Source organism: Dromaius novaehollandiae, chromosome 1 (genome assembly GCF_036370855.1).
Source record: "Dromaius novaehollandiae isolate bDroNov1 chromosome 1, bDroNov1.hap1, whole genome shotgun sequence".
In the NCBI taxonomy this organism is placed as follows: Eukaryota; Metazoa; Chordata; class Aves; order Casuariiformes; family Dromaiidae; genus Dromaius; species Dromaius novaehollandiae.
Window position 1 is genome coordinate 120,230,705 of NC_088098.1, and position 116,824 is coordinate 120,347,528.

General features: G+C 39.4%; 4 protein-coding genes across 7 annotated transcripts in view; 1 reads left to right on the forward strand and 3 right to left on the reverse strand.

The window, feature by feature from the left end:
• Positions 1-23,489, reverse strand: part of BRWD1 (bromodomain and WD repeat domain containing 1) — a 69,863-nt gene extending 46,374 nt beyond the window's left edge. Inside the window, exons 1-19 of one of the 2 annotated variants that reach the window (XM_026121494.2) lie at positions 23,207-23,489; positions 22,965-23,023; positions 22,700-22,729; positions 22,440-22,499; positions 18,945-19,095; positions 17,586-17,684; positions 16,901-17,061; positions 16,027-16,248; positions 13,391-13,491; positions 12,053-12,123; positions 11,087-11,187; positions 8,831-8,871; positions 7,338-7,436; positions 5,442-5,592; positions 4,670-4,804; positions 3,310-3,438; positions 1,563-1,788; positions 940-1,125; positions 8-191 (exon numbers count right to left, since the gene is read on the reverse strand). In XM_026121494.2, coding sequence (XP_025977279.2) covers positions 8-191; positions 940-1,125; positions 1,563-1,788; positions 3,310-3,438; positions 4,670-4,804; positions 5,442-5,592; positions 7,338-7,436; positions 8,831-8,871; positions 11,087-11,187; positions 12,053-12,123; positions 13,391-13,491; positions 16,027-16,248; positions 16,901-17,061; positions 17,586-17,684; positions 18,945-19,095; positions 22,440-22,499; positions 22,700-22,729; positions 22,965-23,023; positions 23,207-23,273 — 2,273 coding nt within the window. In that variant the 5' untranslated portion in view covers positions 23,274-23,489. Of the gene's footprint in view, positions 1-7; positions 192-939; positions 1,126-1,562; positions 1,789-3,309; positions 3,439-4,669; positions 4,805-5,441; positions 5,596-7,337; positions 7,437-8,830; positions 8,872-11,086; positions 11,188-12,052; positions 12,124-13,390; positions 13,492-16,026; positions 16,249-16,900; positions 17,062-17,585; positions 17,685-18,944; positions 19,096-22,439; positions 22,500-22,699; positions 22,730-22,964; positions 23,024-23,206 lie in introns of both variants that reach the window. The other variant, XM_026121493.2, reaches the window with a different exon arrangement.
• A 5,064-nt stretch (positions 23,490-28,553) lies between these two features.
• HMGN1 (high mobility group nucleosome binding domain 1) lies at positions 28,554-35,717 on the reverse strand. Of its 3 annotated transcripts, XR_010392698.1 has the most exons (7): positions 35,357-35,717; positions 34,919-34,951; positions 34,801-34,830; positions 34,643-34,693; positions 31,025-31,148; positions 30,772-30,941; positions 28,554-29,049 (listed from the first exon to the last, which is right to left on the reverse strand). XR_010392698.1 is itself a non-coding variant. In XM_064525205.1 (6 exons), exons 1-6 carry the CDS (start codon positions 35,369-35,371, stop codon positions 29,036-29,038), a joined length of 267 nt encoding a protein of 88 aa, XP_064381275.1. In that variant the 5' UTR covers positions 35,372-35,713; the 3' UTR covers positions 28,554-29,035. The 3 variants fall into 3 exon arrangements, 2 of the variants coding, with proteins under 2 accessions (XP_064381275.1, XP_025977277.1); XM_064525205.1 differs by lacking the exon at positions 30,772-30,941 and having other exon boundaries at positions 35,357-35,713; XM_026121492.2 differs by lacking the exon at positions 30,772-30,941 and having other exon boundaries at positions 31,017-31,148; positions 35,357-35,699.
• Positions 35,718-35,774: 57 nt separating this feature from the next.
• Positions 35,775-92,884, forward strand: LOC112996150 (SH3 domain-binding glutamic acid-rich protein-like). Its single transcript, XM_064525210.1, has 9 exons — positions 35,775-36,086; positions 38,744-38,909; positions 40,391-40,458; positions 71,878-72,063; positions 78,527-78,607; positions 85,667-85,759; positions 89,990-90,019; positions 91,024-91,143; positions 92,419-92,884. Exons 1-8 carry the CDS (start codon positions 35,997-35,999, stop codon positions 91,099-91,101), a joined length of 792 nt encoding a protein of 263 aa, XP_064381280.1. The 5' UTR covers positions 35,775-35,996; the 3' UTR covers positions 91,102-91,143; positions 92,419-92,884.
• On the reverse strand, positions 46,024-60,952 carry LCA5L (lebercilin LCA5 like). Its single transcript, XM_026121487.2, is given in 8 exon segments — positions 46,024-47,305; positions 49,400-49,532; positions 49,839-49,948; positions 53,822-53,921; positions 55,856-55,993; positions 56,762-57,276; positions 60,498-60,611; positions 60,614-60,952. Coding segments are annotated over 8 exon segments (1,887 nt in total). The 5' UTR covers positions 60,741-60,952; the 3' UTR covers positions 46,024-46,655.
• Positions 92,885-116,824: the final 23,940 nt, after the last annotated feature.

Consider the following 116,824-nt stretch of genomic DNA (forward strand, 5'->3'; position numbering starts at 1 on the left):
TACACACCTTAGTGAGGTTGGTGGTATTTCTGGTACAACAACTCTTCGCCTCCAAGCTTGAAGGTCTCGCTCAGTAGCCATCTGACTTCGTGGAGCATTCTGATGCATCTGACGCACACCTTCAACTTGCCCACTACGCCGCAGACCAATATTTGGAGGAGACTGGATGTCTAAACTTGGTCTTCTAAAAGCTAAAATATACAAACAAAAGGTGTTTTGTTTTTTTCTTTTTCAGACTACACAGAACAGGAACTTTCTTTGTTCTTATGAGAGATAAAAAAGTAACAGTTTTCCATATTTTCATCTTCATGTTCATAAACATGTGTCCAGTAATCGCATTCAGAAAATGATCTGTCTTGTAGAAAATAGCCTGAGATTACAGGTATGTTTTTAAAATAGTTATTTCTATTACTACTTTAATATACTAAAAGCACATACAGTATCAAGGCTGCTTCTCTGAATTTTTTTCAGGCAGTTCTGAAGCTTATCAGATTATAAAAGCACTTTTCCTGGAGTTGTGCTTATGTAATCAAAACTGCAAAGACACATCGGAAGAGTGTCTGATTTAAATTAGTAAGGGAGATGGGACTCCAGTTTGAATAATGATAAATATTCGTTTTTGCAGACTTTAGAGAAATAACATTTATAAGAACCATATTGATTTTTGAATAATGAGCATTTACTCTTAAATATGTAGCAGTCTAAATTACAAAACAAACTCCTTCACTCTTTCTTTTAAAAAGCATAAATTAAACTTATTTTAATCACAGGAGTAGCAGTGTTTTAACCAAGAAAAAAATCTTAACTGGACATTCCCATTTTAAGGGCATCTTAGTGTTCAAAACAACAATCAAGTTAAAACCTGTTTGAAATATTTCATACCACATAACAAAAGTCAAGATAAAATAAACACTGAGGTATTTACTAGGAAGTACTAACCTCTTCTAGGCGTTCCTTCTCCATTTTGTGGACCACTTGAAGCAGGTTCTTGATCTGCTCCAGCTCTTTGGTCTTGTTGTTGTTGTAACTGTCTAATCATGCCATCAAGAATGCTAGGCTCCAAGCCTTGTTCATCCTGATCAATTGTCTGCTGGCCTATAACTTGTTCAACCACTTCTCCATCACCTTGCAAGTGTAATACAAATCACAAATACAATGAATGGGTTCAATGCAGAAAATGATTTAATCTCAATCTCATTGCGTTGAAATTCAAGTTTGAAAATTAAACAGAAAGAGAGTAATTCTGGAAATGACTGAAATTACTTATCACTAATGAGACACAGAGCGTAAAAACCATAAACACAGTCTGTGCATATCAGGTCCAGCAGAAAAAAAAAAAATAAGATACCCCACTTGAATCACTTTTTTTTTTTGCTTAAGTAGTATTTACTGTGTGACCTTTCAGCATCTTTGATCAACAGAGATATGTATTACAGTTGTAAGTATACAAGAAAACAATGACAGTTTTAAATCAGCTATGTCACACCTACTCTCTTCCTCATTCAGAATTACCACAGTAATTCTAACTTCTAGATGTAAGTCTTTAGCGATACTGTTCTTACTTGTTGCGACATATCCAAGTTGAGGAATCAAATGTTCATCTGCACAATTCTCTCTTCCCGGAACCAATCTTTGATATTTTGTTGGATGAGGGTTTCCATCCACATCTACTAAGAAGGGAGGGGGCATGAGATGAGGAGCCTGTTGAGTCTGCTCATCTAGGACATAGTTGTTAGAGTCTCGAATAAGTGGTCGATAATCAGTGTGGAAGAACATCTGATCAGGAATCTAGAAAGAAATGAAGCTTGTATGTTGTCAACTTGAAAAAAAGACTATGCTAAAGAACATGAAAGAAAAGGTTACGCTAATTTATGTATCTGAAATCACCTTAAAAGGTAAAAGAAAGGTTAAGCTCTCACTGAAAAGAGATGCGCGTAACTACTCTAAACCTGTAGGTGTGTTGGAATACTCATCTTTGAGAGACCTTTTATCAGGCAAGAAATGTTTTTAGAAAACAATAAACTGAGGTAACAATACAGAAGCATTGTTCTATACTTTAGTGAATTTTAAGTATTATAGAGCCTACTCTTATTTCTCTCCATGCAATTAAGCAAATTTGTTTGGTTTCCACGCAAGGAAATCAATGTCTAAAGTTCGACATGAGTTCTCAAAGTTGATTTCTTTCTTAATTATGTTACGCTCATCCGAAATAACTTTTCCTGCAACTGAAACAATTTGTTAAATCCATGCAACCAAAGAAAAACAGCATTACACAAGTATTAAATCACAGTCGGAGTCTTTGCTCCTGGCAATGATGAGCAAAATAAAGAGAATGAGTTTCAATTTCAGCTGAGAATCTAGTAAGGAAGAAGGAAAAAGGAAAAAAAACCCTCTCTAAAATAATAAATGTGGAGTTACCATTGCAACTTCAAAAAAAAAAAAAAACCTGAGTGAGAAGTGAAGAAGAACATAGACTAGAACTGCACTTTTGAGAGTTTTTTCAAATATATGTATTTGTATGTTCTTATCTAGACAGAAAGGAAACACAGGCTGGTACATTCAAAAAAAAAATATATATATATATATATGTTGGATGCATATTTACTTCTGCTTACTTTAATAAGACTGTCACAGTGAATTTGGGTTTGAAAAAGCAAAGGCCTAAAGAACTGCAAGTTCTGATAATGAAAATAAAACACGGAAAATTATTAACATAGAAACTGTCTTGTTTTTGCTAATTACATAGAAAAACAATGAACTTCATGATATATTCCAATCTTAAAACATTAACCTATCTTGAGAAATTAGAAACAAAAGCAGTTTTGACATACTGAAAAGATTTTTTTTTAAAGACATATTTAGAGTTTTAAAGTTTTAATGTTTGCAAGAGTTAGTACAGATGACATTAAAATGTGTTATTAAATTTTTTTTCGTAAAACAGATCAGTTTATGCTAAGCTAGTACAGCGGGGAATCTCAAACTAAATATTAGGTCACTTATCACAAGGTTAAACAATTAACATGCAAGTTAGCTGCCGGAAAATGAAAATGTGTTACAAAAAAGCTCTTGCAAGCTATTCCCAGGGGAATTTTATGACACACTTTTTCCTGACATGCCAGAACCATGAGCATAAGAGAACCCACAAACATCAAAAAGTTAGCTGTATTTAGATCCCCTCCCCCAGAGAAAACTCTTTTTTACATGACATTAGAGGAACAAAATCTAAAAAATTTATCTAATTTATCAAAAAAATTTATCTAACATCTTCACTTCACAACTTTAACAGTTCTAATAGAAAGTTGAACTTACCTTTTCATAAGGCCGGCTACAGCCAAACCCAAATATCAACAGATGCCCATGAGAATCTGTACATGCAAAATGCTGCCCATCTGGTGAAAATTTACAGTCAAAAACAGCACCGTGTCCTTGGCCTTCAATCTAGATTGAAGGAAAGAAACTCAAGACAACTTTTTCAGACTTTTTTGAGCAAACTATAATGCAGCAGCATCAAAAATTAATTACTCTATTAAAATCAGTCATGCACCTCTTAGAATTATTTGTGCTTTAACTGGAGTATTTTCTATTATTTTGGTTCATTTCCTTTCCCTTAATATGTTAAGGTAAGGCCTAGATCATACAATTTTAAAAGATGCAGTAATGGTTATGATGGTTATGGAAACCTACTTAAAAAAAAGTAAATTGTGACATCAAAAAAAAAAAAAAGCCTCCAAGCAATATACTAGCTACCACATACTGATTTTGTTAACCACCTTAAAGAAAAAGCATAGGGAATCTTAAAACCAAACAAAAATCACTTCCCTACTGACTGTATTCAAAAGTGCAAATGATGAGCTATCAAATGGAGTGAATGTTATACAGCAGCTCTACATAAGAGCCACCCCACATCACTAATGCTTACTGCAATAACATTTCCATTTTTAAGACTTGTGAGAATATAAATACTATTCCATATGACTTTTGAAATGATGGTCTAAAACAGGACCTTCCAATCTTTTTGGCCGGCACCTCACCTCAATCAAGAAAAAAATACTATGAATAAGGTGCAGGAAAAAAAAGCCTTTAGTGGCAAAAAGACTGGATCAACAGGAAGTCAGACTAGCTCAAATATTGAGCCTGCTTTCTTTCTCCATCCCTCCCATTCTTTATATCTGACTACAAATTCTCATAACTCATCATCCTTGTCTAAGCTCACCAGACCATGCTGAGCTGATTCAACTCACTAGGCCAGGAGAAAACTAGCAAAGGGAGGATGGGAGCATACTCTTCTGTCAGATTAGTGAACTGATCCAGCTTAAAAAAGGGTCCAGTGAGACACACCTGATTCAAGGCAGAGTATGGAAGCAATCAGCTGGAAGCAGACAAGGGAAGCAGAACCCCCTTTTTCTGCAGCACTAAGTTGTTAAACTGCCTCACAGTTAAGCTGCAGCTATAGTTATTATAGCAAAGAAATTCAAAGGTAAAAGCTCAAGAGACAGACTGAACTCATGACTTCTGCTGGTTTTGGTCAAATTTTCTGGGCAAGAACAGGGGAACGAGCGAGAGATGCACACTTGGTGACACAGTAATATCATAATTATTTAAACTAGTACCTGAACATACTACTGCATCTTGAGAAAAAGTGGAGAGTTACCAAAGAAAGAAGTCTTACCATGTTAAAATAATGCTTTGTTTTTGTGCCTTTTGTAATGTCCCATATAAAGATGTTGCCATCGTGACCCGCAGACAACATAATCCTGGAATCAAAAGGATGGGTCTCCAAGACAAATACTTCATCTGCATGCCCCTAAAATTCAAAGTTGCAAGTCACATGCAAACAGCGGAGAAAACCAAATTAACAGGACAATTACACTGGAGTCCTAAAGCACTGTAACATCCTCTCCTCACTCTCAAGACTTTTAGAAAATAAGACCCCTATAAGCTGCCTCCAAAAACCTAAGCACTTTCAGAAATTCCACAGCTTTCCACAGCATATTTATCCGGATTGCTACCTTTACAGTTAAAGTGTCACAGAACAAGTAGGGTAAAAATCCAGGCAGCCAGAGAGACCATATCATTCTAAATTTAATCACTTCCTATATTCAAACAAGGAGATAAACAACTTTGGAAATTTGGACTTTTTTTCCAAGTGACAATGAACTACTAAATTGGTGAGTATGTTATTACTGTACAGCAATCTGAAATATTGTTTATTTCACAGGAGAGGCAAGTTCAACACAGCATCTAGGGAAGGATTGTTAAAAAACAGAAGGAAGCAGTTAGTTTTGGTTTAAAAAACAAAACAAAACCCCCAAATTCTACACTTGCTTTACCATTCACATAGAGCTTTCAAGACAAATCAAATCTAATGATCAACTCGCATGCACACGGCACTGCAATTCAAGGAAGACTATCTACTTCAAAAAGCATGTAAAATTACATACCACCAAATCATGAAGCAACTGCCCTGTACAGGAATTCCAAACTTTGAGCAGATGATTATTCACAGCCGTAACAACATAGTTATCATTCTGGTTCCACGCTATCATGGTTACTTTAGGCTTCATAAATTTGTCTTCTTCTGAACATGAATCACTACTTTAAGAGAGTTGTACAGGTATGAGATATTTTGAATTAGCCCATTTCAATCTCAAAATACAGAAAAAATAACCTGTTTTCCAGGGTTAAGAATTAGACCAAGGAAGGGACATTAGGAATTAAATTTATACTGGAACTTCTGTCCATTAATTTCATTTTTTCCAATAATTAACTATAGTGCAAATCTGTACTTCCTGGTTTGAATAATTTAAACTTATAATTTTTGAAAGGGGAATAGCTTAAAAAAGAAATGAAATTCAACAAAAATATTATTAAGGGAATAATGACGCTATCACAGAATTAATAGTTATGCAAGCACTTCTACAATAGGATATCCTACTTCATTTTTCTAAAATTAGTCAGCTATGTAAAAGTGCACAAAATTTATATTTCCCTCAGGAATCAGCTCAAAGAATATCAATAGCCAAAGCTTCAGGAAGGTTGAAATTCCCTTAAGTCTGATCCCAAGAAGCTCAAGAAACTTGGGGCAAGAATATCAATTTAAGTGAGAAATACAGAACTGAAGATTTCTAGTGTACTTATTTCATAGGACATCATAAACTCCTGCCCATTTGAAATGTAGGACAAAAAAGATTTCTTTTTTTCATGCAGTCTTGTCTCTTCCTACAATTAGCATCACAATATAATTCCTTTTTAAATTTGGACTTTTTAAAGCCAACAGCTTTCCAAATAATTCTGTTTCAGAAGCTAATCTCTGCAATACCTAGGCATGTTTTCTGATTCTCAAAATAAATGCATTAATACTATGACAATATTTTATATTAACCTTAATCTATTTCCTCCAGTTTCTCTCCCAGAAATACCTTTGTAGGATATCATATCACTCCCTCTCAGCATTTTAGTCAACTGCAGGAATCAGGCTTTGAGATATGCCTTCACATAACATTACGCCCCCATGTCAACTAGTACTCTCTTCTACTATGAATCTTGCTGACGTGTACACTACTATAATTGTACATATTATCTCAGAGAGATGTCACAGTAAAATTTCAAGTATTTATACTTTATTTCTATTAAAAACACATTTTTTTTCCCCACAGGTGCACCACACTAATAGCTTGCAATCATCCTCTGATCAACTAGTACAACTAAGTATGAGTTTTTATGTATCTAATCAACTCCAAATTCATAATAACATTTTGGCTTAGTCTCCACAAAGATAAGCAAGCATTCTGTACTACTGAATCTCACCCAGCATTCAGGTTTATACAGTGCGATATAAAATCCTGACCTTCATCTTTCTTTTAGAAAGTGCAAAAGAAGCAATAAAAATAGTTTGCAAGATCAGTCCTTGATGAAATCCGCTGATTACCTGTCATCATCTCTCCTGGAAAGAGCTTATCATCTACCCTATTTTTGCTAACCCAAAAAGTTTCTCCTCTGACACCACGTCGGGTGCCTTACAAAAGTCCAGACAGAGAAGAAATACTGCCTTTTCTGTTAACTTTTTCCTTGAGGAAGACAGATGACGTAGTTAATTTGGCAAAATGTACATTTAAAAGCTAAATAAATATTGTTGATATATTTATTGAAGCACAGGCAAAAATTTAAGAAGCTATTATCATAACTGGAACATCATTCATTTCCCCTAAAGTAAAGATCACACCATATAATCATGATATTGCAAAGACTCATTCCAATTTGATTGCAAGAAAGTTTGCTTGATGACCTTTTCAACCTTTCCGACTTTATGCAACAGATAAAAAGAATACTTCATCTACCCTGGTAATCGATCAGCCATATCCAACAAAATACTCCTCCATTCTGCTTGTTCAAAACGCCAGATTCGAGCTGTTCCATCTCTGCTGCCACTTATGAACCTTGAAGAAATTAAAAAAAAAATAGTTATCGGCTCTTCAAAAGAATTTATTTTAAAGTATTTTCCAGAGTCACACGTACAAAAACGTACAATTTAAAATATTACAATGAAAGACTGATAAACATGAAATCTTCAATCTGTGTTTGAGAAGGTTCTTTACAGTTTCCTGTGCTCAATCTTCTTTCCAGAAGCCTAGAGGGAATTTTTCTGAACTGAAGCTGAACAGAGCTGTCCACAGGTAAATCAGAGAAGCAAGTTCCAAAGTTAAACTCATTTCACAAAAACTTCATCACCAACTCTTTTTCAATTACAATATTTTAACTAAGGTTTTTAAGCAACCCATTCTGAGATTGTAGACTATCAGATATTGATCATTCATATGTAGCATCAAGGACAGCTCAGGTTAGTAAAGCTTTAGAAGTTCCCACCAACGCCTTAAGAGAGGAGCCGAAATACTATCAGACATCCAAAGGTAAGTCTCCTTTGTCCATGAATCACAATCCTCAGACATACAGCTGACATACCCTTCCATAGAGAAAGGCTGTATGCTGGGTATGTCATGACTATGCTCTGATTTTGTTATGATTCATTTTAGTAATAATTCAAGATCCTAAATATCTTCCACAGAAAGTGTTACCAAGCAAAAGTGCAGATGCGTTTTGTTCATTTTTCACACGGCCTTTAAAAGGTAATCCATAAAAGCATGATGGATCGGCACAACACAACAGTGCCAAATATAAGTATATTTGTAGCAAAACATATTTAAAAGGAAGACAGCTATAACTTCCAAATGAAATAGGTTAGTGTTTTCAGTCACAATTATCTTGCTTTCAAAAAGAAATGGGACCAAATAAAAATAAAGCTGTAGCTTATGGCTGCATTTCAAATATGGGCTAAAATTTTCAAATGAATTTACACAGCAAACACATTTCTTTCCAAATTAGCTGCACAATGTTGTTAAATCCATTTGCTTAAAAGAAAAGTATGCTAAAAATGAACAAAGATTAGAACTTATTTCAGGCCATTTGTGTTGGATCTTTCTGCTTCACTTTTTGATCTAATACTTGCTGAAAATAAGAGGGGAGGAGAGGGAAGAGGAGGTTTATGAAGCCACTAATAAGACAGGTCCATTATTAATTAAAAAAAAGTGATAATATTCCTCCATATAGTAAACAGTCACTTAGTTCAAAGAGATTATCTAATAAAGATTAATAGAAACCTGAGACATACAGCTCAAATTTGACTATACTCTCCTGGATTAGCCCAAGTTCCACCTAAGTAAAAGTCTGCATAAGTAGAACTTTCTTACTGGAAATCTCCAAGTGAGAACAATAATACATTCTTAACTCCAAAAAAATTTATTATTTGTTTACATTTGAGCATTTTTCAACATACCTATCACCACTATTAGAAAACTGAATGCTGTCAACTTTGTCCTGTAAGAAAAAAGTAAAACGTTAGAAATTAGATTTTTAAACAGGAAATATGTTTCTGACAAATCCGAGATGATGAAAAAAATTTTCTAGCTTCTAGCAGTTTTAACTGCAGGATGAACCAAGCCCAAAGACTTACCAGAATTCACTAACCTTTAATGACATTTAAAATGCAAGTTTTAAACAGTGTCCCACTTAAACATGAAGTACTGATAGATGAAATAACTGTTTACTAATAACTTACCAACTAACTACTTTTTGAATTGAACGTGTACTTCCAGTATTCTAAGTCAATTATAATCTAGAAGACTGTTTCTCCTACTCCTACAGTCCTTAAATACACAATTATTCATTTTTATCACAGTAAAAACACCAAGAAAAGTAGACAGCACACCCAGCTTATCTAGTGGAGCTGAAAGTTTTCTCTATAGACAGTGATATGGTTTAATCAATACATATTCTACAACACGAACAGTTAAAGTTAGATAAAGTATTAGAGAAAATGTATTAAGGCAAACAAAATTAAAAAACAAGGTGAGCATTTGAAGAGCTGCCCTTGAAAGAACTTTAAGGAGTCATTTAAATCTAAATTCTCTATAGTAAAACTAAAAAGGAGAGGGGAGGGCTCTGACAGTCTCTGTACAATATAACAAAGACAATCTAATAGTGCAAAATCCTGGGGAACTTTAAGCAGTCTTGTGTTAAAAATATACACTTGGCAGAAAAGCTGCCTTTACATACCATATGTGGAATCATCTCCCCAAACCGCACTGGCCTATGACCAGAGCAACAGTAACAGACATCAGGTATGTTATCCAGTAACCTAAGACCTCTACAAAAAGTAACTTTACATGCTTTGATTTTTCCTTTGAAAGCACAAACATCACTCTTCAGTACACACTTCTCCCTAATTTTGGAAAAGGTCCAACATAGCTACCTTTAAAATTATGAATTTAGAAGTCATAAGTTTATCTGACTGGCCATCTATTCCACAGAAGCCGTACAGCTAGATTCACTGTATCAAAAGAGTTATTTCCTAGGTGAGGGATGAACAGAGGTCTTAAATTTTGTCATTACATGATACAAACTTCATACCCCACATTCAGGTATCAGTTTTCCGTATCCTAGTTGCGTGACCTTCCCTAACTCACACCTATATAATCTTTATACTCTACTGTACTGCTCAAAGAAATCTTGGAAAGCATAGCAAATTAAGAAAGAGTATGCTTCCTGGCTTAAGTTCTCTGATGTTACTAACACAGAGGGCAGAGAATTGGTTCACTAAATGATAAAAATTACAATTCAGAGCAAGATTAGATCACATTACCAAATACAGTGATAAAAATTGTGAGAGAAATTTAAGTTGACAAGCTATGGGGGGGAAAAAAAAAACAAACATGAAATTACGCAAACATAAGGACCCAAATCCTGTAAGATTCACTGTACTGTTCTGAATGCATAAAAGATGTGCTAAGATTACCCTTAAAGACTTTGTGCATCAAATGCTGAAAAAAGTGTGACAAACTTTAGCACATGAATATAAGCCAAGTTTACTTTAGCTTTTTAAAAAGACAGAATCTGCTAGACTAAGGTGTAAAACCCAAAGATGACAGTAGTTTAGCTAAAAAGTTATCTCCCTAACAGTTATTGGTTATATCCAGAAAATAAGTAAAGAGAAATACCACACATTCCATAACGCATATAGGAGAATGACACTAAACCACCAAGCTGACTTATTACTTTGGAAGTATAAAGTAGCTTGGTGCTGTCAACTATCTGAACACTTTCAATAAAGGCCATGATGAACAGAAGTACAATTCTGGAAATTCAATTCCCATCTAAAGATTTAACACAAAAGGTGTCAAAAATGTAAATATCTGAGTAATAAAATCCATCTTCTCAGAATATATACTTTCTGTATACATTATATAAATAAGTAGCTATATGCACTTGTGCCATAAATGAAAGCAGCTGTGCAAGTCACGTGCTTAAATTCAGAGGTATATGACATCAAGTTAAAAGTGTAATTCTAGGTGTCCTCAATACCTTCCATCCATTAAAGTGGCCAAGTCACATTTTGAGACTACTGGCTGAAATTCTGTACAAGTTTTAAAAATATTCAATAAAAGAACATTATTACAAATCCACTAGTGACATTAACTTGCAACTTTAACACTACTTTGAGCAACTAATTACTGGAGTTAACAGTCTTACTTACAGCATGACTTTCCAATTCAGCTATTTTCTCAGGTGTTTCAGAGCCAAAAAAATACATCCTGATGACATGGTCAGTACTGCCAGTTGCTAAAAACATACCACCTAGAAATCAAGCATAATTAAGCTAATACATAAGAAAGGAAAACATATCAACATTTCTCGGATACCTAGACAAAAAAAAGTCTGAAGACTGTCAAATTTCTTATGGTCTTCCACTGCTATACAGATGTGGAACGAAATCCCCTTCCCCCCTTCCCAAAAGCTCTCTCAGACATACTAAAAATGCATAGGTACATTCAACATTATAAAGATGCGAAAACACACAATTGGGGGAATGCCAAAACACTTAACATTATTAATTGAGCACAGAAGCAATTATGGAGAATATGGCTAGCCATCATCATCTAGATGATCCTTTTATTGTAGCATACATGTTATTTGTGGCAGGCAAATCACTGCAAAAAGAAAAAGGCGTATTTATAGATTTGTTTATAGATTTTTCGGGAAAAAGGTATCTTTATGACTATTCCTGTATAGCCTGGCATAGAATCAGAAAATATTTTTGGTAACCACCACCACTCCTGTTAATTGTGGTATCTTAAGAGAATAAATTTGGGGAAACCCTAAGGAAAACCATAACACTATACTAAGGGGTTAAACAAATATAAAAATCCAGTTTAGAGGGCCAAAAAGTGAACAAGCATCAGGTGATTTTTACTTCTGTTAAACAGCCAATGGCAAATGGAAAACAGTATCACTTAGTTTAGCTGTCTTTCACTGTAAGCTAAGGCAAATCACATTATCTTCTATTTGTCACAGGCTAACAACTCACATATATATAATTACCTACTATACACTGGCTGTTTTCTGCATATTTTCAAGCTGCCATAACCAGACTGTTATATAGACTCTTCATGGGGAAGGAGGAGAAATCACAATGCTAAAAATCAATCTATATTTGACTTACCTACACTGAACGAAGAACAAAGCATCTGAACTCCTGGCCTAGGTTTCTCTGTGAATTTCACTGGTCGATTGCTTAAAAAGAAAAGTTGCTTGAAACAGGACATGCCACACAAAACTTCACTTTTACGGTATGTTTCTTCAAACACATTTACATAACTGCTACTTCTTAAATATACACATTAATATCTGTACATCTTGTATGGGAGATGACAAACATTAAGTTTACCTCTTCTCAAAGTGAGTGTGTATGCACACACAAGTGATATTTAAAGCTCGTAATACCCCGCATTTTGGGGAAAAAGTTATAAGCTGCTATTACCTAGCAAAGATAACACGACACGTCAAAGAATGTGTATTCTCTCTCATCCTTCAGTATGATTTACCACCCCCATAACATATCCACAAGTACAGAACTAGTGCTCTCACATCGTAAAACTCTAATGGTAGAGAAAACAAGGTCTACTGGATACCATATTACAGAATGCTTTGGAAATTTGTAAAATTTTATAGTGCAGAAAATTAAACACAAGTTTTAGAACACTGTGCAAATGGCAATTTAAAAGACTGGTTTCCTGTTCTGCAAATGATGTCACATCAACTGGAAAAGTATGTACTAGAATCTCATATAAAGTAGCTACTTGAGAATAAGAACTACACCAGGAAGAAAATCCAGGACACACTGTGCCATTTAAAAGCGTTTTAAGTTTCTCTTCACTGCTCTTCTGCTTTTCAATGTAAGTGTTTCCTATTTACCAAAGGAAATGTTTAGAATTTCAGTAGAATAATGATTTCTCATCTATGTTTGTATGATAGACAGTACAGAAATTCAAATCATGAGAATTCTGCACTGAGAATTATCGATGATTAAGTACACACAAACTTATTTAAAACAATGTTTGCGTCTCATACAGTCCTCTAGATTAATTTCATAAGGAGAATAATTAATACAATTTAAATACTCTCCTCCTGTAACATATATCCCTAAAGGTTTTTCAGATGAAACCGCCTCTCTTATGGTTTTTGTTGCAATTCTACTACTTTCAAAGTCATGTGTGAATTAAAAATAAAATAATCTTCTGACCTCTAAAGTACTGAAATTTTCAAAAAAGTTGTTCTAATATAAAATGAATTATTTTCTATCAAGCAGCGTTATTTTGAGAAAACTGGAATTATTTTTAAGCAGCATCATTAATTACATAATAAGATTATTTTCACAGTTTTTATTATCACACTTTTTTTTTTTTTAGTTAATTCAGTATGCATTCCCCCAAACATTCAGCTTATTTCAATCAAGAAGAGTATGGCATAGAAAGAGTTAATCAACAACCTAGTCACATACCTGAATTTCATGGTATCTGTATCCCATTGCCAAAAGCAAACAGTTCCATCTGCACCAGTAGAGACCATGTATCGCATGGATCCTTTAGCCATTGGACTAAACTAAACATTGGGGGGGAAAAAAAAAAGTAAGTAAGTAAAATCAAACACATGCACAAAGACATATTTAAAATCTGTGTAGAAACTTATAAAAACGTTAATGCAAGATCTTGAATTATTTTGGACATTTTCTTTAAAACAGCTAAAAGCAGTTGCTGAGGAATGTCAAATTTTTTCACTGCTTTGTTTTTTGAAGTCTTAACTTCAGAAACATCATTCACTGAAAATTGTCAATGAATGAAGTAGCAAGCATAACAGAGCACTGAAAAAAAAAAGGAAGTTTCACTAGACAGGCTCACTTTTTAAATTCTTTTAATTAAAGAGAGCATCAGTTATGAGGTAGTTTGAAAAAGTGTAACCCAGCAAATACTAATTTATAGGAATTCCTCACACATGCTTAAGACACTGATTACTTGCTATGCATGGAGCTACTCCTTCAGAAAAATACAGAAGACACAAGGCGATCAAACTATTCTCCAATTACTACTACCACCACCACCTCAATCAGCCATAAACTTTAGTAAGGCTATAATGGAAATATCTAAGGGCTATAAAGACAAATCCGCCACATTATCTTAAAAAAAACTAACTAAAAAAAATTGCCTTGCCAGAAAAAAAAACAAAAAAAACGTAAAAGATACCAAAGAAACTCTGCAAATATGAAGAATACTCCTGAAAGCAGTTTTTGAGAAAAGAACCGCATAAATTTTTTGTATTGAACCTCACAACCTGGCAGGAAGCCACTCGTCACCCCTCCAAATACAAGCCTGTTTGTCTCAGTGGCAAGCACAGCAGTCTGGATAAGGAGCTGCTAGTTGATTTGTTAAATAAGGAATTACAAAGGACTGAATCCAAAGGACTATCAATGACACATACAACAATACCACAATACTTTCTAATTTAAATACACAACATAGCATGCCAAAGAATCTTTGCACTTTTGAAATAACTTACATTTTTGAGATTAAAATACATAACCATATAGCAGAAGTTCTAAGAACTGACATAGTGGATCAGAACACCAACCCACTTAGGCCACCACACAGTATCTCCAACAACAAACTGGAAGGCACCATATTCCCCACAAACTCCCTCCAGTTCCAACAGTTCAAAATTACAGATAGTTGTTTCCAAGCAACCACCAAGCACACTATCTCTTAAGAAAAATATCTTGACTAATTATTTTGACATGTTTCTCAGTGTTAATGTAGTTCCTCCGAAATAAAAATTTCTGAAGTTCAGTACTATCATCTTTTGTCTATTTTAAGGGAAAAAGAATTCCTTTCATTATCTTCAGTCAACTATTCACAAGTTTGGGGAAGCCAAGAAACTTCTTCTATAAGTAGGTTTCTCCTATAGTTTTTCGCTTTTAGCGCCTGTATTTAAATATTTTGATCATATATATAGATACGCAGATGGTGACACAAAAATAATTTTAGTCATCTGAAAACCTGTGACAAACAATGACAATTACTTGCTATTCACATGCCAGCCTTCACACAAAACAGAATATCAATTCCTTGCATTTGTACCTCAAGAAGTAAAATGTACACTTGGAAAGCAACTTCTCAACCTAGTAGCACCAACCACAAAGTACTTATCTCTACAAACAGAAAATAAGGAACTAATTTTCATTTTCAAGAAGTTATAACACAAAGATAGAAGGTGCTATTTATCTAGAGCTTTCATGTAACTATTTTCCAACCTCAGTAAGCAACCAAGAAAATTAATTATCTCCCTACCAGTATGCTAGCCAGCTAACCTGGGGGCATCCCATCACTCTAAGTCTCACGATTTAAAGCTGGCTCTTAACTTTCCACATTGGGTGCACCAGAATCTTTTTTCACCCACATTATTTCATGTTTTCTACAGTTTTTAATCAAAGATCTTCAAATCTTCCACACCACACTGCCAGTGAAACTTTATGATTTTTGAGTTTCATGGATTGGCTTCTTCTTACAATGCATCTCCATTCTTCATGCTTCAGTATATTTAAACTCTTAAAAACAGATTACATGTATGCTCCTTAAGACCAAGAGAACTTTGTAACATTTAAGTTACACACAAGAGTTTTCTTTAACACTCATCACCTAGTAGCCTGGCTGACCTCACAGTACATTGCCATGTTAGTGCTATTTAGTTGGAAGTGAGAAACAAACAGTAAAATGAGGCAGGAGGGGGGGGACCTCAAAACACCAAAAGTACAGATTAAGTCAGAGTTGAAAGTTTCACCTTCTGTACTACTGAAACAGAGTACTATTAAATTTGCTTCATTAGACTCCACTTTCCACACATATTCACCATTCTTGTATCTTCTGCAAGTACTGATTTTTATTTATGGAACTTAAAGTACTTATTCTGACAGAAATAATATTAGTCACATACATTATCAATTCTAAAGACTGCAATTTTACTTTCTTTATTTTTAATATCTCATTTGCTACATATGAAGAAAATAAGTACTGTCTGCTTAATACAACCTCTAATAGTACATAAACTCTGATGACCGCAAGATGCAAGCATTAATTTAAAACATACCTGCAATGAGGTAATGGACCCTGTGTGTCCATGGAGGACAGCAACCGGTGCACAAGTTCTGAGACACCACACTCTGATCATTTTATCACAACTTCCAGCTGCAATCATAGTGTTTTCATAATTGACAGCCATATCTGAAATCTCTGCCGAATGTCCTCGCAATGTGGCAAATAACCGACCGTTATGAGTTGACCAAATTTTTACCAAGCAGTCATCTGAGCCCTAAAGAGAAATAAGTGTTAAACTCAGCAAAGAGTTCATAAAACATTCAGGATACCACGTTTCAGGTTTCCTATAAAGAACCCAGCTATGGTTTTGTTTTGTTTTTTTTTTCTTTTTTTCCACAAAGCTTGGCAAATGACACATCTATTTAAAACTTTGCATGTTATTTAAGCGGGCAGAAAGTAAATCATATGACTAATAAAAAAAAAAAAGTGTTCAATCATGGTTCAGGATTACACTACAGTCATCACAAATCTACACCATATAATGCAGAAAACCTGGATACAATTTGGCAGGGTTCCTTACAGTACTGGCAGCTAAATGAAAGCACTGTGCCATAAAAGCAACCTCTCCTCTACCACTTCATAAAGAATGTGACATACTGAACATAGAACCACATCACTGCAGAAAATTCCTACATCAACAACAACATGCAACCAGACATTATCATCAAGTACAACAATGTCTTACATGCTTCTCCCCTTTAAATACATCAAATTGCTTCACGTGAGCACTGTGATAGAGCTAATCAGCTACATTTTAACACTTCATTGGTATCCACCTGGGAAAGGTTTTAGAATAATGTACATTTTGAAGTTCTTTTCCCGGTATCCAGCTGGCATTATTTTCATATTTAGATTTATCAACTCACAGTAAATATTCTATGTCCAGTCCTATCGAATGCAACACAGTATACAGCAGAAAGATGGCCAAGAATCCGTCTGTGCATTTTTATATGTTGATACATACTTCCTGGAAATGAAGTACTAAACTTGGCATATCCAGTTAGTTGTTTTGCTCGATATACTTCCACTAGAACACAAAGAGATCAAAGAATGAACACACTGCTGTGTAAAACAAGTGTACTGTAAATCATCATTTCATCTAACTTCCTGTAATATATTACCCACAGATTTATTAAAAGTGACTTTCAGGTTTCATAAAGATAATCGGGCTTTTTTAAACTTGCAATTTTTGTACATGTAAAAGTAGCACAGTAGTTTAAACTTGCTCCAACCAAAGCTTCCTCCTGCAAATATGATGTGGTAAATGTTGTTTTTATTTTCCCATAGCCTTCTATACATTAAATCATACAAGAGCCTTTCTATCCAAAGGCCACTGATTTGTATTTCCTGTAAGTTTATTTACTTAATACAATGGCTTTGTGAAAGAAAAAGATGTAATCTAGAGGCTAATACGTCACTAACGCAGTGAGCAGACCTTCGTATCCATGCATAACCCCACCAAATTCATACGAAGTTCTCCAGACAAGCCTCCAGACCAAGTTCTGAGGTGCACAGGCAAGATCAGTGTCAAGATACGCATTATATGCTCACCAAGATTCGGTGACATGCCATAGTTTACAGGAATTTCAGGAGGTCTTCCTCTATGAAGAGCAGCAAAAGCAGAGCCCTTCCAAACAGTGTTCCTGCAATCTTTAAAATCAATTAGTTGAAGTTAGTCATGAGTACATTTTAAAAATGCCAAGCCAGCTACTGTTCCAAAACACAGCAAGAAAGGTATCTGATAAAGTTTCAATATCGTGTATGAGAACCTAACAATCAAAAAATCAGAACCTCACAAGCCCCCAAACTTCTCATGAACAATTGTGGGGGGGGGGGGGGGGGGGTGGAAGTTAGGTGGTGAAGAGCATTTTTATCCATTTAATATAGTAACAAAAATATCTTTGAAACTACTCCTAAATGGCGATACCTCTGCAATTCAGGTAATTCAAAACTAACTTTGACCGAAATTTTCACACTCATTCTCAGGGCAAAGTATGTAAGACTTAAAACTTTCACAAATAAGTCACCTATTAAGAAAAACATGCTCCTAATTGAAATTTATTTTGACAAGCTCATGCTGAAATAATTGCAAGCCTGTGCTATCCTCAAAATCAGTCACTGCATCATTCAGTGTGCATCTTTTCAAACAGATGGGACAGATAATTGAAAACTCCCCCCACCCCTAAAAAAAAAAAAACAAAGAAACACCCTCAAAAACCCACACACAACAGAGCAGTATCCACTAAACCAGTCTTATATCATGGCATCTAGCTACCCAAGAGAGCTTCATACAAACACATTAAAAAGAAAAGTTCACTGAAAAGCAAAGTCTAAAGCTAAAGTCTATTCAATAAATATCAAATAACAAATTATGTGGCTACAAATTTGTAGCTATTCACCTTAGATTACGGACAAAGGGTGTGTTACTGCATAAGTACACAATTCATATATACTAATTTTGATGCCATCTGCATTAACCAAAAAAACAATCAGAAAACTGGTGCTACTGTCTGCCATTTGCATCAAATAGAGTAAAACAGCTACCCCATTTAAATAAAAAATGGGCTGATATAAGACTGTTGGGAGTGTCAGGAGATGTCAGAAAGTAGCACTTCTGTCTTAGAGGTTCATTATATTGCAATAATACTAAGAACTAGCAACACTTGGAGGCTTCAGCACTCACAGTAACAACAATTTTTGTTATGTAACTTAAGACCTCATTTTCACAAGAATCAATATAGAGTTATACTATTAATATACAGATCACTGGTGTCTTGGTTGATTAAGTATAGTACAGAAATAGTGAAGGCCACTTCTGGTGAGAGGTCACTGCCATTCAATATTCCAGAAGTCTTTACCACATACTTATTAAAATGTACATACCCATTTCAAATAATAAACAATTCATACCTTTTGCTGTACGTAACAATGACTGCCTCCCTGCACCGAGTAAGGAATTCACTCTCGAAATGCTGGGCGGTATCTCCTTATCCAGTATAGGGCCAATACGCTTGCAAATTTGTAACAAATGATCTGGAGCCACATGTTTGTTGGATAGCACCTGACAGAAATTTAAGTTTTAAACACATATATGGTACATCCAGAACAGATAAGCCTAAAAGCATCACTATTCACACCAGTATTTAAACATGTTTAATATACCTAACTTCAACTTACAGACCAAAATCAATTCTATAAAGTTCTTATCTAGTGAATGCAGTGAACACTCTCCAACAATGGGAGCGCTGTATTAAAATTGTTCATTGCACATCAGCATTTTACTACTAAAAATCTGCAGTATTCACACACATATGGCATCCATCTCTGAATGGCACGCTACAATCACTGTCTTTGCCCAATGTACTCCATTTTTTTTAATTAAAAAAGATAAAACAAATAACCATGCTCTCATAACTCAAGGTCATGGAAAATTTTGCTGTAATTGAGCATAAGAATTTATGCAACTAGTACTTCAGTTGCCCATTACTTGTTCAGTAAACTAGAGTCTAATGGGTTTGAGTAAGTATACAATCCCTCTGGAAAGAGCTTCCTTGAAGAACCATTACTACATAGCAAAAGACAACCCTACTTCCTTAAATCAAAGGGATCAAGACAGTCATCTGTCCATTCAGGAAGGATTCCATAATATCTACATGTAACAATCTAAAAAATACACCCCCACACACTCAGATGTCTTCATCAAAACCAGATGTGTGTTTTATTCCTCAGTGTCTTCCTTTCTGGAAGTTCAATGGAAAGAGTCCTTATCCAACTACACCATCAAACATAGTAAGGGAAAATTCAAATGCGCAAAGTAGAGTTCACACTGACTTCAATAAAACAAATCATCAGCGGCATAAATTTAAACTACTGGGAAGGTCTGAATCAAGTAGGTAGAAGCAGACCCATGTTTATCCGACTGCCTGATCTGGCCATGTGTAAGCCAGTTTGACCCAGAAGCCATACTGCTGTATCGGCAAAGAAGTTACTGCCCAGCCAACACATCCAAGAGAGACACAAGGTCACATCAGTGCAGGTACGTAACCCTTTGCCCATCAAGTTCAGAATACAGGCAGAACAAGTTCATGCTTATGATGCTATTCCCTTAGTGTACTGATTGAATTTAAACAAATTCCTGGTAAGGCCGATCTCATAATTGGAACAGTAGGAATAGAAATTGTACACGTTGTCAAGATCTGTCCAACAAGAAGTTGCCCAAATGTATACTGGTATAAGCTGTAACTACACAAGTAAGAACTTTTGATGACTGCTCAAGACCTTAAAAGCTCAAGCATAATTTCTAGTCTTCCCTAGCCAAAATGGTTTAAAAACACTGAGAACAGTATAATTTAATGCAGAACCTAATGCTTTTTTTAATAGTAAAAATTCAAGCTGAAAACCAAGTAATGTACATAAAGCTTACAGGGCATAGAGGGACTTTTTTGTTGTTGTTATAGGAATAAAACAGTTAATATTACCACAGAGTCAAATGTATCCAAATAAATCAGATGAGTAGATGTTTAAGTCAAGTAAGTATGAGAAAATGTAATTCACAGTAGTCTAAAGATTGTATTTTTTCATCATTTCTTTATAAAAAGCTTGCTACTTGAAATGGCCTACTGTAGTACCGGCCAAGACATTCAGGACAGAAAGTTCAGCATATGCAACGTCAAGCATGACAAACCATTTTGTTTGTGTGCCATCATCAGGAAGTACACATTCCAAATGCAGTCCTTGATGGCAGCACGTTTACAAAACGTAGCAATTCTTTTTAAGTATTTTCACTCAGATTTTAGAAGGAACAATTATTTTAAACTCATGCTTCAGTTCTATGATGAACAAAAAGAAATAACTGCACCACATGATTGTAGTGGTCAGCAATCTTGGCAAACTAAACAAAAAAGTGGGACCAGCTGGACAACAAGAAGTTCCTAAAGATTCTTTTTTCTGCCTTTGAGGAGCTTTAGAAGATAAATTATGAATACTCTGAAATATTAGCATCGTGTATAGGTATTTCTTTTAAATGATGTTGGAAAAAGAAGGAGAACAGACATGTCAGACTTTATCTGACAACACTATACAGAAACGCAGGTAAAAAAAAGCTGCACTGCAGTCAGAAAAATCTACGCCTAACATCTCACAACATTGTCGCTGTTTTCCAGAAGAATTGGGGTCAAAAAAAAACCCAAACAAACAAAAAAAACCCCAACCCTCCCAGTATTTAAAACTTAATACCACAGTTACATTTGCTAAATCCAAGTCAGAGCTTGAAAGAACTCCTGTTTAGCAAGACTTGGCTTTTCATCTACTGACCAAAAGCTTTAATTTAAAAACTCATTTGCTCAACTGACCATACCAACAAGTTACCAACAAGTGAAAAAGTAAGAGAAATGGAATTGAGTTTATCATTTTAAGCAGCACTTAGAATTAAATTTTATTTAAAACATTTTCTTAATTATTTTTCTCCTCTACATAAATACTCTTTTGAGATTTTCAAATGCCCTCATCTCGCTTGTGTAAGACTTGACTATAAGAATGTACAAACTGACAGGTAGGAGAGAACTCAGGTAACTTAGAATGCTTCAAGTTTTTTTTTTTTTTTTTTTAAAAACACAGAGACACAACAAGAACAAACATCTGTTTAAAGAAAATGAGATCGAAAACAATAATGACAATAATGTACCACATCAGCAAACTTGGTAAACACCACCAGAAGCCATCACTTCACAAGATTCAACTGTCAAATATATTTTGCAGTTCTTAAAAAGCAATAAAGTAAAACAGCAAGGGAAAAAAAAAAAAAAAAAACAGCTTTCCATTCTGAGATGGCCAGAAGTGAAGGAATACATTTAGTTCAGCTTGCATCAGTGGCACAGGTCCACACCATTCAGAGATCACTCGCATCTTTCTATCATTTAGAGACCAAGCTATAACCATTAAGTAGCCAGAGAGAGAGAGACCGACCATAGGCACCACAACTGCCAACCCTTGATTTCTGAAACAGCGATTTCATTTCCTAATCTGTTGAAGGGAGCTGATGAAGGAAGCCACCCAGAAAATAAATACTGTCAAATCAAAACATGCTTAACAAACTTGCTCACCAAACTCTGAAATGAAACCTTGCTTCAGATTGGTTCTTCCCTATACGTAGGCAGTGGCAAGTACCAATGCACAACGCCAAGCTCCACCTCTGCTATGTAAACAATATCCTCAATTTAAGACACCGCTTGTGTTTTTGTTAGTCTAATGTAAATAAATTAAAGGTCCTTTCCAAAAAATAATTCCTATGTCTTACTAGACCCGGAATGGAAGTGGGAGTTAAAGCTTTGGGCCTCGTTTTAAAGGTAAAGGGTCTAACATCAACATTATCATCCTAATTAAGAGTTTTTTTAAAAAAAATCTCACCAATTCTTCATAACTTCTATAATGCTCATTTCCTTCCCAATCCAACCTTTTAGGAAGCAACTAAATCGAGAAAGAAAAAAAAAAAGAGTGAGTGATTAAAGCAGACGGAGGGAAAAAAATCACATCTAAAACAATGTGCGTTGAGGGGGAGAAGTTGGGACATGAGAGTGGAAGAAACTTGAATGACTTTAGTAGTAAAAGGAAACTTCCGACTACAGTCAGAGAGGTGAAATCATCAGAGTGTCCAAGCACACACAGACCTGGTGCTGCTCCAGCTCCTGCACCAGCACCTGCAAGGAAAAGGAAAAAAAAATACACGGAGTTAAGGACAACCAAGCCTCTCGCTTCTTCTCAAGCGGCGGCTGCTGTAAGAGGGTTGGGGAGGGGGAAGGGGAAGGCGGGGGCGGTGGGGGGGGGGGGTACGCCCGGCTGTTCACACCTCCCCTTCAATCCGCTTTGCAGCAGCCAAGGGGTCCAAGCGAGAGAGTGTGCAGCCAGGCGAGCGTGCCGGGCCCCTGTACTCACCTCCAGTGCTCTCCTGCAGGGCCCGGTGGTCAGGAACCGAGCTATGAGGAAGTAGAGCTCTGCAAGAGATACGGAGAGAGACAGGGGATGAGTCTGGGCCTGGCTGGGGAAAGGGGTGGGGGGAGCCCCCGAGGTGACTGTAATTCATAATCATGATCAGGAAGATGGCGGCAGGGAGCGGCGGCGGCGCCGGCAGCTGCTCTCGCTCCGGCCCGCGGCTGCTCGCGCCCCGGCGGTTTTACCTGATTCAATGAGCGGCAGGGACACGCCGCCGCCGCCGCAGCTCGAAGAGGCCGAGGGCTCAGCCATGGTGGCCCCGGCCCGGCGGCTAGCGCTCGCTCGTCCGCTCGCTCGGCACAACTGCTGCTCGCGGCGGCCGCTGCTGCCAAGGCAGGGATTAGGGCTCAGGCAGCGTCTGGCGCGGGCAGGGCCCGGCTCGGCATAGCCCTGTCAGCGCCGCCCCTCCCCCACGCGCCCCGCCAGCCACCCGCCCCCCCTTCCCTCTCCCCCTCCGCGCGCGGGAGCGAGCCGCCCCCGCCCCCCGCCGGACGCCTCGCTCGCGCTCGCGCTCCGGCTCCCCTCCCCCTGCGCGGGCGCTAGCGCAGCCGCGGCGCCGCCGCCATAGCCGCCGAGCGACCTGCCACGGCGCTGAGAACTGCCACCTGCGCCGGGCGCGCCCGGGGGAGGGCGGAGGGAAAAGTAGTCCCCCTCTCGGGCGTCGGGGGGCCGCGAGACGCGGGGAGAGGGGCTGCGCGGGCCGCCGCTGGCCGCGCGGGGGGACGGCGGCGGGGCAGGGGGGCGCCGGGGAGGGAGGGGAGAGGAGAAGACGCCCGGGGGAGGCCCAGGAGGTCCGGGCGCGGAAGGATTAGGCGAGGGAGGCGGGTGGTGATGAGACAGTGGTGGGCGGGGTCGCCATGTGGGGCGGGGAAGTGTTATAGGGCTTTGGAGCGCGCGGCGCGGCGCGGCCTTTCGGCGGCCGTTGAGGCGCGGGGGGCGCGCGCGCGACTCCGGCGGGGGGGGGGGTCGGGCTGAGGGCGCCGATGCCCTCTCCCGAGCCCCGGCGCAGTCCATCCTGCGGCTGGCGGCTTCTCGGGGTGATGGCGGTGTGGGGAGGTGGAGCAGCCCTTGCGGGCCGTGGAGCCCCGGTTTTCAGCTGTGTGCTCTTCTAAAGCAGCCTGCGTTGCACATTCCCTGGCTGGCCATTAACCGCCGCAACGTTCAGCTACAGAACTGCGCCTTCTGCTGAACTGCTGTGTTTTGGAAATAATTTGATCAGCAGAACAAGTGCATTTCCAAGCCCTACACCAGAAGTACCAGTCTTGTTGGTTATGTAAGAACACAGTAGCAGGTCTGCGAGGCTGCTCTCTGCAGCCACTCACAGCAGAAACCCTGCTGTTACCAATAGTGTTTTTGCACCATGATCCATTAATTGTCTTTTGACTGCTCTTACGTGCTACTTAAAGCAGATCTTGTAGCTCCTGGCTGCTGCAGCCCGGAGCGATGAGGCAGACGTCGGTTCCCCCAACTACTGTGCCATTAAATGATGCGCGGTGTGCGATGCTGGGGGTACCTCAGCCTCCCTTCAGGGAACAATTCTTCCCCACCCCTCTTTGGAGGGAGGAATCAGTTTGTTTGCATCTCCTTTCCAAAACTGACAGCTCTGCTTAAGTGCCTCCTATCGCCTCTCTTAAAAGAGGTAGTAGCCTGCTCCCCAGCCCCCTCCCCAGGCTTTGGGGGCCTATTTATGGTGGCTTTCTTTTCTCCTTACAAGTTGTTTCTCACCTCTGTCCACTACAAAGGCTAATGTAAACGGGGCAATGGCTACACTCTCACTTTCATTGTATTTTAAATCTGGAGCCACCTCTTTCTTCCCTTTTTTTCATTCCCCAACTGTGGTAGTTTGGTATGCATTTTTAGAGCCTTTGAAGCAACATATTTTTACATATCAATGTAGAAATATTTCTGTATTTTACTAATCTTACTACCTCAGATGTGCTCTCGGCTTTTAACAAAGAACTTTTGTACATGGTCGGTGTAGGCCCAGAAGTAGGCATTTTCCCAGATGTGTCCTGGCAGGCAGACTGCTGCCCCTGCCTCCCCTTCTTCATCACCTACTGCCTATTAAGGACTCCTGCATCACAATTCAGATGCAAGAAAAAAATGAGCATAATTCTCATTAAAATCTTCCCTTCAAAGAGATCAGTGCTCCTCTTGAACACGTGCATTATCCCAAGCTTTAGTCAGATCGTTCTTCAGGGTCACTTGCATCTCTCTAGATTTCATTGCCAGACCAATCAGTATTAATTAAAGCTGGATGCACTTCAGCATCCTGGCTGTGTTCTTGTTTTAAATTGAGTGGTGATCTAGCTGACACTAGAAAATGAAGTCCAGAAGAATGGTGCGATGTGAGCATGCATAAAATGGCATTCTCTTAACCAGAACAGTAGCTAGTAGCAGTGTCACAAAATACATTTTTGTGACTCAATAACCCCTTACAGAAACATGTTTTATTGTCTTCATGCTGTATTTCCAAATGGATGAATCACATTTTGTATAGAGTGCTATATGCAAATTGTCATTAACTGTCACTCCATTCCTTACTCATACAGAGCAAATATGTATCTGATATCATTACAGGAAAGAATGCTATCTCCAAAATATACTCATAGAAATTCTTGTCAGACAAGTCTAAATACCTTCCAATTCAATTGTCCGCATGTAGGATTGCCATCTTGTGCCAATACATACAATTCCTCATTTTCCCAGTAGCCAGCGTTGTCTTTTATGGTTACATGTTGGCATTTCATGGTGCATGGATGAGAGCAATAGTCTGCGTTCTCTGCCACTTATATAATCATAGTCCTTATGGGGTACAATGTGCTTGGCTTAAAATTAGATCTCTTTCTCCTGAGTGGACTGCTTAAGATGACTAAAAAATGGTTGACAGCAGCTATTTTTTTTTCTTCTCAAAGGGTGCCCAAGCAGCAGTTATCTTTACATTAGAGTCTAAGAGAATTCTTTCATGGCCATTTCCACACGAATATATAGAGCTCTGGGGACTCTGGCATTAGAGCTGGGAAAGGCATCCCCCCATCTGCTGCAGAATTAATCGGAGATCATACAGTCAATTCGTATTTCATGATTTAAGAGGTTGTTCACCTACGTATTTACTAGCCATATTGTATGTACCTAGGAAAGTACATTTCATTCTTTACTGCATCAACAGTGGGCTCTGGTGTTCAAAAGGAGATGTAGGGCTCCTGTGCTCTTACTTCTACTACCACTGTCCTTTCCTCCTTTCAATATGAAACATTCTCTGTCCTGCAATGGGTGAGCTTTCACTGATTTGATTCACTTCCATAACAAAGTGAGAAATAACTTTTTTTGCAACAAATTAAGTATTAGGGAACAGCTCTGATCAAATAAACACTGGATAATAGAGGTTAGAGAGATGGTGTTGAAGGTCAGCACAACCTCAGCATTAAAGACTCAATACATACAGAAAGTAAGCATTCAAAAAGGAGGCAAAAGAGGTTACTTCAGGATACTTGCCTGCAAACTTAATGGTCATTTAACTGATATTTTTTGACTTGCTAAAAATACAACGTAAAGAAAGCAAACATACCGCATATGCAGCCAAGTGTCATGCAACTACTAAAGTTAAAGCAGCAAATAATGTAAATGAGGGAAAGTGGCAGAAAATTACAGTTCAAGCCTTGTAGATCACAGACTATGAAGCCAAAGCTACTGATACAGCCAGATGAGTTCTGCTAGGAACACACCTATGGTGGAATGGGACCAGAAGCATGCTGTGTTGCAGCGTTGGAAGACACCATCTAGAGAAGTAAGGAAAAATAAAACGGCAGGAGAGTCAGTGAGATAGGGAAAGAAATCATTTACTATAAGCAAAGCTGTTTCAATGTTTTTGTCAACAAAATGTTGCTTAAATATTTAAAAGGTAAAAATGGTAAAATGCTTTCTCAAGTGAAAACATTATTTTAGAAAGTTAGAGATGAAACTTAAGTGTTTTTTTTTCCACAAACAGCTGTATCATGAGATGAGGAAGGCACCAAAAATGAACAGGAAGCAGATACTGTGCTCACAGGTGGTATTTAACAGCATAAACAAATTCTCAGTCAAGGGGAAAGAAGAAAAAACAAAGAAAAGAAACGTTAATTTTTTCCTCCCAAGACAACAAGGTGAGTTATCTGACTAGCATCACATAAACTGTAAGATGAAGCCATGCTACTACTTGCTGCATTACAGCAAAATAATGGAAAAATGAAAAAAAGATCAACTGCAGTCTTTGGGAGAATTGAAGAAATACTGTACTAGATTTAATTTTTTTATTTTAAGGTTAAGTAACATATACTCAATATGCCCCCTTCTGCTGAAAGGCTGTTAAATCTTCAACAACATTGATTTAATTTTCTCAAATACAGTGAAGGAAAATCAGGGCAGTTTTGTACTACCTGAATTAGTTCTCAGCACAGCTGTATTTTACTTTTATTTGCAACCATGCTTATCAGCTTGCAGCGCTTATACACAGGGTACCAGTGTGTTCACAGTGTGGTAAGCCAACCTAATAGCTCACCAGCACCAAAAGGGAAGTGTTCTTGTTCTTGCCTCCCTGCTCCTGCCCAAGCTGTTCCACTGCTTACCTTCTGTGGGTTCCATTAAGTAGACTCAGCAACTTGTGGAAGTTCATAGCCTAAGTTCATTTTTCTCCAGACATCTGAACTTTTGCTGATTTTAAAGTAGGAATTGGGGAAATACCGTTCTAGAGGATTGCTAGTCCTCTAGCATTCTAGAGGACTGCTTTGCGTGTATTCATTAAAGCAGTTATTTACACACACATGCAAACACTTAGATCCAAGACAAAAAGACCTGATGTTTAGTAATTACATAAAAATTTTTTTTTAACGTGACAGAAACAGCACTAGGCTATCAGTTTTCAAATTGGAAGTCCAGGTAAGACTGTAACTACCTTAGAAGTTGGGGGGCAGGATGCACTTAGTTTTTTAAATGCCACTCACTCCCTGCTTAACCACCTATCTCTTGGAAACTATGTTTTTAACAATGTTAAGAATATGGTTAAGTATGAAAAACAGAAGGGGCTTCTATTTATTGTTTTCCAACAAAAACACTGCAAGCTTGATGACTACACCAGTTATATATATAGTTGTCATAGTCAATGCAGGGGCTACAGAAGCTTCCTTTCATAAGCAAGATTTATTTGGTTTTTGTTTGCTGATTACAGACACGATGAACGTTTCTAGAATTGTTTTTATTTGTATAGATTTTTTTAATCTAAAAACACAATTTAATTTTTTTGAAGCCTATTGCAATTATTCTTCATTTCATCTGTAGACAAGCTGTCCTTTAAAACTGCATGTGAAGTACCAGTATCTTGAATACTGACATGGTAGGTTGTTACATCTGCCAAGCAGAAAGTTCTTACCTATTCAGTATTTAAAGATATAATAAAGGTTTCCAATCTTTCACAGCAGTTACAAAGCTGTTGGAAAAAATAAAACTGCACTTACCAAAAATAACTTTGTCACAGATAATACACGACTCAGCAAGATATCCAACACTAGGGAACAGTTTTATTAGGTAAGCAATTCTACTGATAGTACAATCATAGATAAATAACTACAATGTTAAGACATTTTAAACACATCATGAATTCCAAAGTTTGATCTGTTATGCTTCGTTTAATAGGATAGAAAAACTGTCCCTCACTGTCTATGGAACGTGAAGCCTAATCAAGACTTTGAAGCCCTCAACATTCCATTAATTTCTGGTTGCACAGAAAACAGACAACGAGTACATGATTTTACCACTTTAAAAAAGCATTTACACTTATCTAAATCTGTAAAAAAATGGGTTGAGTTGGGATTCTTTCCTTTTTAAAAATGTGTTTTCTAGAACTACTAAAAAACTTGCATTTACAAAATAGTTGATAAAAATAATCCTCTGAATTGTACAAGAAGAAAGGTATAAGGACCACCAATTAAAGAGTCGGTATGAGATGTTATTCAGACTTAGCTTCTTTCTCTACTGCTGCATCAGATCCTGGGGTCTGAAAAGAAAAGAAAGGAAGTTCATACAAACTTAATTGATCAAAATTACAATTCCATTTAGATTGGAAAACTCACTGCATTTGCAACATTAAGTAAAAACAGAATGTAGCGTATGTGTTAACATAAAAACTATACTTAATTTAGTTATTCCAAAGCTTTCCAGCACCACAAGTAGAATAGAACATTTAGTCATAGTACTACCCAAACAGAAACCATAACACCTGTTAATCTGTCTTTACCCGCATCTGGGGGAAGCTTTTCAAAAATCAAGTACAATAGTCACTCCCATGCACAGGCATTATTCTGTCTGAATTTTAGTGTTACTGAAGAGTTCATTGGCCTTTCACAATAGTTCACTGATACTACTGTACTGGTTGAAAACAGTAGTGTCTAAATACGAAATGGGGCAGATTATACCTCTGCTTCTTCTAGACTTAAGTATCTATTAATTTGCAAATTTTGGCTGGTGTGACCAACATGAGACCAGCATGACCATATGCCCCAAAAGTCATTATCAATTCCTTAAATTTACACCTTTTCTACACTAGCAATTAAAGAGACGACAGCTGAGAAATACTGCCAAATTTAACTTTCTCTAGTATTGCTGAAATACCATGTACACACATTTAAAGTAAAAAGACCAATTTATGTGATGGTAATACAGAGCTAGAACCACATATAAAATTAAATCAACTTAATTCCTATTTATAGCACAGCTTCTCACAAAGATCACACAGTAAGTTTACAAATTAAAAACTGTTACCCCAAACTAAGTTGTCCTGTACACTTAAATATCATTCTGTACCCTCCTCATCCACCAAAAACCACCATCCAGCTAAAAATCAAATGCTGTTTTCCCCTACTTCAAGATGTATTTGTTCAATGCAACCACCAGACAGGAAGCATGAATCACACATTTAAATTAACAGATCATCTGATCATTAAACTCAACTAAACTAATTGAAATGAGTGAAGCAGTCAACACTGCAGAAACCTAAGACTAACTCCTCTAAGCCTGCGACTACATGAAAACTTGTGTGTTTTATGCAATTATAACAGTTACCCTAATAAGAGACACTGCCTCTCCCAACAAATCCTGTCCTTCTTCTAAATTTAAAACCAAGTTATGGGCACATCCATAGCAAAAAAGGAATATAGTATAGAAGTTAAGTTAGATGATCACTAAAACCAAAAACATAAACAACGCAACCATTTTAACACAGCATTACAACCAAGACTGATTTGACACATTCATTTCTTTGGCAGTAACAACTATAAAATAGTCCTTGTCCCTTCTTTCCCATCCCTGCACCATTCTTTCCCTTCTACCAGCAAAGGTGTCTGTAAGACTCCTGTTCAAAAAAAAACCCAAAAAAACAAAAAAGCAGTTTTGGGCAAACCATTTCAACTTCAAATTTTCAAAACTTTGAAACAGTAAAAACTGTTTCCAGTGGAAGACTTCCCAAGAAAATGAATGGTGTGTTTGTCAAAAAAACTTTTTTAGAGAGAGGGAACCTCTCTTCCAAGAATGGCATAAGCAGATTCATAATTTGCACTCAAGACTGAAAAAATAAAAACAAAAAGCCCTCCAAACAACCACCCCCCATCCTCCCAAATACATACAGCAAGCTTGTATGTATTATTTTGCCAAAACCTAACAGCAGGCAAAACAGCTCTTAGAAGGACTTTATCCTGTATTGCTACTTGTGTAAAACTCTCACCTTTTTCCTTCATTTCAGGGACTGTTTCACATCACTGCAAATTTACTTCCACCCTTTTTGGAGGAAGTAGACTCTTCCCGGCGTATCTATTGATGTTTTCATAATCTATACCTTTCTTTTGGCAGAAATAGATCCTAATGTAAGTACTGCATACATAAGCTGAAACACATCTGTCAGATGATTACACAAATCAGTACAGCAAGTACCTCAGTTGCTTTGCAATCAAAGAACACTGACAACTTTACCTCCTCACTTTTTGTTTCTCCATTTTCTGCAGGGAAGTTGTCCTTTGTCTGTTCTTGGTTTGTCTCTTCTGTCTGTTTTCCTTTAGGCCCTTTTTTCCCTTTTGTTTGAGCTTTCTTGTCCTCAGATTTATCCTACAATGAAATAAAATTCCTGTAAATAAATGCATATGATCTAATAGGTAAACTTCGAAAATAATAAACAAGAAGAACTTGTGGTAAGCAGCAAGAACTACCATCAATGAGCTAATACACAGCTTAACTGTTAAAAAAGAGCTTTCAAAACTGTATGTAGACCAACGATCACTGGTTCAAACAGTCAGGAAAATGAGAGAATCTAACTGGCATCAGAAGATAACCCCCTTTCCCCCCCCCCCCCCCTTCTCCTCTCAACACTGAACACCACAGTTTACGGAAAGGCTCACAGAATCTAGAATCACTACACTGTATAATAACTAAAAGCACTGCTTAGTCTGGTACAAACCCATCTGAAAAACCTATGACAGGGAAAAACAATGGTACTGAATTTCAGTAGCAAAATAAGAGAAATTTGCAATACATGATTTATTTGCCACCTCTTGTGGCAGATAAAGCAGCAATGCAGTCCTCCTACTTTGTAAATACAAAACACTTCAAATGTTCTGCTTTATTTACAATGGGTGAATTTCAGTAACTTATCTTAAATAAATGCATCATCTGAAGTTTTCATTTTCAGTGGTGCTTTGCAGTATCTCAGGCACATCCTTTGTACCTGCATTACTGTTGTTACATGGACAGGGAAAAATATTTGCCCAGGAGCTTATTTTCCTGAAAATATGCAATACACCTTTCCAGACATTCCGCTCAGCAATCAAATGCTACAAAGTTTGTCAGTCCTCCAGCTGATTCTCATACTTACAAAATATTTTATCAGTTCAGAACTACATAAAAGTACTGGTTTTGACACCAGCTGTCAAACATTAGCCTTATTATTTAATGACACTAACACTAACTAAATAAATGACAAACTATAACACTTTCTCTGAACAGCTACAATCTGGGTAAGTGACAAGAGAAGGTAATACCTTTATACCTCTACGGAGAAAAATCTATGCTCTAATTTATTGCCTCTGACCTAAAATTCACTCTGAGAAATGAAGTTCTCATTTTGCTCATGCTGTGTGGAAATATGTATCTCAGATTACTATTACAAACCATTTAGTCAGAAGTATTCCATACTTCATGTTTTCACTGCAAGCATTCTTCTTTACAAAAAGCCCACTGTCAGGCTACTGAGTTACTTTACACATTCAACTTTTTACTTGAATACACTTGAATACATTTCCTATTCCACATGAATGCAAATGTAAAATATTTTCTTCGTGAAACATACAATTTTCTCAAATGACTGCAATTATAAAACAAAGTTCAAAATGTTTTATGTCACAGGATACAAACATGCAAAAAGCTACATCACTTCTACGAAAGATAAAACCACACGTTAACAGACAACTCTGAAACAGAGGATGCTCTGCAAGTTCATTTACTTCCTTATTTTGAGGAATAGTCTGTTTACTGATATCCATTAATAAATCAGTACATATTCCCAATAAAATTCTCACCTCAAATCTTACTGTTCTTTTTATTAAGTTATATTATTTCTTCCTTGTGAGATCTGAATAGCTGAAAATACTGCATCGAGAAACAGCATACACTTATCCAAATATTGAGCCTTTCTGCTCTATACAGACAGTATTCCAAGATGTTTTACCAGGAGGTTTAGGTTTGGTCTTATGGCCCTTGCCCAAATCCTTCTAACATGCAATTTAAACAAGTAAAAACCAACGCTGAAAAATTTCAGCTAGCTAAATCTTCAGTGTCCCACAAAACCTGAGAAATGCTTTGGTCCCAATTCTAGAAGAGATTTATTTGCCTGTCATCAAGATCACAGAGAAAACAACTAAAACATACTAATGGTGAAATAAAATCCCTTTATAAAGTTATAAAAGATAGCAGTTCAGAAAGTATTAAAAATTCAACTAGCAGACAAAATTCCACAACATGTACACTTCTGCTTTTTGATCTTCAAGATGTGTTTTTCCTCTATTAATATATGTAAAAAACATGCAATTCTGTAACATGCAAACTTGTCCAAACCAGTGAAAATATTGGCAGGAGAGGTTTTGAGAAGTTATGAGTTGATGGAAGGAAGCATCTGTTGATGTATCAAATACAGAAGAAAAAAAAATTAGATCAGTATGCAACAGTGAAATTATAGTTTTGCAATCCATCTTAGATAGTCCAGAGATAGCGAAAATGAAAAAGAGAAAGAACAGAACTGATTTTTACATTAACAATGTGAAAAAGTAGTTTCCAGATGACATAAATAAAAGGTTTTAGTGACAGCATAGATTTTAGAACAAAGAAGATCAAGTGTAAAACAAGTTATGCATTTATTCGAACTGCCAGCAATAATAAGGATCAGAAAACAATTATTCACATTATAACATTTCATGGGTGCATTGTGCTAGATGTTATAGTCGATATCATAAGATAACAATGGTTTGTGATGCATTTGTTTTATATAACGTCTTCGCTATCCACAACTTAGTCAAGCAATATGTTCCCAGCTAGGAACTACGCAAATGTTACTTCTGAGAACTAAAATAATTACAGGCAGCAGATCAGTATCACACATATCAGGCATTCACTGGCACTGTGAAGATTTAGATGTCCCTTTCCCCCTCCCTCCCCCCCAAATGAATACTCAATTCAAGTAAAACTGGAAAACTTCCTAAATTCTTTAGGCCTACAACTTGGAGAATATAAGTGCATTGATATCAAACCATTGGAATGATGGTGCATTACTGGTAAGTAATGGTAAGGATTATTAAAGTAAAAATATAAAAAATATTCTAAGGGTGAGTTTTGTATTAGCTTCTTTGAAAGGCTCTTAAGCCATGCATTTAAAAAACTTATAATCTTAAGAGTATGTTAAAAAATATGTATATACCAACGTGGCAACAGATACATAGCCACTTTTATTTCTCCAAGAAACAAAAAATGTTACAAGTCAGCTATTGCATGAGTCAGGCTGTACTGTAAAATTACTTAAAGAAATAAATAAAACACACTTGTTTATACACATGCACAAAGATATGGAAGCTAGAGCACATGAACAGAAACTCAGTATGTTTCAATGTCTGCCTAAACACTCCAAAAACATTTTACTGTCTTAACACATTGCTTTAAATAGCAAGCATATTCTACTTTCTTTCATTAGAGAAGAATGAAATGCAATCCCACATACAGCTGCTTGAACCTCCAAGTAGCTATGATCAGTACTAAAATAGCATCCAACATCCCTAAATCAACGCTCACATTTCTATCCAACCCTAGAAGAGCTTAATATGGATCCAGTGAAAGAGTGGCTGACTGGAACTCTCGCTGGTACCTAGGGATGCTGGTATGAACATGTGAAAAGGGTCTTTGAGCTAACTAAGCATTCCCGTGAGGAACAAGTGAGGGCTAGCTCTGACATAAACGCATTCAGAGACCACGCAGCCATGACATGAAATGGGAAGTAGCTAGGCACCCGCCCAACAAACTCGACCACCTGCTCTCCCTCCCCTCTTCCCAGTGACTCTCACCTTTGCTGTTGACTTTTTTGGCTTCGGCTCTGCTTTGGCAGGAGCAGGTTTCTGAGGAGAAAGGACAAGTGAGGAAGAGCTTCAGCTCTTGTTACCCCCTTTTCACTACAGAATCCCCCGGCGCGCGCAGAACACCTCCAGGTCGCGCCCGTACTTACAGCGGAGAGCCGCGCCGACCTCCTCTTCGGCTAAAGACGAGAAAAGAGAGAGAGACACGGCGTGGGCGCGCGGAGCGGGGCTCGCCGCGCCGCGCCGCCGCCCTCCCCTCACACCTACCTCCTCACCGGCCTCCGCCTCTGCCGCCGTCACCTGCCAACACAGACACACGCGCGCTTCAGGCGACGCTTGCGCGGGGGGCACCGCGCGCGCCCGCGCGGAGGAGGGGCCGGGCCCCGGGCACGTGACGCCGCGGCCCGCCCGCCCCTTCCCGCCGCCGCTTTCGGATTTGCAGCGCGGCGGCGGCGCAGCGCCCCGCGAGCGCCCGCCGAACCTTTCAGACACCGCGGCCGCCAGGGCGCCCGCGCCGCATCGGCCGCCGCACCGGTGCCCGCGGAGCGGCCGCCGCCCGCAGCGTCCCCCTTCCCCGCACGTCCTCTGCGGTGCTGGCCCACCGTCCGCCTCCCCCCGGCCCCGAGACGCGCCCGCGGGGGGTCGCGCCGCAAAGCGCAGTTTCCCGACCGCCGCGCCGTGCCACTCGCGGCGGTCCCGCTTCACCTTTCTCTTCGGCATGGCGCAGCGCACGGCGGCTCTGAGCCACCACCACCACCCCCCGGCGCTGCGGCGGCTCCCGCCTGGCTCCCGCGCGCGCTCGGTCCCTCCCGGCGAGCCGCTGTGGCTGCGTGCGAGCGGTCCTCGCTGCGCAGAGAAACCGCCCCCCTCCCCCCCATCCCAGCAGCGCCAGCGGCACCGCAACAGGATCCAGCCGGATTGGAGGGGGGTGGGGAGGGGGCGACAGCAGGAGGACGCTCCACGCTCGCCAGCGGCCGCGCGCAGCCAGTGCCGCCCCCCCCGCGGAGTTAACCCTGCCCTCCCAGGGGGCGCCGCCGGCACACGGGCCACGGGGCGGGGCCGGCCCCCATCCGCCTCCGCCTCGCGCGAGGCGGGCTTTTACCTAACCGCTACCTTCCCCTGCCGGCAGGCAGCGCCACGCCTCTTGATTGGTCAGGCCCCCGTCACGTAGCCGCACCTCCCCACTTTCGCCACGCCGCCCTGGGCCGGCGCGTGGGGCGAGCCCCTCTGACGTGATGCCGCCCGGCCGGGAGAAGCGTTAGTGGGGGGAGGGGGCCGTGCGCGCGTGCGTAAGCGCGGGGCGGCGCGCGCGCGCGCGGCGGGCGGAGCGGGGCGGCAGCGGGACATGGCGGAGAGCGGCGCCTGGCTGCTGGTGCTGAGCTCGGTGTTCCTCTGCAACGCGCTCAAGATCCTCCTGCCCTCCTGCTCCTCCATCGTGAGTGACGTCACCGCGCCCGCCCTGCCCCGCCCCGCGGGCCGGGGGGAGGGGGCGGCGGCCGTTGGCCGGCGGCAGTCGTTAGCCAGCGGGAGTCATGGCCGAGCGCCTTTCGCCTCCCGCCGGTAGCAGCGCTGGGGGGAGGGAGTCACCACCCGCTGCCGAAACAAAGCGGTGCCGGGGGAGGGGCGCTGGGTTTTGGCCGGTAGCTGAGGAAGGGGTTAGGGGGCGGGGAGGCGGCGTGTGCCTGCGCCCTTCTTAGGAGCATCCTCCGTCCTTGTGTTTGGCGGAGGCTGCGTCTTCATCCCCATTTTAAGGCTGAAAGATGACGAGGAGCCGTGTCCTTTCGAAAGGACTCCAGGCGGGATCTTCCAGTGCACAGCGTAGCTGGAAGTACCCGCAACACGTCTCAAGTTGCAATTAGTAGGGCTCTGCATAATCCTCATTTTAGAAGAGGAGCAACTCGAGAGATTAATAATGGAAAGAAGTAGAAATACGGAAATGTAGTATCATAGTACGAGGTGATTTCAGTAGCCTTGATAGAAACTGGCCTTTGAAACAAAGTATGTTAAATGACGGTTCCTGAGGCACCCACCTATTTGTTTTACAGCATCTTAAGGGAGATGATGTTATCGGTTCGTGTTGTACAGGGGTTAATTCAGGAAGTGAGGTTTGCCTATCTTTATGATAGCAACCATGGTATTGACAGTCTCACACTAGAATAGATTCATACATTCATGACAGAGTAAAACTTACCAAGTGACACTGAGTGCCAGATGGGGAGATTTCAAAGTCAGAAACTGTGTAGGTGTCTCTGTACAACATAATATTCATCTTAGTTCTGATTTGTGTGGTACTTGATATCTCTGTGTGTGTGTTGGGTTTTTTTTTTAAGATTGAGTCATAGCAGGTATATTTAATGAGATAAAACAGGAGATGGCACTATATAAGTCTGTATAGATAGATACTTTACTCTATAAAAATAGTTTGGAAAACTGAGCAAAACAGGAATTCTGGAAACTGGTTAGTGTAGCCAATAAATGAGCACTTAGAAAATTCAAAGTAGATTTTGAAGAGTAAATGGCTAAGGATATAAAAGAAAAAAGTTATTTAATAATAGCAGAAATAGGAAACCTGCAGAAGAATCAATACATCTTTAAGCTATTAAAGGTTTAAAGAGAATAATTAAGAAAGATCAAAGACATTGCAGGGAATAGAAAAGATAGGTTTGCTTCATCTTTTACCTTTTTAACAGATGGGCATGCCCATTTCTGGAACTGGAGATAAGTGGATATAGAGATTGAGGAGTTATAAGAGAAAATGTTATTTTTAAGTCACAAACAGTAAGGTATATACCCTTTGGTCTGATCTTAAGCATTCCTATGGAAAGGACCTAGATGTGGATAACAGAATTAGGGACCAATAAACTCTATGGCAAATAAGCCTGTATGTGAGAAACCAGACAATTTTCTATCATACTGTACTTTCACATAAATAACTTCACTGTCGCACAGAACAGTGCACGCTGTTGGAATAAAGCATAAAAATCTTGTGTAAGTTACAGCAATTTGGTGAGCAGAATTTGGTGTTACAGTAAATGACTAATAGAAATCTCTGCTCAGTGTTCTGCTGTGGTTCACGACAAGTTCTTCTAGACTACAGTACTGGTAAAATCATTTGTGGAAAAAATTGCATAGTTGTTTTGGGGGTCAGAGAAAAACAATGAGAAAGCTGGAAAGATTTCTAAGGAAGAGCAAGTGAAAAGACTTTTATTACATCTTTTGTATCTTACTTTCTAAGGTAAAGGATTTCATGAACCAGCAGATACATGATGTCTCATGAAAAGAAAGTGGGAAAGTAAGACAAGGGGTTAAAATGCTTGCTAAATCATTGAAGCCAAGAAACCAGTAAGAGGTTATGAGAAAACTGCATTTAAATGCATAGGTAAGATGTAAGAAACTAATGCAAATTTGTGTTTCTGGTTTTGAGATGGCAATAAGATACTGGGCTAGGTGGATCACAGCTCTAATGGAGTATGCCAATTCTTGAGTTTCTAACAGCCCAAACTAGGCAATCTGTCATCTAGAGGAGAGGTGTTCCCAACAGGTGAGCCATGCATTATTGATGAAGTCTAAAATCAGGCTCAAGTGAATAAAGTTTTCCATGTTAATTAGTCTAGGCCCTTGCTGAGGCTTGGAGCTGGAAACATGAATGATGAATAAGGCGAACTGCTGAAGCTCTGAAGAGCAGTGATGAAAAGGGCTTGCAAGAGAGGAGGGACCAGGGGAGCAGTACAGGTGTTTGTGATCCAAGGAGTGCATCATTGCAGAGTGGGAAACAAGGAGATGAAGGCAGAAGTAGGGAAGGGAAAGACAGTTAACCTTAATTACAGAGGCTGAAAATCACCTGTCCACAGGAAGAATTTTACTTCGGCCCTTCTTGGCTTATTTCTTAGTCAAACCATGAGAATAAGAATTCTCTGACTTCCAGAACACGTTGCAGAACATGTGAAATCAAGGTTTTCCCAAGTCCTCATCAAAGGGTCTTGTTTTATGGGAGATTTTTGAGTATGTAAACAGGAAACCAAGCTTTATACATATCAAAGAAAATAAACATAATTTTGGTTAAATAACTGATATTATTTCTTTACTTCTTAGATATCCAGACTGTTGCAAAAGGATGCAGAGCAGGAATCTCAAATGAGAGCTGAAATTCAGAACATGAAGCAAGAACTCTCAACCATTAGTATGATGGATGAGTTTGCTAGATATGCCCGTCTGGAAAGAAAGATTAACAAAATGACTGACAAGCTTAAAACTCATGGTAGAGTGCAATGTTTACTCCCCTGTCAAGTTTCTGGAAAAAAAAAACTAAGAATGTTTTAAATTTTAAGTATGTTTCTCCTTATCTCTGTAGCCTTTCACTTTTTCCTCCCCCTTTTATGCCTTTCCACTGTCCCCCCTACCTTTTTTGATTTTTTTTGTTTCCATTTTGGAAGGCTTTTTTTTTTTTTTTTATCTTTCAGTTGTGCATGGTTCTGCATACAGTGGTACAGGTGCGATCTTAGATATGAAATTCTTTTTACAAGGATTTTCCTGGGCTTCACTGTTTAACATATTAATTGTTTCTTAGTGATGCTCATCAGGAAATTCTGGAAAACGCAAGTTTTCATTCTCTGTCTCTTGGTAGGTATTTCAGTCTGCTTAGTACATCTAGATGTTTCGATTAAGTCAAGGAAGTTCTCTGCCATTAGGAAAAGAAGTAATACATTAAGGTTGCATATCTTCACTGCAAAAAGGGTGCTTTGCTTGGCTGGGGTATTTGGTTGTGCCACAAGAAGCTAGAGGGAAAGTTTTCATCTACAAGGAAACCAGATGAAACCTTTGCTGTTGTTTTGCAACTCTGACCTTATCCAGTTGCTGTTATGATAAAGCTAGTGCTTTGTCTCCATCAGGATTTTGCAGTGGTATAATCCATCATCTCATGGTAGAAAAAACATGTAAACCTTTGGCACCAGAGCTTCCATTGTTGTCTTTGTCCAAACTCACTAACTGATTCTAACAAGATAAGGAGAATACTTGTTTTGTCTGCCTCCTCTGTGCAGAATGGATGTGGATGTTTATATGCTTCTCTCTTGCTTGGATAAAAGACAGTATTTGATGTTTTGGATTGTTTTCAGAGATATTAATATTAACTAGTAATTTCAATTAAACTAGATGTGAGTAGCTTACTTAGCAACCAATAACACTGTTTGGTAAAACTTTTGGACACTGTTTTATTTGCAGATGTGGTGTCTTCAGAGAGTGTCTTTATACTAGTGTGAGGTGTTGTACTAGAACAGATGTTGGGAAGAGAATCTGACCAAGATTGGCTCAATGAAGGAACAGTCTTGTTGTGAATAGTTTTAACCATCTTCCTGAATGAGATAAGGCAAAGAGTGCATCTGCTACAGCAGTCATTCTCCCTTTTTGGGAAGGGGAAAATCTTATTTTATGCTTTGTCTAAAGCAGGTTCTTGAATTAGTAGCCACAGAGACTGTTCTCATGTGGGAATAGGGTTCTTGATTATATGTGACACTTCTCTGTCTAGGATCAGTGTTTCAAACTTCTCATAGTATTATTAATTAAGAAACTACTATGGGATACCATCCTAGCACTTCCTTGCAGAGGGGTACTTCTTTAACCAGGTGTATGATGCTTAAGTGTAATGTTCTGATTTCAAGAGTGATATATTAATAAATTATTAGTTTTATGTAAGTATAATTTACTGTTTTAAGTAATGCAAAATATTTTTTCTTTTAACAGTAAAAGCACGAACTGCTCAATTAGCCAAAATAAAGTGGGTTATAAATATTGTATTCTACATCTTACAAGTAAGTGAATATTTTATTATGAATACAGATTACTAAAACAAATCCTCAGTAGTGTTACATTTCCACTCTCCTGCATTTATTAACCGATGATCAATCACGCACCTATTTGACATTCTGATGACACAAAACATACCAAACTGAAACTGTTTCTTAGACACAGAAAGGAGGGGAGATGTTGCTGATAGGGTCTGGTAGTTGTGGATAAAAGGGGTTTTAAGTGTAAATTAAACTCTTATTTTTCTGGTTTTGAGATGACAAGGTATGAGTTTGCCTTAGCTCTTCTATTACTCTTTTTTTGTTTATATACGGCACTGGACACAGGAAACTTCTGATACATGTATTTATGTTTTGGAATACACAAAATATCATCCTTTTGTTTAGGATGCAAATCTCCACTTACAGCTGCCACACAGTTCCCCACAGTGCCTCACCAGATTGTTTCTGTAGTTCAGACTTGATGCCAAAGAATTCCATGAATTTTCTGCTAGTAAGGATGACAGCGCTTAACCTGAGCATATCTTTTGGGTAATGTGAAAGCAGGTTGGATCGCTAGCTGGCTAGGATTATGGCTAAAAATAGTAATACAAATCGTTACATTCTGATGACTGTTTTTATCTATGCTGCATTTGAACCAGTGTCTCAGAAGAATGCAGTATTTTCCAAAACCTCACTTCTACCTCTTAATATTGCGTGTGAGGTTAAGGTCATACTAAGGGCTTAAAAATGTTTAGATGTTCCTCGAGAACAATGTAAATAATAAATAAACTATTGTCTTTAATTAGAATTTGTGATTTGCTGCTTTAGAATAGCAATGGAAATGTACTTTGTGTATTGTTATCCAAACTAATAAAAATTTCTGTTCTAGGCTGCCTTGATGATCTCACTAATTTGGAAGTACTATTCTGAACCAGTTACAGTGCTTCCAAGCAAATGGCTCGCTCCACTGGAGCGTCTGGTAGCCTTTCCTACAGGGGTGGCAGGTAAGATCTGTACAGTGGAAAAATAATTTCCATCACCCCAAACCTGATGCTAATATAATGATATAATGATAAATATAGATAATAAAATTAATACAATGATAAAAAGCATAATAATGATTAAAAACAATACTTCCATACATTTCTTAATAACAACATAGGAGGTTTCAAACATTTGATTAGCTTTTTCTATGTATACAGGTTTTGTTTATTTAACTGATAGTGAAATGGACTATTTGTCGTATTTTTTTTTTCAAACACAGCAATGTTGTCTTAAGATAGAATACACCCTGGAGAAGATTTGAAATCAGAAATATTTTTATATTAAGAAAATCACTGCAAATAGTAGAATTAGGTTTAAAAAAGGTCAAATACTTCATAGGCTGTATTGCTTAGATGTGTTTCTTATAAACTGCTCAGGTTTCATAGCAATATAACTCCAGAATGACTTAGGTACACTCTTCACTGGCTGCAGTTTGTTCTGTCTCTTCCCACACTTTTTTTCCATCACACCTCTGTTGTGTTTTTACCTAATTAAATCCGTTTCTTTTGGGCAGTTTAACAAATTAACAATCAAAAGGATTATCACAGGTTTCAGATACATGTTTCTGAGTGAAAGGTGTGATGGCTGTATGCTAGTGGCATAAGTAGACAGGCAGAATGACAGGACAGTGTAGCACCGAAATTTATTGTCAAGCTATAACACAGCTGATAAATCTTCATGTTAGACTTCTAAGTCCCCGCTCCCTTAGGAGGAATTCTAAAATATCTTGCTGTCTTACCATTTTATTAATTATCTAAAAAATGGTTCCTATCCAGTGTGATTACTTGCCAAGACGAAACTATTTCTGTGTGGGGTAAGTGAACAGTTCTTGCAAAACATTTACTTAAATAGCATTTTAATGGTTTTAAAATGCTTCACATCCCTCTTTGCCTTCAAATCTCCATTATTGTCTTTGTTGATAAACACATTAAAGAGATTGCTTTTGAAAATTCTTCTAGGTAATGAAGTTGAGAACAGAAAAATATTTAAAAAATCACCAAAAGATGGTTTCTTCACCTCTGTGCTGTAGATATTTTTTGTTGTGTTATTTTTAAAAAGAGTGCGACCATACCTGGCATAAGTATAAAACAGAAATCTAAAGTTTTGATCTCTGTTTATTTCCTGTTTTGCATGGTCAGTCAAATGACAGCTTAGTGTCCAAAAGCTTCACGGTCCCTATAACTGGCAAGCAAACCCCACTTTTAAAGCAAACGGCTAACTATTTCCTGATAACTTATGGATTTCTTTCGTAACTTCCATTAATAGGACATGAACTTGCAAACAGTGCTCTTTAAAGATTTATTGCCTTTTTCTTGATCATTTTTTCATTGTGCCTCAGCTTTCCTGCTGTATTACAATCAGGACACGCCCTGTATTCTGTCATACAGATACAAATTACTACACTGCTAGTCTGAATGACAGGACCTTTTAAAACAGCAGTACCACGGATCTGGATTAGTAATGCAGGTCTCTAGGTTTTTACATACAGCTGTATGCAGGGCAAGGGGAAAGGAAAGTACAGATTTAGTAGTATTAAAACACTGATACAAATTTTTGAGGAAAACTTCCTCTGTACTTCTCTTGAATCTCTGAATTTGGGTTTTACCAGAGTATTTTCTTACTTATCATACCTTTAACTTTAGCAACCCTAGCATTTTTCGTTAGGTCAATGTTTTTAGAAGTTGTAGGTTGAATGCCACACACCAGCTCATATTCCTGTTGTTCAGTAGTCTCTTCCTCGGATAATCTTCAGATTTTCTCAGAACCACCATAGGCTTAACTGTCATCCCTTGAAGAGAGATGTTTGTATCTAGAAAGATATTTTGTTCTCCTTGACTTCATAACTCTTAAGTTTTGTTTTTGAAACTTCCAAAGTTGTTCTCAAAAGCTGGTATACTTTAGGGCTGTTGATGCCATGACTTACATTGTGTTTTATGTCTCTTTCAGGTGGTGTTGGAATTACATGTTGGCTTGTGGTTTGCAATAAAGTTGTAGCTATCATGCTTCACCCTTTCAGCTGAAGGAACCTCAGTAATCCATGCAGTCCTAAACTATGTTTTCATTATCACTGTCAAAAAATGGGGAACAGCTGTCTTTCGTGAAAGACCAAATCTGAGATAATTTATATTACTTCAGTTGGATTCAGTATTCTTTTTCATTTATATTATCTTTCCTTAGTTTGTTTTTCAGGTTCATAATCAGCAGTTTTTGAAGAATAGCATTGCTGTCTATAAAACCACATTTTCTGCCTATTTTGACAAGTGATTCATGGCATAACCTTAAAACTTTGTCATGGCATATTCACCAAGATCTGAAAATGCAGGATTTTTATACCTTTAAGTTGGAAATGCACTGGCATTAGGAATTGTTTTGGGAGCTTTGTTGCTTCTTTGCTGTAAAATATGGCAATTTCACCCAAAGGCGGGATTATATTTGGTGACAGATGGGATTAGAGGTAGGTAGTTTGGTTGGCTTAGTGTAAAACAGAATGAATTACCTTCTTGCTTTTTTTACACTAGAATTTGGGGTATTCTTGGACTATGTTAGAAAATGCATGATTGATACAATACGCAGAATCAGCTTGTTGCCTCTTGAGATTCTGTCAGTTGCCAAATACAGGATGGCTGATTACTTTTTCTGCCCTGTCTTTTAAAATTCATTGAATGCTTAAATTTTTCCTGCTTTTATTGAAAACTGACCTTTCCTTCTGTGATTTTTTTTTCTGCTTCCCAAACTGAGTGAATATCACTGAAACTATTTCCTTCTGTGTTTTGGGAGGAAAGATTTGACCAGCCTTCTCAAGCTTCATGTTAAGAAGAATAAAGTATTAATGACAGAAGAATAAAGAATTAATGACAGTTCCAGATAGCTCAGAAGAGCATATAATGAAAAAAAGGCAAATTAGGATTTAAATGTCTGAAGTAGTAAGAGATGGTAGCAGTTGTACAAACAGGAGGAGAGGGGAAAACAATCTATTTTGGAGTACATCCTTCTTGCTATATTTAGCTACAGGAAACAGACACAATGATTTTGAGTTTAAAGAAGGACAAAATTCTACCTAGTACTGTGCCTATTGAACAGTGCATCTTCCATGGTACGGTGGTATCTGCAACTCATATCACTGTTGCCCCATATTTGTAAAGTTCTTGATCCACAAATCCACAACTTTTTTTTTTTTTTTTGACATGAGCCTGAACAAAGCTGTTATGGTGGACACCCTTCTGTTTTCTGCTGGGCTTTGGGGCTTCCCACTCTGTACAGGGGAACACATTAGTTCTGTTATATTCGGGTCCTTTGTGTTCCTGCAGAGATGGGCCAGGGCACTTCCATAGTTAACGCTACCTTTAGAAATTAATTCAAAAGGTCATGATACATTTTCTCTGTGTGTATATATATATGCATGAAATGTTTTCTCTTAAATGTTAATTTAAAAAAAAGACTAAAATTTGTTTTTATATTAGGGATTACATTTAGCCAACATGAAAATGAACGCATAAGTATCAACAAGAAAAAAAATGTAGGGATTGAGTCTGCTATGTATAATTGTGTTTTTATTCATGAAATAAAAGTTTTCAACCCATCTCGGTTTTTCTAAACCATGGTTTTTTTAAAGGTTAATTACAGTTTTCCTAAAAAAATAACTGGTTTTGCCTAAGGAGATACAGTTGAAATCAACAAGCCTCAAGCCTCATATTTTTTTTTTATTATTATTTTTGAAGTATTCAGGATGGATTATTTAACAACGACATTGATATATTTTTGAATTTTAAGATGTGGCTAATGATACTGTCACTTAATTTGTTGAACAGTTTAACACAGAGGTCAAGAAAAGCAGTACTGCGTAAACCTTCAGAATGCTATTCACTATTTAGCCACCCTTAGCATGGGGTAATCAAATATGTGGCCTGTTGCCTGCTCTAGTCAAACATTTGGGTGAGTAAGGGCAAAGAGGCTTTTGGTCATATAGTCAATACAGACAGGAGTGTTGAATTATATGTATTTGTTTGCTCTGAACTGGGGGACATCAATAAATACATTGCAGAAGTATTAGTAGTTCATAAAGGAAAAATACCTGCTCTTCTGATTGCACTAAAGTGTTCCTCTTTGAAATCTGTCCACTCTACAGCTTAATCACTACTTCAAGAAAAAAAATCTTTAAGATTTTGAAGAGAAATACATTGCAAGCAGGATCAGATCAAAATATCTTAATCTTCGTTAAATCTTCTAGGGAATAATTTTTTGAAGTTGTTCTTCAAATGTTACCTCTTTAAATTTAATAAAAATAAGCATAGTTTTTCTTAACTCTGCTTTTTAACAAATATTTGATGTTTCATGAATTATTGTAAGGCACAAAACAAGTAATCCTACCCTCACTTACACAACCTTAAGCATAGGATGTTTTAAAGTCTTTTTGAGAACTGGATATTCCTGACTTCTCCAAAACAATAGTTTACATTTGCACATTCATCTTTGTATGTCAGCTGTGGAAATTACCAGGCAAATTGCTTTGATCTGTTCTAACAGTGGAAAAGAATGAAGTTTCAGTTTTATAATGCTAGTGAAAACAATGTAATATCAAATTATTTTTATTCTGTGTGAATTCTGGAAGCTACTGCATGAGTGAAGAAAATAATTTTATTTAATGCATTTTTGGTACTAACCAAATAATGAACGTTTGTGAAACCAGGTATCTCTCCCCAAGGAGCTGGCAAATACTCAAAATTCAACTGCAGAGAGGATTCCAAAACTGAAAATCACCCCAAAAGGACTACCTCAGATGCCCCTGGATAACAGCTTAAAATGTCACAACTGTTAAGGTGCTTTTAGTGAGATGCATTCTAATCCTCCCAAAAATGTTCTTCTGTGACAACTGATTTGATGACCTGTCATATTTGAGGAATCATTGAAAAAAGATTCTCAATAAGTGTAATATTTAATGTGTTTTATGAAGGTAAAAACATTTGTAGGTAAAACATGTTTCAGTAAGTGTTGAAAATGCTACGTATTTCAAAAGATTAAAGATAAGTTATATTCAAGTTCATATACTCGAATATTGAGTGAAGTCATTTTGTGTGTTCTTGTGTGATTGTTCATAATGATTTCATTGGTGTTAGGCTGTCCACATCATAAGCTAGTAGGGGTGTTTCAAAGTTTGGCTTGTGTAACCATGCATCCTTTCATTTCTCTTTCTCTACTTCTCTCATGATATAATTTGAATGGTTGTCTTTTAAAACACAGCTTGGTCCAAAGAGTTCTTTCATAAGACTGTTTTTCCTTTCAGTGAATGTCATACGAGTGTAGCCTTCCACTTCAGCCAAACTGTCCTTCTGCCTTGTTTTGGTAACTTTACCAAAAGATGGTTCATATAGTCCAGATGAATTTTTCACTTTTGATTCAGCTATTTCACTGCAGTCATGAAATGCACGTCTATGGTTGCAAAGGCTGCCTGTTCTGGATTTTGTACCTGATGCAGGAAGCCCATGATGCAAATTTTCAGTGGCTTCTGAGAATATGTATTGTTTTTTCAGTCTAATGGGTGTTTTGTTTCTCTGAACAGAAGTTACACGTTCACTGTCTTCCTTCCCACTATTATTTAACTGTTTGGCTGGCTTTTGTTCTTTTTCGTATTCTCCCACTGCATCTCCTTCTTGATTGTTCTTTTTTAGAATATCATTTAGAGGAGTTTGTTCAGTTTTCATCAGTTTTTTCAGCTCCCGTTTAAGCAATTCAGCTTTCCTTTTTTGCTCTTCTCTCTTTTTTTCCTCTTGTTTCATGTATTCCAAATGTGTGTGTTCTTCCATCACTGGTTTGCCTTCCCTTAAAAATTCTAAAATCAAATATTGTGGTTTTTTAGGAATTTTTTTTATATGGTCTAGGAACCTAGACAATCATGAAGCATTAATGGAAGAAAGTTTTACTTTCTTATTTCACAGATAAGTTGTTGCTGATGGCTCTTCAGTCTTGAGGGTTATGACTTCTATTTACTAATAAATATAGCTGGATGGACCAAGATTTAACCATGAGCATTGTGCCATTAAATCTAAGTAGGTACCTTTATTTTGACCTTTTTGTGATGTTTAGTTTTATTAAATGAATAAATGTGCAAATATTGTTTATAATCAGTAGTGAATACCTCACAGTATTTTAAAGGCTAAATGTAAGGTCAGAAAAGTCATGTATAAAGTAACAGGCAAACCACATCAGATCAAAACTCTAATTGTCATCTTCTTGCTTTTAAATGGAACTTAAAGATAGCTATGATTTTCCTTCCCCAAATTGATAAATCGCTTGATTGTTGCAGGGGGCAGAATATATTACAGCTCACTAAACTATTAGTGAGTTGGGTTTGCTTTTTAATAAAAAGGTATATGTATACTGAATGCCTACAGTAAATGCATTTGTCTGCTGCAGGGGAAAAACTAAGGGGTTTCTGTGTTTTGGAGACAATCAAAAAGTACCTCTAAAACGAGAAAAAATCCAAAATTAGAGGATAAGTATGAAGTCAAATGATGAAAATAACTAAAGACTTCATTAAGTAAGCCTAATAGCAGTAACTGGAGAAAGCCTGAAGAGAGTCTGGCAAACAGAACTGAGGAGAGAGTTCCACAAGCAGAATCAGAAGACCTGTGTTTCCTGTCAGTTTTAAAAGGGGATTTCAAAGACAAATGATGACTTCAGTTATCTGGAGGGGTTAAATGATGGGCTCTGGAAAGGCTGCAGGCTGAAAAGATGGAGTACACAATACAGAAGTTAACACATTCCAGATTCCTAGCTCTGTTACTGATCTAGCAAGTGACATTAACAACCTGCTTCACCTCTGTGTCTCCTTTCCTGCTTTTGTCTAAATTGAATGTGTGACCTTTAGGTCGCGTGAAGTCTCCTCTCATGTGTGAAGTATTAGCATGATGGCATTTGGATCTTGGTTGAATATGTAAGCCTTACTGTAATGAAAATAATAACATTAATATTTTAGAAAGACAAAACTCCACTTAAAGGAATAGGTACATTGGCTACTTCTTACTTCTATTTTACAGAATCTCTTCAAAATAAAGCTGTTAATAGATAAGTTCCTTGTATATAACCTTTACAAGAGAACACAATCAATAGCTAAGGTTTACAGAAAGTCTGCTTACAGTGCTCACTGTAATGAGGAGATGCTTCCAGCCCCTGAAGAACTCCGTTTCCTTTCTCAGCAGCAGACTTAGGCCTTCACTTTGTTAGCCAGAAAATTCAACAGCCAGGGGCTTAGCTAAAACACCTGATCTTGCTGTGGGGTTCCACAACAGTTTTTGTACACTTACTTTGCCCAACAGTTCAATTTGTTGTATGTGTGTTGTTAGGTACGTCCCTTCAGGGAGCAAAGTAATGGTATTGTTGACAGACCATAACTAAATTCTGCAACACCTTTAGGATGTAAAAAGTTTGAGGGCATATATTGTTGAGAAGATCAAGGCCTTATTGATAAAGAGGAAAAAATAGATCTAGACCGGCCTCTGGGCACGCCTTAATCAAACCCTAGACAGAAACATCCAACGATATTCAGTTTGATGAAGATTCACAAACACTAATTTGAAATCACTATTTGATTAGTGTGGGATTCAGGGTAACCATTAACTAAAGTGAACTTTTAGCTGAAGCACTGAATTTTACCAGCATAACCAGAACATATTTTAAAACTGCTTTTAGCAGTACAGCAGTGTAAAGATGTCTGATATTGTGCAGCTTGTCTGCTGTCAGCGTGACAGCACCACCAGCAGCTGGATTTCAGTGACTCTTAACATATTATTTTGTTGTTGAACCAGTTACTGCCTGTCAGATGCCAGCTAATGGCCGTCAGACCCATATAAATTATCAGTAGCAGCAGTTCATTCAACTTTTCACAAGATCAAATGAGTTTCTGAGAAAAAAATGTTAGATATACCTCTACATGTTCTATTGAAAGTTTCCAGTTTGGGGATTTTCTTGGTTGGTTGCTTTTCTATCTTACATTGGGCATCCGTGTGCACTTCATTGGCTTTAACTTTTTGATTTTTATCTTCTGAACGCTTTTCCTCCTTAATTGACAATTAAAGGTTAAAAATAAAGGAAAAATATTTGTTTAGTAACTTTTAAAAGTACATAATCAGTGGAATACTAGTAAAAAGACAACTCATTTCTATTACTATTACGTTCTTATTTTGTATGGCAACTTTTGTCCTACATATTTTCTGTAATATTTACAATAATTATATTCAAACAAAATGCAAATCATAGAAAGGTCAGATGACAAATCGGGCTATTAGATATAATATTGAAGCTTACAGAATAACATACAACTTCGTTGAGAGTTTAACAAGAGGTTGAATCTAGATCTTTCATACCTTTGATAGCTGAGTGGGATTTTTTTCTGTTTCCTTGTTTTGGTATTGTGACAGCAGTAGTGATCTAAAACTCTGTTTGTCTACTTGTACTGATTTGTTTAAACTAAGACCTGTTGAAAAAAAGGCAATCATTACAGTACATACACTACATAGAGTAGTTTCTGGAACTATACTGTTGGTAGAAACAAAAGGTATCTAATCTAAAAAAATAAAACTAGCCTTCAGTCTAAGATTTAAGCATATCTTTCTGCTGCATGTTGTAATGCACTTTAAAGAAATTGTCTGGTTTATAAATGTGGAAACTGGAACATAAACATAGTAAGACTCCATCTTCAGGTTGTGTTAGTTAATGCCTTAGGTTATGACACTTAAACTTAGGTTTAAGTATATATCAGTGAGTGGTAGTCCCATAATGCATCCTACATTCTAAATAATGCATCATTGACTCTATTGCAGGAGTATCTCAGCTAATAAAGAAAAACAGAGAAATAACTAACAAACAAAACATTGCTGAGTTTGAGACAGATGTATTGTGACTGTCCTGTCCAAAGACATATTAAAACTTCATCGTCTAAGCATTTTTGGACTTTTTATTAATAAAGGGTGTGAATTCAGCTACCCACAGTTCTGAGCATGTTCATCAGCAAATCCTGAATGTCTTAGTCAGATCTACAAAGAAGTCCAGTGCAGATAAAACATGTGAAGTCAGACAAAGGCATCTATACCCTACAGCCCATATTTGCTTAATTGGCATTGTAACATTCTAAGCCAAACTTGCCCTAGAGAGAGCTGATACAGGGCCTCAGCTTTCAGTTTCCTAAATTCTGATCCTACAAAGGATAAGAAGTATGCTTGCTTTTATGCCTTCTGACTTGATTACTAACCTTGCTCAAAGTTAAGCATTTATGTAAGGCTCTGCAGAACCAGACTCTAGAGGAAACATTTAACGCTATTGGAAATATATAGGCTATTTGAAAGATTCCAAGGGAGTGGTTGAATGGGACTTTAAAAGAAATGCCTGCGTGGAGATGGGAGGGGGAGGGGAAGAACAGTACGTTGTTCTTTTATCCTATTAGAATAATTTTGACATCAATACAGTAACTAAGAAAGCTGCTAACATAGAAGCAAAAATGTGATCTTACCTACATCAAGCTTCAAACTTGTTCCCAATCCCGTTCTCTGAAATCAGAGGAAGACTACCCACTAAATGATGATCTTCAAGTGTTTGCTGCTTGGTAGTAATAAGGATGTTGATAACTAGATTTGGAATGGCACTGATGATGTGGAGGAAATTACTCTTTTTTAACCAGTTAACAAGTTACTTCAGATGCCTTTTCAATAGAAATCTGTTGAGCATTCCTTAGATTCAGAACTAGGGGGAGCTGTACCTCTAGATGAGCCAGTGTGGCCTAACCTTCCCACAACGGAGCAAGCTTTCCTCTAATGGAGAGTTTATGAAATTCATTTATTGGATTTGCTCAAGAAATTAATTTTATTTACATACATGTGTTTTACATATGCCAAGCCTACCTTCAGCTGTTTATCAGGGTGATAAAAAATGCAACCCCACAGTTCTTTTTTTCTTTCCTGCTGGGTAAAAATGTTTACAAATGCAGAATCGAAAATAGCTACTTTTTAAAGAAAGTAGCTCTTCCTTAGTCTGTTATAGGAAAATTCAAGTCAAGAGGTGAAAGGGAAAAAAAAATTCCAGTTCTAGATTTCTAAATCATCTGTTTCCGTAAACTGGCAGAGAATGAAACGTTTATTGGCCATTAATACCAAAAGATCAGAGAACTTTGCCAGGAACATTTACACATTATGGAATATATCGGGTCTCTCTCCAACTGAGCTCCTTTATCTTGCTTAAAGAAAAGACAAACTTAAATAATAATCAGTGATTTAAATACTGTAATTTAAATAGCAATATTCTACAAGTCCACACCTGAGTAAAATTTAAAAGAAAACCCACAGACGGTGATGTGAAGTAACTAACACAGTGCTTTGTTTAAAAAAAAAAAAAAAGTCTGACTCTGAATGAGGTGTAGGAATTTCTTAAATCTTACAACTTGAATTATCACCTTTTTTCCTGTCGTTCACTTGTCATTAATGCAGACCAATGGATTTGCAAAGGCAGTGTATTAGGAAAGAAGTAAACAACTGACTACAAGAACACTCTGTACTGATGAGATATCTCTAAGAATTCTGTGGGCAAGTACAGTATTTTCAGAAGTTATGTTTGCCAGTAAATAAATTTTAAGTGCTCTTCTGTTCCATATAAAGAAAGTGCCAATTTCTCCTTCAGTTCAGAAGCAGGAATATTTGATCAGTATTTTAAAGAGGAGCTTAACTCAGGAAAGTGAATGTTCAGATCATCATCCAAAATTAAGGGATATAACTTTTTTTTGATTTGTTTTGTTTTTTTTAGAATATCGACAGAATGACTGTGTTCCAGTGTAGGAGGCAAAATGTTACTTTTGGTGTTGGTAAAGTATTTGAAATTTATTTATCAGTTTCTGTATAAAACACCTTTATTAGTAAAATCTAGATATAAAATCTGAGGCATATGACAATCTATTAGAAGTTTATAAATGTTTCAAGAAAGTTATATTCTTCAACATTTTGTCCCTGATGAGTATAGTAAGCATATGGACAACGTAACAGTTGTTGTGTTGTATGATTTATAATTGTTTTTAGCTGTTATTTCCTCGGTCTCAAGGGGTGGGATTCACTTGTCTGAACACAGGCGCCTAGTGCTATTTGAGATGCCGTAGAGTATTCAAGGTATCCACATGAGGCTGGCCAATATAACACAGGACCTATAGGACACTCGTGTCCTTCTGGAACTACCGGGCCAGGCAGAATATGCCAGGACATCTCAAATGGCACTGGATGCCTATAATTAGGCAACTGAATCCCACACAAGCTATTTATTCTTGGAACGGCTGATAGACAAGATTACATATGATAAACATTTCTGATACCTGTCTGAGCATCCATGTGAAAGAAATACTCTCTACTAAAGGGCTCGCTCTTCCTGTTGATAGAAGTAACTTTCTATTATTCTATTCTGTTACTCTATTCTGTTATTCTATTCTATTATTCTACTACATTATTCTAAATAACATCAATTCTGCTGATAGAAATAATTGAGAAGATATGCAATAATTGGGTTGTTATAATCTCTCGTTGCCCATTTGAATTTACTTACCCTATGTAACCAAATGACTACAAAGGATAAGTACTCTCTTCTCTCAGACAAGCTGACAGTATGATCATCAGACTGGCCTTTAAACTTTAAAAACTCTATCTGAAAACACCTCCTCTCCTCTTCCCTCAACAAAAGAAAAGTTGCAGAAGCTTCAGTAATGGGCGCTTAAGCATTTCTGCTACTTCTAAGTTAGAGGGTCTAAGGATTTTAAAGATGAGAAAACAGCTTTTAAAGACCCAACCAAATTCATCATTTTTGTTCGTATAAAAGAGTTGTATTAAAACTAGTAACTTGCTACAATAGGGTTGTTTGGGAGGTGCTTTGATTTAGTAAGTCACCTTGTGGGAATTCCAGTCCTAGGATGGCCACTTCTGCTGGCCAAGCCAAGGGAAACAGGCTGGACAAAAATTAGTCTACAAAAGTTATGGGGACTGTTAACTTCACCCTGTCAAAATCAAATCAGCAAACAGCTTTTGATGCAAACAGATACTTAAAATAGCAACACTACTTCAGTGTCATCATTATTATATTAAAACCATATGTATACTAAATGCTATTCATGCTGAAAGTTAGGTTAAAAATTAAAAATGGGATAGCTGTTTGTATTTGTAAAATAAACGAGCAAAGAAACAAGCACTTGTCTTTAAATTGTATGTGCCGGAATATTTCTAGCCCACATAAAAGTGCCATTTTGGCTTTTATTTTGGAATATATATTACAGTTATAAAATAATGCAAGTTTCACGTAACTAAACAACAGAAGAAAATGAACATACGTGTACTTTTTTCATGCGGTACTGAATCACCTTTGTCCTTTGGAATTTTAAGCATCCGATTTGCATATATGTTTCTTATACACAGTTCTCGTTCCTTTTCCTAGGAAGAAATAAACATGATTAAACTTCTAATATGCATTAAGAATTACTTTCTACCGACTTAATTTTCCCATGCTGGGAGACAACTATCAGCAATTTTGCTTTGTGTTAGGCCATGTGGTGACTTTGCCATTTACATCAATGGGCATCAGTCATTTTCTTTCATGGCCCAGCTCAGAATTCTCCCTTTTTTAAGGCTAAGAGCGCACCTGAACACCTGCATGATCCATGGCATGGTGTTCAGAAGAGGAAGCTTTCTCTAATGATTTTTTCATTTGTTGTTCTTTGTTGTTTTGTTCAGAGTATTTTTGGCTTCACTTCCATGGTTTGTTTTGCTAAGTGACTGTTTACTACTCACACTGTTCTGGTTTACAGCCTACTACTTGGTATGTCACAAATTTCAGAGGCACACTTTACAAATCTATTTTGCAAGCCTTCTGCTTCCATACTAAAATGCATCTTAAACATGGAAGAGGGATTTCAGTAATACTCTTACTGTATTGATTCTTCTTAGTGTGGAAAATAGGAGCTGCATTTAAATTGGAGATATAGGTTGATTATAATGGGGATTGTGTCTGAATACCTTGAAGGTTCTGAATAGCTGGGTGCCCAAAAATATGTACGTATAAGAATAAACTCTGTCCTGGCACAGAAATAGGGTAAGCATGTCTGCTCTTGTTTGTGATAAAAAATTGAAGGTTTTGTGAATCTAAAAATAACATTAAGAGAATGGGACACACAGAAAACTGTGGAAAACATATGAAATTGAAACATTTCAGATAAGTGTTAAGGTGGGAACTATACTTTAAAGTAATTCTCATTTCAAAACAGTTTTACATTAGTGTTCCTGGGACTTTATTCCCCTTTCTCTGATCTGCTCATGTAGGAGGTCAAACTGTGTGGTAGGGAATTAGTATTGCAAGTGCTGTTTAAGTGCATCTGACACAGGGCCTAGGCAGACTGCTGTACCTTTTTCCTTTCTCAGCAGTTCATGGGGCTTTTGCAGCTGGGCAATCTTTGTTTGCAGCGATGCTGCCAAAGATCAGGAGGAAAGTTTCTGCACCCGACACAGAGCTAAGATGGACCAACAGTGCCTCTATATAGAAATGCAAATCTCCATGCATTCTCAGGAGTTGCCCATTCTACCCTTGACAATGACTGGAAAGACTCCCCGTAATAACATCCTCACTTGATCCCACTAAGAAGAAGAAGTTCCCTAGAGGGATCAACAGATGGATCAGTCACACTGAAATAAAAAAGTGTATTTTAACTGTGTTACAAATACAGTTTAGATTTTTAAAAACTACAAGGAAGTTCAGGTTTTCTGGAATGCGTACTGTTTTTCTTATGAATTACTCATATGATACAACAGCTGAGCCAGTTTTGCTTTTCATTCCTGTTCAGCATCACTTCTAGCTTTTCACTTAGTAGTATAATGCTATGCTTGGTATACAAATATTACTTTAAGAGATGTACTTGAAAAAATATTTATGTCTAAAAACATGCTGGAATTTAAAAAAGAACTATTGAAACATTTACATAAGTTTTTTTAATTAAAGTTTAGTTTTGCAGACTGTAACATTTGGCTCATTTTGATTTGAAAGTGTTCTTGAAAGGGAGCTCATAAAAAGTTAACAGATGAATATATTGACCTACATACATCAAAGCAGTAACAAGTTGGTGGGGACTACTTGTTCAAATTGCTATGGAGTAATCTCCATTTTGATTAGTTATTGAACCATATTAGCTTTTGACAAATAGACCCTACAATAATTTCATCATTTTACATTCCAACTTTTTTGTAGACTACAAACTCAACTAGGAACCAAATGTTCCAATACTAAATAATACAAATGAGGGAAAAGGAATAGATAAAATGCATTAAATACTTGAACCCTCTTGTAGGAACAGAAACCAATTTAAAATCTTGAATACCTTAATTTTTTGGTGAAGAGAGTTAATTTCTGTTTGCAAGTGTTTTGTAATTATTCCAGCTTCAACAGCTTTTTTATTCTCATCTGCCAACTGACGACTAAAGGTGCTATTGTTCAACTTCAGCTGCTTTTCGAGGACCTTAAAAAATTACATACTTTAAAATATGGATGTAGTCAGTATGACTGTTCAAGAATTTCAATTCTTATCAGATTTTAAAAATAAGCATGCTAAACAATAAAAAGATTCTAGTAATTGTATTCCTCTGAAATGTATGACATTATAATAAAGTATCACAAAATTTACTCTAAAAATGAACAAAAACTAGTTTCAAACCTAATTTTACTGAACAAAAAATAAAGCATACCTAGCATTTAAACATGAAAAATAAGTCTGTACCTTACATTTCTGATGGATTAATGAATACAATCATCTTGGAGAAATTTTAAGACATCGTTTCTATTCACACAGAGATCTATTAACTGTGGCAGCATACGGAGGCTTAGTGTGAATGAATACTAGGTACTTTAGCAAGTACTTTATCATCAGAACCCAGAAAATATTATACCATGCGCTGAAATTACAGTTAGTAAAATTATAAGTTGGGCATCCAATTTTGCAAGCTTTTTACAGCTTCTCACTGGGACCTCTTTAAATAGAAAGTTTTCAAAACAGAGTCTGAATTCAGTCATTTATATTTCCTTTTTTTTCATCTAAGAAAAGGTATATGCACTTCTGACCTAGCTGTTCAGATGTTCTGGACAGCAGTGGATTGAAAAGAACGTTCAGTGTTACAGGGTTGAATCAGAAGCATTAATTTGACAAGAAACAGCTAAAAACTTTCCACTATTCTTGCACAGAAACTCTCCTTCTTATTGTTCCACAAATACAATGGTATGCACATATTACCTGTATTCTCTTATTATTGACTTCCATTTTTTCTGTAAGGATTGATAATCTGTGATTAAGTTCATCTTTCTCTGCAAGAGCCTTGTCTTCTGAAAGTTTATGCAGTGCCTGCAAAGCATCTTTATTTTTTAGCAGCTCTGCTTCAACTTTTCTGAGCTTCCTGGATGTATTTCGTTCTTCCTCCTGAGACATCCTCAGGAGTTTCCTTAAAGTTCTTACCTCAGCATAATGTCTTGCCAAAAGATCAGGCAAGTTATTTTCTGAATTTTCATATCTACCTATTGCTTTCAAGTGCCGACACTGAAGATCTTTCAGTATCTGGTTTTCTAAGTTTGATGCTTCTAGCTTGTGTTGTAAATCAAATAGTTCATTTTTCAGCTCTCTAATTTTCTGAAGCTTTGCTGATGATATTCGCTGAGCCACTGCATTTTTTTTCTGTGAAATCATATTATTCTGCAGCCTTAAAAATGAAGTATTCTTATGTGGCATCTTCTTAGGTGGCAATTTCTTCGTTCCTGCATTCAGACCAAAGCAAAATGATACTACGTCATCTGAAAGGGCAAAATCACTATTTATTTTTATTGTTCATATAAGCTCAAACACTGCTCATCCAAGCTGCTTAAATGTGCTGTATTTGACAAAATGCCCACAATCGATACTAAGACTCCAATGTTCAAATATTTCACAGATAAATCCATACAGATTTTGTATCTCTGTGTGTACATACATATGCATGGCTGCCCTGGGCCATAACTAACTAGGTCTTTATGAGGTCAAGATTCCTTGCTTTCATTCCCTGAAGCCATTTTCATTCTAAATAGCCATCATGCTCATACTCCATTAGCAAGGGTAGCTAAGTATGTAGTCTTCTGAGGCAAATAACAATAATACTCTGTGAATAACTTAGTAAAGTATGCTTATTTAAAACAATTACTCCAACATCAAGTGAAACAAATGTTCTCTCTCTGTAAATCATTCAGGTTACTAATACATCTGTGAATTGGGGACTGATGAAGCAAATCATTCCATCTGGAAAGATTCCCACAGGCTTCAGCAAAGGAAGACCTGGATCTTAAATAGGGAAATTCATTAATGGAAGAAAAAAGATAGTAATCTATAGACCTACAAGAACTCAAAAAACAAAGTGATCACAATAGTACATTTAAATTTCTCTGCAGCTTGGAATTCTTATCAGCTTTCTAGAACTTCCAAGTTATCTTTGAATGGAACTAAGTTTTTTAGCTTTATATATGTGCTTATAACTATAGAATAGTTGCACAATTGTCTACACTGTTTTTATACAGTAATTATAAAAAAAAATCTTTAAGGCCTAGAATTCTAAGTGCATTACTATCATTTCCCTTTCCTAAAACACAATTGGAATTTGAAAATAGTCAAGACTGTTTATCTGAGTGTTTTCCCCCTTTCCAGGCACATAATTTCACAATAGCTCTCAAGGCATTTCAGGCAGCATTTTGCTAGAAGATTATTATGATGATTTTTACATCACATAACGTTTTAACAACAAAGCAGGCAAGGTCCTAACCTAAAAATAAAACAAAAAAAAAAACCCAAAAGAGACGAGACAGATCTTTTTAAGCACTTCTGTTGAATTCAATGGGTAATCTGCACATGAACTACTGATGAGAGCAGGCCCTAACTAGGAAACACAATTGCAGAAGAGAAACAACATCAAATCAGTGGCAAGAAGCAGGAGACTGCTGAAGGCAGCATAAAGCCATGCTGGAAAGCTATGGACAGATGAGTGGGGCAGTGGCTTCTGCAAAGCAAATGGCTCCTCTCCGCAGCAGTACCTCTCTTCTCTTTCTTGCTGGTGTCAGCTGGACCAGCCTTCCTGTTCTCCACAGCTTTCTGGCCAGGTCTTCTCCTCCCCTTCCCAGGACAGGGCTTGGTGTTCCTGCCTTGGCCTTGACACTGATACCTTATTTTTGAGGCAGGAAATGTCAAAGCTGCTTACTTGACAAAGCTGAGAAGCCTTAAGCCATAGGACTACAAGGAATAAAGCCCAAAGATAAGGGGATGATAAGGAAATTACGATGGTGGTCAGGCACAATAAACTAGACATAATGGAGAGAAGTCTGGAAGCCATGCGGGGGAACACTCACCCTACCTATCCTTTTGTTCTTATTCCCTAAATAGCTGATATACTCCACTGTTTCAGGATACAAACCTGATGGTCTTTGCTCTGACAACCATACTGACAGAAGACAAAGTATGGGCAAGTAGACAGGACTTAATTCATACAAAGCTGTAAGGGGAGAATAAGGTTATCAAATTCAAGGTAGTAGCAAAGGAAAGGACAGAAAGAACTTGAGATCAGGAATGACAAGGAGGAGAAGAAACTGATTTGGGCAGAGTAGTTTATTTTTTTACCTATGCTTTAAATGAATTAAGGAGAAATATTGTAGAGATTCAGGTAAACAGAGAAGAAATTATAGCCGTTAATCAAGCTCAGAGATGATCCAGGTCTTCCGAAGTGAAGAAAATTAACAGGTGCTGTAAAAAAAAACTGATCATATGTAAAAAATGAAGCAAATATCCTGCCTGCATATTCTCTGTAATACGAATTGTAGAATTCATTTCCACTGCAGAAAGACTACAATATGACTATGAAGCTGGTCATGCAAATATTTGCAAAATGAGAACAATGGTTACATTGCTAATTTATTTTTTGCCACAACGGTATTATAGGATGTAAATGAAAGGTAAAAACACCTTCCTGCAAAAGCTGACAAAATATTGTAAAATCTAGTACCACATCATACAGGATGAAAATTCTGGTTATAAGTTTGTTCGTGGGAGATTGATCGTGTCAAGTTCCCATGAACAACCAAAACCAACCATTTAGAGTACCCAGCAAAGCTAGTAGCCAATAATGATGTTTTCTGCTAAACAGATAAAAATATTTGGTTACTCCTTCTGGTCCTGTGGTTTCGTGCCAGGATAACTTCTTGACACTGGCATAAAACTTACATAATAGAACAGAGATTCAGTGTTTACTCTTTCTTTTTTGATAGATTGGTTTCTTTTAGATTTTGTAGATCTAGCTGAAATTGTGAAGCTTAGGAGGAAATGGGTCACCAGTTTTATAGTCATTTTTTGACTTGGGATGGTGGAATTTAAGAAAGTATATGTCTAGATATGAAAAAAATGCATACATGAAAGGATTCTTCACTGCTAACATTTACATAAAGGGAATATATTCATCCTATATGGCCATTCCATTGAAGCATAAATTTAATTTATATAATATACCATGACTAAGCTGGCCAAAATATGTCTTTTTTTGTCAAAACTGACACTTTTGTGCAAACATATCATTTTTGAATAACTTTTCCTCAGGAAAGGCTTCTCAGACTCATCGTGCAATGCATGGTCAAAAAGAGAGAATTACAGTATATGTGGGAGTGCTATTTTCAAGTCCCCAGATTCAATAATGAGGAATAAGGATTGCAAAGGTGTTTGTACATCGCGGGTGAATATCCTGCCTCCTGGATCACTGAGTATGGTGGGATAACATACAGGGAATCTCCACCTCTCTTCTCTCCACTCCCTGTTTTTGAAATGATTTGTTGTTCATTTTTTCTGCACTAAAAAAATGTTTCCCAAACCTTTCTAATTACCAAAAAAAAAAAAAGCCAAAGAAAGCGATCAGCTACATTTTTTTCGGGAGAGCCTCACTTTACTACGACCAAAAAACAAATTATCTTTTTACCTTTTGGGGGGATGATATGCTGCCCTTTTTTCTTTTTTTTCTTTTTCTGTGATTTCTTCTCTTCAGTTCCTGATAGTTTTAAATTATTGCTCCTTCTAGCTGTTTCCGAGCAGTCACTGGTGAAGTCCTCAGAATAGTCAGCATGAGAATTTCCACTTTCATATTCTCTACTGCATTGCCTACAATCATTATTTTTGCCACACATGCTGCTTTTAATACTTCTACTTGTCTTTGGAGAACCATTAGTGTCCCTGCTTTTTGTGCCACTTCCTGACTTGTTATCTTCTTGCACTAAAATATGGAGGAAACAATGATCTGAGTTCATCATTATGTTGCTCGTAGTTAAAAACTGACATCCATAACCTATTAGGAATCAGAATGTTAGTGAGGTGATCACATAAAAAACTTAACAGAAACAATACTGAACAGTGTTAAACTATACTAAACAATACTAAAATGTTGTGAAAGTTACCTTTCAAAAAATACAGTCGTCATTCTTCAATCCACTAAAAATAATTATGCGGTCTATAATAAGTGGGTAAGTCTGTTTCCAGAAAGAACTGCAATATGAAATACCTTTTATTTCAGAATTTACTGTAATACTGGCATATGTTTTCTAAAGATTTACAAGATGTTACTATTTTAATACAAACAGATACCATAGTTTGTAATGTATATATTTTGCCCATGATTAACATAATGGGGGAGAGGTGCAACTATATTTTTGCTTAATAGTTAAAAACTGCTTTGTAATATTAAAAAATAATTATAGATGTTTGACAAGTCCCTAGATGCTGTCTAGAAATTGACTTAACTGATAATTTTAATTGTGTTCTCATATAATTTTAACAGTCTATTTATGTAATAAAAATCAATTTGGCCATATTTCAATATTTGGATCACAAATTAGACAATAAAGTTAAGCTGTACATTAAAATAAAACAATTTTAACTGTTATATTAACATTATAGGCAGAGTATATAGCAGCAACTAAAGCCGCACAACAAAACATCTATTTTAGAGATTAAAAAATAAGTTTTCTTAATCTTTTGGGATGTTGTTTATTTTATTTATTTCCAAATCAGAATCATTTGTGAAAACAACCCCACTAAATAAAAAAATCACAGTGTCTCTGCACACTTTTGGAAGAAACATTAAGGAAAATTTCAGTGGCTTTCTTAATGATAGTAATTTCTTCACAGCCTAGCTATACTTAATATATCTGTTTCCTTTGAAAATGCCGTAAGATACTTATCTACATCTTCAGGCACCCATGTAACTCTGAAAACATCACCTGTAATGTACTGTTGTTGTCAGAGATGTGGTTTGGTGATGATCTTTGTTTGATCACCTTCCAAGCAACATTGCTGATTTCCTTGGAGCTGTCTTCTCTCAGTAGTCTAATTATCAAGCAAAATGAACAATCCTGATTGTTGAACTTTTTAAAAAAGAACATATATTTATAGCAAAATGCTTAAGTATTTTCTAAACTTTTTTTTGTTTTGGAGCAGAATATCAAGTATGCAAAAGGAATACAAGGGGTGTCAAAATGATACTTGAATTCTGGTAGAATTTAACAAGCAGCTTAAGCTAAAAAAGAAAACACTTATAGAATAACTATTTTGTTAACATTTTTGCCTTATGATAGCATTTAATTTTAAATTGACTTCAGTTTAATAAAGAGGAAAGAGGAAAGAATCACATAACTCCCAAAGAAAATGACAAAGTGCAATTTAGGCTTGCACAAAATGTTTCAAGGCAAATCGAAGTAATTTTCTTCCTCTTCATTCCCTCATACGAACAACTGTCTTTAGTGGAAAAGTAGGGAGTGCCGGGTCCAAGTAAATTTGAGCCAGTGCAGGAACCCAGAAGAGATGGGAACTTATGTTTCAAAATGAGAATAAGGCAACAGCCATCCTGGTACAAAGATTTGCATTTCTGTGTAAATGTGATCTGGCACTGTCATCATTTTCTGGCCAAACTGTGTTTAAATCAAAGTATAGCTTAAATTAAACTAAAAACTATTGCTTTCATTCGTTTCAATGAGAAGGGCGATGGGGAAGGCAGGGCCCTCAGACCAGCCTCCGCCAGCGGGCCCAAACGGCTGTGCTGCCCGGTCCGCGCGAGCCAGAGCTCCGGCGCCTCCCTCGCCAGCACAGGGCTGCCCCACGCCTCGGCTCCCGGCCTCTCTCCTCGCTCTCCTGTCCCGTCCCCAGGGCGCCCGCCGCGTCTCAACCGCCACCTTGCTCCCCCGCAACCGCCCCGGAGTGCGCTGTCCTCCTGCCCCCGGGGCGCTGCTGCCTCGAGGCCCTGGCGGCCACCCCGCCGCCCTCATGGCCGGCCTCACGCCCTCGGAGCCACCTCAACGCCCTGACAGCCGCCCCCGCGAGGCTCTCCCCGCCCTGTGCCCCTCCGCAGGCAGAGTAGGACAGCGCCGCCGCCCCTCGCCGCTGGGCACCCCCGAGGCACAAGCAACGATCGCCCCCTTCCCATCTGCCCCCCCACCCTGCCGTCGCCGCCATTACCGGCCTCCTCGGCCGGCGGGGCGCTGGCGTGTCGCCGTTGCCATGGGGACAGGCCGCGGCCGCGGGGCACGCTGGAAGTCGTAGTTGCGCCCGGAGCGACGTCGCTCCCTCGGCCGCCGAACACCTGCTGCGCTGCGTGTAGCTACGTCTCATCTTGTTTTTAACAACGAAGCACTACTTGTCCTCCCCTCCCCCCATTTCTATACCCCACTGAGGCAGGGGGCTCCACCCCGAATGAGGTTGCGCTATGGCTGTGAAAATATTTAGCACTCTCCGTGTTAGTTATTAGTATTGCTGCGCTTGCAACAATTACCAGTATGCTTTGAAGTAAGTGACTGCAGGATCCTTTGCTTTTAATTCTTCAGACTGTTGGTATACAAATCAACTGATTTGGAAATAGTGTTTTCTAAATGGCTAGTGATTTTTGTTGAATTTAGTAGTACATACTTATATACAAATTCTCCTGAGAAACAAGCATACAGAATACATTTTGGCATGAATTTATGTTTTCAGACTATTTTGTTTTATGGGAGAATATTTGGTGAAAATATATGATTTTGTCTGACTTCTTTTTGCTGGACCTGCTATTGCCTTGCAAAAGAAGAAACGACAGATGGTGAACCGTAGTAAACTGTGCAAAGTATGCCTACTGTTGGCTTTAGTTTTCTGTGAGGTTTTTCAGGATCCCTGTTCAATACACTGAATACTGCACTTCCAGCTTCGTGTGATAGTTCAAACAGACAAAAAGCTTATTATCAAGATCAGCATTACTGTTGTACATTCAGCCCTATCTAGCTGATCTTAGGAAGCACTGCATTCCAGTTTAAGTATTTTCAGGGTTGGACATTGTGATATTCAGTCTTCACATTTAATACGTGTGTAAACACTTCGCAGAGCCAAGGCCAATTTCAGTGCTGACATAGGTTCAGTTTTGCTGAACTCTGCGGCGTGTTGCTCGCTTATAACAGAAATGAACTTGGCTCCTAGAATTTGAAAGCAATCTGGTAACGGTTAACATTTTCAAAATACCTCTCATGCTCAAAGAGCTCCTTAAACAAATATGCGCAGGCAGGCACAGAATTGTGACCTACTCTGGGACAGAAGGCAACAACCAGATGGGAAAAGAGCATCCTTGATGACACAGAGGAATGGGATAATTTTTACCAAGAATTACCCCTCCTATACCGTGTGCCCTGGGAATTTTCACTGGTCATGCAGAAAGAGGGAGAAAATCCAATATTAGGTTCTGGACACACAGAATCAGCCAAATCAGCCTCTCCAGTAGTACAAAATGTACTGACACATACTTCAGAGAAGTGCATGCGCTGTGCAGTTTGGATCATGACCTGAGCTTCTGAAAGCTGCCAGCGTTGTAACTGAGGCTTATTTCAGTACGATCTGCACTATCACTGCTTCTGCACATAAGCTTACCCCTCAACACGATTTTTAAAGTAAAATTTGCAGCTACAACCCTGAAACCACCTTACTGTGGTCAGGGAAAGGGTGTGAGACCTTTTCATGCAGGGGGTAGCTGTGAAAGCATCAGCGTGACTTTAAACACTATGCTACAGTTTTTTGGTCTCCCCCAGCACTGCATTGCCTCTCCGGTCTCCCGTCTCTGGTCTCCCGTCTCCCGTCCCCCTTCCCCCTCTCCAGAACATTTCTCCAGCCCTGTCTCATTGGTGCACTACTGTCCTTTGCCTTTTATGGGCTGCCACCCCGTCAATCTAATGCAATAAGGCCAGGGGCAGGTGCAAGTCCCCTGCTAGGGATCCTCTTACTAACCAATCCTCTGCTGGCCCCTCATCCCGAAATAACTCAGAGCCAATGGAGTGGGGAAACCCGGGACCCCGGGGCGTGGGAGAGGCCAAAGCTGGCAGATAGCTGTGGGGGGAATCATTTAGCATCCGGGTTCACCCCAGCGCTGCTGCATGCCTGGGTTCCTCGCTGGGCTCTGGTGACCTGTCGGTAGCAGGCGTGTTGTGCCGATTCATTTTTTATCGCTGTCAAGATGGTGATCAAAGTCTTTGTAGCCACATCCTCGGGGTCTACAGCGGTAGGTGTCCTATTTAACGTGTGCCTCTTTCTGCTAGGATCAGTTTGGTAAATCAGCCGATGTCCAGATGAAGAGCCCAGGACGGCCTGAGTTTGATTGTGAGAAAAAAACACTGAATTTCTTCTAGTCTGTGTTGACCACCTTATTCTTGAAAGCAACTCAAAATGTAGAGACTTCCTGTTAGTACTGGCTTGCTTGCATGCCAGTTTTTGCTACAGATATAATGTTTGCATCTAAAATATGTCAATTAATAGGATTTTATCTGTTTGAAAAAGTGTATGCAATGTATGTTCACTGAAGAAGGAAAAAGTGGATATGTAATTTGCACAAAATAAGCTATATTGTTCACACTAGCAATTAATGAATTTGTTTCTGAAAGAAACTTTAGGACAGTTTAGGCAGTGCCCCTGCCAAAGGGGAGCTGTATTTAAGAAAGACTCTGGAGCCAAAGTGAGTGAATAAAACTGCAGAAAGAATGTCTTCCCCACGCCCTTGCCTTTCACTAGGTTTTCATTTTTTTGTGTGTGTGTTTTTTGAAACACTATATTGATGATTTTTGATTTTGATACCTACTGCTGTAGTTGTCAGCACAGTATATCAGCTGAAGGGAAGAGCATGTGAATAGTAGAGAGTCTGGAAGTCTGTGGGAGGTGGGAACCGGGAAAGGACTGTTTCCTTTTATATCCAGTTCCCAGATGAGCTCAGATTGCAGCTTTCCTTTGGCAGTCACTCATTCCCAGTGACATGGCTAAACAAATTGGCTGGTGCTTGCACATAGCTGTAACTGCATCTCTCTCTGTCTGACAAGAGCTCCACGTCCTTAAGAAGCTTCCAGAGTTGAAAAGCTCAAAAAGCACCTCCTGTTTACAGGGTCACCATCTCCAGAAAATGAACTGGGGGAGATGTACTGAAGTTTAAACTGGAATATGGCTAAGGAATTTTGCGGGTCTCTCCTCAGCTTTTTTTGCCAGCCTGTTTCTAAGCTTGAGACTCTAAATGTAATATTGACATTTTACCATTTTTTGTAAGAAACCTTATATGCAAGGCAGAAGAATAAGAGGAGGAGACTGGAAGCTGCAGCTTTGGTAATTTGTTCTAGCAGTTACTGCTCAAATAACTTTATAAATTACCACACATTGTGCACTGACAGTCTTTTTTATCTCCTGTTTGGTTACCAAAGAAGACTTATACCTACCTCCTTTGCCAATCATCTGTCTTCAGGGAAAAGTTGTGACCATGACTGAAATCCCTCTGCAGACTTTCTATATGTGTATGTCATTGCCATCATTTTGGTACTCTTTAGAGACTGATTTTGTGCAACTAAAGCATGAATTGTTGCCGTTCCACGTACAGGACTTGGGCTGTAGTTCAGCAAAGCGCTTGTAGGAGTGCTTTGATTAAACATTGACATTTAGGAGATCACTTATGCAATTAAAACTGAGCGTATCGTATGTTTAGCACTATCTGAACCAAAAGCTTTCCTCTGCTCTATGCATTCCTCCTTCCTCCCAGCTAGCAGTTATCTCTAACTCCTTTCTTCTTGGATTGCAATGAAGGGATGTATATGCTACACTCCACACTGGGCAACATATAAACTTTATCCAGTCATTTTCAGCTGTTAAACATTGCTGATGCAGGTTACTACTGCTAAGAAAGATAAATAAGGCCAGTGAAGTGTAATAGGTTTTAAACTTATTAATGCCAATCTCCACTACTTGTTAGAGGCCCACAAAAGCTGTCAGAGAGATCCTGGATGCATACTGGAAGGAAGGACATGGCATTTTTACATAGCAATACACTGCATTTCCTCCTTTTTGTGTATGTTTAGCTGCTGCAGTCTCAGAAGGCAGTATGTGTTCAGGTTACAGATACATAATTGCAGTTTCAGCTAAACAAAATTTCAGCTGGAGTAGTTTTCCAAGTTTACTGGCTAAAGTGGATGGAAGGTATCCTTGCAATGAACCTTGAATGAGTTTTGATATCTATAAAATAAAAGTCACTCATGCAAGGAGCCAGCACAAACCTAAATATATCACTAAAATCCTATTAAAAACTGTTTTTGTATCTGCCTTGTACAGCTATTCCTTGAGAAGAATGAATTTCATCCCCACAGAGCTTAAATGGAAGTCTAAATTGTCCTATTAGCACTGATGATCTCCATCAAATGCATATTGTTCTTTTTGAATTTCAAAATATGGTGGGTCTGACCTCCTTTGGTGTAGATCAACAGAGTTTAATTGGTAAAAAAAGAAAAGCATTTCTATTCTATATATTGTACAATCATACCAATAATTGCAACTGGTTATCACATTAGTAAATACTTTTCTAGAATGAATACAGTGAACCCAGTAACATTCTGGCACTCTAGAGCAGATGCTTAATGACATAATTCAGTGCATTTCTGGAGCAAAATCCACTGTCTGTATTTTCCCCTCAACAATTCAGAAATTTATTTTGAGTATCTTTAGCTTTATTGGCCTTCTACTCCAAACATGTAGTTGATAATGAGCTATTAATTAAGGCAATTGGAAGCAGAGACACTTACAGAAAAAAAAATACACTGAATGGTTGTCTTGAAAGAAGCAGTAAAAACTAAAGTATTTTTGTAACTAGCCACAAAAGTGTTTAAAAGTGGTTAATATCTTACAAGGTTCTAGTGTACCATAAATCATGGGAAAATAGACGTTTATGTCTTACACAGAGGAAGTCTTCCAAAGTCTTGGAAACTGATGCTCATGGTTAGGTCACCTCTAGAGTCTTCTTATTCCCAGTGTTTTTGCAGACATTTTATGAACTTGCCAGCCTTTGAATCTGTAAATGTCAGCTTTACTAGAACACAATCACTTCAAAAAGACTGAGCAAAATATAGACTATGTGTATTATCTTCTCTGAAATACAGGGTAGAGATTTGACATCTGTGATTGTGAATCTGACCATAAGCAAACCTGAACTCAAATTTCAAATCAAGAGAAGGGTAACACCTCATAGAATACACAGCCACAACAGAAGTTGTAATGTAATGAATAAGAATAATTCATTGTTCAAACACAGTCAGGATAACGTTGTCTGTGCAGTGTTAGAGCTGAGAACTGCAGCAACTCTGCCTGCCAACATTAATTCTCCTACTGCTGTAAATTGTTGATCATCTGCTTCTGACGTAGGCAAGCGGTCAAAAGGTATGCTCTGGATGGCAAGGATATAGATAAAAATATTCTGCATCAGGTGAAACTAATATTATCTGTAGCTCTTACATTCTAGATAATATTTATTTAAAATTAAATGGGTTTTGTTTAATTTTTTTTGTTTAATTTTGTTTAATTTAAAGGACATGGTAGCAGCTACGCATGGTGGAACTTAAGCTTTGTTGAAAGGGAAAAGGACATGGATGAAATAATATCCTGATCACTACCACTTTCCAGGGAATCTATGCCCAAGTAATCTGAATTCCTCCCATGCCAGCAGACACACATTAGGGCACAAACAAGCTTCTGCAATCTTCATCCATTCTGGGAAAGTCTTTGTATGTCCTCTGTGTTGTTAAGTCCTGGAAGATTTCCTTCTCTGAACACAGTTTGTTGGAGAGATTCTTCTGGTTACCCAGTGCCAGCCATAGCAGAGACTTGCTTTATGGTTTTGTCCTTAGCGTGTGTCCCAGGTACCAAAATCTTTTGCTCTGCCTAAACCCTAGTATTGTAAGACTTAAGACACTGTACATCTTTTGCCTAGTTTGTTGTGGTTATCATTATAAGAAACATCTTGCCCTCTTATGTTGCCCTATCCAGGCATAATTGCATGTAGCATTCAGTAAAAAAAAAGTAGCAGTTACAGTTTGGCTTGAACTTCACAATGTATAATGCTTTTTCTAGGTGTATGTTTGCTTCCCACCCGTCAGAACAATATAGAGGTAGTGGACATGGTTCTAAACTAAATAGCTTTTTGTGTCAAAAGCAATCTAATTGCAACAGCATGGACTCTGCATGGACTTAAGCTAGACTTTTTCTGGTACCCAAACTAGCTTGTTTCGAATTAGCATTGGTACCTCTATGCTGTGCCTTAGTGTGCACACCACCCAGAGGAGTGTTGATTTTCTGAAAATACTGTCCCAACAGAATCCTGGGTAAACAGTCCTTTCATCTGATCTCATTCACCCATTATCATGTTCTGCATGAGAGGAAAACAGATGTTTTTTATGCGGAGCAAGAATTTTGGAGATGCTAGCATATTGCCACTTGTCAGTGGCACACGCTCTGTGTGTCTGTTGCAGCAAACATCAGGAGAATCGTAGTTACAATCCTCACTTAACTAAAAGCTAAGAATGATCAGGAAACTCAATTTAGAGAAAGTAAGGGTCTCAGGGGCAAGAGCTTCCGTGTTGTTATGTACAGGGTAATACTCAGCAGCGTGAGGGTCCTCGCGGAGCATTTAAATACTACTGCAGTATAGATAATTCATAGTAAGTATATGGTAGAGATGAAAGACAAGCTCTTTTTTTCATGTTCTGTTCATCAACATGACATAAACTATTGCAGTTCTTATGAACTAGTTCAAGCATGATTGTTACTACTAACCATTCAGAAAAGGTTTTACTAAAAAATGTTTGAGACAAGCCATGATAAATTTATGTCAGTCTTTTAATACCAGAAATCTCTACAGTTTTCATTTAATATCTGAACAAATTTCTGTTTTTCTGTTAAGTTAACATCTGGCAACATCTAGTAGTCCTTAATCTTTAATTAAACCCCCACAAAAGCACAAGGCTGCCTTTAAATTATGAGACATTAAAAAAGTACATTTAGGGCACTCTCAGCTTGCTGCTTGATTTCTGAACTGATGAGGGCTAGAAACTTCTCTTTCTGTTCACTTGTTTTAAACATAAGCAAGGATTCCGACCTAGTCAAATCACCTTAAAAAGTAAGAGAAATGGCAGGAATTAGGAAACTCACTGTAGAACCCTGAGATTTAACAAGAGTGATTATACATTAAAGGCCTGAAATTCACACTTATCAGCAGAGATTAAGGATTTTAGAGGAGAAATGTGGTAAGGAGGAAGAATTAATATAAAGGCCAAGTGACATTTAGGAGAGTAATCCCCAATCTTTTCCAGTCTGTGGTCCTCTGAAAAATATCCAAGGGAGATGCCCCCGTGTGAGTTCCAAAAATGAGTCCCTTCGACAGTAGTTGACTTTTCATAGTCGCCTTTTTCATACTCCTTAAAAGCAATCTCCTGAGGTCCACTGACCACCACATAAGCTACGGATCTGCTCCAAGATAGCCAATCTTTTCTGCCAGCGCTGCATGAGCACTAGGCAGCCTGATAGTGTTTATTGCAATGTCTCTAGTAAGATGTGATGAAATAAAATAACAAAGCCTATATTCTGGATTAGATACTGAAGAAAATCCATACCAACTACCGTTGCTTCCCTCTCTCCCGGTAAGGGCACTGGCACTGGTTGGTTCAACATATACTGTAGCGTTTATTAATTTCTTTGCCTTTCTCCTCCTGCTGTCTTCTTGTTTCCTCAGCATCCATTTTTTCACACAGCCACCCTCCCCCATTCTTTTTTCTTTTGTCATGGTGTTTTCCTTTTTTTTTTTCTTTTATCCTGGTGCTGTCTGAGCAAGTGTTCTGAGTCTCCTGTATTTTATGAACCTGAAACTGAGTAAAAAACGTGTATCCAGCTTTAATTCTAAGCGTTCTAGTTGCATCCATAAGCAAGGGAGCACAGGATCTGTAGCTCAGTTTTCACTACCTCCCTGTAGGAGTTTTAGGACACTGGCTTTTTCCAGGAGCCACGTCTACTTCAGTGTCTATATCCAAAGAGAAAAGCTGGTGCTGAAATAGCATCTGTCAGCACTTGGACACACTGGCTTTCAGAGCATTTGGTGAAACTCTTAGCACTGTTGCATGCAGATTTTATTAACCATTTATACGAACATTATCCTGCCACTTCCTCTGATGAAGTGCTCCTATGTATTCCTCATGCAATCCTTTCTGTCATCTGAATGTGTTCTCTAAATAATTGTGTAGCTAAACAACCATTAAATAATTACCTCTGTTTAAAAAGTGAAAATAAAAATAAATATAATCACCTCTGAGAACTGCCAACTTCCTGTTCAACTGTGTGGCTTGTGAACACTTTGGATTAGTGTTTCCATCCAAAGTGATCTGCTTTTTTACCTCACTGTAAACTTGTGTTGTTGTCTTAAAAATGTACATTATTTTCTGGATATTGATTTGTTTTTACAAGCAAACACAGTTGTGTAGCTTTTCAGCTTTTCAGGCTTAGTAAATTATAGAAATACATAATCCATGCATTATTTCTTGTCTCATTTTCTGTCTCCATTCTGGTGTTCAGATGTCTGATTTGCGAAAGACCTGTCTTCCAGTAATATGATGGCTCATATGCAAAAATTACCTTGGTGCTATCATTCCGGTTACCACTTCTATATGACATTAAATTGCTGCATGGTATAGCACAACTGGGAGGAAAAGAAAGTCAGGTCTGGAAGATGATTGTGCTAGACAGTAATTTAGCTGTGTGTGACCAGCACAGCCAACCCAGGGAAGATGGAGGTACCATTTCTCCCTGGGAGGAAAGAAGGAAGCGGGGGGAAGGAGGGGGTAAAAAGTAACGGCAGTGGTCTGGGTGCTGAAAAGCAGTGCTGAGTCTCAGCTTCAAAAAGTTTGAGGGATCCATCTTGGCATACCTGCATTGGTTCTGTTCGCAATAGTCATTCCTTCTGGAAAACAATCTTTTTTTTAAAAGAAGCAATTTTGTTTTTCATCTTTCCTGAACAGATCAAAAAGAAACAGCAAGAAGTAGTGGGCTTTTTAGAGGCCAACAAGATCGACTTTCAGGAGATGGACATAGCAGGAGATGAGGACAACAGGAAATGGATGAGAGAGAATGTCCCAGGTGAAAAAAAGCCTCAGAATGGAATTCCTCTCCCTCCCCAGATCTTCAATGAGGAGCAGTACTGTGGGGTAAGAGGTAGTTTGGAAACAAATAACTTTAGAGACTATTCTTTCATAGCAAATGCCTCTTTTCCGTTAGTAGGAAGTGTCCTCAAACAAACTCCTTAAGACGATTCAAGATTTACTTTGAAAGAACAATTCTTAGAAAGTGTTTCTTAGGCACAGAAAGGAAATGAAACACAAAATTATCCCTTTTTAGCAGAACACACACGGAGGGAAAACCGACCGGAGAAACTCTGCTTAAGAGGCTGCATGGGTTATCTGCTGCAGACCCAGGGCCTGTGTGCTCACTGCAGGGCATGGAGTATTTAGGTTGCCGCCTCCGAGTTGCTCCCTGTTTTCTATCTCACCTTCTCCTGCCTCCTGCTGTGTAGCTTACTCACAACCTAGCCTGCCCTTGACTCTCTGCCTACAGCCTCATTTCAGCTCCTGACGACCAAAACCAGTATTGTCAAAGTGATGCTATGGCTTCTTCGCACGGTATCACAGCATAACTAAGTGTAAAATAGGAAATCAGCTCAGTTGCACTTGCAGTTTTAAGTGCTCCGTTTGTAGTTTGACAACACCGAGCTACTCAAGACTAGTGGGGTTCATGGCAAGGTTGATCTGCTCTCTCTGGCTGGATGGCACTTCCTTTCCTGCACTTTCAGTTAATTTTGCATGGTGTGTGTTGATCTCTTTGTTTGTTTCATACAGAGTCCTCTGGGCTGCTAGGAAGTCAAGTGGATGTCTGAGGCACCAGGGACCATGAGTAGGCATTTTCCTTTTACATTGTGTTACAAATATAAATAAATAGTAGATATAGTTGACTGGAATAGTTTCAGTGTATGTCTTTTGAATTACTGAAATTGTATTGCTTATTCAAGAAATATCCAGCTTCATAACAGAAATTTTAAACTCCATCAGCTGCTTTCATATTTACACATAGGCTGGAAACAGGCAGATTATCTCTCTGCAGAGATTTTGTACAAATCAGTGGAAGATAATACTGTAACAACACAAATATTAGGATCAAGAATCAAAAGGGATCTCTGAGGTAATTTTCTGCTCATAGTCTGGATGGAAATACAAACTGGAAAGTACTCTGATATGATCTCTGAAATGGACTCGTAAAGTACTCTGAAATGCGTATCATATAGTGTGTCCAGTTATGTTACTCCACAAATCCAGTGTGAACTATTGCATAGATGGTTTTGGGAGAGAAGGGATTTACATGCCACTAAATTTTCAGAATTAACTTCAGTGTTCTGAGAGCAAAAGTTACTAGCATATGAGTAACAGAGTAAAAATGTTTTCTCGTTTTCTCCTGTGAATCTTAAAAGAGAAATTGGTAGGTTAGAGTTCATGTGCATTTTAACATCTAATCTGGACCAGTAAAAAGTATCACTTGATATATCTTGTTCTGGATTTCCTGGCAACCAATGTGGCAATAAATATTTCTGAGATTCCCTGGAGAGGTTATCTAGTGAATTAAAGAGCAGCTGCCTTAAAAAGCATTGTGGCTAGTCTGCCTTGGCAATAAATGATAAATATACAGTTTTTACTCGATGTGTGAAGCTATTTCAGGAAGCCAAATAATTTCCATGTTAATATAAATTTATATTAAAAAAGTATCATTTGCAAAGACATCTCAGCGTGGAAGGGAGTTGAGATAGCTGTTGTAGCTACTGATTTAAAAACTAAATCGATTTTGAAATTAGCTGAAAGTCTCTGGAGTTCTAATGTGCCCAGCTCTCAAAGCTCATATCTAAGGATCCTGGTGGGTGCATAGCAAAAATTCATTTTAGCATGAGGCATGTCATCTCAGAACACTCTCCAAATAAGTGAGCTAAGGAGATACATATCAATACGTGATCCTTACGCTTCTCCCTGGGATGCTAGTGCATTGAGGGAGCTGCACAGTGAATGTGAAGTGGGATTATGTGGGCTCGTTGAGAACATGGCCACTGGCTGGCAGACTGGTGCAAAATTCCTTGGAGGGATGTGACATCTTCTGAAGAATGTCTGTGGTATAAAGCTGGGAATCTGCATTTTACTTCCCTATGTAACCTGTGTTAAATAATTTCCTTAGCAACCTGCGTAGGTACAACAGACCAGTCACTCTGAAAACCAGGACTGTTTAACGCTGTTTCAGGTTTACGTGATATAAATTAACTGTGTCCCACTTCTGTTGCCTTCAGCCACGTTAGAAAAATAGCAAAGATTTTCCTGGGTCATGGATTTCAGTCCTGTATCCGGAGGTCACGAAAGTCCCATTAAAATGTGTTACTCTTGATAGTGTACTCCTCAAGGGTCTCATTCTCTTGGCAGCTGGAAACCTTCTTAGAATTTCCAGCCTGGATATAAGCAACCAGTTTATACCCATTTCCTTGTATGACAAAATTGCCCTTTACCTTAAACAGTTCAAGCCCAATGTGTTTATAGATGGGAATCATATCTTCTTTTAATCTTCATTTTGCTATGCTAAACACGTCAAGCCCCTTATGCCTCTTTTTTCTATGACATGTTTTCTTTCTCTCTTTCTCCTTCCTAACAAATCCTTTCTTTCCTCATTCCCAAGTAGTCCTTTGTTTTTAGATCAGGACTTGTTATGTTTCATCTCTGCCCATTCTCTTTTCTGAGATCTTTCCTTCCCCTCACCTCACCTCCCATTGATCCTCCTGTATGTTCAGTTCCCATTCACCCAGGTACATGTATATGCACCATAGCGGTGTGCTGGCCTGGGAGCATTGGCCTTGGGGAGGAGAAAATGCAGGATAAAAGATTTCCTTCCTATGCCTAAGGAAGAGATACATGACAACCTTCAAGTATTTAAAACATTTCAGCAAAGAGGAATTCGTTATGATATGAATTCAATATTGACCCCGCTTTGAGCAGGAGTGTGGAATAGGTGGCCTTCTGAGGTCTCTTCCCACCTGAGTTATCTTTTGGTTCTATGATTTTGTAAAATGTATTCTGCTCTGTGCCACTGGGGATGGAACAAGATATAGTGGGCATAAAATGCAGCAAAGGAGGTTTAGGTCAGACATCAGAAAAAAATCTGTTCTAATGAGAAAAATAACAAAGCACTGGAACAGGTTATTAGGAAGATTGTTTCATTATGTCATTAAAAGTCCTTGGAAAAACATCAGTCGGGAATGGCTGTCATTCCTGGCTTGGAAAAGTGGTCCTTTGAGATGGTCCTCGATCCTCTCTTCTCCACTTCAGTGAAAGTTTGTGGGGGAGGAATACTGGGCAAAGAGACTTAGTTTTTGTTCTGGAATAGGTTCACGTAATGAGCAGGTAAGTACAGCCTTGTTGAAAATCTTCTTTTCTGCTGATGTGTAAAAGCATCTCCTGGCTGACACTGAAGAGCTGCTTTGCTTATTGCCTTGTACTGTAAAATGGAGGTTTCTTATGGATGCATTTATGAAAATACTCCAACTGCCAGCTGCTTTTCCATGGGGTCAGAGAAGCTTAAAGCTGTTTTATAAATAGCACGAATCTTATTTTTCTTTTGGATCCTTAGTACTGTCACTCGTAGACACAGATTAGAAATGGAATTATCTTTTATGCCTGGCTATACTACCAGTTTCAAGTATCCATTCTAATCCATCAATGTGGGCAATTATGTTCTTATTTGATCTTTTTCTTAAGCTTGCTCTTTGCTCATGTCTAGACAGAAGTCTGTGTCACTTCCTAAATATATTGAGCACTCTGTTACTCTCTTGTCTTTGCTTTTGCTTAGCAAAGGAAATTAGAAAACTAGGAAAGGAACAGAATGTAAGCTTCTGGTTTTCTCTGGGAGCTGAAATCTATGCAATAAGCTACCCATGTACATCTTATTTTAAAGAATCTCTGAATTATTAAATGAAATCTTTACCTGATGCCTCGTGTAACTGCTGAAGTCAAATATACAGAAATCACAGGAGGTCTCTAGTCCAATCTCCTGCTTAAAGCAGGGCTAACTTTAAGGTTAGATGAAGATGCTTGGGGCTTTGGCCAGGTGAGTTCTGAAAATCTCCAAGGATGGTGTTTCAACAGCCTCTCTGTTCAATCTGATCTGGTGCGGCACTGCTTACGTTGGGAAGATTTTTTTCTTAATATCCAGTTGGAATTTACAGTCTGGCACTTCCCCAATGGTCATACAAAGGATGAGACATAGACTATATATGTATATATGCACTGGTATCATAAAGAAAAACTCCTGGAGGTATTTTTTGCAAATATTTTTGCTACATTTTTCATAGACTAGTTCCAAAGGCAAATGACACCACCACCCTCTGCATTTAGTGTTTCTGTCTTCTCATATAGGTATAATATTATTGCTTACCAGAAATATATTGTTATTTCTCTTTTTTCTTACCACCTGTCCTGGGAGCCTTTTCAGTTAACTTCAGTGGTTCAGTGAATGGAGATTTGAACAAGTCATCATAAGGAAAGCAAGAGTGCAAATATACAATGCATAACTATTCCATGGTCAGTGTAAGCATGCTTTTACCCTGTGTAAATGATAAAGTAGCTCGCCTCGGTGTAAGTAGGGTAAATGACCTTTTATTTATTGTGATATCAGACATTTACTGTGGGATATCAGTGTGCGCTGTTGCCAAGGAGTACCTAATATGCTGGAAGCTTACATCCAAGCTTATCCTTTGAAAAGAAGTTCATCTGCTCATTCAAACGTCTTGCTTGTGACCTCAGGTTTGGTTATCTGCATGGCTATGGGCCTCTGGAGATTTTTGGGACAACTTGCAGTCTGTTGCTTTTCCTCTGGAGAGGAACTAACAAGACATGTAAAATATTAAGCCCAGTTCTTGAGCTTACGTTGTTATGAACCTGTCCTTTTTTCCCAGCTATTGTTGTGCTCTGCCACAGTTTGCTTAGTCCATTATATGAGTAGGCAGTGCGCAGGAGGACACAAGTTCCCTGTGTTTGTGTGGACTGTTAAAGGCGTGTGTCAAATTCCAGACCTTGCCTTTCGAATTGCAGAAAATCCTCATGCTCTTGTTTGCTGTAGTCCTTCAAAGTTTATTGGTTAAACTTCAGACACTGGCTTTCTTAAATACTTAGGGCAGAATTGGGTTAGATAAAAAGGAAAGCCCCATAACAAAATGAAATCAGCAAACAGATGGTTTCCAGAGTGGCTGAAGCACCAGGAGATGTTCTGCCTTTTCAGGCCAAAATGTGTTCTAGAGCTGCCTCCAGCCAGGGCAGCCCCCAGCTCCTGTAACAAGGTCTGTATCTGTGAAAACCAATCTGTCCCATAGATAAGTCAAGGAAATGGGCTGTCATTTAACCTGGCTGTTAAGCTATGTATGCCCCTTCCAAGGTGGATTGAAAAGCCATGGAGTCCAGCCTTGTTGATATTAAGGTGGCTTCTGAACCATCCACTGCAGCCTGTCCATAGGATTACCATTCTCCAACCATTTATTCTTTGGAAATACTAAAACAGCCCAATAAAACAACTCAAGTCCTAACTCAGCTTTACAAACAAGTCTCAGGGATGATTCAGCACCTTACTATTTACAGGCTTCTATTTCTGGAGTTATTTGGGATGAGAGGAAGGATGATAAAGCTGTCAAGGCAGTAGTCTAGGATTTAGCAGACCTGCATTCACTCCATGTCCTACAGAGAGCTGCTGCATGATCCTGGGATGGTCACTTACCATCAGAGTTTCTGCTGACTTCTTAAATACATGTTGATTTTCACCTGAGTAAGATATGGGTCATGAACTCCCCAGTAGCAAACTAGCAATAGCAGAGCTTCCCTATATGATAGGAAAGTTGAAAGGATGAATACAGTAAAGATCATGCAAGCTCTAGATACCAAGATAGGAGCCATTCATCCCATTTTTTCAGTTATTTTAGCACTGAAGAGAAAGTGGGCATTTATGTTATTTATAACGTGTGATTTGTAACTTCAGTTCACATACAGAGAAGACCTTTTGCCTCATGTATACATGTCAGAGGGAAGGACACAGCCCTTGGTTAAGTTTGTCTGAAATGATATTGCGTTTTCTCATTAGAGTGCCTTCCTCTAAGACAAACAGTTTCCTCATTGACATTTCACTTGTGCTATTATGCTGATTGTTGCCTTTCATTTGCCATAAAGCTGCCCAGGGTTTTCAGGTCCTAATTTGGGTTCTTACTCAAAACAAGGTTTGTTATAATATTTAAGTGGAAATATCTTACCTTTGGTGTGTGCAGCTGAGGCACATTAAAATGAGATGCTTAATTTTATATGATTCCAACACAGGTATGATATAATTAAAGTGTAAATCTCTGGAGAGATTTGCCTATTTATTTATTTTGCCAGCCAGCATGAAACTCCCTTTACCTGAATATTCTTTCTGGGGCTTAGATAATGCAAGCACTTGTACAAATGCATAGTCACTTTCATCAGTGTGAGAAAGATTTGCCTGAACTAGTTTTTTCTTCATCTGCTTTTTGTTTGATTTTTCTTACTGATTGTTGTTTGTTTTTTCCTTCTTTAGGACTTTGAATCTTTTTTCTCTGCTAAAGAAGAAAATATTATTTATTCGTTCCTGGGTCTTGCTCCTCCTCCAGGCGCAGAGGTATGCACCGCTATCCTTCCATGGGGGCCCTTTATTTGATATCAGTAAAAGGTTAAGGTAGGCACTGACTCAGCATGTCAAATAAGGGACAGTGCCAAGTACTACATTTGATGCAATTGCAGCAAAGTGTTCATAAGGAAACAAAACAGTGGTTGGTTTAGTACTAGGAAGTATTTCTCCCTTCCCTTTTTTCACCACAGGCGTGTTAAATGTATCCAGCTGAGGACTTTTTATTGAACACAAAGCAATTTTTTTTCATGTTCAGCTTTCAAGGGGTGCAGAATTTCCTAATTAAATTTATAGGCTGTATTAATTACAGGAGACATTCACTTCTTGGCTGCATCAAACCTTGAGCAAATAGGGTTTGTACTGGCTGCCAACGGAGGGATGCTGGACCTAGTCCAACCTGAGTATGCCCAGACTGCTCTTCTGGGGTTCATACTGTCTACCTTGAGAAGACAAGTTAAGATCTTACTCAAGACTTCATGAAATCCCTTTGTTTAGTCTACCCATTCTTCTCCATCCACTGTGTTTTGACAATGTTCTAACATATTTCTAGCAAAAGAAAGAGATGTTTCTTTTTTGGCTTTCTCCTTTACTGAAAGCAATGTATTTTTTCTTTAACACAGTCATTTTTACTTAGAAGTTTTATAACTCTTATCCTGAGATCATGTTAGATCATAATCAAATGTTTTCATGTTTAACATGGGTGATTCAACCAATAAAACGAATCAAGAGAGTGATGAGTCAGACTGATAGCAGAGAACTCTGCTGTATTGTGTGACATGGCTAAAGAATTGCCCTGGAGCATGAGATCGCTTTCTAGTCTAACTCTGCTGCCAACTGTGGAGCAACTTTGAGTAAAACACGACTGTAATGCTTCTGTTTTTCCTCTTCTGTAAAAGCAGAGAGAAAAATGAGCAAATGAGCCTTTGCTAAGTGCCCTGAGATCCTCTGATGCAGAGATACCCAGGGGAGAGCCACTATTGCTATAAATGTTATCTTTGACACCACGTCCCTGTGTGATAAGGAGCAAGTGATTTAAAGTTTCTGCTTTAGCTGTCCCATCTCCCACCAAGGGAAATAAAAATTACTTGCCTGTCTCACAAGGGTCTTGTGAGGATTCATTTAATTAACATCCACAAGGCCATGAAAGGCTTAAAGGACCCACAAGTATTACATATTATAATCATTATAAAAGATATGTGGAGAATCAGTGAGATAAAGAAAATTGTGTTTTTCCACCTTTTCACTTCGTATATTATCTGCTCCTTCATGCAAGGTTCTGTTAGATAGTATGTCTGTGAAGCAAAGTAGCAATTTTTTAGAATTCAATCATTTCCACCTGACAGCAGAGGCTATTATGGTTTCTAGCTTGTGACAACTTTGTAAATGTTGAAAATAATAAGGTCAGAACAATCTGCCAGGCAGATAACTTTTAGTGCTTTTGGTAGCAAACAAGAATGGTTTATACTGATTACTTGCTGCATTGGAGGTGTTGGGGATTGTTTCAGTCCAGAAAATAGAATAAATAAGAGTGCTTTTAAAGAATATGTCTAAAGAGTGGAAATATATTTACATCCTTCCCATTACAGAATCTCTTCCTGAATTTGAGAGAGAAATATTAAGTGTTTTAGCATTTATTGCAGAGGTGTTTCACAGCATCTTGACTGCATACCAGCCTGGCTGTGCCTTGTCATACAAGTGACCTTGCTGCGGTGCTTGTTTTCTTTTCATTAGGCTGTCAATTCAACCTTGGCGTAAAGTACAAAGGGTGGTTCATGACATTGCCAGCAGCATGAATCTGGGAAAGTATGTCAGGTGTGGATGCTGATGACAGATATGATAGAGTTTCTTACTAATCCCTTTTTAAATCTTTTTTTTTCCCTTGGAATATGGTGATAATTTACAAAAGAAGCAAAATATAAAGTAGGAAAACACAGCAAAACAGTCAGTAAGCATTTGCCTTGTATGTGTTTTTAGCTCACTGAGGCATTATAAAGATTAATATGAAGCTGGTGTGCTTTTTATACTGACCACTCCTGCTTCAGAAGATTCTCTTCCCTTTTCCATCCATCTTTCTACTCTTACTGTGCCAGCAGTAGGTATACTCTTTAATGATCATAATGCTGTTTCACTGCACAGCATACTAGGATCCTGATCCAGCACTGTTTTTAGCCTATTTCCCAGAGCAGGCAGAGGAAACTGTTGCTACTCCTTCAACAAATTCTAATTTCCTAACAAAATACTTGGAGAATTAAATTCATTGCTACGTCAGCCTGCTGAGTGCACAATACATGTTTCATTTGTGCGAAGTCACATTTTTTGTAGCCCTGACTTCTCTCTGGGATAGGTGGCTATAATTTGCCAGCAGACCTCATTAAAAAAGTTATCTACATTGGACACCACTGCTAGGTATGTGGAGCTCTGATGGCTGCAGGAGTTGTCAGTCCTAACGTGCACAAACAAGCTAAGCAGGAAATCTGACTTGTCCAGGACACATCAGAGTTGCCACCAAGATGCAGACTGACTGTAAGACACATGCAAAGAAGCTCTGATTACGCACAGATACAAAGGAGATCCTTGTCAGATATGCAGCACGCATACAAATTAGTCTTTGTGTACAGTATCCTCTTACTGAAAAAAAAGCTTTAATTTTTTCAGTAGGAACCAGCAAGTCAACATCAAAGTTAGCCAGGCTGACTGGAAAACAGGCTGGGGATAGCTCCCTAAGTAGGTGCTTCTCCCAACAGTCAGCCTTACTGTGACCTATGCTAAGGTACGCACTGTAGTACAAATAATGAGTTACTGTGTTGATCACTGTTTTCCCAGTCCCACTCCAATGAATTATTTAGATGCATGAGTGGCATATGAAAAGTGATGTATATCTTGGTGAAAGGCATAAGCCCTGAATGCTGAGTACTTGCTTAGGTCGCTGTGGGAGCCAGGCAAAGTTCTTCACGCTTTTCTTCCCATATACCAAAAACATTATTATTATTATCAGGGTGCTTTTTGGCCATAAAAATTAGTGACACTGTAGGAAATCAATACAATATTTTTGGTATTTCAGGAAGGGTCAATTAGCTCACCCCCTCCTCTCTCTCCTGTAGCCTCCCCATCACACCAGTTATCATATTTCCCTCAGCATCATTTAGCAGCAATGAGTACCGCAGTTTTATACCCCCAAGAGGACAAGCAGGCATAGTGTTTGTGTTAATAAGTTCTTTATTCTATTAATATGGAATGCCTTCTCGCTTGAAGGAATGGTCTTAAATACTTCTATTTAATTCTAACTTCTAAATAAACAAGACGTTTCATGTCAGACTGGGATTTAGAGGACAACTATACTTTATGCCTGACCCAAAGATCACTCAAGTTAGCGATGGATTTCTGAATGATTTCGGTTAATCTTGGATTAGTGGCATGAACAATGATGTGCCAAGAGTATACAGGTACAGGATTGAGTTATAATCAATGTACTTCATACGTCTAGGCTAATGAACATCAGTCTCAGATGCCACAATGTAGTGAGTAAAGCTGGGTATGTTTCTTCTTAAGGCCCCATCACTTTTATGCTCAGTCTGAGACTGTTCTCAATATTCTTGAAACTGCACTCAAATATTGTTAATGTGTGAAAAAAATATTAAGAGCTGCTGCTGTACAGCTTTTTTCTAAAATGGTACAGGTGAATTGTTCTGTCAAGGAGATGTCTGTTACTTAAATTAGAATGAAAAACAGGATGTTATACTCTTGTACTTTCTGAGTATCTTAGCAAGGCTGGAATGCAGAAAATTAATTGCTTCTTTAGTCTTAGGCCCAAACAGGTTGTTTTGACAGCTTTATTAACTGAAGTGGTGTACTGCTTCTTTTTCTTGGAACTCCAGAGAGCAGGCAGCTTGTAGCTAGATCATTTACATTTGCAATTGCTCTGTGAACTCACTGAAACTGATTTACACGAACTGAGGGTCTGGTTTCAAATCTCGCATATACTTAAATCCATAATCTTAGTATTCGTATCTTAATATCCTTAATCTTGCTATCCCAAAATCCACAGATATTTGATCTTTTGTCCTTTGGCTGAAGAAGACTTCTGTGGTTAAGACTGCTTAGAATTACAAACTTAAAATAGATGCATCTTACTGAAAGGGAAAATGATCTATCAGCCAATCTTTATGAGCGGGACTTCATTTTAAATTAATTAAAATTACATTTTATGTTGCCGTGTATAGCTAGGATAACGGTGATATTCCAAATGTCACAATTGTCCATATAATCAATGAAAAGTGTGTGTGTGTGTGTGTATATGTGTCTGTGTGCTGGCCGATAACATGCTGCTTCTAGAGTTTAACTCTTTCAGCCACAAATTTTATTTGCCTTATGTTCTGAGTGAGTATATGATTCATCAGAGACAGTTTTACATGATGGTAAATTTTAATTAAAATGCCATCATCACTCTTCGTGTATTTTTAGCTAAAAATATTGAGAACAGGGATTTTAACTGTTAGGATATATATTGAAAATAAATATCCAACCAATCTAGTCTTCCTGAAGACTGTTCATTTTAGGAACTGCTATAGAGAAAGCACCTGTAAGGAAATTATAATTTGCTTGAGCATACAATGCATAAATACAATGTTGCACAACAGAGTTTCAATACATTTCTGTATTACTACAACTACTTATCTTCAAATTTTTTGCTAGCTTGTGGGGCAAAGGTAAAAGATAAGTTAAACCAAACAAATGTCTCTATAGATCTAGTCTGAATAACAATGGTACCAGCATAAGAGTGCGGTGAGCCTGCAGTTTCATGTACACTTGAAACAAGACAGCAATGCCAGGAAAAGAAATAGTCCCACCTTCCTCCTGATTCTTCCCCTTACTTGCAGCTGCTCTTTCCCCTCCCCAAGCATCCTCCAAGTGCTAGCAAAAACATTTGTGCAGCTGTGGTGTGTGCAAGCTGCCAGAGATAGAGCTGTTTTTCTTTTTAAAGCTTTAATCTAGATCAGTCCCCTGCTACAATTGCCTATGCAGCCCTGCAAAGGCTTTTGCTGATAGCAGGGGAAGGGGCAGTACAGCACTGGGAAGGACTGTGACACTTGTTGCTGATAGTAGTTTATGAGTCTTACGAGCCTGTTAAAATCTCTTTTAACAAGATTCTTACGTGGAAAACATGCTTTCCTTGATTCAGGAGAAAACTGCTGAAGAGGCACCAAACCTTACAAACATTCAAGTTTTGGGAAAAAACAAAACCGCAGAAGTATTTTTCCTATCTTCATCCTACCATGATACCTGCTTCCAAACATTCCTGTCCTTGTTCCTACCATTTTTCGCAGTCCAGCAGAGCATCTCAGCAGGAGAACATGTCTTGTATTGCACAGCAATTGTGGGGCAAAGATCCCTGAGCCAGCACTGACCAAGTCTGCTTGGGGACTAAAAGCCAGACAACTATGCTGCTGTGATGCTTCTGCAGGCGAGGACACAGGAGGGGGACTCGTGAAGCTTAAAGAACAGAGGATCTTGACTGAGGGCTTTTGTATGACTGCAGAGGCAGAAATGAAATTAGGGAAAAGCAGAACAACTCAAACCTACCAGGTAGATGAATTGTAAGGGCTCAGTCTCAGGGATGAGAAAGGAGCTCCTCTTGTGTTCAGGGACATGCTGCTCTGCCCATGGGATGTAGGACTTGGGAGAGCACAGGACAAGATCTCCCTGGAGCCCAATTCTCTGTTGCTGGAGGCAATCGCACGAAGTAACGCCTCTCAGAAATGGTTGAGCTCCCCTGTAATGAATTAGGTCCTTTACCTCCACTTCTCCTACTAGAAAGCTCTTCTAAAAATGCACACTGCTGATGGTTAGAAACTTCTTTCTGATTTTCACCTTATTTTTATTTACAGCTCGTTTGTACCCATTTTACATCTGCTTCAATGCTCTTCCTTATACTATCCCTCCCTGATGTTTACTCTGATCTATTTTAAGAGACATCATATCCCCTCACAGCCTTGCATTCACCTGATTAAACTAGTGAAGCTTTTTTTGTCACTCTTTCATAAGACAGGCTCTCTACTCCCTCAGATATTCCTGTAACCTCCCTCTGCACCTGTTCCCGTCTGAATTTCTCTTTCTTGAGCCTGGGTGACAAGAATGGTACAGAAGGATCCAGAGGAGGTTTTGCCTTTGCCTCATACATTGACATTAATATTTGCTTTTAACTCCATCAGATATACCTCACCTGATACATCTGAGGATCACATTTATTAGCTTTTTCACTGTTGCATCACATAATGGCTCAGCTATTCTGTGATTAATTAAAATTCAACCATCTTTTCCTTCTTTGATCATCTCCAACTAAAGAGCTCCCAAATTACGGCAGAAATATCTGTTTCTATTATCTGTCCCAGAACTACCTGTCCTTAATAACCTGACTTTAAACTTCATTCTATTGCATTTCATCCCATTCCTTTTATTCCACTCAAGGCCATTTAGGTCTCCTTTTATCTGACACAGTGTGTGGACCAATGTGACCTTTCGCAGCTACCTAACTGAAAGTACAAGATGACTTAAAATGAAGAGCTTCTAGGAGTTGCTTGTTCATGTTGCTGGAAGAAATAGATCTGGTAGATTGGTATGTGAACTGAGGAATAGTTACATGATGATTTTAAACAAGAAAGTTAAGAGTCTGTATATGAAATCCTTTATTACATCTGTTTCCCTGTAGCTTCCTGATGAAGTTTAATTGGAATGCATGCTGGTCAAAAAGACTTTTTTCCCTGAAGCCCGAATGTGCCATCAGGGTGAGCATCAGTTTCTATTAAACTTTCCACAGAAAAGTTAGGGAATCTACTGTGCTCTGAAAAGGAAATAAGGGGCTTGAATTCATGTTTTCTGTATACCAACCAGTGGTCCTTTGACAGGAAAATGTCCAAAAGGGAATATTTTCAATTAAGTGCTGAAGCAAAATTAGAAAAACACCTCCCAAAACCATACAGTCAAAAGACTGTATAGAAAGGAATTGCTGATCACATGTCCTGAGGCTAACAATGACTTTTTCTTTGCTGCGAGGAGACTGAAAAGTCTGATGCCACTGAAGTAGATGAGGCACATGCAGAAGCCAAAGCAGATGAAGGGGCTCAGTCACCATCAGAAGATCAACAGGTAATTTTTCCTTTTCCATTTGTGACATGAGGGTTTTACCTGTGCTAAGCTAATGAAACATAAACCCACACGTCCTCCTAGTGTACAGAGGGTGGGAAGACTGAATGCAGAGTGCCCTCACCTGTGTTTTGGATGCATTTTTTTGGATATCATAGTGACGTGAAACGTCAATAAAACTCCAGGAAATTTTGTTCTGGACCTTGAATAACAACGGTTGTCTTTTTTTTAATGCTCACTTGGAACCGGATTCTAGTTCTGGAGAATAATTGAGAACTAGACATCTGAGTCCTATCTGTATGGAAAAATTGTTGCTGTCAATGACCAGCACATGTAGTGCTCATAAATCTATTTGTTAAGCACACATCATGTACTGCCACTGACTGCTATCACAGCAAGCCAGACCTGAGAGTGTCTTCTCCAGGCCATGCAGGAACCTCTGGCCAGTGCACAAATGGAGACCACTGTTACCCTTTCTGCCTACAGCATGGTATGTTGCAGCCACAGGCACAGATGTCAAACTGCTGTGTGAAAGGTTCTTGGAAGAAAACATCTGAGTTGCTTCATCAACTCCCTCGTATAATACCTACAAAGTATGCCATTCACATTCCCCTGCAGTGAGCTAACATTAGTACTTGTAGTGTATGGAAGAATAGATGGAGCCTGCAAAAAGGGCCAGTGCTGTTGTGCACAGGTTTCTTCTGCAGTGAGATATTTATGTTACTAGCCAGGTTCTAGCCCTATTAGAGACTGAGTAGAAATGGACCCTATATCTGGAGACAGGGATCCAGCTGTTTTGTGTCTTCTGCTGCTCTGCCAGTTTGGAATTTAAGGATGGGCTTGTTTTGATGTTGCAGTATCAGGTGACTATTCTCCCAAAGAGGCAGGCCTGCTACTGAATCAAGCACTTATACTTGTTCTTTTCTGCTGTGGTTTGGAGCTCAGACTCTCTCTGTGGAATATTTGTCACAAATGCATCATGTCTTTTGCTAATGACCACAACAAATGTGTTTTGTTTTTTTTTTTCATCTGGCTATAAAGTTCTTCCAGAGCAAGCACCTCCCTCTGTAAGCCTTTTCCCATTCCCATTTTCACAATTAGCAAAGCATTAGGCTAGAAATGCATTCTTTCATATAGCTTCATGCAAGTCTCAGGCACTAGGGAAAGTCCCATTTAAAATTTCAAAGTTGATCCTACATGGTGATGAGGAGAGACACTGCCCTTGGCCCTCAGTGGAAACTGAAATTTATCCTTAAATTGTTTCCAAGCCCTTTCAATGTGTCTATAAATTTCACCAGCTCATGAATGCCATTAAGTGCCTTTTCTCTCAAAACTTAAGAGAAGCTCTGGGTAGAACTGTGTTGCATTCCCTGGCTGGATTAGGTTACATGCCATTCTGGCTGGCGCTCTATTCTGATGTTTTTCAAATGAGAACAGAATGCTGGAACATGTCCGCAAATGTGTCAAGCAGCTGTGTATGAGAGGCTTTGTAATGACATAATGCAATACCATTCCTATACAACAAGCACCTTGCTCCATTTCACAGAGAGTAGGTTGGAGCCGTAAGTGGAAAATACGTTGTCGTTTAGTTTTATGGCAGAGGAAGGGAAGCCAGGCAAGACAGTGTGCTTGAACAAATCTTTCTATGGTTATTAAGGCATAAAACATTATTAGTCTTACGAATCCTCTCCTTTCACCTGCACGGTCTTGGCAATGTTGAAATGTTCTTACAAGTGTTCTTGTATAAGAGGGAGGAAAAGTCTTGAAATGATCTAACTCTGATACCCACCTTCTTCATGCCCGAAGATGTATATTAGCTCCTAGGGGGAGGAAAAAGTATTGTTTCTGTTTCTGTCCCACTCATTGTTAGAGAGGATACTCACGACTGCAGGCAGTGAGGTACTAGCAAGGCTTCTCCTGGGGACTCACAAAAACCATTTTTCATCCTGTTCTACCACCCACTTCTCATGTCACAGAGAACAAATCACTTTAGTGATGTGGCTTCTGTCTGCCTTGCCACAGTTCATCCCAGTTGTCACTTCTCTTGGGATGACATGAATCATTCTTTAGAAATTCTGGTATCTTCATTCACTACAGGGAGCATGCAGAGGACCAGTTCAGATGAGATGAATTACTTTCAGACAGCTAAAGTGAGATGAATTCTGCCTTTTGTGTCTGTATCTCATTTTCCCCCTATAAAAGAGAGCTAGGATAACATTTCCTTACCTGGCCAGGATTTTATGAATTTATACATTTAAAGATTGTGAGGTTGCCATTGAAGTACCTGCTTTGGATGTTAGGCCCTAAAGGATATGTGTAGCATCAACACAACATTTTCAATATTTCCCTCTTTTCTTTTAATTCTGCAGCCCAGAAGAATTATCTTTTTTAGCTGCTTGACCACCTTGAATAGTTGTTTTCAGTGTGTTCTTCCCCACCTGTGTCTTTTTTTCTTCTAGCTTATTAAGAGCTGGTCTCTGCATATCATGTTCTGAAGAGGTGGCCTTTTTATCATTGGCCCTCTGTGATTTGCAGCAAAGCTGTTGCATCTTTTGAACCGTAGTCAGGTCCCATTTGGATTGTCAGCTCACTCTTTTGACAAACTCTCAAATCAGAATGCTGTAATTTACACATCGCAGTTTTACATTCTGCTCCTGAATTAATGTACTAATGTGAATCAAGCATTGGCAATCTGGCCTTGTTTAGCACTCACTTTCAAACAAGCTTAAAAATGACTCTCTGACGTAAGGTACAATTCAGCCTGCTTTTTCTCCAGCGACTGCAAGAAAAATTCATGCCGAGTGGAGCAATTCTAGAAGAATCTTGGCAAGGTAAAGATTTCTCAGTCTTTGCCAATGAGCATATGACAGATGACAAAATAAACTGTGACAGTCACAATTGTGGAGCTGTATGGAGGGGCCCCAATTTCAGGAGGCTACTCCCATGCCTCAGGAGCAGGAATGGCAGCCAACAGCCAACGTAGGTACGAGCAGAGGCTGCAGCCCTGCTCTACTGCTTCCTCCCGCACTTGCTTGGAGATGCAGAAGTCCAGAAGCTCCAGGCTTTTGTCTCAAGCTGGTATGACCCTGAGGAAGCCAGTGAGAGACCCCAGCCCTCTGAAAAACAAATCTCTAAAGCCAGCAGTTGTCTCCTGGAAGCAACAGGGATAAGTGCACGGTGTGACAGGTTGTTCTTCGCACCCTTCCCGCTAGACCTGTCAACTGCATTTCAGGCTGCCCTGGACTCAGCAGCTGTAACCCCTCATTCCCACATGCAGGCAGGAAAGCCCGGAGCAAGTGTTCAGACAGAAAGTCACAGATGCTGCAGAAGTAACAGGAATAGCTTTCAGCCTGTGTCAACAGGGACAGCTGCGCTAAAATTTCTTTGTGAATTTTTTACTTGCCTTACACCTTCCTCTCCTAATCGCTTCATCAAGCTCATCCTTCACTTCCTCCTAATCCTTTTTCAACTCTAATCCCTATCTTTTGGTGGAGAAGATTGAGGGGCCATTTTGCTTGGGTATAGTGTCCCTTTCTTTTTCTTTGTCTGTCCTTTCGTTTCTGAGTCTTTTGAGGAAGAGACTGTGACCTTCTACAAAGCTGGCACAGCAGGGGCTCTGATGCTGGTGGTCACTGGATGTCCCTCTGATAAGCAGTTTGGTATTTGACATTAAATTCTACTGCACTGTACATTTATATTTTCTCTTTTATCCCACTGTATCACTTTTGCTCGATCTACAGTGTAAAGACAGTTTGCCTTATTTCTTATTCCCCAGTACTGTTGAGCCAAGGCATCTGTTCTAGCCTGCAAATCATTAACAGATTAGCAAGCCAGGTTTGGAGTGGTGACATACAACATAGAGAGGGCTATCTATAATACTCACTTAACTTTGATTTTGAGGGCCACATAATTAGGAAAAAAAACCCTGAAAAGCCAATCAAAACCCAGCCCCTAATGCTTTGCTTGTAAACGAAGCAGATTTGATTGGAAGTGAGTGAGGAAAAGGGGGTTGTACTCCATGATTTTATAGCCCTTTTGAAAAGTAGAAGCTTAGCTTAAGTGTGCTTTGTGAGTTATTCTGGAGGAGAGTAGCCCAAAGTAAATCCACTGAATTCCACATAGTTTTCCTAAATTCAGCGTTTTAATCTCTGCTGTGTTTTACCTGTATGACCTCTGATATTATTTCTTTGATCTGTCTCTAAAACATTTTCTTTTATATCTTCTTTTATGTAGGAAGGCAAGGAGGAACATGCAGCAGCAGGGGTATAGTATACTGTCTGGGCATTTTGCTCTCAGCTTTTGTTTGTGTGCATTTAATTCCTTTTCAGTCTCATGTGTTCACTCAAAAGTTAGCAAATTCTTATTTATGAAACTGAATATACTAGTATTATATTCTGCTAGGATAATTATTGGTCATATCATAGTTCTGTTGTTTGGGAACAAAGATAGGCCTTTAATTATTTAGAACTGTAAATGGAAGAGAAATTGTCTTTCACAAATTCTTTAATAAAATTTGTCAAGTGCTCCCAAGACACATATACCTTTGAAAATCACTAACTGACACCACACTGATTACATTTTCAGTGTTCTGAATGTGTAAGAGCCATTTTGACAAATTAGGTAATTAGGTAAAGGATATATTTTCCCTGTGAAAATTTGTAAGACCCAGGTGCAAATTCTTATATACTTTTCTCCTTTGCCTGGGCTTCCAAATTTATGCCTTGAATATTTCTGTAGTGTTTTCATTGAAACTATTTGGTTGGCTGAAGACAGGGGCTTTAAGCTTTAAGCTGTGCCATTTCTCCTTTATGACAAAGAGAAATAAGAACTTTTGAAACAGAAACATAGCCTTATTTTCTGATTCTAAATGATCTGTCGAGAGTCTAGTTCCTGTGGCATGAATCTTGACTTGCTTTCTGCTTGAAGAAAGCATCTAATTCCAAATATTAATTTCTGTGTCATATTTACATATATTTTTATATTCTTATTTTGATCTTGAACATCTGTTTACAGTTTAACCATCTACCTTCTTCTAAATTATCTAAGAAAGGGATTCTTATATTCCAACACTAACCTCCCTACTCCATGAGTCTAGAGCCTTGTCATGTTAAGAATAAAAACTCTATACGTTACTCCTCTGTTCTACTTTTGTTTTATGCTCTAATAAAATTGACATTTGCTAGAAACATAACAGTTGCAAAAGCAGAGGACTGTTCATTTTTTCCTCAGTTCTTACATGATGTACTGAAATATTTTCTATAAAAAAGGAAGAAGAAGAAGAAAAGCAGGAAGAGGGAGAAGAAAAGGAAGAGGTGGAGGAGACAGAGGAGCAAGAAAAGTCTTAGTACACTCTCTTATGACACATTCTTTCTTGAAAAGGTTTTCAGGTAACTACTAAGGTGTCCAGCACAGTTTCTAAATGTTCTTAAAGAAACATCAACTTGAAAAATTTGTACGTATTGTTGTTATGTGCAGTAACTGTGAGGGCAAGAGTGGAAAGAACTTACCAAATCCCAAAAAGGGAAGTTTAATATATTTGACACATAGTGGTTAGTCATAACTATTCCTCTTAAAGAGTCTGTTAATTTTCCCTATTTCCCTGGAATGAATGAAGCAGAGTTTCCTACACAGTTGTGTCTGTGATCCCTAATATCCACCACTGCAGTCCCCTTGATCCATTCCTCACAGCTCTTACAATGTTCGCCTCCCTGCCAGACTTGTGACCTCTGCTTCAGGCCTATTTCTGAACATCCCCAGGTCCCTGTTATGTCCTCTTAAGTATGGACACAGCAACATGCAGCACTTGTTACATGAGTACTGCTTGAATGCAGTAAATATGCACTAATTGCCCATCTGACGGGCCAAAAAAAGCCATTAGTTGTTAGACTTACGTTGCAGCTTCTACTTCATTTTGGGTAAGAATTCATCTCTCCAGCCTCTTACTCAGCTGGTGATTTCTCTGAAACTTTTAGGAGCTTCATGTCTGAAATGAAGCCCTCTCTCAAATTTGGTTGAAATTGGCCGTCATTCAAAAAAAATTCAAAAGAATTGCTGGGGAAGGGAGAGGAGACAAAGAAGCAGCATGGTGTACTATGATCTATTACTCTGATTGCCTTAGAAACTAGGCCTAAAGTGACTGTAAAACCACAGAACAGGAAACATCTGGGAGGCAGAATTTGTGCCTGTCCAGATGTTTGAGCATCCAGCATTACTAAAGTTTTGTCGGCATGTGTTTTTAGATTTAGTTTTCAGGTTTCCTTCTCCCGCTACTCTTTTTTTGCCTCTGCGTGGAAATAGAGATCAAACAATCGCTTAATACGGAAAAATTGTTTACCTGCAAGAAACTTGGAATTTCCAGCAGATTATCCCTTGGGTGGTTTGACTCTCTCCCAGTTGCAGACTCAGAGTGTGATATATTCTTCCTAGAACTACATGGATTCCCATCTAATTCTATCTCTGGCCATAGGTTTCAGCAACCATACAGATGCTAATGTGACCCAGTGCCTCAGCAGGACAGGAAAGCTGTCGTTTCTTCCATGCTACCTCTTCCAAATCTGTGTTCCTCTGTTTTTGTTGGGAATTAATTCAGCATGAAGCTGTCTGATGTTCAAAGTCATGGAAAGAGTGCTAAATTCTGATTTACCTTCTCTTTTTCTTTTCAGAAAGCACAAGCTGGAGCAGTACCACCAGAGAAAATAAAATCACCCTCTCAAATAAACTGTCATTGTCTTTCATGCCTGCACATGTATAAGGATTTAAATATAGCAGAACAAAGACACCATTCAGTCCTACCTTTGGCCTTTATATATATATTTGGTATTACAATTGCTTGTTAAACTGGGTCCTCTTCTATCTGACTGATAATATTTCAGTTGATTGTTATTTGTTGGAATAGTATTGTCCATGTCAAATTTTAGATTGTAAGCTCCTCAGGGCAGGAACCATGTCTTTCTCCTTGTTTGTATACTGCCAAGCACGTTGCTGCCACTCAGCATATAACTGCACTTTCATAGTGAAGTTGTATTCAGTGAAAAAGAAATTCAGCACTGAAAACTGCAAAGATGCTTCCTGTATACAAGTTTTGTGAGTTAATTCTCCCTCAGCTGGCTTTTGAAAGTTATTGAGATTTCCACTGTACAGCAGTTTAAATAAATGCATTTTGTGTCATATCTGTTCTTGGTCTGCAAAAGCATTCATTTAACTCCAGCAAGCTATGCTAACATCTGTAAAGTTAAGTTTTCTCCATCATTACAGTTGTAGGTTATACAAAGTCCTTCACCCTGTCTTGCATTCCTGCTGAAGTTTCTGCTGTTTTCTGTGCATTTACTTATGTCCTACAAGATGTACAAGATACATGAGCGCACACTTTTCTCATCAGTGAGGCACAATCAAATTAGGCATGATCAGAAGCTCACACAAAATGAGAAGAGAAAATAAGGCTTTTTCTCTCCTTTTACACTATAGATCCAGAGTTAACACATTCATTTCAAATATGGAAAGCATAGGTGCTTATCCCATATCTGCCTCCTGCATTGACCATCTCCAATCTGCCTACAGAAGGCCCTTGACCACCAGTGTTCATTGAAGGAGATATCACAGTCCCTTTTACTGCAGCTGTTTCAGTATTCATGGATACATTCATATTCACTGGGCCAGCGAGACAGGGAAAATTAATCCATGTTCATGCTCTAACTGTTGGCTAAAACTTGACCAAGGAGGATGGAGCTTGGATTTCAGTCTCTTGGCCAATTACTTGTAAAGAGATTTATAATATTTGCTTATAAGGGAAGGAAGAGGATGAGAAACGCCCATTGCCAGAATACCTCGTAGCTTCAGAGATGAAACAATCATCTCCAAAGGAAAGACAAGCTATATTTAACCCTGCTCAAAAAGAGGCTGGATTCTCAAGTTGGGATCTCTTATAGTGTGAGTGAGTGTTTGGACAATAATGGCAAATTAAATGGAAGAAAAATTTGTGGAAGTTTACTGAACAAACGTGTACATTATTTGTTCAGGATACATCTTAGGTTGTAGATTGTCAAGAAGGATGGATGAGGAATCAATGCTGTCTACTCTGTTGCTGACTTGTAGATGTCGCTGAGCTCAGAACTGGCAGCTGCAGCTGAAGAAAGGGACCTTGGAGCCATCACTGACAGCTCTCTGAAATCATCAGCTCAGTGTGCAGCAGCAGCCAAAAATCAGCAAAGTGTTGGGAACCATCACAACAATAGCGTGATTTTGCTGGTGTATGAAGCCCTGCTGAGGCCACATCTTGAGCACTGTGTGCAGTCTGGTCTCTGCATCTCAGGGAAAGTGTGGTAGTATAAGAAATGGTACAAAGAAAACAGCTGAATATTTTCAGTGGATGAAAGAGCTGCCTTATGAGGAGACTAAAAAGGCTGGCACACTTCAGTTTGGAGAGGAAGCCAAAGAATTTACAAAAATCATGAAGGCAGCGGATAAGAGGGATGAGAACTGTCAAAAAATCCTGCAATACTAAAATGAGGACACACAATCAAATTAGTAGGTCAGTTTAAAAGAGATGAAAGAGAATACTTTTTTTACACTGTGGGTAGTGAAGTTCTGGAATTTGTCACCACAGGAGGTCGTGGAGACTGACAATGTCAGCAGGCTTACAAAGGTATTAGACAATTTTAGGAACAAGAGGCTCATAAGCCGATATGAAAGCCTGGGACGTGTCCACCAACATTCCTAATTCAATGATTGTGGATGTTGGGGATTATGAGCAGAAGAAATTGAATATAGTGGACAGACCCACATGCTGTCCATATATAGCATTGCCTATTGCTATTTCCAAATACACAGTAACAGACTAGGTGAGCCATTGATCTGACCCATTTCTTATGTTTCTGTAGGTGATACTCCTCCCCGGGCAGATGCTGCTCATCTCACCGGCAGCCAAATTGGGGAGGCAGCCAGAGCCACAGTAGTTCTGAGTGAAAGGCTGGACTTTCAGTGACAGCAGAGATAACAGGAAAGCCAAACTGTTAATCAGTTTGGAAGTGCAATAAATCCAACACATTGACCATGTGTTGTGTGTCAGTCTGCATGTTCATAGTAGCCCTGATATGCTCTTGAGCTGCCTGGGCTTAGCAGCACCAATGTACCGTAGGCTGTGCTTCTTCCCCTGCTGACGTACAGCGCCTGAGCCTACTCGGTTAATCAGGCAGGCCCAAAGGCATTACACTCGAAACAGAAGCACTGGACCTTGCATATTCAGGTATTACTTCTTAAGGGAGAAATATGGCAACCATGTTCTCAAGGGGAAAAATCTGGAAAGCTCGCACGGGAATGTTAGGAATGCTAAATCTCAAATACTGAAGTGACGTGCTGAACCGATCTTCCACTGGTGACATAAGATAGTCTAAGTGTGGAGAGAAATATATGCAAGTGGGATAGTTGATGTTCTAAATGTCACACTTATGAAATAGATCTTTGGCACATTCCTTGGGGGAATACTTCTCTGCATTTGCTGATCATCTTTTCCGCCAGATGAAAGGAGGCTGTGAGTATGCAGAGGATAAACTGAAAGCTAACTGCTGCTCTGTAAGAATGCCCTGCAATTATAGCCATAACAAATGCTAATTCTGCTTACATAAGCTTAACACTTTCTGTAGTGATTTAGTGCAACTAGTAAAAGAATGAAATCTCTTCTAACTACAACTGAAATGATAATCAGTAGCACAAATATATGAGCTACTGACTTAAGTGCTTTTTAAAAGTATACTGTCTATATTGTTTTATCATTTAGTTTTTACTGGGTGGAAACTACATTCAGTTAACAGGGAAAGTCTGGTAAACTGCATTTCATGTGTGTCAGGAAACTGTAGATGCAAAATCATTCTAGTGCACCACAGTTACACACAAAAGAGCATTTTACCTTTTCTGACACTTAAATGTGTAAAATACTTTCCTTGAATGGTTGATGCTGGAAACTTCTAGTATAATGAAACAAGCTAAGAGAAGGAAGGTTTCAAGCTACACTTCCTACACACCCATACATGACACAGGATGGTGGCTGTTTACACCTTAAGACAATTGATTATGAAATGTAACAGACTACTTAGGTTTAAAAGAAGTGACTACAAGTAGCATCACAAAGTAATAAGTAGCTAGGACTAGTCAATGGGTTGTTTTCTAGGAAAATAAATATTAAGAGCACAGCTTTTGATTAACAAAAGTACAAGGCAGGTGTGGAACTGTCAGACCACAGGTAACATAACTGGCTCTGTGATAAGGTCCAGACAATAAGGAAAGGTTCACAAGTGGTTCTGGCATAGGAGGATATGCACAATGCAAATTTGGTGGTTAAAGCAGTTGTTTTTTTAAACTGTACAAAAGAAAAGGTGAATGTTGAAGAACAACAAAGCAGTTGGTTATCACATGAAGAACAAGAGAAAGGAAAAACAGAGAAAGGAGAACAGGGGAAGGAAAAAACTCCTGCCACATTCCCTGCTGGTGTCTCTAATACTCTGTGTGGCTGGAATATGGATACAAGACTGCCTTGCTTGCAATGGGAAAGGTTTCAGTCCATTGCTAGCAATAAAGAGTTTTGAATAACAGGTCCAGAAGGCAATCTGCGCCATGCTGTTGCTTGCAGGAGAGCACTTTTGAGCCAACTTAAGAGGTTTTCCTCTAAGAAAACTCAAAAAAGAATTAATTCACTGGAGAGGAGAGGAATTATAAGGTAGTTTTGACAATACTAGCCCTCAGTCCGCATTTCTGGTCACCTTTCCAGTCACCTCATCTTTCCACCTGCCTTCCAAATAATAAGACTTGCTAATAGTCATCTGTTTACTGTGAGAGTATCAGTGTTAAACCAGATAAGACTATTTATCTGCATGCTTTGAAAACTTCAGAAGATGGGAACTACACTTGATAAATGATTTGAGAAGCTGAAAACTCAAGATAATGATTTCTTAAGAAGACAAATAGAAAGTTTAGGGATTGATGTCAAATATCTCAAAGGGTGTCTTGCTGTTCCTCCAGTTACAAAGTCATTGGGATGCACATGGCAAATAGAGGAAACGGCAACTCTCAGATGAGATTCTCATTTCTAATGAATTACTATCTCGATTTTCCTCTTGAGGAAATACGGTGCAGAAGCTGAATGGCATGCTTAATACCATAGGTCAAGGATATTAGAGTACAAATTAGATGTCAGACTCCTGAGATGTATTCCTCTGCTTCAGAGCATATCACTCATGGTTTTGCATGTGGATCAGACTTTGCATCACTAAAAGCAAGCGAGAACCAAGAGTCCTTATCTCAGAGGAACAAGGAATGAATCTCTCAGACTACCTGGAACTGCTTTACAGTAATCACAGTTTCTTTGAGGAACAACATCTTTCCCTTTCAGGGTGTATGTTTTGCAAGGAATAAAGTTGTCTTTCCAACAAACGGGTTTAAGAGAAGGTGGGTTTTGGTGTCAGCTTGGCCAAAACCATTTTTGACTGCAGACTATTCAGTTAATTTCTTTACACCTTACTTTTCCCATGAAAGTGATAAAATACTTGTGATACAAAATTTATGGGAATAAAATCAAAGTATCAACAGAATGTCTTCTGCTTACCCTTGTCTGATTGTGCAACTCCTTGGTCAAAAGATGAAAGTAAAACTGCATCCTCTTTCTTTGAAAAGGTTATGTGCTTCTGAGTAGTTGATTCCACATAGGCAAAAATGTTAATTTCTACATTTTTCTGGATTATTGTTATCTGTCAGTTATCATAATTGTTCTCCATTACAGCATGTCTTTACTGCTTTCCAAGCATTTCTTCACCTAAGTCTACCACTATGCAGCCTACAGAATAAATGGTTGATAAAATGGACACCTTTCCCCAGTGTTGTTCACCGGCCTAGACCAGAATCAGGGTTGAAAAAAGTCTTTTTGGAGATTTCCCCTAAAAATTACCAGCTAGGTAAGTGGCCCCTTTCTCTCAGAACTTAAGCATATGTCTACACACATGTATGTCACAAGGTCTCCTCTAAAGTACATGCATGTTTATAGCCATTCGATCGAAGTCAGGGTCGTAGAGGTTACACATTTACTAAGCAATATATTTTGAAGATGAAGAGAACTTATTTGGGGTTCTTAGTTTACTGAAAAAGTTAACATGTTTCTGAAACTGCAGAAGCTAATTCTTTGTTATGTAACTGAGAAAAAAGGATGATAAAATGCCGCCATTGCACCCCACTAGCTAGCTGTGGTTTTGGTGATAGGTGTGAAAATCCTAAAAAGGTCATTATCATCTCTACTTTTTCAGAAATGTAATCCTTAAGAAAAATGTGAGTCAAGAAAGTAAAGCCTAGAGGCAGAAAATGCCAGAATCTAGAAGAACGTTTATTTTTTCTTATCTGCTTAGCACCCAAATGGTGTTGGCAGATGCAAGACCAAACAGAAGCCCTGCCTGGGATGGTTTGTTGTCTCCCTGGGCCCGTCAACGATCCATCTAACACCCATATACATTTTCCTATAGAAACCCATGGCTGCGTGCTTATGTGTTCCTTCTGCTTTCACCTCATCCAGCTCGGCATCTGCCTGCTGGGGACCAGAGAGTCCCTGTGCACCCGCTGAGTCAGCCGTATTCCCCTCTGACGCAGCAGGACAGGATTCCTGGTCAGGTCAGACTTCCTTGATCCCAGTCAGATATCTGAACGATATCACGAGCTGCAGAGGAGTCTGAAGGAAAGTTCCTCTGAGCACAGATACTAGGCCATTTCTTTTAGATTTAAAATAAAAGCTATCTTGTTGCTACTATAAACAGCTATAACACAACTCTAGGCTAATATTACCACATGCTGTAATCAACCCCCAATAACCAAAATATGCACGCTCCTGACAACCAAAATGTGACAATGGATTGTATGCACAGAGAGCTGTAAAACCCCAGGAGGGAAAAACACCCAGAAGGATATAGTAAGGTGATAATGGGCTGATAAGTCCAGATAGTGCTGCTGCAACTCAGCAAATGGAGGGGACCAATCTGACCGACACGGGAATTTGGAATTCCCCGAGCCCATCAGCTGGTCTGAGTCACTTGCCCGAGGAAACCACGATCTAGTTCCTGCAAGCTTGCCAAGTGGCTGTGGTTCTGTAACTACTTGCATGCCTAGATATTAGCCCTAGCTTGGTATTATCAGATATCTGGGTTTATTGCTGTTTTAACTGCAACTGTGATAATATTTGTTTGCTCTTATTATTATTCTGTAATTTGAAGTAAACTAGTTAGCTTTAGACTGCTAGCCTTGGTGTCTGATATTGTAGCCAAAACCACTATTGCAACCAAACCTTTCTGTACAACAGCTCACAATAGCAATGTTCTGTAGTTTAAGCTTGGCACAAGCTGAACAGTCAAGGCTGATTCTCATTTTTTGACCAGAGGGACTTCATCTCTCCTGCTGCACTGAGGCCACTCAGCTGTAATCACAAGCTGCCTTTCCTTACCTGCAGGGAAAGCCAAGGCACAACCAGAAGACGATCAGGGAGCCTGACCAATAAGAGGGAAATATAAGTATATGTGGTATGAGGATGGCATTTTAGAGTTCCAGGGTTTTTGTTTTAATTTTTCTTTCCTAGAATAAAAAGAAATTCAATGGGAGATTTCTATAAAAAGTGTTCACCCCTCTCCATTTTCGTTATAACTTGCTGTGAAGAGAGAGGAATATCTCCCATATTTCCCAGTCACTTGCACATTGACTGCATTCAGCTTCTCATCTAGCCAGTACTCAGCTGTGCACAGGCATCACCAAGCATAGGGTATCAATCACATCTATCTATGTTCTCTTCACCACAGCATCCCAAACAAACAAACGAATATGTAGCAAAAAAAGTCAGCTAAGAAAATCTCATTTGGAAAGACAGACTGAATTATCTTTCTTGGTCTTCAGTCTTCAGTCATCAATCTTCAGTCATAAAGGATTGCCGCCTGATATGCTTGAGCTTATAATGTTATCCAGGGGGAGATGCCAATAGTAGACTCTGAGGGATCATGTTAATAGGAGAGTCCCAGTGAGCACAGGAGATAATTTACATTATAAATACTGAAATACAGAGGAGCTGGGAATGTGTAAACATAGCTGTGACAGTTGTTGTCAAAGCCAGAGCACCTGATTTCCAGCTGACTGTCCGCACAGAGCTATTTCTATGGAGCTGCTAGCAAAGCACGGCTGCTTCAGCTCCACTGACTTTAAAGGTGGGATACTGGATGAATTCCATTTTTTCTGTCCATCCCCATTTCTAGCTTTCCAAGGAATCTTCTATTCTTTCTGACCTTGAAGCTTTACAACATTTGAGTAGTAAAGCTAGAAGAAAATCCGTTGATGTTTCTTCATAGTGGCCTGTCACGCCTGAGGAACATCTGTGCCTGCATGTGTAACAAAATCCCCTTCCAGCACCTATAAGCTCATAGGGGACAGACCAGAGCAGCACGCCAAGCAACTGGACAGCTCCGCTATTGCCGTTCCTTATCCTTAAAATCATGTTACCATGATAAAATCATCAGTCCCAGTCAATGCTCCTAGTGCAGAATCGCTCAGTAATAAAATCTGAGGGCAAACCAAGCCTTGCTCCTCAGCCTGGCTGAAGCCACCTCCTGCAGAAAGCCTCCAGCTCTTTGCCATGGTGGCACTGGGTGGGACCAAAATTAGCCAGAAAGTGTCCTTTTCTTTAAAGCGAGCATGTCAAAAGTCAGTGCCAGGCTCCCCCTGCTAAGGCCTGGACTGATAAGAGCATAAAAATACCCAGCGCAAAAGGGCATAATCTTTAAATAGGGAGCAACCGGTTCTGGTAGCAAGAAGTCTAAATATGCTGAAACTCAGTAACTAACACCGCATACTTGCAGGTCGGAGACTTTGCCCAGCTCCACAGCAGTGGACAGCAACACTTAGCAAGTTCAGGCCCCTGCTGGCAGCCTCTCCCACCGCGCCGTGGGTGAGCTCGGTGGCTCTCGGGCTCGCCTGGCCACTAGGCAGCACAAGCACACTGGCTGCCTTCCTCCCTGCTGCCCAGCCTCTGTCCCCTGGGGTGTTTCTCTCTCTGTCGCTCTCTCTCTCTCTTTTTTTTTTTAACAAAAGCAAATTGTCTGCACGATAAGCTCCAAACAAACAAATAAAGCGGATGCATCCTCTTCCAGCATCCCCCCGGCAGGGGAGACGATAATCCCCACGGCAGGAGCCCCAGCTCATGTGATGGGCACAGCAAATAGCAGGGCCGTGTGTGGGGTGGCCTGCTGGAAAGAGCTGGGCTGCTGGGGGCTGCTTCTCCGGGGCTCCCACAGAGGAAAGCTGTCCCAGCCCATCTAGCTAATTTACCAGCAGCATGTGAAAGCTCGACACTAACTTACTGCTGTTTCCTACCTGATCTGGTGCAGAGGGAAGAATAAGCAGGGAAAGCAAGAAAGTAAGCAGAGGCAAACTCGCTTTGGGCTAAGAAGCAGCTGCTGGAGTCACTACGTGAGTGATGCCTGGGAGTCAGAGGTGGAGTACTGGGTGATAGCAGATTTGGGCTTTCTGTATGCTGCAGTCCTCTTCCGTAAGAATTATACTATTGCTGGATTTTAATGACACGGTGTGCTGCATTAATATTGGCCGTAGCCAGCCTAAATGGGTATGGTACAGGCGTCATGTGCCTCTAATCAGATTTTGCTGAAAGCTTAGAGTAAGTAAAGAGAAATGATATTCAACTTTTAACCAGCCTTCCAGGCTGTTTTCAGCGAAGTGGCTGGTGTGGCCGATGGGAAATCCCAGGAGACGCTGGAGAAGAGGTGCCTGCCGGGAGCTGCGGGACCAGCAGCTGCCGGCTCAAGGTGGGAGAGACCCCCATGCCGAATGCTGGCATGTGGGCGACGTGCACCGCCAGGCAGTGGCAGAGGTGTCGGAGATCCCTCTGCCACAAGCCCCATACGTTCATGCCTAAAACCGCAAGAAGAGTAAGTGGTGGGAAGGTGGGCAGGAGAGCGGCAGGTCAGGTCGAAAGGCCTTGAAGAACAGAAATGAGCTGAAATTCAAGAGTTTGGAGTATCCACATCACGCACTTTGGGGACAAAGAAGGATTTCTGCTGTAAGCTGGGAGCTTGTGTCTTGGGAACAGTATAGGAGGAGAAAGGCTTGTGCACACTGGTTCATCTTAAATGGACACAAAACTGTAATGCAATGCAACCGTGGCAAAGAGAAATGTGATCACTACATGTATCAGAGGAGCTATTTTCGGAAGCGAAGTGAATACCAAGTAATGTTGCTGCATAACACCATAGTGGCACCTCATTTGGGATACTCCTTAATGTGTGACCCCCCTCTTCCAGAAAGGATGAATTCGCACTGCAAGATCAGGGAAAAGCTATTACAGATATCAGGGCTGGGACTGTCTAATTTACAAGAGGAGGCTACAGGACCTTGGTTTGTTTAGCCTAGCAAAATGGATGAATATTGATACAGTTGTTTCTTAATCAGGGTCAGAAAAAACATGAAGTAAAGTTGGAGAAGAAACTTAACCTAGAGGAAGGGGAAATATGATGGTTTGGCAGATGTAGACTGTGCATCATGCACTACAGGCCGTGAGGAATTGCATGCAAAGTAAAGCAAGGAGAAATTATGACTGACAGTAAGACGATGTATACTGAATATACAGAACAGGTTGTTTGGCATATCGAAAGACAGAATCTCAGCACTTGTATTTCCAGGAGGAGAATCTGAAAATGAATGAGTTTTCTGTGTAGCAATGCAGACAATATTTTGCAGGACTTTGCAAGGTAGCTGGGAGCTTCCCTTGAGAAACTTGCTGCTATTAGCAACCAGGGTTTCACTGATGGAAATCTGTTATCTAGGGCTGTCTGTAGTATTATCATTTTATAGGGGTAGCTGAGGAGAGTGAATTCAAGCAATACTATATATCCTTAGTAGTGTATTCTGCACTACTGCTGTTACAAACATATTTTACCCCTCTAGTGATCTTAACATGACTGTTTCTCTTCCTAATGTCAGCACCAACATCTTTCCTCAAGTGACTCACGCTGAAAACATAGGTATTTTGGTGCACGACATCTTAAAGGAGCGTGCTGAGGTCTTGCCTCTGATGTTCAGACAACGCGACAGCCTGGCAGACACTTGATCCCCACCAGCTTCAGCAGGTGGGATTCAGAAATGTGTGCTGATATAATCTCCTCATGAAGGGGCGTTTGGGTTACAGACAGGCCCATCTAACAGTTGCGCTCAGAGCCTGATGGGGCTGCAAAAGCTGGCGGCAGGGTGTTTTGACATACCTTAGATGAAGGTCAGCAGCTTTTAAAGGACGATGTCTCAGGTGGTATTTTTCTTTTCCGAATTAGAAGCGAAGCTGGGTAGAAACCCAGCGAGTGCCTCTGCCCCACCTGGGGCGGAGGTGAGGGGGCCTGGCGCATCGGGAGCCGCCGCTTGGCGCAGAATCCGTGCCAGGTGCTGCAGGGTCGTCTGCTGCTTGGTCCAGACCCAGCGCACGATTTAGAAGTCGTGGTAAACAGGCGCACAGAGGCCAGCAGCCTTGAAAGCATTGTTGCAAGTGCTGCATTAAGAGATTAATCATTGAACAGGTGGTTTTAAGCTCTGAACATTGACTTGTCGCTTGTGTTGATTAAGCCTGTGTCAAACAAGGAGATTCTGCAGGACATGGCTGTGAGATACGTAACGCTCGCTGTTACAGGCCAGAACACAGCAGGAAAGGGCTGTGATAACCAAATTCTGATCCAATTACGGTGTTATCAATTATCAGCTACTGATGTCTCAAATTAGGCGAATGGAAAAACACTCCTGAACTGTGTGTGCCTGGCAAATTCGCCCTAACCTAGAGGAGACAAGTAAAGACAAGTCCGAGAGGGCGTTATACTTGTTGACACATAAAAAAAAGTGCTGATATGCCCATCAGACTGCAACCAAGGATGGCAGAAAACTGAAGCGCTGGAACTGGTCAGAAGAACTTGTTTGTAAACGGAGTTGTCAGAGGGAAAATGTGAATGCAAAGGGGAGCAAAATGCAAGCATTAGTTAGGAGTGAAGCTCTTAACTTTAAGTAACAAGGCTGGCTTGCAGAAAAAATCCCAGAGGCCATTTGGGCAAAAATAATGACCCCGGTGACTCTTTTTTGATTAGTCAGTTAAAATCTTTTGTATAAGTCATTCCTTCTAAAGAAGTTTTATTGAAAATAAAATGTTTCACAACAGCGAAGATTAATAACCTTTTTGAATTTTTATGAAATTTTATAAAAGGCGCTATTTTCTTTTAAATCAGTATTTAACAAACCTTTTTTTTAAAACAGCAAAATCAAGGGAAAACCTTCAAAAGAAAGCCAGAAGTAATGCATTTCTTGCAATTTCCTCTTTTAAGACTCCAAACATTTTCCAGTAGGCTGAAGTAATTTTATTTCAATTAGAGTGTTATATTTTTGAGCCAGCTCTATTCGTTGTGCATCCTTCCGCTCCTGAGTGAAGGGCCTAGCTGTCAGTTCCCCAGCATGAGGGCTCTGCAGCCTCCGGGCATCTCCTGGCAAATGATAAGGGTAACGAAGAGACATACTGTTTAGTTCCTAGGCTCATGTCAGTTGGTGTACAAGAAAATTAGTGTTGTTTCCTACTCCTCATAAAGAAGAGAGATGGGTATGCATTAGTCCAACTGCTATTTTGTCTGTCTTGTTGTTGTGGCTTACAATAATGGCATGAAAGCTTACTGGGCAATGTGTAAAAATATTCTAGTATCAAGGGAAATGAGAATGTAGCTGGATGGTTTTGTTTTCCTTAGGGTAGTAATGGACTTGACAGTGGAGCAGCTGACTTGTAAAGTAGGAAAGTGGTAGACTTTGATAGATGATCCTGAAATAGTCACTTCATATTAATGTGCTGCGTAGTAGATTTATTGCAGAGGGTATGGGTTAGTGTTCAAAATATAGTAGAAAAATGCGGTCTGTACCTTTACATATATACACACACACTCAGAGATGTGAGGAGAAATTGCTTTTAGAAATATAATTTTGCTAAATGTCAAGTGTTTTTTGTTTGGGAAACATTGTGCCCTAGCTTATTCTAACCTTAACAGTTCACATTTTTTCCAACATTTCAGTTAAGAAAAAGGAGAAGAGGAAAGTCCAGAAAAATACAGTGCTGGCCACAGCACCATTCATAAGGATGTGTGCAGGGCTGCGGGGCTGGGCAGGATTTTCGGCTTTCCGCTGAGCCCCTGCAGGTGGGGAGTCGGTGCCTTGCCTGGGGCCATCGGGCTCCAGCCCCCTGCAAGCCGGGATGGCCAGCCCCTGCCATGCCTGGAGGTGGCAGAGACGCCACTCTGCAGGGCCCCGAAATCCTCCTGTGAAACATGGGTGCGTAGGTGCCACAAAATCAAGCGGGAGCTTATGGATGTGTCCGAGGGGACATGCTGGCATTTGGTTAGTCTGGCTACATGCAGCGTTCGGTCCCCGGCTTTCAAGAAGTCCACATGGTGTGCTCCTGGGAAATAATCTGCGGTGTCTTGAAATTTCAGTGGCTTCTCAGTTCTTCTCACTCTTTCTCTCCCCCCTTTTTTTTTCAAAGGGCATTAAATTGTCATCAGTTTAAAAATATAACCTGCCAGTCATCCACCCATACCAAAGAAGACAGATCTAGACTTGCTAGATCTGAAGTTGCTGAGCTATATATTTTTGAAAAGTTCTGTCATTAAAGATCTTTTTAGACATCTAAGCAAGTGCATCAGCTTTTTTTTTTTCCCCCTAATGCCTTTTTCTGTGATAACTAGTAGCATGGGTTCATAATCACCTTCCTACCACTCAGAATATACATGCTTGTGCAACACTATGCACTTACAAAATTTTGGGGAGGATGGAAATACAGGCATTCAAATTTGTTCCTTTAAGTGGAAACCTTACCCGAAATCTTAACCTGATAACTGAGCTAGAGATACTGCAGTTTTTAACTATGTAAAGAACTGATGGTTTTGTAAATCTATTTGTATCTAATATACATAATTAATATATATTTATATGATTATTTTATATAAATATTAATATATTTACTTATACTTAATAAGTTCAATACTGATGCTTCAGATTTACATTTTTCTAAGGCATTCATTATGCATTGCTACAACGCCATATGTTTTTGCTGCATTTTATTTATCTTTAATTCTCCTATAGAATTATGTGGTCGCTACGCAGACCTGCAGCATGCCGAAGCAGTGAGGTTGCTATGGGTACCCCATGGCCATAAGTGCAGGGGCTCTCACAGTCCAAGCGGCCTCTGACCGCTGTTTAATCTGTACAACAAAGGCTTTTCTGTGCTCAAGTGGGCACTGGAAGGGAGGCTGATTGTAATATTAGCATTGACACATTTTTGAGACCAAGGACCAGAGGGGGAAAATGTAAGTTTGACATACTTAATTACTCTAAAACTCTTAAATAATATTAGCAGAAGGACTTTGTGTCTTTGGTATCTGTACATATCTGAATGTCCTTGTTAGGCAAAGCTCTGAGCCAAAGCTCATTTTATTGAGCCATGCATGTTGAACCTGCTGAATTAACCAAGCGATAATAATTTATTGAGGTAAATGTTACGGAATATGTTTTGCAGTTGTTAATGTGAGGACTGTGCCCAAACAAGAAGCTTCTTTTGCTCTTAATTACAATTCCATTTTTTGAATTCCACTGAAGGGGAAAAAGCAGAGAGTGGATTAAGTTGTCAACAGAAAACAAGGATGGATATGTTTTTTACTCATATGTGCTTCATTGTACTGTGCTGAAGATTAATAAGCTTTCTTAGCAGAGGCTTTTATGTGGCAGATGGGCGAACTTGCACGCAGAGAGTTTCCTGCTCTGCCCACCCAAAGCAGCATCTCGGTGGGAGCTCGCAGGGGTGCTGACACCTCCGTTTGTGGTAATGTGTCTGACGGGGAGGCACAACACACCCTGACCCGGGCTCATCACGGTTTTGTTCTTCTGGAAAAAGGGGGTTTGAGAGGGAAAATATAAATTGAAGAAGGGATAAAAAGCTTATAAACAGAGCAAGTAGAGAATGTCTGTGAGAATTTTGAAAATTTTTTTTAATGATAAAGCAGCATCTTTCAGAAAAAAATATATAAATATTTAACTGAATACTGCATACACTCCCATGGTATCTGTATCTTCAAGTGAGTCTTTCATGGGTCAGAGTTGGAAAAAGGGCTAAATCTAAACAAACAGTCCTGCAAATCTCAGCTCTGGAGAGACCTAGACTCATGGAGCTGTCATTATGCAGAGAAGAGCCAAAGTGCTGAAGAGAAAAATTGCAAAAAGGAGGCTTAGTGCTCAAGCTTCTTACTTGGATGAGGCAAAGAAGAGAACAAGATCCAGACCTGGCCCAGTGATTATTTACTTATTTTATTCAGTAACTCTGAAATGAATTTGGGGTTTCCCGTATCTAAGGCAAGTGCTGCAAACGCTAGCCAATTGCACACAAACAGGAAAATCCCTGCCCCAACCAGATATGCCTTAAGAGCAAGGAGCGTTTTATCAGCTTGTGAAGGACAGACCAAACCCACCGGTGTCCAAAGGAAGCTTCTGCGTTGCGGTGCCTGCCGGTCTCCTACTGTCAATAAAGGTCTCATCTCCCTACTCCGCACGCTGGGGGCTTGGGAGGCTCTTCCTCATCACTGAATTCATCCCCCCATGTACTGTGTAAGGTGTTCAGACAAAAAAAGAAAAAAAGTAGGAAGCTGTTGCTGTAGAAGAAGTAAGGCATGGGTTGCATACCCAGGAAATTACAGGGAAGATGGATATCTGGCTACCAATATTCAGTGTCATTCATCTGAAAAAAGCAACTACAGAAAAAAAGAAAACAACAACCTGGGAAAAAAACACACAGTTCTTTAAGTATTAATATTTAAAAGACATTGATAAATACTAGTGGAGCCAGTGGTTCTGCTCAATTTACTAAATCACTGCAAACAATACCTCCTAGGTAACAGGAAAAGTCTGACAGTGTAGGAGAGCAGACTTTTGTAAACAGATGGATTGAGGGCTGTATTGATAAATAAGGTTTACCTAAAAATGTAAGTGCAGTAGTTATCATTTTACTTCAGGCGCTTACATGGCCATGCTTTATAAAATTAGTAGGAGCGTTTTAAAGAAATGGAAGTTCACCGAATGGTCTCTTCTCTTGTGGCAAATAGGTTTCACTTATTGGAATTCATAGTTTTAAACCAAGCTGAAACATTTCAAAGAGGAGTGATGTCAAAAATGATTTAATTTCTGTTGAGCTTTTTGGAGATCTTTTTTGAATTTTCAGTCTTTTTGAAGGTGATATTGTGTCAGATTTCCCTTGTGTCCCATTTTACATCAACATTGTGTCTGACAGCAAATTAGCCTGTTGCATTCGGTTGGGGCTGGAGCATTCTGCTCTGGAAGCGAAAATGGTGTGGGAGCCTTTTTTGCTGATGTTCTAGCACCCCAATGCTTTTTTTTTCTTTTTTTAATCAAAGATAAGGGCTAGCACCACAGCCTGTATAAATGATGATACATTTGTAATGATATAGCTCTGTTGCCTTCAATGCCAGCTGAAAAACAGGTGAAAAATGTGACTTGAACCGGGCCCGATTTTGATTCTGTTACGTTTGTGCAATTCTGTTGGCAGGTCTGCCCTAACATAGGCTGGTGAAATCAGGCCATCCGTCCAAATGGCAATGAGCAACCTGCAGCTTGTACCGAAACCACCTGCTAAGGTGCATTCGGTCCATTAGGACAAGTGCATAATAATGCCCCGCCTTATCACCTTAACTTTAAACTTGTCTAACGACATGATACGGCTTTACTTGGCTCTACATAGCCCTTGTTAGGACACGTGCAGAACAGAGCGGCAGTTGTGCCCATGGTATGTTTATCTCGCCTTGCAAATGGTGGCCCGAAGACCGTGTTTGCGAGCTGACCCTCCTGGTGCTCCCAATGGCGAGGCTGCAAGGCCGGCTCCTGCTGCACATGGCCAGCTCCTGCCCGTCCGCCCCAGCGCCGGCGGAGACATGGGCACCTGGTACACTCACGTGCATGGTGACACTTTGCTGTCTCTTCTCCTGGTCCTCCTGGCACTTCAGTGAACCGACATTTAGAGCAAGTGCTTGCCTGTAAATTTGTTTCTGTGTCTCTAGCTCTCACCTCTGCTGGTGCTTTGGCGAAAATCATCCTGCAAGCTTTCTAGAAAGGCATTTTCTAACACGAACTATTTTCCCTCTGAGAAATATTGGCATTCCTTTAAAATAGAGAGAAGAGACAAAAAAGCAGATAATAATACTCTGTTTTTTAAATATGAAAGCTTTGATGTGCTTGGTTTTAACCCAAACGAACTGAAACTTTCCCATCAACAACCCTCATTTTGAGACAGATCAAAAATGTGCTGTTTGGATACCTTCCTCTTGGCATTTGTTCTCTCATCACCCCAGTAAAGGGTCATGCTGTAATAAATAAATAAATAAACAAGAAAATTAAACTCAGCAGCTCAGAGGGATCCATTTCTCAGAGCCGTAACTGAATGACCAGTTTTCTGGCACTGCAGTCAATTTCCATCAAAACCTTCATCTCATGCTATGTACCAGATAATGGAGGTGAGATCAGTCAGAGCTGAGAAAATGTTTGCAGGCAGATAGGCTGGAGGGAAAGGAGTAGGAGTTCTATTAAACCTGGTTTTCAATCATTATTTCCCTGGGATTGCATTACTGTCTGGGTGGCAGCATTTGTTCAGCGGGCAAGGATTTGTTAGCTCTGCCCTGGTTTGCCTGCTCTGTGTCATGTCCTTCTGGGATATGCGGGGAGGTGACGGGCAGTCTCAAAACAGGGAGGACTTCCAAGCACAGGCTGCCAGACACCAAGCCTAAAATCAGCATCCTGAAGGCAGGGGTCCACTTTGACTAATGTTTATCATTCCTCTGACCGGCACTGCTCCATGCTGGCTACTGTGAATCTTTGGAGTTTTTCATTAATGCTTCACTACTGACAGGTATGAAATAACATGGTGCCATAAGGGGAGAAGAAGAAAGATTGAGGTATCCAGTTCGTGTACCTACTTTCTGCAAGGCTCAGCATTTTTCCTTAGGGTGAATGTGCCTGCCAAGCTATCATTCATTTTCTTGTGTAACTATACTGTGTTTTTACTTGTGAGACTCCTCTACCCCCAGCTTTTGCTTCTGGATGTATTTCAGCTCCAAGGCCAATTCATGACTTTCAATAGTGACCATGTCCCTTGCGCTTTCCCGGGAAAAGGAAGATGGGGAAATTTCTCTGTTGATTTCTCTGAAGACCTAGCATTTAGGTTTCTCAGCTGTGAAGCAGCCCCCAGCCATCAGCTGTTGTATGCAAGGTAGGCACTGGCACCAGCACCGCTGTGCAGGAGAGAAGCCATAGCTTGCATTTCATGCTGTATCAGTGCTCTTTTAGTGTGTCTTAGAGATGGTCTGGGCTCGCCTTTCTGATAACATTCATTAGGAGATATTAACGTCCTGCGGGGAGCTAGCACCCCGTTTAGCTTTTGGATGCTAGTGTAGGTTGGCAGAAGTGGAATAACCAGCTCTGCGAGGTGGGACAGTTCAGGAAGCAACCAGAAGATGGGTGATTGCTGTGGGGAAGATGCGGCAGCTGAGCCATAACCTCTGATGCAGAATAAAAATAAAGTCTTTATGTCCACCCCATCTGCTCCCTGACCCCCAGTCAGACATTTGGCTTGGGAGCAGAAATCCCTTCTTGACCCCCACCTGGTGAACAGCAGAAAGTAGGGCACATGAGCAAGGCCCACGTCTTGCAGCTTTGAGACTGTTCTGGCCCAGCATCCGGCACCTAATTGTGCCTAATTTTTTGCTGGTGTTTTTGGGGGGGGAGGGTTGATGCTTCAAGCCAACAGGGCAAGGCAAAGAGAAACAAACAAAACCCTCTAAGTACTGCCAGCTACTTGTGCAGTGGGCAGGGGTGAAAAAAAATTGCTTTCCTCATTCCTGCAGGTTGAGGCCCTGGAGCATATGATTTGATTATCATCATTGTCCTAAACCAGTGTTCAGAGCCTGCTGCGAGCCTGCCTACCATGAAAAAGGACATTTACGGAGGATTCAGAGGGTTGCAGGCTCCCAGGGCAGACAGGGTGACCTCCAGCTGCTTACGGTCCCTGCATGTCCTGCCTGTTCCCCGTGGAGACGTGCTGCAGGGCTCCTTCCAGAAGCAACCTGAAACACCCCAGGCAGCAAGGAGGTTGTTTTGTACCTTTTAGATGGTTTCAACGTTTCATAACCTGCAGTATTAGGAGACCGTGTCTTATTTAAAGGCTTAATGGGTCCAACTCCAACTTCCAGCTGCTGTATGAGGAGGAATGTGGGGATGTTGTCTTGCCTCAGGGCAGAGCACCTGCAGGATACTTAGTAGGACCCTGGTCTCACTCCTCAAGAGGAATGTGGAAGGGAGAGGAAGAGTTAAAAGGATCTGGACTCTGGAAAATGGGCCAGCAAATGTAACATTTATTCTGTTCAGATCATTCAGCCTATCAAAGAGAAGACCAAGGAGTGAGTGATCTGAGTGCTGTATATAGGTCACCTTTGTAAGACAAACCGTTCAGTCCCAGGTAACCATGACTCTGAAGGGGTCTGAGGTGTCACAGCAGCAAGCGGCCGAACTCCGTGGCACTGTGACAAACAGAGCGGGCATCACCTTGGGGAATATGAAGAGCAAAATGGAGGTGGCGTTAACTTAGCATTTGTGTCAGTGAGACCAGTACTGGCAAACAGCATACAATTTTAGCATCTTCAGGAAAAATCTAAGCATGTTGGAAAGAGCTCAGGAGGGAACTGCGGGCATTACTAGAGCGCTGGATAGCGTGTCCTCATGGCAACAGCAAGGAAGTCTCTGTTACCATAAGCCCCCAAACCACAGTCAGGATCATACAGCCTCATGTGCCGTGAGGACACAGAACATGTGCAGTCCTTGTCTTGACTCGCCTGCAATTTAAGGAGACTATGGGGAATTTTTTTTGCAAGTTTATTCAAAGGAAAATCAAAAGGCAGCTTGATCACAGTCTGTTTCTGCTTATAAAGGGATAATAGAGCTCCCTTGGACAGGACAATCTCCAGCAGACAAGAGTATAGCAAGAAATCAGACAAAAAAAAAATAACAGCATGGATGGTTAACTACTTGGGCAGCTTATCAGTAGAAGCAGAGGTTTTTCTGTCACTCACAGTGTTTAAATCAAGCTGGAATTCATCTCTGAAGGGTAAACGGTAGTTCAGCCAAAAATCACCGAGTTCATGCAAGAGCTGTGGGGTGGTGCTCCCTGGCAGGTGTTATCCAAGATCCTGCAAGGAGTTCGTAATGTGCCTGCTGGCCTGGCAGTCGATGAATCTATGTTCCTGTAATTAAATGCAGAATCGCAGAGAGTCGCCTGCTGTCTGGACCTGGCTGAGCTGCTTCCCGGTCTGCTCAGCCGCTGGGACTGGGCTGCGCCAGTCGCAAGCATGGCCCTGCGCTCATGCCAGCCCAGGGGTCTCAGCCCTGGGCCCCTGTGCTCTCCGTTGCACATGGCCAGCAGCCACCAACCCCTCAGTATTAAATATTTAAGAGAGAAACAAATCAGGAGACTTTTTATGAGCATGTGCTTCTGCTCGTATCGTTACAAGCCATTACCATAGGATGTAGCTTCAGATATTCTCAGTAGATGAATTGCTCCAGGCTCTACTAGGAATTAATGTCAGTAAAAATAATGGCCAGCATTTAAAGGTATATCGGAGGCTTTATACAGAATTAAATAAAAATTTTCAAGTCCATATATCTAAAGTCTCCCACTGACTTAGTGTTGCTCCAATTGCTTAAGGAATGAATTCATACCTTCAGCAGGAGCTGGAGAAACTCTGACTCACAGGAGTCCTTGGCCCTTCGCAAGGACCTATCTGTAGCTCCATATAGAAATAATTAGACAGTAAGAGTTTGCTTTAGCTAGCAAAAAAATGTTAGCAATATATGTTAAAGAAAATTGGAACACTATTTGCTTTTGTACCTCCAAATATAATTTGTGTTAACATACCACCAACTTGTTTTGTTACTCATAATGGGTAGAAGTTGGTATGAGAGAAGCATGATAAAACTAATTTTAAGGACTGTATCTTTTGCAAAGATAAATGAAAGACACTTTTTAAGCACTATAGGTATATTTAAGCATTTTCATTTACTGATTTTGTTTTGTCCTCTTACTGGTTAGTTTACTTCTTGTATGCAACCTCCTAGTTTAGATGCAAACAGCATATGGACAGTTTAAGATTTTTCTCTCCAGATGAAAATCTTGATGAAATTGTTTCTCACATAACTTTGTGGGCGATTCTTTAGTCTCCAGCATTTTCGTATGCAGCTTCTTGTTATGATGAAATGTGCTACAACTGAGGATCACTGACCAGTTTTAATATGCTGTATAAAAGAGTATGAAGTTAACTGAATGAGAGTAACATTTGGAATCATATTAATATTGCACGTACATTTTTGACTGGGAGCCTTGCTTGCCATAAACATCCAGATTAAATACATCCTTTTAGATGTGCTTGAATATTTTGCATTTTCACTGGCACAGAGCAGACTCGTAGCGTTGTCATTGCTCTAGCCCTGGAGGGCACAACCCAGCCATGCCAGGGAAAGGAGCCGTCTCTCCCTCACTGATGCCATCCCTGTCCCTGACCCGGCCCTTTTCGCCTGTCACTATGAGCAAATGCCCACAGGAGCCTTGGTCCGCGGGCAGCAAGTGGCCTTACCCATCGGGATGCTGCGGAAGTGAATAGAGAAATAATACAAAAATGGGCCAGTTCAGCTTTCTCTGTTTGTTGAGACCATATTAAGACAAGTGTATATGCAGAGAAATAATTTGGATGAGTGTGTCCATCCACAGCTCAACCCCTCAATTTGTTTAAGCATGGCAGAGAAGGGGGCAAGGTAGACTAAGGGGGAGAGGTAACGTGGGAAATGGGAATGGGGTTGGGGTCGTGGTCGGGGTGGGTCAGCAGAGGAGAAACACTGCAGCCAGGAGGGCAGCCTGGGCTGCATTAAAGTCAGGCTCCTGACACAGCCCTAGGAGCACTGATCTGTAGAGGACCCAGCTGCAGGCAATAATACATAACTTACAATACTAGCTACTCTTTATATTAGCAGCTTGATAGGTATTTAAGGCCTTGTTTGCACAAGGAATTGCAGTGTTTTAATGACTTTGATATAATTAAACCCCCCCACAACCCCCACATTCCCTCTTCTACCCAGTGCGGATGCTATTATATAGATAAAACTACATATGCAATGGGATAGCAGATTTGCCTAGTTTACAAATAGAGTTCACACTGATAATAGCCACCTGTCAAAGATGTGGTTTTGAACCAGTAAAATTATGCTCCTATAAATATTATGGTAGAAACCATTTTACTACTATACAAGTGGGCTTTATTGGTATTGATTCTCCTCATATGAGAATAATCTGTGCTGCTATTGATGTCTTTATTACATGAACTGTGCCCATTGAAGAAGTGATACTGTTATTTCACCAAAAGTCCTGGCCCTAACTGAAAGAAAATCTGTGCATAGATTAGATGTAGAAAAGTCCTTGATCTTGAAAATCTTCCACATGAAAAATTGAATTTAATTTTGCACTAAGGTGAAAAGCCTGCAAACCGCCACTGCAATCAAGTAATAAAGCTGTTAAAACACCCAGTACCCTACACCCAGCCTATACATCAGTTACTCTCTTCAGCTGCAAGCACTTCTCTTCCTTCACCCACAGCTGTTGTATCAGCACACGCATTCAGAATAACCCAAGGACAGAGCTCCCACTCATTTCTTCCTTGATGTTAAAAAAAAGCACACAACAAACACAACAAACCCAAACGAAACAATGGCATCTCTCGATGAGTGTTTGCAGTTTGACACTCTCTCTGCCTGCCTTATGCTGCAGCTAGCTCATGCGTGCAACTATTATTTGTAACTTATCAAGGCCACATCCAACCAACATTACTCATCATAGTAGGTGCCAATATCAGCCACCAGCACAGTGTTGGTGTTCCCGGCTGCAAGTTTCCTGTTTGAAGGAGGAAGGAGCCGCATGGGTGGGGGGCATCAGGGCACCTGACTTCAGTGGGTTAATCAGGTTTGGGAGGCAGAAACCTTCCTTGGTTCAAGGCAAATATCTGGCTCTGTGAGCTCCACCTCCCCCTTAGCCAGCTGAGTGACATCCAGGCTCTCTTTTTTAAATTTCATCTAGCCTCTTTTGATGACTAAGGGAATGGGAAGATTATAGTTTAAGTATATAATTTTCATTTGATGTGACAGGTTAAAGCTATGTGCTTTTAGAGAAGGCTTAGATTATTTTAGTTCAATTACAATACTGATTTAGGCCCTGACTCACTCACTGAGGACTGGCTTCATGTAGATATATGTTGGCTTATGTTGACTGCTAATGAAATACATTACTACATTACTGTAGTTTAATGCTTTGCTGGCATAGGGATGGACTTACACAGTAAGTGCAATCTTGCATTGGAGATATAGGGAAGTAGGTTTGTTTAGGCTAGATTCTTCAGATTTTCCCCTTCTTCTCTTCCCCCTCCCAGATACTAGCCTGTATAATCTCCAACTGAAGCGTGTTTTCCCATGTGCAGTCCTAACAGCAACTGACTGCCCTCAAGTCCTTTTGGCGTTAATGACAGCTGAGTAGACTAAAGGCTGTGGAGAGAAGAAATGCTAAAATTCACGTGGCAGCCTGGGAGCACCAACCTGTTACTGGGATAGCTGAAGGGAGCAGGCACAGGTTCGATGTGAAACTGCAATGAGTTCCCCTATCTTTGCACTGCTTGGCTAGGACTGCCCCAAGGGCATCCAAGTACGCGACTTTCTTTTGGGCAAAGGAGCTGTGCAGGGAGAGAAATGAGTCCCAGCGCTCTGCTGGTTTCCTCTTTTCCATTGATCCTACCCACCTCCAAGTGGAGGACATGAAATTTCCTTTCAGAAACTCATGTGTGTCTGGTTTCTCTCGGATTTTTGTAGGAGTTGAGGAACTTTGAACACAGCAGAGACAGTAGTCATGCGTGCAGAGAAAGATAAAGGTATTTTGGATGACTCAGCTAGTGCTTCCTCTTTATAGGAAAGTGAGGCTCTCTGGGTTTGTATTTTGCCTTAAAGAAGCAAAAAAAGCAAAACCCCACATTTCTAGAAGTCCACTCTGCAGCAAATATGTAAGGGTTTTTGAACTTCTCCTTTGTTATTTCCTCTGAAAAGTAAAACAAGTAAACAGCATTTTGTATGTCTGCTTCATTATATCCATCTATCTATATCTTTGCAATGGAGGGGGAGGAGAAAGTGAGCTGCCAGCAGCCCATAGTGATTGATCTGCCTCTTGTTTTTTATGCCACACTAGAACAAACTGTCTTCAAAATGACAGTGATGAATCAAAGGAAGTATTTCTCACTAGAAATTCAAAATCCCAGGCTTGTTAGTGGGAACATTAAATAGGCTGCTTAATCCATAACATTTATTTGCAAGTATTCATTTGTGCTTGAGCTTGCAGCCCTTGGGAAAGAAATGTATTTGCCTGAAGTCATTTGCTTTAATAATTGTTGTCGTGTGAAAATTTCTGTCTTTAATTGCCATCACTTGAAGACACCTTGCCCATATATGAAGACAAAAATACTACAGTTGTCAGCCTGTACCAAGAAGTGCAGCTCATGGCCCTGGAAATGGATCTAGCATCTTGTCCAGACTGATGGCAACCCCAAAGCGCAGGCTTGCCTTTGCCCAGGATCCTGGGAGAGAAGAGAGGAAGTGATGGGGGAAGGAGTGGGGGATTTGGATTGGGAAGGGGTGCCCCCACGATGCCGATTTTCATCTGTGGGAGGGGGAGTGATATTTGCTCCCATTTGCCCTTTTTAGCAGGTTGCAGTTCCTCATAAGAGAAAATCCCATGGCCCAGAGGGTGCTTTCATACTGCCTTTTTAGCAGAGGGAGATTTCTCTCCTGCTGTGAAAATCAAGGCAGTATCGCTTTTAATTAAGAGCGCGGAGCCGAACTTTCCCAGCTCTGCAC

Excerpts from the sequence above, each read along its gene's own strand:
- HMGN1 (XM_026121492.2), bottom strand. Across the intron at positions 31,149-34,642 it reads CAAAAAAGTCAACAGCAAAG|GATAAATCTGAGGACAAGAA; the intron begins GTGAGAGTCACT and ends ATTTCATTGTAG. Across the intron at positions 29,050-31,016 it reads GAGAAACAAAAAGTGAGGAG|ACCCCAGGATCTGATGCAGC; the intron begins GTAAAGTTGTCA and ends TTTTCTTTTCAG.
- LOC112996150 (XM_064525210.1), top strand. The coding sequence starts at position 35,997 with ATGGCGGAGAGCGGCGCCTGGCTGCTGGTGCTGAGCTCGGTGTTCCTC. Across the intron at positions 72,064-78,526 it reads ATGAGGAGCAGTACTGTGGG|GACTTTGAATCTTTTTTCTC; the intron begins GTAAGAGGTAGT and ends TTCCTTCTTTAG. Across the intron at positions 85,760-89,989 it reads CACCATCAGAAGATCAACAG|GAAGGCAAGGAGGAACATGC; the intron begins GTAATTTTTCCT and ends TCTTTTATGTAG.